Source organism: Plecotus auritus (genome assembly GCF_963455305.1).
Source record: "Plecotus auritus genome assembly, chromosome: 12".
NCBI lineage: Eukaryota > Metazoa > Chordata > Mammalia > Chiroptera > Vespertilionidae > Plecotus > Plecotus auritus.
The window spans coordinates 16094780-16238958 of record NC_137778.1 but is presented as its reverse complement, the minus strand read 5'-3'; the positions used below and the strand labels follow the sequence as shown (position 1 = coordinate 16238958).

The window sequence follows — 144179 nt, the reverse complement described above, 5'->3', positions numbered from 1 at the left end:
GTGAGCAGTGAAGATAAAACCAAGAAAGTAAAGCAAGAGAGAGGTTTCAGAAGTAAAACGGGTAGAACTTGGCTTCTCGCCGGTTGTGGCATCTGGGAGAAAGTCGGGTGTCTGGTGACAAAGGTTTTAGGAGAAGTCAGGCTGCAGTTATTACCCATAGTCAGCGCGTGAGGGTTTAAATCACTGTAAGGAAGACATAGGCAGACGAGGTGAGGGCTCCACGAGAGACACAGAGTGGAAGAGGTGGCCCAGAGGAGGAGAAGCTGACATCCAGCCGGGGAATGTGGAAGCCTGCCACGGGGGTGATGGCTGAGAGGGGTCCTGAAGGCCGGGGTGACATTTCCCAGGCTGTGATGTGATGGGCCAGGCTGGTTCTCCCAGGAAGGGTCGGCCCGAGCGCGAGCGGAGATGTGAAAAGGGGGTTTTCCTGAGCCCTGAGCCCTTGGGAGAGGAGGCCTGGGAGGGCAGGCTGGGTCCCAGGGAAGAGGCCTGAATGCCAGGCCCAGGTGTTGACCTAATTGAGCAGGCCATGGGGAGCCACGGCAGGTTGTAAACTTCCCGCTTGGTTCCACCAGAGCTTTCAAAGGGAAGGACGCATTCCTTTGGTGGGGGAGGGCAGATGGGATGAATGGCTGTGTTTGATCTGAGAGAGCAACCGAATTTGTCAAATGGCATTTCTGCAGCAGAGAAAAGAACAAAGTTAAGTACACAAGGGCGCTCCACAGGTGTGCGGCTGTGTACAGGCATGCACGCTGCCATTTGTCATTGGTGCGGGGCCCGCCCCTCAGGGAGGCCGGGGCCCAGGCGGAGGCTGTTGAGTGAGCACAATAGCAGAGGGTACCTGTGGACGTGTCCTTCTTTCAAAGGAGGAAGCGGAGGTTCAATGGAGCCCTGTTTTGATCTTCACTTAATCTTTCTTTATTTTATCCGATTGCCTCATGCCTTTTATTAGCGTTTCAAAATTAGGATGGGGTTACGACGACTGCTCAATGCCCACATGCACACACAGAGCTGACTCTGAGCCACGCGGTGTCTTTGTGACTCCACAGCCTAAAACTGAAAATGTGGAGCCTTGTTTCTGACCGTAACCTGGAGTCAATTCAGTGGACGGCCGAACAGGACACAGTAAATTCACCAGTGAACGCGTGAAAAATAAGAACCGCGAGTCATTCCCTTCGTCTTCTCTCAGGTTTCTCACGAGCGTCTGCAGAGCTAAAGAATTTCCAGGAGATGGCCGTGCTGCCATTCTTCAGCTCTGAAAACGCTGAGGTGTCGCACTTTCATAATCTGAGATAGTTTTGAGGGGGTACCTTTTTGGGGTTAGTGTTTCATCGATGCAGAGTTATTAAATTGGAGGTGATCTTTATATAAGAGGTATATTAGAATCAAGGAGGTTTTCTGCCTAAACATCGCCCACAAACCCCCCACCCCCAGTATTTGCAGGAGCCCCAGAGGGCCTCCCCAGGACACACAACCCAGGACCCCTTCTGACGCCCCCTCTGGAGCCCAGAGGAGAGGGGTGCGCATCTGTGCCCTCCTCAGTGCTGGGAAGGGTGGAGGCAGCTGGCCCCATAGCTTGAGCCTCCCCAGGCCCCACCGCTTGAGCCTCCCCAGACCTCACAAGCTTGAGAATCACTGTCAGTGTCTCAGGAACCGATTGCCCTAGTCTCCCTGTCTGGGATTTACTCCTCCAGACTTCATCTCTCCATCACAGACAAGGCGTCGCTGGTAAATGTTTAACAAGCCCTGTAAATGCTCCCTCCAGCGTTGGAGAGAGCTGGGAAGAGATGTGAGTAATCAGCTCTAATCCCATGGGAGCTGGCTCCCCACCCGTCCGGGGGCCTGGGTTTCAGTAGGTCGGGACACCAGCTGGTCGGCTACGCAGCTGTTAACCTTCCAGAGTTCTCTTGCGGCATGTTAGCTGTCCAGGCCTCTTTGGCTCCCAAGCCTCTGTCAGGGAGCTCGGGATGAGCAGGTGGCTCTGACTTGGTTTGCTGCTGGTGGTGGTGGTGGTGGACAGAAAGGCCAGGCACAGTCCCTTCCTAGCTCAGCTTTTGATGGGATGATGGCCTGGACACTCATCTGCCTTATCCCTGATGGTTAAAAACATGTAAATTCTTAGAAAGCACCCTATATAATAAAATCCTAATATGCAAATTGACCAAATAGGGGGATGCCCGGTCTCTATGATGTGCACTGACCACCAGGGGGCAGATGTTCAATGCAGGAGCTGCCCCCTGGTGGTCAGTGTGCTCACATTGGGCTTGCTGCTCCTTAGCGCTGCCTGGGAGGCGGGAGAGGCTCCCACCACCACCGCTGTGCTCAGGCTGGCGAGCGCAGCAGCGCTAAGGACCCCTCGGGGGCTGTCCACTGAGAGGTCCCGGACTGACAGAGGGCACAGGCCAGGCTGAGGGGACCCCCCCCCCAAATGTATGAATGTCATGCACCAGGCCTCTAATTTTTAATAAAAGTGAGTTTGATAGGGAAGAAGAATGTTAATGAAAAAAGAGCTATTCCTGGACCCTACAGAGTTTACGTGGCAACCCTACATGTGTATTAAAATAGTCTAAGTTATAGTGGAGAGCCATGTTAGAAAAGTAATCAGGAACCCCCAGTCCCAAAAACTACAACTTTGAGTTGGAAGGCGTAAAGGGGAGACTGAGGAAGGGAATGAGGACGCCTGGAGATGCTGGGAGCAGGGTGGTAAATGACCTTTGCTGCCGTCTGTTTTCGTAGGATTTGGCCCTGGAAGAGGCTGTTCTGGAGGAGCTGACACAGAAGGTGGCCCAGGAGCACAAAGCCCACAGGTAAGGCAGGAGGGCTGCCGGCTGGGCCCAGTGCCAGCCGCTGTCCTGTCCACGGCGGGAGGCTTTGGGCCCCGACCCCCACCCCTGGCTGGAGTCCGCACAGTTTTATGTCTTCCAGCCTGAGTCAGCTCTGCTCTCAGCGGTGTGTGTAGACTGGGCTACTTGTCCCCCCTCCCTCTCCATTCCTCCCTCCCTCCCTTTTCCCTTCTCCCTCCCCTTTGTTTTCTTATCTCTTTCTCCCTTTTTTAAAAAAATATATATTTTTATTGATTTCAGAAAGTAAGGGCGAGGGAGAGAGATATAGAAACATCAATGGTGAGAGGGAGTCATTGATCGGCTGCCTCCTGCACGCTCCTACTGGGGCCAGGCATGTGCTCTGACCGGGAATAGAACCAGTGAATTCCTGGTTCACAGGTCGATGTTCAACCACTGAGCCACCCAGCTTAGCCTACCAGCAAGCCTGCGCAGATGTGGAGTTGGAGGCCTGGAGAGTTCCTCTCTGGAGCCTTCCTAAAAGCCTGTAGCCCGGTCTGGGAAGCCTGGTGCTTGCCTGTACTAGGAGTGAAGACGGAAAAGAGCTGCTTTGGGTGGGAGAGTCAAGATCACAAGGGGAGAGGAGGGCGCCTTTACAGTCAGGAAGTCCTGAGTGCTTGGGACCAGGGCCCCTTGGAGCGCTTTGGCAACAATGGAAAACCACGTCCTTCCCTCCCACCTCCGAGGACCCAGGCAGGGGTCCTAGGGTCTCTCCTCTTGGCCGCTTGGCTCCCAAAATGCCATCCTCATAAACTCTTTATTGTTTTTTTTTTCCTTTTTAATAGTTGTGATTTTTTTCCCCAGGTGGGAGAAAAGCTTTTTTTGAAGCAAGCAGCATTATTCTTAGGGATGTCTGGAATAATCCAGGTGTCCTCAAACTATGGCCCGCGGGCCACATGCGGCCCGCCGAGGACATTTATCCGGCCCACCAGGTGCTGCTGCCTGTCCTGCTTAGCAGCCGACTCGTCCCGGGCCCGCAGTGCGCATAGGAATTTGTTCATAGTTGTTTTTTTTTAAACTATAGTCCGGCCCTCCAACTGTCTGAGGGACAGTGAACTGGCCCCCTGTTTAAAAAGTTTGAGGACCCCTGCTTTCTAGGGGCTGCAGCTCTTCATTGAATACTTCACCCTCCTCTTACTATTCCCTGGTGAATACAGACTCCGGGGGAATATGTTAATGCATTCCTTAAGGCACCTGCCCTCACGGTTGGGCGGGTGGTGACTGCTCTTCCCAGAACTGCAGCTGAACCCCAGCTCTGGAATGTGCCACCGGGAGGGCAGGACCTTCCGCCGACGGGGTTCGCCCTTAACCGTGTCCTCCTCCCGTGCCTTTTGCTTGCAGTGGGATCCTGCCCGCCGAGGCTGAGCTTCTGTACATCAACGAAGTGGAGCGCTTGGATGGATTCGGACAGGAAATCTTCCCCGTGAAGGTAGCGTCCGCTGCCTGGCCTTGCGTCAGCCTTCTGAGAAGGCCACAGGCATTTGGGAAACGGTGTTGATAGTGGCAGACAGACGGCCTGGCTTTCTCTCTGCCACGTGGCAGTAGTTGGCAAGTCCGGTTTCCTTTACTAAAGCAAAGATTTTTGTTTTTTTATTTTTATTTTTGTAACTGAGAGATTTTGATTGGTTGGATTTCAGGAGAAGAATATCTCATTTATATGATATGAGTGAGTACCGAACACCAGCCCATCCTGCACAGCGAAGGGTGCAAGGCCCCTATCCAGTCTCGCCCCGGGACAAGGAGCGAAGGTCGCATGCGCCTTAGTAAAGACACTCCCCCTCGGTCTCTTCCCCATCCGTATTCGCTCTCCTCTTCTTTAAGCTGACACCCATGGTTTCTGGCGTCCACGGAAACATGTCCTTTATGCACCCATGCCTTTTCTCTCTCCTGTCCGAGAGAGCCTCCACTGTGGGTGTCCAGTCCCCCTGGTGTTCTCTGGAAACTATGCACAGGAAACTGTTACAGCATGTCACCTCCTTTGCAAAAAATAAAATAAAATATCCACCTCCTGAGTGGGTGTGGTTGTCAGGGGTAGGGGGGAGGTCATGGTGCATGGGCGTTTATACAGCTAAGCCCATAAGCCACACTCATTTTCCTCTCTCTGCTGACCAACTTTGCAAAAGATGGAGGTTTTTTTTTTTGTTTTTTTTTTTTGTTTGTTTTTAATCAGAAACCTAAAGCAACTGGCACATTTCAGCAGTTTGGGAGACGCCTGCCATTTCGGCATAAACATTTCACTCCAGGCTGGCTCCGCTGGCTGTTTCATAAGTGTTCCGTCCCCCCGCTGCTGCACGTTTGCAGTTTGCCGTAATGAGAACTGCCCGTGTGCATCACGTAGAATGCAGCGGGGTGGCCGCAGCTTGTGGAAAGGGCTAAATGGCTCTTTTTCAGATTTGTTTAATTTTCTTTTGCTTCTCTCATGGCCGCCCTTCGTGGGGCTGGAATCCATTTTCCTTGCCATAATGCCTTTGACGCCATCTGCATCCCACTTACATTTCAGCAGCCCGTATAGAGTCATGATGTTTTGGGTCACGGAAATAGAGTAAGCTGTTCTCCACTTCCAGAAAACTGACTTCCAGTCCCTGGAAGTCGGGGGGTTTTGTCGTGGTGGTCATTTGCTTGTTTTGTTTTTCGTGCTTCTGAATTGTGGGAGGGAGGGGCAGCGGAGATAGCGTGTGAAATCCACGGTGCTTGGTTCTGATGCACTTTCTAGTATGTTCCTTAGTGGGCGAAGCCCAAGGGGGACACTGTGCCTTACCCTGCGTGGGCAGACAGGCGTTGCTGACTCACTGCCCATGGGCGTCAGCGAGCTGGGCTTCTTTTTCCTCTTTCCTCTCCCCCCACCTATCTGTTCATGACTAAGGGGACCACCTACACACCACAGGATTCCTGGCAGCCCGGTGTGAGGATGATGGGCGGGCCAGCGGTACCAGTGGGGGCAGGGATGTGGTCAGCGCTGAGACGGTGGAAAAGCAGACAGGGCAGCATGCAGGCATGGACTGCGGGGAGGCAGTCCCTTTGGGTTAGTACAGGTCCTATTGGCCAAGTAAAGTGTAAAACCCTGTGATGGTGTCCTAGGGGAGGACATTTTCACTTAGTGAGGGCCTTTCACGTGTGGCTCCTTAAAGATTCTCAAGGCTGGAGGAGGATGAGTACAGTTCCCAGCAGGTCTGCCCGCCTCTCCACAGACACAGGTGTGGCGGCTGTCTCAGTGGCTCCTGTACAGTCAGAGCACATGGCATGGGGAGGGTGCTCTGGAATGAGTCAGAGTCTGGAGCCTTGGTCCTTGGGAAAGTTCAAGGTCGAGCCCTGTGGTTCTGCCCAGTGCAGTGCCTCGGGCGTCCGTTCTGAGATTTTCCCACCCGGCGATCTGCTCTTCCTGTGTCCCCGTCCCCACCAGGCTCTGGTCGATCTGCTGGCAGAGTGCCCGGGGCAGCTTTCCCCAGGATTTTCCTTTTTCCTCCCACCTCCATTTCACCTGCCTTCTTTTCCCACATGTTTTCCTGTCGTATAACTTCCCTCTTCATTTCTCATAATGACAAGGCCCCCTTTTTCCTTCCTAGTTCTTTCTCTCCCAACTCTTTCTGCTTTGGCCGCCAGCAGGGTCTCACCTTTCTCCATCCCTGTTAGAAGACTCCTGTTCAGTGTTAGCTTTGGTAGCTGGGTTGAGAAGAGATCACTGGGAGGGGACACGGGGCCAAGCAGATTATATGCAGTGAAGTCACAGTCCACGTGCCTCTTCCATGTTCACAAAGCTCTCAGCGTTTAGCATCCCACGCTGGACCGTGAATAGATAGTGAAGCAGTACGTATATGATGCCCTAATAGGAACCCCAGTGGCCAACTCGGTGAGAGCAAAGCCTAGAAGACAGAGATTCTGTAGGGCGAAGAACCCCCTGCCCCAAATACCATCCTGTCAATCACACACACACACACACACACACACACACACACACACACACGTATGTATTCCCTCTTTATAGGAATAGATTGCTTTTAAAAAGGAACATTCAGAAAGTAAAACATCTCTCAGAAATTAAAAGTGTGATATCAGACATGGAAAATGTAATAGGTTAGAAGATAAAATTAAGGAAATCTCACCAAAAAAACAAAGTGATGGAACGTGGGAGGCAGAAGATAAAATTAGAGGGCCAGCGTAGGATGTCCAACATCTGAATAATAGGAGTTCTACAGGGAGCAAACAGAGGAAGCACGAAGTAATAGTTTGAGAAAACATCCCAGAACTGATGAATGTGAGGTTCTGAAGTAAAAAGCTAAGCTTCGTGGGTCCATATAAGATACACACTGGGGCTTTAATTGATGTAAGTGGGTGCCTCCAAGGGAGAGGAAACTGTGAGTCCATCCAGGCCTGCTGTTGGCTTCTTTTAAACAAGCTCTAAAGAATATTCAATTCTTCAAACTGTGTGCATATATAATTGCATGTATGTAATGTGCATATATAATCAAGCTATGTGCATGTAAGATTTTAGTTTAAAAAACAGAGACCAAGGTAAACATAGATACTCATGTTCACAAAAGAGAACATCTGAACTGCCAACAAACCTGAGAAAACCCTAGAATTATTTCAAACAGGAAAGGTGTCGTGACAAATTGAGAAAAATATATGCCTCATACGTTAGGATGTGCCGCGGGGCACATCCCTTCAGGATCTAGTTGCCTGATTGCCATGATGCTGCTGTGACTCATTTTATTTATGGGCGAGAAACGGGGCGTGGCCCCCACGGTTTGCTGAGGCCCAATGCTGGGTGCTGCTGGACTGCTGGGCATCTGTTTCATCCCTATCTTTCCTTGATCTCCTACAGGACAATCATGGAAACAGTGTGCACCTGGGCGTTTTCTTTATGGGGATTTTCGTGAGAAACAGAATTGGAAGACAAGCAGTAATACACAGGTAGTCTTGTTTGCCTTCTCCCCCCCCCCCCCCCACCCCCGCGTCCTTTGTTTCATTGAGGAACTAGACAAAAACCCACTACATAGAAAAGTTATACAAATGATTGAATCCCAGTGTGGATCAGAGTTGTGCTCTTCTTAACTCAGTTAAGATCAGCCTTCTGTGGGATTTAAGTGGTTATGGGGAAACTTATCTCACTTTTCCTGGAGGCCTGTTTGGGAGCGGGGCAGGGGGGTGGGAGAGGCCTTCGTCCCACCTGACCCAGGAAGTGCATTATTGAACCCCACTGACCCAGGAGAATGGGAACTAAATTTTATGAGCCTGTTTGGAGACAGGCTCTCCAGTTATCCCTTGCTGATTCCATTTGCTGGAATCTCCATGACCAGTCATTCCACTCAGACTGGCTTCTTCCCCTTGTCCTAACCACAGGTGCTGGAAGAGCGCTAACTAGTTTCTAGATTCACAAAAGGGGGTTAGTTGCGAAGGAATATTTTGAAAAAGCAACCAATTTGTTACAAATTAAAGGATGTTAGAACTTTGTACTATTTTGACCCTCTAACTCTCTTTTCCATTTAACATGCGTAGAACTAATATAGGGGTATGTCCAAGTGTCCCCTCAATTACATGCCGGTGAGCTTGCTTTATAACCGTGCCCATAGATCCCATGTAGTGTCAACAGTCAGAAACAATCGCATGCTCGCTTTTATTTATAAGGGAATACGTGTGGCCTGTTATTTTTTGGAAGAACAGCTTTCCTGTGTGTGCATCTGGCAGGCAGAGCTGCGCATTAGAGTAGAGGATCAAAGATGGGTCTTAGAGGGAACACGTAGAGAATAAATATTCTATTGAAGCCCTGGAGGTAAGCCTGGGCCAGTCACCTACTCTCTGGGTCAGCGGTTGCTGCAGGTCATTTTGAGACACTTTTCCTACCAAAGGCTCCCTAATAGGCTTTTTGTCCCCCTAGGTCTCCCTCTGCCATTACTTTTGTCCTTTATTTTCTCTTGCTCTTTGATTAGAGACATCATTGAAGCATGAGTAGGGAGAGAGATCTTTGGGGCTACTGAGTAAATTTGATTTCTGGATATACTTAGTCAACCCCATACACCGACAAGAAATTATAAATTAATTGAGTAAAATATAGAAATACTGTACGTGCAGAGTTGTAACTATAACATTTTACGCATATCTAAAGCTATCCAGGTATTTTGTCCCACGCAGTTCTCCATAGCATGAGAGAATAAATACTCTGTTGAACTGGAAACTTTCCAGTATTTGCCGAGTGCTCACTTCACGATAGTGGTGCTGAGTTCTCCATAGCTAAATCAGTGCTTTTATTTATTTTTTTCCTTGAGCCTGGAGAAGTAGACAAGCCTTGCCTTATAGCTAGCGAGGTTAAATAGGAGAAAACAGCAATTTGAAAGTTGGCTGGTCACGAGCCACACACAGGATGTGTTCAGTCTCCTTGGGAACTGTTTCCAGACCTCTTCCTTTAGCACTTATCACAACACTCCTCACAAGGTGGGAATTTATTTCTGCGATAATGCCACGTGAGTGTGCAGAGTGAATGTGGCTAAGTCATGCACTCACATGAGTCTTAATTGCCTCATCACCAAAGTAGAAGCAATGATCGCTGCCTTGTCTACCATAGAGAGTTGATCAAGGAACCGTACTCTGTACAGATGGGAGGCAATATTATTACTTTCAATGCTTTCAGCAAACCTGTAGCACATGCTGTGTGCCAGGTACGCGGCTCCGTGCTTGGAATACAGAGATGCGGAAAGCAGAATCTACCAGGGGCATGGAGCTTATGGTCTAGTTTGGTTTCGTCAGGGAGCGAGTCACAGAAGTAAGCAGTCATGATGCAATGTGGTAACTGGTAGAGGGCGACACCGGGCTCTTTCCTAGCATGTGGGTGGTTGGGGATGAGGAAGGGCTGCCTAGAGAAGGCGACTCCTGAGCCGAGTTACACGGATCATCCAGGCAGAGGGGGAAGGGCGATGAGGAAAGGCACAATGGAGAGCAGTCAGTGGGCAGGAATTATAGGTTGGGGCACAGGGTGAAGGGTAGGCAGTAGTGAGAGCCGGTTAGAAATGGGCTCCAAGTAGAACGGGAAGCAGTAGCTTACCTCCCTTTGTCTGGTGGTTATTTCTGTGTATCACACTTCAGATAAGGTCTCCACGAGGAAAGAGAAAGATTGTGTGCATGTAGTTCACAGAAACGTAGGCACATTAAATACTCGCCTCCCAGGCATGTTTTCTAGGTGATGTGTCAGTAATGACAGCACATGACATGTACATGACAGCACAGAATCCACGTGGATTCTTCGCCTAGATTCCACGTGGATTCTTCGCCTAGATTCCGGAACATTGGCCTTTCCAATAATGTGTTCCTCCATCATATAAAGCCAGGATCGCGGGGAATCCTTTGTCAGTTTGGAACTGGGAATAACAAGGCAGCAGAAGTCCCTTGCAAATGTCCCCCCTACTAGACAACAATATCTAGATATCGTTTGCATAGGATTTTTTTTAGCTATTTCAATAGATTTGTGTTGCATTTTCTGTACTTCCTGCCTTGAGAGAAGGAACAGTTTGCTTTTGAAAATATAGCTAAGTCATCCTTTATAAAATCAGCCAGTGACCCGCCCGTGAGGATTCATAAATGCATGGGCTGTCTTGGGGCCAACACAGTTGCCTTTGTTTTGCCCAGGTGGAATGACATGGGGAATATCACTCACAACAAGTCGACCATTCTGGTGGAGCTCATCAACAAGGAAGAGACTGTGCTCTTTCACACGGTAAGCAAAACGCACGAAGTCAGGGTCCGGCCGGCAGCTTGCCCATTTGACTTCTCAGCTCATAGTGTCCTTCCTCGCTCTCCGTACCTTGAGTGAATAAATAAATATTCTATTGAACCGAAACTTCCAGCCCTGGCCCAGTGCTGTCATTGCTCACTCCAGGATAATGGTAGTGATTTCACATTCAAAACACCTGCTTTCCAAGCTGAGGTTTGACTCTCGGATTGGGGTTCCTCCCCCTGCCTTCTGTGTGATGGATCGCATTGTCTGTCTGGCAGGCCACGTTCCTCAGCACTCTAGTGAGAGCCCTCATCAAGCAACCTCTGATTCTATTGCCTGGCATTTTCTTTTGCTGGCTGACCTGGGTTTTCTTTCCCAGCATCGCCCAAGCCTTGTCTGAAGTCAGCTGAGCGATGGCCCTTCCGGGGGTGGGGGGGGAGCCAAGGCTGTTCGTGCAGCTCCCCACCTCTCATTTAATGATGCTTGGTGCTCATTCCACGCTCTGCCTTCATTCGTTCATTCATTTTTATTTTTAAAAATATATTTTTATTGATTTCAGAGAGGAAGGGAGAGGGAGCGAGAGATAAAAACATCAGTGATGAGAAAGAATCATCGATTGGCTGCCTCTTGCACGCCCCCTATTGGGAACTGAGCCCACAACCCAGGCATATGCCCTTGACCGGAATCGAACCTGGGGCCCTTCAGTCCATAGGCAGACGCTCTATCCACTGAGCCAAACCAGCTAGTGCCATTCATTCATTTTATAAAGCACTTAGTTTGGAATTATGTGAAGACATGCCAGTTCATCACCATGCCTCCAAGGCCTTGGGCATAAAGGACTCTTTAGCAGACAGTCTTGTCTTGTTGTCCTTTGATGGGCTTCATGCCACTGAATCTCAGCACGTTGGTGTGTGGCTCAGGGTGTTACTTTGTGATTGACAGGAAGGGAGGAAGGGATGTGTCCCTGGTTAGGGAATGCTTGTCAAATGCGCATATAATCAAAGGAATGTTTGTTTTTTCCTCTGTCTTTTCCAAGGATGATATTGAAAATGCCAAGTATATCTCTCGGTTGTTTGCTACACGGCACAAGTTTTACAAACAAAACAAAATCTGCACCGAGTAAGTAAACGTCCTGTCTGCCCTCCGAATGGATGGCTTGGTCCAATTAAATGCATGTGCTTTGGGGGTGATGTCGATGGCTTTTCCCATTCCCTCTCTTCCCCTCATTCCTTGTAGAAGCTAAAGGAGCGCGTTAACGCCAGGCGGGCCTGAGCGCGCTTTAATGATGAGGGCTGTGTGGTGTAGTTAGTGCCTGTGCCTGGAGAGCAAATAATTCACAAATTGACTGTGAGCGTTGGACTGCCTGGATGGCTCGGCGCACTGCTACCATTAGTGCCTTCCCAACCTCTGCGATGAGTTTGGAGGAGCTGAGCTGTTCCCAATTTGCCAGGGCGCCCCTTCGTGTCAGACACGGAGGATGTTCAGAAGCGTGTGACACAGTGACGAGCCCGCTTGAAAGAGAAGACGCGCCTGTCATCCTCGGCCCCGTTTCGCTGACACAGTTGGGCAACCCCGCGTGTGCCTGTGGGTCATGTCATCTCCCTGTAAATGAGGGGCCGGGGTAATTAGAGGAGGACTTGGAGGACACTAATGTCCTCCGCGTGTGTGTTTTACATTTAATTTGGAAATAAAGATGATAAAGGGAGTCTGATGAGGGAACTTAAATGTGACCTGACCTTGGCTACCGCGTGCTGGGGCTCGCGCTCGTGTTGCCTTTACCTTGATTGCCTTCAAAAGGTGCTCCTCAGCAGAGTACGTCTGCGGTTGGGGCACCCAACATGTTTAATTTCGTCTCAAAGAACTTGAGGGATGTAAATGCAAGCGGAGGACTGCCTTTCCACTGTCCCTGTGGACACATCCCAGAGTGTGCAAGTGTGGTCCTGACGCAGCGGCTGCTGAAGAGCGTGTTTTTTTCGAAGAGCATCGCCGGGGCCTGCAGACTCTTTTCTCTGCACGGTGGAGGCTCTTGCACAGCAGTTGCTGCCATTGGCCGCTGTCAAGGTCTGGAAGTGTAGTGGATGGTAGTATCAGATCTGCCAGCCTAGTTTGCAAATGTGAATCAGAGGAGCGTTGACCAAGGAGCGGCAAAGTCAGCAGCCAGAGCTGCCTCCCAGCCCGCATGCGCACGCTCGCTCTTCTCTGGGGCTGGAATCCCCGCCAGCTCTGTCTTTGCACTTCTTCTTTGCTTTTGCCGTTCATTTGTGGGGGTTGTCCTTGACATTAATAAGAGTCCCGTAGTCAGCTTCTGTGGGGTGAATTCAAAAACATGTGGAGAAGTGAATTCTACTGTAATGAAATTCTGGTTTGACCATGCCTCAGCAAGCGGATTTACTATAAAACTTACCCATTATTTGTATTTCTTTTGTGGTCTTCTCTTAGGATATCGGCAGACATCACATATCAGACTGAAAGCCTAGAAATTAATTTTCCTTTTCTACTTTTGTTAATAACCATTCCTTTCTTTGTCCTAACCAGTTATGCGAGGTTCCTCACTTCATATCTGATAAAAATTGGGACTCTCTTAAAAGTACACTCCCCCCTCCCCCCCACCTACACAGTACATTCTGAATACAGTTGCCGAGTCTCACCCCGGGACATCCCTCTGTAGTTTTACGAAACTAGCATCATGTTAACAGCATCCTTCTCCATTCTCTGACTTCTGAAAGACTGCCATTGGTGTTTTTTCTTCTCTCACCGTTACTGCTCGTCACCTCTGATACAGCCTAGTGGTTCCCATATTTCTTGACTTTGGGGATGAAAAATGTAGAGGAGAGAGAGAGAAGGTTCTAATAATAATGTATTTGGCCAGTTAAATAAAGTCCAATATTACTATATTGTTTCCATCATTTCATTAAAAAACTCATCACCAAAATGGTAGAAAAAATGAAATAACAGAATAAGGAGAGTGCTTTAAATTGAAGAATTTTAGCTTGATGGCCAACTCTACGTGTCCTGTTTTTTTTTGTTGTTGTTGTTGGGGTTTTTTTGCTTTTAATGAATTGCATTTTTCATTGAGGACAATGGAAAATGTAATTCTGGAATTTGGGACTTGTTTCTCAAAGGCACCTTTTATTCCAGTTCTTAAGAGTTTGATGATATTCTTAGTCCCCGCTCATTTTTAGTCTACATTAAAAAAAAAAATCATGTTGAGTCTCAGTCTGGAAAGGATCTGATTAGATGAATATTTGCAATGCGTATGATCTTAATGAAAAATACCTTTATACCTCAAAAATATTTATTTTGGATTTTTATTTTTTTCACTTTACTGACAGTATTTAAAAATATTTTTGTTCTTTTTTATTATGAAAGATTTTACACATATACAAAGGGACAAAAAATACAATGTCTGCTTTTTGTATTTCCCTCATAATGTTTCTTTAGAAATAAGCCTTATTCTTCTAACAGTGCTTTGTAAAACTGTTTGTAAAAGCACATGAAGTCCCAAACATTTTGAAAATACAGAAAAGAATAAAAAAGGGAATCGTAATTGTTTTTAGTGTTACCACCCAGAGATAATATTGATGTTTTGCCGTGAATCTTACCGTCTTATCTCCTTTCCCCTTTTCTCCCTCTCTTGTCCGTCTTGTATCTAGGAAATAATAACCCTTCTTACTTTGCACCTTTTTATGTAGACAATCAAATTCTCCACCCCCCATCAGACGCCAGCCCACCTGGAGCCGATCCTCTCTGGTATGTATAAAATATTCAGCAATCGAAAGTAGTCTGCGTGCTGGGGGATGGAGGGTCCTTTTGCTGCTAATTTGAGAGGCGAGGTGAAGAGGGCATTATAACCAGGTGAGGTCAGGTGAGGATGCAGAAGGGTGTAAGTCTTCGGGTAGGTGTGACGCATATCCGTTTTGCCTCATTGTGCCCATCATGTCCATCGCTTCTCTCAGTGAGGCTGAAGGTTCAGCCCGTGAGGAAGTCTTATTCAGGGGGATGAGACCGTGTTCCTTCAGCATGTAACCTCCTGTTTCAATCCACTTGTTCTCATCTGTTGTTTTATCACCGTTTTTGCTTGTTACATGTAGGCATGCCTTCAGATATCAGCTCCACAAGTTCTTCTGTATTCATTGCCATAGATAGAGCTTAATAAACTAATCAGAAAATGCTTTTCAAATTTTTTTTTTACTAATTTTTTTTAAAGAGAGAGACAGAGACAGAGAGAGAGAAACATTGATGTGAAAGAGAAACATCGATTGATTGCTTCCCATACATGCCCTGATGGGGAATAGAACCAGAAACTTGGTTATGTGCCCTGACTGGGAATCGAACCCACCACCTTTTGGTGCATGGGACGATATTCCAGCCAACTAAGCCACACTGGCAAGGGCAGAAAATGCTTTTTAAATGATCAGAAGTGGAATAGTTCTAGTTGATGTTCTCAGGAAAAGTTCTCGATAGGGAAGATTAATTGTACATTTTCTGATTTTTTTTTTTAACTGCTCTTCTCATCATGTGAATAAGGAAACACAACTCTAATTTCATTACATGATTTGTCTTAGGCTGTGTTTTATTCTGAGGATTACTTAAGGCTGATAAAACAAAAAGGTGTAGAAGAATTGATTTCCTTTAAGGTTTTCTACTTGTTTAAAGTCATAATTCTTTATTAAGGTTATGATTTTTTATATGTAATTAAAATAAACATATGCCCTTTTAATTTTTCTAGGTTCTTTTGAGTTGGTAGAAAAATAAAATTGAATTTTTCCTTATCGTCATGTATATAGGGTATACAAGAATTGTATATTTTTAAATTATTATTTTTACTTTGGAAAATACATAGACCTAAACTCCTAGAATTCTAGAGTTGGGCCATTATATCATCACATAAAAATTCTGAGTATCATGTGACTGTTACTGATCTTAACATGATGCACAATACCTCACAAGTGGCCTGTGATTTGGAGACCAAGGGATCCCTTTGAACCCTTCCCCTGAAGTAACAGTAAATCTGTTTGTGGTTTTTCCTTGGTTCATGTTATTTTTCTTCTCCCTTCTTTAGATTCCACATGTCTTTATTAGTGAGATGGTTTTTCCTTTATGTCCATGGGGCACCATGGGAGGCAGAGTCTAAGGCTTTGGTCTGATCTCATTCTAAGTCTCTGGAGAAGATGCCGAGGCTTCTGTTTCCTCTGCCCTTTAGGATTAAACCATCTCACCAGGAGCTCCTTGGGATGCTAGGAGGAAAGCCAGATAACCTTGTCTCCTCTGGCTTCCTCGCTGATCACCAGGAGGCCTGATTCCTCTTCTCTTGCCCGTCTGCTGCCTGTATCGTGGCAGCTAATTGCTTTTTGTATGAGCAGATCTGGAAAGAAATAGGATAATATATTAGAATGTGTAAGAGATGGAATAAATAAGGTAATCCTGAAATGGTGTCAGGAAGATTACTTATTATTGTCCTTTGCCTGTGTACTCATGCCAGTTCATAAACAGTCCCATACTTATTGGATTTTTTGTTTTTTTAAATAAGAGCAAGACAAAGGCAGTGAGCCAACATTGCCTGCCATTTATTTCTATTCCCTTGTATGGATCCCTCCCCAGGGTTGTTTTTTTAAGTCTCAAACCTGGTAGTCCTACCCTGGAAAAATTGAGTTGAATTATGTATTACTAAGAAGAGGCAACAACAAAAATTTTTTAAAAAAATATTTTTAAATTGCAACTCAAAACCCAGTCAAAGGGAGATCTGGAGATATTTTGGAGAGCTGATATAACACCTTTTCTGTGGTACCCTGAACTTCACTACATTGATTTCTATTCTATTTTTCTTCTCCCTGATTCTTTTTAATTTTTGGATTCTTGTCCTCGTTACCTCCTTTATTTGCCCATTTGATGCGGAAGCATTATTCGTAGGGGAGGAAATGATAAGTTACTTATCCAACTGCAAACTTTGGGAAGCGCTCATCTTCTGTTGAGAGACATTGAGAAAGTGTGGCCCCTACTGGCTTTGGCGTTTTTTGTCTTGATCTGAGCTTTTCTCCTGAGTTGTCATATTTCAATGAATTATCTAATAAGGCTAATTTAGAAAGAATCAAATTGAAATACAAGAGATCATCCTTTTTGGTTATTTACAACTTTAAAGTTTAAAACTTTTAGCATCAGAACTTTTTCTTCAAACGAACTCTCATCTGGAACACCAATATAAAAATAAAATAAAATGGATCATGTTTGAGGTATTTTACTCACATGTAAACTTTTGTTCTATTAAAAAAAAAAAGGCATTGGGAGCTTTGCAAGTCTATTAGAAAGTAGATTATAAATAGATACGTTCATGTTGATTGTAGCCTCTTTGTCTTTCTCACCTGGAACCGGCCATCTTGTGTCTTCAGTCCTGACTTAGTGATGAGGAGGGGGTACGGATGAGAAGAGGGGGGGGTCAAGGGTAGGCGGCAGAGCAACCCCAGCCTGTCATGCGCTCGGCTGGTTCTCCGTGACAGCGGAGGGCTCTTTGTGAGAGGCCTACCCACCTGTGCTGTCCTCTGTTTCAGCCCCGGCAGCAGCCGTACATCTTGCCTCCCATGCACGTCCAGTGTGGAGAACACTACTCGGAAACACACACTTCGCAAGGTAACTCTGGCTTGCCATTTTCCCTTCTTCGGGTGAACGGTTGAGGACGGGGAAGCAGTAAAGAAGACGTTTCTTTTTTAGATGATAGTGACGCTTTCATTTCTAATCTTGTCATTGTCCGAATGGCAGCAAGCAGCAGCTTCGATTTGTGAAAAGCATTGAATATCGTTTACCCCTGAGAGAGGAATTGCCCCAGAATTGGCTTAAAAGGCAGTTGGAGAAGGCAGCGAGCAGGGTTCTCTTCTCCTCTCTCTCATGAGTGGGCTCGGAGAAGAGGGAGTGGCAGCAAGGCCCACCGGGGTACCCTTGACCCGCACTGTCAGTATCGCAAAGCCCATCACAGTCGGTCAGGCTTTTTATGCTGACAGAGAATACAGGCATCCAAAATAATTGAAAGAAATACACAAATAATCTCAACCCTTCACATTAGCTGTTGCTTCCCGCCTCTCCCACCAGCCCCTCTCCTCCAGCACTTAATAAAGGAAATCTGTTTTATTCCTCTCTTGTAACTCACATGCAAAATAATTATTGTAATAATAATAATTAACATGAATAGAGGAAGTCCCCTCCTTCGGCACTGTTCTCAGCACCTTCAGTCATCCTCAAAATAAACCTAGGAGATGAGATAGGGATTACTATTATTTCCAATTTACAAATATAGGATTGGGATGCAGGAAGGGTATGGGAGGGGCTTGGATACGAAAATCAGTGTCTTGACCCTCAAGCTGGTGCTCTCGATCATGACACCAACTGCATCTCAAAGAAGGAATGGTATTAGGTGTTGAATATTGACAGTGTGAAATGGAAAATTTCTACGTTATCGTATGCTGGCTATTTTTAATCTCTCTGCACTGTCAGTGTGAGCATGAAAACGAAGATAATTAAGAGACTATCTAATGTAATAAAACATTACTGTGTATAAGAAGACCAGCACAGTAACCCTGTTTCGCTGGGCAGGCACCGGCCCCCACCTACCATAGAGGCAGAGAAATGCAGCCTTTGTCACTCTGGTCTCCTGGTTTATCTCTTATCTCGACTGTCTCATCCCACCTGGTCTGTGACCACACCCTCCTCCTCAGGCGGCTGAGCATTTACAGCCACCTTTGCTGTTTTTCACCTTTCCTGCCTTTGTTTCTCTACTTTGCTCATGCTTACATCTGTCGGGTGAACAATGCATGTAGTTTGCTCACAGAAAAGTTTTGATAAGAAGTTGCCTCCCTAGGCTGTATGTATGTGTGTATAAGGAGCAATGGACACCTCAAATGGTTCTTACTTTACAAATCTGTGTTTTAGCTCTTTGGGTGCCTCCTTAAACCATGAGTAAGTTTTATGTGGCTTGGGCTCGGTGATGAGATCAGGTCTAGGGGAGAGTGTTCGGCAGTGGCTGAGAGAACTCTTGGTTTCCATTTTGCCCTCAATTTGATTGCTGATCAGGTGTTGGCCATGCATGCTGATCTCCGGGCTACATTATCTGTCTGGTGTCTTTATGATGGCTTAGCAGTCCCTCTGGTTGGTAAAGGGACCTTTCTCATTGTAGATCAGCTCCTAGTACACAGTAACTTCAGATCTATTGCCCTGTTAACCAGTTAACTGCCACGGTATTTTGAATTTAATTGAAAAAGGTCCGCCGCTTGCGTCTATAGACGCTTATGGCGTACAAATGGTTAAATTTCTTGGCTTCTTGGCCCAAATAGCCATCCTGCAGCTGAGCCCTGAACAAGAGAACAGGTCAACCCAACACGGAGGCCACACTTCCTGCCTGATTTCAACGCTCATGGCAAAATCGAGACATTACCAAGGGGCCATCAATTCCCAACGTTCATTGCTTTCTTTGTTTAGATTTGCTTTTCCTTCTCAGGATGCTTTTTTAAAAAATAAATATATATATTTTTTATTGATTTCAGAGAGGAAGGGAGAAGGGAGAGAGAGAAAGAAACATCAATGATGAAAGAGAATCATTGATTAGCTGCCTTCTGCATGCCCCCTACTGGGGATCGAGCTGGCAACCCCAGGCATGTGCCCTTGGCCGGAATCGAGCCTGGGACCCTTCAGTCCACAGGCTGACGCTCTATCCACTGAGCCAAACCAGCTAGGGCTCAGGATGCTTTAAAATGTCCCTTTTGTATATTAGCGTCTCATCTAAGAAATGTCCAGGTTTGATGGAATATGGGTGGAGCCCATGGGTGTGCACTTTCTATGTCTTCTTTAGGTCGAATGTCATATAACCTAAGCTATGGCTTAGGTGAGGATAGACTTGATGGAAGCAGGGTGGCGTGGAGGCTCACGTGCCTTTGTTTGACCTCTTGCAGACAGCATTTTCCATGGGAACGAAGATGCCTTCTACTGCAACTCTCACAACAGCCTGGACTTAAATTATTTAAACGGCACCATCACCAACGGCAGCGTGTGCAGCGTCCACAGCATCAACTCCCTGAACTGCTCCCAGAGCTTCATTCAGGCGTCGCCCGTCTCTTCCAACCTCAGCATCCCCGGGAGCGACATCATGCGGGCTGACTACATCCCCAGCCACCGGCACAGCGCCATCATCGTGCCGTCATACCGGCCGACCCCGGATTACGACACGGTCATGCGCCAGATGAAGAGGGGGGTCGTGCTAACGGACAGCCAGAGCCAGTCCCTGAGGAACCTCAACATCCTCAACACCCACGCCTACAATCAGCCGGAGGACCTGGTGTACAGCCAGCCCGAGATGCGGGAGAGGCACCCCTACACGGTCCCTTACGGGCCGCAGGGGGGCTACGGCAACAAACTCGTGGGTCCATCCGACCCGATGAACCCAAAGAATAACTCGGTGCCCAGCAAGCCGGGGGCCAGCGCCATCTCCCACACGGTGAGCACCCCGGAGCTGGCCAACATGCAGCTGCAGGGCACGCACAGCTACAACACGGCCCACATGCTCAAAAACTATCTCTTCAGGCCGCCACCCCCCTACCCGCGGCCCCGCCCCGCCACCAGCACCCCGGACCTGGCCAGCCACCGCCACAAGTACGTCAGCGGCAGCAGCCCCGACCTGGTGACCCGCAAAGTGCAGCTGTCGGTGAAGACCTTCCAGGAGGACAGCACCCCGGTGGTGCACCAGTCCCTGCAGGAGGTGAGCGAGCCGCTCACGGCCACCAAGCACCACGGCACGGTGAACAAGCGCCACAGCCTGGAGGTGATGAGCAGCATGGTGCGGGGCATGGAGGCCATGACGCTCAAGTCACTCAACATCCCCATGGCTCGCCGCAACACGCTCCGGGAGCAGGGGCCCCCCAAGGAGGTGCCCGGGGGCCACGAGGTCCCCCAGCTGCCCCCGTACCACCACAAGAAGACCTTCTCGGACGCCACGATGTTGATCCACAGCAGTGAGAGCGAGGAGGAGGAGGAGCCCGCGGAACCCGTGCCCCGGATCCCCGGGCTCCGCGAGAACATGGAGTACAGCGCCCAGCTGCAGGCGGCCTTAGCGCGGATTCCCAAGAAGCCCCCGCCCGAGTACCCCGGCCCCAGGAAGAGTGTCAGCAACGGGGCGCTGAGGCAAGACCAGGTCAGCGTCCCCCCGGCCATCGCCAGAGCCAGGGTGCTGAGGCACGGGCCGGCCAAGGCCGTCAGCGTCTCGCGAGCCGACCAGCTGGCCGTCAACGGGTCCTCCCTCGGGCCGTCCATCTCGGAGCCCGACCTGACGAGCGTGAAGGAGCGGGTCAAGAAGGAGCCCGTGAAGGAGAGGCCGGTGTCCGAAATGTTTTCCCTGGAGGACAGCATTATAGAAAGAGAGATGATGATCCGGGTAAGTGTCCTCCCCTCCCCGGCCATTTGGGGGGACAGTTCACACGCTGGTCTCCCCCGCAGCCTCCTCTGCTCCTTGTCCCTGAGAAAGTTCACAGCGGAAGCACGTGTTGCAGACACCGAAGAAGGTGCGAGGCGTGTTCAAGGACAGGTTAGGGACGTAGAGGGCCACTTGGCATTTAAACAGATGGCATTTTATTTCACAAAACTTCGTGCTTGCCCCTTCAAATACATCTTCCATTCTCCTGCACGGATCTTCCATTCTCCTGCACGGATGCCAATGGGTACGCTTGGTACAGAGTGCAGTCATGGAGTTAGGATGTTCCAGGCTGGTGGTGTTGAGGTTGGGGTCGTGGCCAGTATTTTGCTGTTTATTCAGGATCCGACTTTCTGTGTGAGCTGCGAGGGGCTCACCTTCCTGCACCTGTTGGTGTTTTGTTTGTGTTTTCCCCCTCCCCAGGGGAAAGCTTATTCCCCCCAGTTAGATATTTTTTTAAAATATATTTTATTGATATTTCACAGAGAGGAAGGGAGAGGGATAGAGAGTTAGAAACATCAATGAGAGAGAAACATCGATCAGCTGCCTCCTGCACACTCCCTACTGGGGATGTGCCCGTAACCAAGGTACATGCCCTTGACTGGAATCGAACCCGGGACCCTTCAGTCCGCAGGCCGACTCTCTATCCACTGAGCCAAACCGGTTTCGGCCCCAGTTAGATATTAAAAGAACAACATCTCCTGAGAGTTTTCCGTGTCTGTCAGTCTATGTGTCAGGATGGCTCGCCAATATTGACCGGCCTGCATGCAGCGAGTCAGCTTGAGTTTAAGATTTTTTTTCAATAGACGGTTAACACAAAGCCAAGAAAGTTACAGTAAACTTGGACGTTTACTGTTGAGCTGCAATTCCCCATTAAGCTTAGTCTATTAAGAATTCATATACATGTATGTGAATGCACACATGCACACACGCACATGCACACTCACACACACATGCACACACACACACGCACACACACATGCACAGTGGGAATCAACCTGGAAAGAACCGTCAAGGGCCAGTGTTTAAGGCAGCCACATTCCTGGGTTCAGACAAACAACTTCATTTCTTCAGACAAACCTTCGAGCATCTTCAGCCTCACAGGATGGCCATCCGTGGAATGGTCCAGGTGTAACTGTTCCCATGGTCGGCAAACCCAGAGGGAAATTGTGGAAGATGTGCTTGGCCCTCTGGCAGAACAACCTGTGGGCTGAGAGAGGAAATGCGAGGCTGCCTCAGGGGAGCGCTTTCCCAGCTTGGAAAAAGTGATTTATTGGTAGAAAGGGGTTTTCGGCACTTCTTGGCCCCAGGCTCCTTTAACACAACTCAGCCTGTCGGTCTAAACTTTGCTCACTTGATACTTATTGATGCCTCCACGGTCCCGTTGCCTCATTTTGGTCGAATTCCTCCACTTCTCTTGTTACCTGTATTCAACGAAAGCCTGCAGCCAAATCCATGGCGACCCCATCCCTACTGCGTTCTCCCCGTTGAACTTTTCCCCAAAACCTGTCTACTCAGGAGCTCAAGGACTCCCCCCAGGGCTGGGGTCCGGACCTCAGAGCAGGGTTAGGAGGTTCTTCAGCAAACCAGTGTGCCAGGCACGATGGCGACAGTGCCAGGTGGTCCTGCACCTGGCTTTTTAGGAAGAAACCACCCCAACCTCCTCCCCACATCTCAGATGCTGCTCTGCCCTCCGCACCAATGGGCAGCTTTTGCTGGGCTTCTCAGGGACAGATAAGAAGAGAAGGCTGCCTGGGCCTCTCCAGGGTAAGAGCAATGAGAAAGTTACACCCGATGGGAACAGGCATGGTGAGAATTTGCCCTGCAGCCAACTCCCCATATTTCAGGAGCTGCTGGTGTGTTGAGTGGTTGACTCAGGCCTGCTGTCTCCGTAGCTCCTCTTTCTGGCTCCTGCTGCTGCTTAAGGACATTTCACATTTGTAGCCCCGAACCAGGAATCGGCTGCAGGGAAGAGAAAAGGCCACATCAGATCTTTGAGTTATTTTTTTTAAAAAAAACTCTGGCAGTAAGCTGACACAATAAGTGAGAAGAGGCTAAGAGATAGAGTTTCCCACGGGTTTTCGGGTTTTCATTTCTCACTAGGTGAGTTCATGACCATTTGCCGTAGGCCCCATCGGTCACCGGGCCCGGGACCGAAGCAGAGCCATTGGGAAGACCCCAGTTATTGTCCTCTCAAAACTTTGCAGAATTATGAAACCAATTCCCAGCTAAAGAGAGAACAGGAGAACAGTTTTTCTCTCTCACAAAAACAAACTTGGAAGCCAACAAACAAAAACACCCAAAATTTAAATTCATCTTCAAAATCGGCCTGGGCTAGAGAAACCAGAGTCACTATTTGTAAGAGTCCTACGCGCTGTGGCTGAAATTCCTGGGTCCTCTTCTCGCTTTGTCGCAGTTAATCCTCCTCTGAGAAGCTCCGTTTGTGGGTCTGGGGGGTCGGCCAGTCCCTGGTGGAAGTGTCATAACTTCATAAACCAGGGCTCCATTCCTACCGCAGGGGCCACTGAGGGGATGAGCGTGCTGCCATCCCCTGCACCCACGGTCAGAATATTCCTCTAACTCCGTGCCATCTGCCAGCACACGGTTCTATCGAGACACTGCTCTCTGGGGAATAAGTTTATAAATGATAGACTAAGAAAAAAATACCTAAAAGGCTTGAAAAGAAACCAAGGGTAAAGATGATCCCCTCACCTGTGGTGGCCAAAAGAGTTTGCAAATAGAGGACATATATGTGATACCTTAATCAATAAAGAAATTTAAAAAAAAAAAAAAGAGTTTGCAAATTGGTTTCACTTCCGTTTGGATCAAAATTTCAAGCTGTAACCCTCCTCTGTTTGTATGCTTTATTTATCTTTTTTTAAATATGTTTTTATTGATTTCAGAGAGGAAGGGAGAGGGAGAGAGAGATAGAAACATCAATGATGAGAGAGGATCATTGGTTGACTGCCTCCTACAGGCCCCACACTGGGGATCCAGCCCACAACCCAGGCATGTGCCCGGACCAGCAATTGAACCGTGACCTCCCGGTTCTTAGGTCGACACTCAATCACTGAGCCATGCCGGTTGGGCTATGTGCAGGCTTTGCTATTATTTGTTTGTTGTGTGTTCGTTTATTCATCTGCTTTAAACTAAAAGCACAGGAGTCCTGGAGGGACGGGCTTCCTCGGGCACTGTGGGAATTAATGGGTAGGCTGTGTTTGAATTCGCCCTACTAATGGTGGTTGTCTGCATTCCTTGGCTGGGGAGTTACAGATTTGGGGAGATTAAAACACATTCCAGAATTCTCCCGGTATTGTAAACAATGAGAACATGCCTTTTCTTGCCACAAGAATCTAGAGAAGCAGAAGATGGCAGGCCTGGAGGCGCAGAAGCGGCCTCTGATGTTGGCAGCGTTGAATGGCCTCTCAGTGGCGCGGGTCTCGGGGCGGGAAGACAGCCGAGTTGATGGCACCCGGATTCTCATGGACGAGAGGGTAAGCCCTGGGCTTGTCAAGCATGTGATTCATTCCCTGTGCTCTTCGGATTCCTGAGCTTTCTCCTTGCCCGAACATGCCAGCTCCGAGGTTTAGGTGATGAATTAATCCTTCAGGTTGAGATTAGCAAGACGTAGTCTAACTGTGCTGTATTCAGTGGGTCCCTTCCCAGTACCCATTGTTTCTTTGTCAAGGTGGCGCAGTGATGACTGACCGAGAGACCAGCCCCTAACGGGCCATGTGGCCTGGGTCAAGCAACTCGTTTTCTTAGGGCCTCTTTCCCTTTTTGCAAACCCCAGAAAGTTGCAAAACGATTGCTGTAGCTCTCAGTGTCTGTGATTTTTATAAATGATTAGCACTTATAGAATTCTCTGTAACGCCATCCCCTCCACCCACCCCACGGTCAGAATAAGGTGCATGTTAGTGTTTCTGAGGTGGAGAAAGTGTTCCTTTAGCTCCTGAAATTGCAATCAGAGGTTAAAGAAGCAGGCTTCAGGTGCTCATAACGTCAAGGTTTTAGATTCCTGTCGGTATATATGAAGTATGAGAACGTTTTTAAAGCCAGAAGGGACTTTAGAGGAATGGTTTAATCCAATCAGTGCCTATTATTGTAATGGGTAGTTTGGCTGTGGGAAAAATAAAGCGAGAGGGGGGTATGGGTATAAACCCCAGAACTGCAGGACTATGGACCAGCATCATCTTAATATTCATCTCAGTAAAATGGGCTGTATACGTGGAGAAAAGGGGGTTTGGATAAGTAGGAATAACCATCTCCTCACATTAAGACTTTAAACAGAGTGTGTTAGTAACACAAATACCAATTTTGAACCTCACCCCTTGCCTGGCTTCGCAGATTTGTCCTGTTGAAGCTGTGAATGAGAAGGAAATTGGTGGTTGGACAGCAGAAACTAGCACTGTGGTTCTAATGAGACCAAATAATCAAGCATTCGTTGGGCATCTTAACACTACTTAACTGGCAGCCTCCCTGTCAATATTTAAAGAAACCTGGTGGTTTTGTTGGGATTTCGGGGGGAGATCGTTCAGTGAGCTGAAGGTTCACTTCTGTTGCAGTTCAGGACCCTGAAGAAGAAGCTGGAAGAGGGAATGGTGTTCACAGAATACGAGCAAATCCCAAAGAAAAAGGCGAATGGCATTTTTAGCACAGCGGCTCTGCCAGAAAATGCCGAGCGCAGCCGGATCCGCGAGGTTGTCCCCTACGAGGAGAATCGCGTGGAGCTGATCCCGACCAAAGAAAATAACACAGGTTACATCAACGCGTCCCACATCAAGGTGAGCCGGGGAGCGTGCTGGGAGGGTTTGTCGAAGATGCCGGGGTTAAAGGTAAAAATGCAGGGAGAAAAAGTTGTAGAACGGCTGCCACCGTGCATCTTGGCTTGTCCCCAGGCCCCGAGGGAATGTTTTTGAACTTCTGGGCTTTTCTGACTCAACTGGAAGGGCATGCCCAGCGCTGCAGACAGAAGGAAGCTGGCGGCCTTGGCCTTGGCAAAACCTCGGGTCAGCTATTTCTGAAGCTTGCTCTTTACAGAGGATTTAACTTTACCTTCTCTCTGTGGGTTATAACTCTCCCCCAAACTCACAGGAGAACCTGAGGACTGTCCTTTTCCATTTGTAATGAGCAGACGATGGAGATTTTGGAAGTCACAGGCATTATCTTACTGTCACTGAAGCTTTTATGATGCTCAGGAGTCACAAAACTTAGCATTCTCCCTGATAATACGACAAGTGATGCGTTTAACACCTGACGTCCCAAAGTTGCATGGTATTTAGAAGAGTGGGCGAATGTAGTCATAAACCATGGAGGTGAGCTTGCTAGTGACTCTTGCAAGATTTGCCTCCTTATCCAGTGCGTTAGGGTCATTACCTTTTTGTTAATATTTCAGAAACGTAAACCTTTTTATCTCAGTATTTCATAGACTTTAAAATTAGTCAGCTTAGTTTGGCTCCAGTTGGAATTCAGAGATAAGGATGCTTGTGTTAGATGTTTCCTAAATCACTTATCTTCCTCCGTGTCCCTGGTAACAGGACATATGTGTTTAGGTCGTCACCATTTGCTCTCCCGTCTGAAACAGAAGGATTTATTCACGTACCGCTGTTAGAGCAGTTGTTACAGGACGCTTTTAAACAGGAGAAGGTTCACATTATGAGTCTGGTATGATCGGTAACCTTAGAAACCTGTTTCTGGCTTTGTCCAGAGTTATTTCTTTTTTTCATTGGACTTTTCAACTGTAGCCAGATCCTTGGTAGATTCTTTTTGAGCCTCAAAACACAGCCAGATGTCTGGCTCCTGTATCAGTTATAACAGTTTTGAATCAAAATATGAAAAGTGAACCAGGATGGGGTGTAGTGTTTTTGCACACAGGGCATAGATAACCACATATATTTTTTTAATGTATCAGGAAGTACTGTCAAAAGAAATATAAGAGAGTCTTATCCTGGATCAGGTTGCATATTTCACTCTCCTGTTTGAGAATGAGAACGAAAACAATAAAAAAACGAGCCCCAGGAAACAAGTCTTAAGTAAACGGACGACGGTGCGTGCCACGGGCTTCGTCTGGCTTGACAAACGACGCCCAGAATAATGTAGTCAAACAAGGATGCGACTCCCGCAGCTGCTTCTTAATAGCAAGTCTGTGGGAATCTTCTGTGGCGATGTTATACCGTCTTCGTCTTTGGCCCAGTCTCCTCTCCCATTTCCCATCTGCTGTCTGGAAAAAGATGTCCCCGCACATCAGCCGTGCCCACGGGGCGTACTGAGCACAGAGGCATTCCCTCCCTCGGTGTTCTCCGGGGCCCACATTTCATCTTGTGGATCTGGGTTAGACATGGGTGCGTTTAATAGACCCGCAGAGCTTGCAAGAACTTGTCCGTGCTGTTGGAAGCGAGCGGTGTACCTTGCCAACGTTTGCTCCCTGGGTTCCGAGCAGCCATTAACACAGAGCAGATTTATTTGCTCCAGAGGTGGAATCACATCTGTGAAATCTACCTCCGTAGCATTGGTGGTTGTGTTTTTAATGCAGTTTTTAATACCCTCCTGTCAATACTTGGAATTTGCTGGAAGGCCCCAGGCAGCAGCAGCAGGCTCTGCAAGTATTTACGGTTCCTATATGTTGGATGCCAGGGAGGCTAATGTTTAAAGTCACAGCTCCACAGATAACCAAGCGCCTGGCCAGCCAGCAGCTATATGGATGTTATCTCCCCCCGGAACTTGGAAAACGGATCTGGCTTGCCAGCATTGACCTAAACATGCCTTGTGTAATGAGGCAATTCACTGACACTGTTTTTGTTTGAATCAAGTTAGCATCTAGTTTCATAAAACAAATGAGGGGGAAAAGTTTCAAACAATGATCACTTCATTGCTCCTAGAACTATGTAGAGATCTGCCCTGGTGGGGTGGGAGGGGCCTGACTTTGCAGTGCCAAGGCACAGGAATGGAAGCGGACATGAAAGAATCCTTGCAAAGGCCACCATCTCCCCCAGATGGCACGGCCTTCAGCACTCAGCTCACAACTTATTTGTGGTTGTCCGCTGCTGAGATTTACAGCTACAGCATTCTCCTCCCAAGGCCGCTCTGAGCTGTATGCGGTAACGATTTTATTTTCTAAAACCATCTCACGGCTCCCAAGTTTGGCTGGACACTGTGAATGGCAGAATATCATGTGTGGTGGACTTAAGTGCCTTCATGACGCCTCCGCCGTGTGTGGCACAGGGAGGGACGGGTACAGCCGAGATTCATGATACTCTTCGTATCAGGTCCGCAGCAGCAGAAAGACATTCTTCCTGGAGGGTCTCATTCCACGGTGGACGTCGTTATTGCTTGACAGGACGCCGCGGAGCACTGTTTCTCAAACTGGGGGTCACGGTATAGCAGTGGGGTGTAGAGTCCATTTAGAGTTAGGACCAGTTTGGGTGGTGGTGTTGGTGTTTTTTTGTTTGTAAATAGACTAGGATAGAGAAAAGAATGGAAATGATCAAAGTGCATTGCACACAAGCCTAACTCTTGTTTCTGTAATAAATTCTGTTAGGCTACACACACACACATTCATCTAACGTGTGTGTATGTGTGTGTGTATATATTTATGTATATATGTGCTTTTAAAAAATGCACTGGTTTGTACATAATTCCTGGGGCTTGCAGTAAGGAAAAAAAAAAAAAAAAAGATTAATAGCATTTTCATGCGAGGATGTCTCCGTAGCCCCCTGTGGCCTCGGGGGTTTTGATGCTGGCACAGAGCCATGTGGCCGCCCGTGGTCAGCAGGTAACTCCGTCCGGGATTGGGGGCTGCCTCACCGATGCTTTCCTTGGTTTGTAGGTGGTGGTTGGCGGGGCCGAATGGCACTACATCGCCACGCAGGGGCCCCTGCCGCACACGTGCCACGACTTCTGGCAGATGGTGTGGGAGCAGGGAGCCAACGTGATCGCCATGGTCACCGCGGAGGAGGTAAGGGGAGTGGCCGGCAGCCCCCTGTTCCAGGGGGAGGGGTGGCCAGAAAATGGGCTTTGTGTCGGGGACTCGGCTGCTCCGTACTGCTTCCTGCGGCACCCTTTCCCTGCAAATCCTCTTCCTTGGGTGTTGCACGTGTCTTCTCTTCTCACTTCCACGTAGACGGGTTTCGTTTCCCAAAGGTAATCTGTTGGCCCCCATTTTCATCAGCTTTTCACTCTTTTCCCTGCATTGCCATGAACGAAAAAGTAAACAAACCAAAAAGAACCAGTTCACTTTTGTGTGCCAGACAGCACCATCCATAGTCTTTGCCCTGGGACTCGAGAACCTGGGCTGCTGTGGGTGAATCAGCACTTCTTCCAACCATGGCCATGGCCAGCTGACGTCCGTCATGCTTATCGCTGTGGGGCCTGTAGAGGTCTTTATTCTTCAGGAGAGAGAGAAAAAAGTGTTTTCTTCCTTTGCCAAGTCACACAATTGTTCTGTTGTAATTAGAGACGTCTGCGTTATGAAAACGGGCACACACCACCGAGCAGTTCACCGGGAGTTGCTGTCGTTGGGGGGGAGATGTTTTATGTTTCTTTCCTTGTCACATGCTCAGTGTTTTATCTTAACCACGTCCTTTTGTTCCTTTCAATCCATTTTAACGTACGTTTTGAAGTCATTTAAGGGAATAGCTTCGTGTGGTTTTTACCAATACTTACGGTGTTACCCCTTTGCTAATAATTTTTTTTTTAATACATTTTTATTGATTTCAGAGAGAAAGGAAGAGGGAGAGATGGAAGCATCCATGATGAGAGAGAATCATGGATCGGCTGCCTCCTGCAAGACTCCCACTGGGGATCGAGCCCACAACCCAGGCATGTGCCCTTGACCAGAATCGAACCTGGGACCTTTCATGTTCGCAGGCCGATGCTCTATCCACTGAGCCAAACCGGCTAGGGCTTGCTAATAATTTTTAAAGGTGGGGAACAGAGATAATTGAAAAATGTCACATTTTCTCCATGGACTGTTCCGAGCAGTTGCTTTCCAGAACAGCCCATTGGAAGATAGTGGTGGCCCTGGCTGGGTGGCTCATTTGGAGCGTTGTCCCATATACCAGGTTTGCGGGTTCGATTCCCAGGCAGGGCACATACCTAGGTTGAGGGTTTGATCTCCGTTTGGGACGCATACAGGAGGCAACCGATTGGTGTTTCTCTCTCACATGGATGTGTGTGTGTGTGTCTTGTCTCTCTCTCTCAGTGTGGTCTAATAGAGAGAGCCCTGGGCTGAACATCAGAAATGCAGAGTGTGACCGGGATTGACCACTAAGTCGCTGTCACTCCCTTGCCTAAGGTCGCTCCATCCCCTTGGGCAGCTTCCCACGGTCCGGTCCGTGGAGTGAAATCCAAACTGCCTCCCATGGACCAGGAGGCTGACCTCCTCGCTACCACCTTCCTCCTGTTTAACACCCCAAGCGTGTTCTCACCTCTAGACTCCGCCGCTCTGGCTCTTCTCTGACATTCAACTGCAGCTCAGTTGTGAATCTTTGAAATTTTCCGTTGCTGTAGCTACCATTGTACATCTTCTTATGGGTCTTAGCTAAGATTTGTAGGATCTAATCTGTGATAGACATGGCACAGTGCTACTGAGTTAGTGACTTAGAAGCTATTCACATTCTCCCCTATCCTCAGATTTTAAGATTAAGAGGATAAGCGCTTGCTTCCCCTGACTAATTTCCAACTTCACTTTTGTGTGTGATTCAGGAGGGCGGACGCACCAAGAGCCACCGCTACTGGCCCAAGCTGGGTTCCAAGCACAGCTCAGCCACCTATGGCAAGTTCAAGGTCACCACAAAGTTCCGAACAGATTCTGGTTGCTATGCAACCACCGGCTTGAAGGTCAAGCACCTTTTGTCTGGGCAGGAAAGGACGGTGTGGCATTTGCAGTATACTGACTGGCCAGATCACGGCTGCCCCGAGGATGTCCAAGGATTTTTGTGTAAGTGTTCCCTTCCCAGCCAGGGTTTTACCAGCTGTGTCAGTGATCTGATCTGTTGGAGATGAAATGGAAAGAGAGGAGGCTTTCTGTTAAGTGGCAAAAGTATTATAACAGGGACGTATCCATCCCTTCTTATGCGGGACAGAGCAGACTAATATACTGTATGTCACTTACCATATTCTCTTTACCTTTTATGCAAGTAAGCTGAAACTGTGGTAAGCTAATTGACTCCACCTTGATTTAGAACTTTCCTCATGAATGAATCATTATTCTGATATACGTTTGAACCTTGAAAACATGCTAAGTAAGCCCTGGCTGGTGTGGCTCAGTTGGTTGGGCATCGTCCCCTGCACCGAAAGGTTGCTGGTTCCATTTCCGGTCAGGTCACATGCCCAGGTTGTGGGCTTGATGCCCAGTTGGGAGCATGCAGGGGGCTGCTGATTGGTATTTGGCTCTCATGTCGATGTTTCTCTCTCTCTCCCCATCTCCCTTCACTTCTTAGAAAAAAAATAAGAAATCTTCGAGAAAAGGAAAACATACATGCTAAGTAAAATAAAGCAGACACAAAAGGACAAATATTGTATGACTCACTTACATGAGGTACCCAGAAAGGGCAGCTTCATAGAGATAGAAAGTATTAAAGATGTTACCAGGAGTTTTGGGGAAGGGAAATAAGAAATTATTATGTGACTGGTATAACGTTTGTGTGGGACAACAAAAAATACTCTAGAATAGATAGTGGGGATGCTTGCACAATATTGTGAACATACTTAATGCCACTGACTGGTATACTTAGAAATGACTTAAAATGGTAAATGTTATGTATATTTTACCACAAAAAAACTACACCACAGTAACATTTTTACAAAGACCTTTATTTTTTCATTTATTGCTCTCACAAGCCTTGTATTTCCCAATAGCAGTAAGTTTCAATCAGGAACTGTGATTAAGACACTAAGAATTCTGGAAATCAACTTGTAGTTTTGAAACTCTTAATTTTGGCTTCATTCATTTATGTTTTTCCAGGATATGCTTATCTTGGAAGTGAAGTCACCCAGGTTACGTGCAGTACTTTATTTGCAAGGCCAGACGCTGGGTGTGTGTGCTCACCACGCGCCAGGCCCTGGATCAGGCTCTTAGAACGCAGACATGTAGCGGTCTTTATGTGAAAGGTACTTCAGGTCCCATGAGGAAAGCAGGCCAGTGATTCCAGTCCAGGGGTGAGATCGATACTGTCATCTGCTTTGTGATGACGGCTGCAGGGCTTCCCCCTTTCTTCCTTCCTTCCTTGCCTAAATGTCCTGCCCCTGAGGGGAAACCCCATTCCTCCCTGACCCAGCTGGGAAGAGGCCCTGGGGCTCTCTGCAGGTTTAGTATTACACCTGTTGTGTTGTTGGCTCTGCAGCTGGTAGAGGACCTGTGACCGCTGCGAAGGGCCCATCATCGGGGTGTTGAGCCATGTCAACACCTTGAGTTCATTTTGATATTCATTTAAAATGGGAAGCATGGCGGGGGGTTGGGGGGAAGAGAGAGAAGACAGGTTTTTAAATACCTAAATGTACCATTTCACAAATTCCAATAGAAAGATTTCTGTATATACTTATACGTTGATAAAGGTGTTTAATTTCCCACTAAAGTGATGATGGTACTGGAGTTGGACACTGAAAGTAGAGAAGAGAAAGATGATTGGGATCAAAGAATCTAGAGCGTGATCGAGAGGGTTTGTGATTTGCTGAGGTCAGTTTCCTGTAGCTCAGATATTAATAAGGGAGGGCACTGACCTCCACAGAACTCGCTTTCCTCACAATAGTATTCTTTTTGTTCCTTTCTAGTAATCCTCCCCTAATTGACTAATTAGAATTTTCTCCAAGACACAGAACATGGGAACAATAAAAGTATATCAGTTAAAAAAAAAAAAAAAGTAGACCAGTTTGATGATTGACTAACAGCCCTGATAATATAAGATTGAGTCTATAAGGTGGTTAAAATGATAGCCCAATCTTTAAAATCAGAACCAACTGAGGGAAGGCCAATCTAAATTACTGAAAAAAATATAGGAAACGTTTTTAAACGGTAGTTTGAGTGTGTTCATTTACATGTCTAAGGGACTCCAGATAAGTGTGTCGAGTTGGGTCCTAGAAACGTTGGCTCTCTCAAGTTTTTGAGAACGCGAAAAGATTTCTGCCCGTGTTTCCATCAGATTCCCTGGATACAGAGGGTGAGGGCCAGCCTCCAGAGGTCTTCACAGGTGTTAATACGAGGGCTAGAGGAAGCATCCATTCAAATCCAGTTCCTCTGTGTTTTATGAAACACCATTAGATGGTAGCATCTGCCATATTGATCATTTCTTTTACTTTATAATTTAGCACGAGAAAACCCTTGTCTCTTGGTTGGGAACATTGCCTTTTGTCAGACAGAATGCTCAGTCACCCAGTCTCCCTTCCCCCTGGCACAAACACTGGGAAGAGGGTGCCATGCACAGTGTAGCTCATGCTAGTGCCCAGTAGCAACCAGTCTAGTCATCTCAGGTTGTCTTCCCCCCGTTTTTTGTTTGTTTGTTTTGTTCTCTCACATTTTACATGACTGCTGGTGGTGCCAGTAGTAAGAGGTGTTGTGTTTCTTTCGATGTATTTATTGATTTTAGAGAGAGAGGGCGAGAGATGGAAACATCTTGCACGTCCCACACTGGGGACCCAGGCATGTGCCCTGACCAGGAATCAAACCAGCGACCTAGTTCATGAGTCAACGGTAATCAATGAGCCACACCAGCCAGGCAGGAATAGTTGTTTATTTGGTAAACTCAATGACTTTGTAATGAGATAAGCGAGTAAGGAAAACAGTTCTTATTGACTGTTTGTAAAACAGATGCTTCTAGATGAACCAGACCGGGTGGCATGCCCTTTTTCCTCTTCACCAATTTGAGCATCTCCCCGAGTCTTGTGTATGTAGCTCCATCAGGGTGAGCTTTTTCTTTCTGAGTGCCCAGGCCTTCCAATCTGCTTCTCCATGAGCCAGCGACTACAAAATCTCATTTTTTTATCGACTTTCTCCACTTCCTGGACTGTGCGAGAAGTACATTTATACCCTTATTTTTTTTTACGGTCATGAAGGACAGTGTAATTTTTCACTTGTGCCCCAATGGAGTAGTGAACAGACCCCCCTCCCCCTAGCCCTGCTGAGCTAGGCAGATGCTGGGAGGGATGGGGATGGTGGCATGACTTCCCCCAAACATGTGGCTTCCAGAAATGGGGCTGGGGGGTGGCTTACCTTGAGCTACTCCACCAGTTGGAATCCAAGCTGTAAAGCAGGCCCCCCGATGTCTATTTTAACATCTAAAAATGAAGTCGAGCCTCGGTTGACATTTGCTCGTTCAGTGAGGGGAAGGGAGAGGGCAGATGGAGGCTTTTCCCACCAGACACTGGCGCTGCCAGGCGGGCGTTTCAGGGGGACCTCGCTGGTGCTCTGATCCCCGTCTGTTAATAGGAGGAATTGCTGTAAGTAATGTCGAGACTCATCTGCTTGGGGGACTTGGGGATTTGCAGAGGGGAAAACCGAATTTAATTTTTAAAAAAGAACTATTTAATTCAAAGGACAAATTCTCCCATGGACTAATTGACTCCCAGCTGGTCCTTTCTGGCTCCGGGACTGTACCGTGGGTACCAGCCAAATAATTAGTGTCTTGTAAGAACTGTAAATCATTGTCACTTAAAAAAAAAAAAAGAAGAAGAAAGGAAGATTCTCCATCAGTTTTGGCTTCCCCCGTCTCCTGGAGGCAAAGCCACTCGGGGCTTCCATGACGGATGTGCCTTTTGTCTTGCAGCCTACTTGGAGGAGATCCAGTCGGTGCGCCGGCACACCAACAGCATGCTGGAGGGCACCCAGAGCCGGCACCCGCCCATCGTGGTCCACTGCACCGCGGGCGTGGGCCGCACCGGCGTGGTCATCCTCTCCGAGCTGATGATCTACTGCCTGGAGCACAATGAAGTGAGTCACCTGGGGCCTCCTGAACCCTCCACCTGGGGACAGAGCTGCACCCTGGCCAGGCCTGCACCCTTCTTTCCCGGGCCCGATTCCCTCTGTCCTGACAAGAGCTTTCCACAGCCCGGATCCCTGCTTGGGCTCTGACATTCCCAGCCCTGGTTATCTTCCGCCTTTCACTGCCCTGTGCTGACACCCATGTCCTATAGAGAGATCGGCGTGTGCGATAGGGACCGGTGAGAACGTCTGCTCTTCGTCGGCATGGACTTCCAGAAGTCGGCAGTGTTGTGTAGGCAGTCTGGCTTCATTGTGGGTACTTTCCCATGGTGTGTGGTTTGGTCACATGTAGTTTCGACGCGTCTGGCGTGTCTGGGATGTGTGTAGTGTACAAAGCTTTGGCATTTCCAGCCTAAGTGAAAATGCGTGTAGTGTACAAAGCTTTGGCATCCTTCAGAGGGGGTTTTCTCTAAAGGGGGTTGTGGTTAGCTGCGGTCTAGACTGGCAGTGGCTGGAGTGACAGAGCGAAGTGGGCATCTGAGTGCCTTTGCCAAGGTCACGCCCAGCTCTTCTCCCTGAAGCAGGGGCTGTGGCCAATGTGGTGCCCACACGGTGCGTGGCATCCCCTTCCTGCTCTAATCAAGTCTTTTCTCTGAGGGGCTTCAGATTTCCTCAAGATGAAACAGCAATGGAGGCCAGAGACTGCCTGCTGTTTATTTATATGGGGCTTAGAACGGCTGTCGCGTTTTCAGTGGGGTCCTCATAGCAGCCATGGAGAGGGGCTGGGCACATGCCAGTCCTCCTGCTTTACAGATGGGGAAACTGAGGCCCACTGTCCAGTGGCTTGTCCAGAGCCCCGTGGCTCCGAAGCGGTGCCATGGTGAGAAACGAGATCTTCTACCCCCGCTCCCCCCCACCCCCCGGCCCCGTTATTTCCTTCTCCACTCTGCCTCCAACTTCAAGTGTCCTTAGGTTCTTGTTCATTTTTCCAAATTACACAGCTCGGAGGATCTGAGGACACTTTCCAAGTGGTTCGGTAGCTTTTCGGGAAAGTTACAACACACGTTCTGCGAAGGAATTTATGTAATACGTATTTACTCATTACCGTCCGTGGTTTGAAAATCAGAGTACTAACCCATGAAATTGGTTATAGTGTAACTTGCAGGAAAACAATAAATGCTAAGTTTAAACATGTTCAAAGGATTGTAAACTCCCTCCCTGCCTATAAAAGTTCATTTTGGAAGCTTCCAGTCTGTAGGATGCATGTTTGTGCTGCTGGGGACGAGAGGAGTTCGCAGTAATGTGGCCTAGTGTTGGAAAACACCGAACGTTCTGTTGATGAGCAAAATGCCCCTCATGGAATCAGCTGAGACTGCATCACAGAGGTTTCATCATCTTCTAGGAGTTTCTATCCTTTTGTCTCACATGAGAGTTCTGGATTGTTTGCTTCTGTCACTATTGGAAGTCTCTAGTAGAGTGGAGAGCTTGCCACCAAGTCCCAAATCCACTCAGCACTGGGAGATGGGATAAGATGGAATGGAACCAGGGGACCTATGGCTTGAGCATACTGTGGGCTCCCCTGGGGTACTGTGGGCTCCAGGGGCGAAGGAAGGGCCTCATCATCTCCTCACCCCCTCCTCACATCTCGTTCTCCCTACTCATGTCACTTTCTTCCCCTTCTCTTCATTCCTTGTGCACACCTCTGCTCCCCCATCCTCCTTTTTAACTTGAGAAGCTATTCTGTCCATCTTGTCTGACATGAACGATGGTTCCGTTTTGAGCTCTATGGAGACCCATCAAAGGCCAAGCCTCCGTGAGGCAATGACACGAAGGCTCATTGATCACCAGAGGTTCCTGGCCCAGTAGAATGTACACAGTACATGTCAGAGCCAGCATGGCACCGAGGGAGGGACCCGGCCATTGGGGCCTCGCGTGGACTTGATGAGGGCTCGGGCGATTAAATTATCTCTGGTGTGTCCAAACATAGCGGATTTCCTCAATGCCCAGTCGCACGCCAGAACATTCTTTGCCGGAACGTGGTCAGTCCATAAGGGACTTCTGTTCCCATTGATATTCAAAGATAGCTGGATGACTCATTTTTCACTTCCCTTCCCCAGCACAAATATAGCTGGCCTTATCTGCCCGTTTCCCATCAGTGCGATTGGTAGATGGTGAGGGAGAAAAAAGTTCTCCACTTTGTTCTGCTTCAGGCCTGACGAGTAAGCTCCAAGCCCTTATTTTGGGAGAAGAGTGGAACAGGTTTAGTTCGTTCATTTGTGGTTGTTGTTTTTTTTTTTTTTTGACAAATATGAAATTGTATGTCCTATTATTTTCCTGTCTAAACTTTCCTGCCTACTTTCTATGGCTTCTGGATTAACTCCTTTATGTTTTATTCTCTAATCCATGCAGTTTTAATTTTGTCAGTGAAATGCCTTTTCTTTTCAATGATGTGTGAGGTCAGCACCTGTGAGGTAGGGATGGGAGGGGACTCACCCAGGCTGTTCCAAAAAGCCTCTTTGTGGCCCGTTGCTTTCGGTCACAGAATGTTTACCTGTCACGTTTTAATGCCCACACGTTTTATGGTTTATAATCCTCTCTCTTGGCCCCTGGAGTTAATTACAAAAGACCAGCTTATCACCAGCCAAATAGCAAGGTGGCTTGGTCTTCCTGCTTTTCTGAGTTAGTTATCCCTCCTTCATAGAGTAGGGAGGAGAAAATGCCTTCCAAGCAAGACTGAGCAAGCATCAGCTGCCTCATAATTCCTTGGGTTAGGGCCAGTGGACATCAGAGCTCGTGAGAGTGAATCTTTAAGGCAACGGGGACTCTTTCCTTGAGGACCAAGGGACCCTTCTTTGTCTTATCTCCAAATTGCACCTTATCAGATAATCTGTCCTTGGGGCTGAGTCTTATAGGCTATTGAGATGGTGGTGGTGGTGCCAGTGGGGATGGAAGTGGAGGTGGTGGAGGGGGGGTGGTGGTGGTGCCGGTGGGGATGGAAGTGGAGGTGGTGGAGGGGGGGTGGTGGTGGAGGTAGTATGATGGTGATGGTGGTGGCAGAGATGGAAGTGGAGGTGATGGTGATGATGATGGCAATAATGAAAATATAATAGCAACAGCTAACCTGTATTTAGTGTTTACACGTGCCAGCACTATTTTAAAAGAGCTCCAACTCGAGAAGCCTTTACAGTTAACTCTGTGGGAAGGGTCTTGTTTATTAGCACTCTTGTATAACACAGGTAATGAAGGAATGTGTCCATATCCTACACCTAGGAAGTAGAGCGGTGCTTCAGCAGGTGATGGTTCATTTCATAACATTATAAAATGATCATGCGTGGTCTTTAAGAACTGTGTGCAGACATCGTGCTCAATGCTTTACATGCATGTCTTCATTGTGATCCAGGAGGTGGGTACTTTATGTGATCCAGGAGCTTATAACCCATGTCAGTCACTAACCTGGGCAGGGCACCATTACCCTTATCTACAGGTGAAGAAGCTAAGATCAAGAGATGTCATCAATCCTACCGTTGGGCCATGATAGAGTTGAGAATACCATTCGGGTTTAACTCCAGCCTCTATGTTTTCTCTAACACACTAGTCTGTATTTTATTTTTTTTATTACTATTTTTTAAAAATGTATTTTATTTTTTTTATTACTATTTTTTAAAAATATATTTTATTGATTTTTTTACAGAGAGGAAGGGAGAGGGATAGAGCATTTCGATGAGAGAGAAACATCGATCAGCTGCCTCCTGCACATACCCTGCTGGGGATGTGCCTGCAACCAAGGTACATCCCCTTGACCAGAATCGAACCTGGGACCTTTCAGTCCGTAGGCCGACGCCCTATCCTCTGAGCCAAACCGGTTAGGGCTGTATTTTAAATAGCACATCCCTGGCCGGTGTTGCTCAGTGGTTGAGCATTGACCCATGAACCAGGAGGTCACAGTTCTATTCCCAGTCAGGGCACATGCCCGGGTTGTAGGCTCATTCCCCAATATAGGGTGTGCAGGAGGCAGCCAATCAATGATTCTCTCTCCCTCTTCCTTCCTCTCTTTGAAATCAATAAACACATATTTAAAATAAAATACAATAGCACATCAGTGGTACATGCCAACCAGGTTCTCCAACTGCTGGTATCAAGTCTTTGATTGGGAAAATCTACAGGGGGCTGAGTCCTTTGCTGTCTCCTGTACCTGCGCATGGACAGTGAGGGAATGCTTCTTGGACAAAGGAATGAGGAAATACCCAAGGGAAGCTCCCCATCTCAGGACCTTGTGCTTTTTCTCTTTTCTTGCAGAAAGTGGAAGTGCCCATGATGCTGAGGCTCCTCCGGGAGCAAAGGATGTTCATGATCCAGACCATCGCTCAGTACAAGTTTGTCTACCAGGTCCTCATTCAGTTCCTCCAAAACTCCAGACTCATTTAAGCCCTGGACCCAGCCCCGGGAAGAGGGACCCAGCTCCATCTTGCAGATGGGGAGGCACCTCCAGACAAAGCCTGCTCCCCCAGCAGGGCACGGATGGCTGGAGCTGGCAGGACACGGGCTCCCTCATCACGGGAGCCAAGATTCTTCATAAACATCATGTATTATTTTATATGAGATAATTTATTTTTTCCCCCCTTTGGAATAACTTGTGTGAATCATTGTAATTGCAGTTTTCACAGTAATGTAGTGCTTTTCATTGGAACCACATTTTGACTGATCTGCATTGTAACGTGTTGGTAGGGAAAGGTCGCCTGGTGGATCATTTGGGGGACAGAGGCAGAAGGGAACACATCTCTGGTGAAGTTGCAGCCAGATGGGTAACCAACCCTGAAATTCATCAGCTTAATTGCTCATGTCCAAATCAAAGATGGCAAGAAAATGAATTTATCCTAAAATGTAAAGATTAGGGCCAAGACCTTTTTTTCTGAAGGAAAAAACGCTCTTCTCTTATATTTTGGGCTCGGGAGCCTTGATGGACAGATTCCTCTCTTCTTCCTTCTGTCCTCACCCTCAGTAGTCTTCCCCCAGTCCCTCCTCCAACCTTGAGTGACAGCCGGAGCAGCTAGTGGAAAGGCTGCATTTACAGTGCAGTAATCCTTGCCCAGGCTGAATGGGGAGCTTTGTTTGCATCTTTCTCGACCACCCATTAATCTGGGCTCTGGAGGTTGTGTTTCCTCGCCGGGGGCTGCACCCTCAGTATTTGCAGCTTCTCCTCATTTGCTCGGTGGGTGCCAGGCTGGTGGCCTTGGAGGCCCTGGGCCAGGCCATCTGTACAGCTCGGCTTCTTGCCTGATTGAGAGAAGCTAATGGACCAGAGGGAGAAGAGAAAGGAGACAGGAAGGCCCTTTATCCTGTGTTTATTTAGGATGGGTGTGCTGGACGGGGGCCTGAAGGTCAAGGTGCTGGGGGTATTCTGTCTGTCCGTGAGCCACTAAGTCATTGGAAAGGTTATAAAGGAGACAGTTGGGAATGCTGATTTATGGGGGCTGACTCTCAGCGGGGGTCCTGGCCAGGAGCCACACCAGGTGTGACCCCACTGTGCTAATGCCATCTCCAGACTTTGGTCTGTACGAACAGAACTCAGCCCGCTCAGGGCTCTGTCATCGTAGTCCTGGCCCCCGTGATGAACGTGGTGGAGTTCGTCTCGCACAGAGCCCTGTGGTGGTCCCTCCTTTCTCCATACAACCCGCTCTGGTCATTTGTGCTGTCAACGCTGCCTTCAGTGAAGCTCGGTCCTCACTTTGTCTCTTCCTGGGCCTTCACTGGTCCCTGTGCTTCGGAATTTCTTAGGTTAGTACACAGATATTCCACGCGCTTTCCATCTTGCTGAATTGGGGGGATTTTCTTCTCTAGTTTTTCTTGAATGTAACTTTTAAATTGTTTTGTTCTCCAAATTGATCACTGTGGTGTTCTACCATGCCTTTTTCCACTGCTGCTTTTATTTTATTTTTTGTCTGTTCCTGGGCTGGAAATACAAGGAAAGAAAGCATCAAATCAACTAGAAAGAAGAGTGTGCCTCTGTAACTTCCGTCACCGCACACCAACGGATGGGTGTGGATGCAGGTCCCCATGAACTGCTTTGGCATAGGAATCAGCTCAGTTTCACATCTGGCCAGATGGTATGATTTTTCTCCTCTTTAGACTCAAGAGTCTCTGGTGATGGAGGGCCTTCTGTCTTCTACCCCAAGGTCTAAAGAATCAGTCAAGGAGTCTAATAACTTCAGCCGAGCTCTGTAGGTTCGGGAATTTTGGTCTATATTCTGAAAAAGAAAGCCATTAGCATGCCATGTATTTTCAGCGGAACAGAGCTCACAGCCCTCACTCAGGTGCTCAGGACTTGGATCATCAACAGGCAGAGAGGTATTGGTTTCCTTTCCTTAGATACAGTCCATCCTTGGAATATTCTGCTGTGAGGGATGTCTGAACAGCGGGTCTGCAATTTCCTGCTTTATTGTTTGATGACCTGTCAGTATGTCTCTTTCATCTCATGGGCCCCAGCGTGGGCGCTGTTGACAGGTCTCGTGTGGGCAGCCTGTAGATCCGCTGTCTCTTTGAGCTCATCACTCATGGTCCCCTCTTCAACCTGTCCGCTGTTGCCACCTCGTGCTCCAGGAGTATTCATGAATGCAGGAAATAAATTGGTTTAATATCCAGTTTCCTAGCCAAAGTTTATGTTGAAACCCAAAGGCAAACATTGAAAGTTATGCCCCATTTTTCCTTTTGAAAAACAAGTGTTTGGGGTCCTTCAGCACATTTTGCATTCCTTTTCACATCTCCCAGCCCCTCTCCTGTTCAATTACCGGCCGCCACTTAAAGTTCTTCCAGTGGCATCTGCATAATCATTGCCCAGAGATGCTTTGTATCTGGGAAGCCTGCCAAGGAATAAACCTTGAAGCAAAGTGTATTAAATTAGTTATCTAGTTAGAGCTTTTGGAATGAGTTCCTGGTGATGTACCAAGTCTGAAACTGGGGCTGTTGGAGTCTGTTACTGTGGTGTGGGTTTGAAAAGAGAAAATCAAAAAAATTTCTCAACAGCAAAGCCCTCAAACACATCCAGGCCTCTGGTTCTGAAGTTCTCCAGGTGACATGTTTTGTTTCTTTAATCCACACTCATTTGGATGCCGTGGCCCCGTGTTTGTCCTTGTTCAGTACGGTCGCTGGATTGTGGGGGCGGAGTTTGATGTCTTCATCCTCGAGCTGAGCCTGTGAGCTTCATTGGTTTCTCCAAGGAGACACCTCTTTCCCTGGACAGGAAGTATCGCACATTGATTTCTTCATAGGAGAATAAAGAGGAATGAGCTCCTCCCCTCGGTTGGAGGGGAGCAGTAAGATCAGGGAAGGGGAAAACTTCTCCACATGGAATACTTGGAGTAATAGACTTCCGAGGAGCCCAAATACAGGTAATCTCACTTCTATACTTTTTGTGGTCCTAGATTGAGAAGAGGAACTACATTTTTAACTGTAACCAATGTCATTGTTTGCCTAGGGAGTCACTTGTCCATCTCGGCTCCTTCCTTGTGGGCTGTTCTCTGAGATTTGACCATGGGCTCGCCCAGTGCTCACCTCACCTTCATCCTGTTTGCTCTCGGCTTCTGTGGTTCAGTTATAAGCTCCAGTGGGTACTGCAGGTCAGCGTTTTTCTCCAGTTGCTTCCTTGTCTTATCTTTGCCAGCTTACTATAGGTTGACCCATATGAAATTTCCAATAGTTGGACCATATTTTACTTATAACAACATGGATCAACCTAATCTGTAGTGTGTTTCTTCCCCCAACACAGTATAGATCCCAACAGACAAAAAGATGGCATTTTTTCAAACAAGTGCTGTAGCTCACGGAGGCCTGTGCAGTGGGCAGCGTGGCCCTGTGTGGACGTGCCATCTTGCTCTGGTGATTCTCGCCTCCCTGGGTGAGTGGGCCATCTCGTGGGGCTTGGGAGTCACTGCAGAGATGTTAGTACATGTTGATTCTGATGGGCGGGCGTGGCCATCAGGGGAGTCACCCTGGGGTTTTCTGCTGCTGTCTTTCCTGGCTGTGCAATCAGTATTAGCTGTCCTCAGCCCAGTGGTTAGGGAACGTGATGTGCGACCCCCGAAGGTGGCCTGTCAGAGCACAGAATGTTCTCTAATCTCTCTCCGACTTCCAATGCGTGTTTGGCGGGGAAAACGGGTATAGTTATTGATTCTTTTGGGGCAGATAGTCAACCACTTGGGGTAGGAGGCAGTTGCAGAGAGCTTAGATTCAAGGACTGGGATTGGGTCAGACCCACGTTCCTCTATCCTTCCTTCCACCTCAGTGTCAGGGGTCGTTGGGCTCTGGGGAAGGACATTTCCAGAGGCACCCAACAGTCACTGTCCGGCTCTTGGGGTGGCCCTTGGTGGGAATTCAGCTTTCTCTTGTTTTACCAAAGATTCTGCTGCTGCTGTTTTGTATCATCGTCTGTGGTTTTTATCAGACACTTCTCATGCTCTTACGTAGTGATTCCCTTTTTGTGAGCAAAGCAACAAGCCATCTAGCACTACCTCCACGTGGAGAAGGTGGGGTTTTCCGTGGGCACTGTACGCCTTTCCCAGTGGCCCACAGCTCTGTGACTGACAAACTGGTTGGCCCTGTGGGGTGGGGAACCGCTAGGGCGCTCAGTTGTGTTTGACACTTCCCTTGAGCTCCGAGCGAGAAAGCAGAATGGTTCTTCTTCGCCTCCGTTTCGAAGGCCCTGGGGGCAAAAGGCCTCCGTGACTCTCTGCGGGGAGAAATGTGAGGTGTATCCATTCCAGTTCAGCCAACCCATCAATTCGAGTGGGTGAGCATTTTTACCCAGAAGACCACCTTTCTGGTCTCTTCCAGCTTAATACAGCTGCAGGCTGCTCTCAAGGCCAAACCAAAGGGTTCCCTGTAAAAATGCCCACGAGCCTGGGACTGTGCGGTTTGGTGCCATAAAGGGGAGGATGCGCATCAGTTCCTCCTGTTCAGCGCTTCTGCCCCCCCTCCCATCTGAACAGCAAATTCCCGGGCATGGCATTGTAAGGCAGCAGGGCTGGAGTTGAAGTGCAGCCCGAGTTTGACAAGCAGCTGCTTGGAAGTCACTGCTCCTTCGGCCACACTTTGGGCCATCGGGATCCTTCTGTCCAGAATGTGCCTTAAGCTTGCCCAGAGAGGAGCTAGGAATGGGGAGAGGAGGGGGAGGCTTTTAGATCAGCCCTGGAGTTATCAAAACATTCACAAATAATTTCCTGGACCCGAGGATGTCTGTCCTGCTCCCTCCCTCCCTTTCCGTGAGGCCAGAAACGATGCGGTGGCGTCCCTGGGAAAGACCGAGCTGCCGCCCTGGCGTCCGTGTGACCCTCGTTTGTGGTTTTAAACTGCGTCTTCACTGTTGGCATAGAGCTTGATGGTGCCGTGGGTTCTGGTGGTGCCTGCGTTTGCTGCTCAGGAATCCCGCCTCCCCTCGCTCGCTGGTAACTGATCCTTTCCTGGCAGCCTGACAGCCGAGGGTTCTGCTCCTCCTCCTGGCTCCCAGGGTTAGCAATTGCAGCTCCCGGGCAGCTTCATTCCTCTTTCCTGCCCTTTATGCACGTGTTTATGATCAGGGCCCCAGAACTGGGAGCTGTCAGGACAGTGACTGCAATTGTTCCTTGTCTTATTGGGGGGATGGTGGGGACTATCTTGTGATGTCACCCTCTTCATGCCAAGAGCACCTCCCTCACCCAGGGCTGTGCGGACCTCGGCTTGCTCTCCACTTGCTGTCACCAGCACACCATTTCTTCCCCTCCCCTGTCAGGGTGACCCCTACAAAATGGTTTAACCTGGTCATAGAGAACCACTCTTAAACCTCTCCAAACGATGTAATTAGGAAATCGGATTTTAATTTTTAAAAGTTACGTCGTTTCAAGGAGTATAAGATTGGGCAGATGGAAATAACCAGAATGGAAACAGCTAGGAAGCTGTCAGCAGCCAGGATGCTGCCCGACCCACCCACCCTTGCCCGCTTGGCAATGGCCGGCCCTATGTACAGTGAGGGTTGCAGCAGCACCCGCTATTCCTTTCAAGGTAACCTACATGGATTCCCAGCAGCTGCATTGGGCACATGGTGTGTGTGGTCCGATGCATTTGTTTCTAGCTTCCTCCTGGACCCATGCTCCCTCCATCCTAGCCAGAATCGGGGGCGGCGCCGGGCTCCCCAGGCATTTCCACAAAACGTATTTATGACCTGTCCCCCAGGGAGGGGCAGGGCACGCTGCTCATCCACTCTCTAGCTTACCCCATTCTTCTTCCCCAACCTCCTCCTCCAGGGAAACCCCCTCACCTGACACCCCCCCCTCACCTGACACGGTTTCAAGGAGAAAGCTGCCACGATCGGCCTGGGGTCTTTGTGTGCGCTGGGGTGGTGCTGTTTTGCTGAAATCTCAGGAATCCTGCTTTGAGTTTAGGGAGGTGGCTCTCAGGGCCGGGGTGCCTGGCGTTCTGGGCACTTCTCAGGGGCCTCCCTCCTCCCTCGACGGCGGCGGGGTAGCTAATTAGTAACCTTCAGCTGAGAGCTGAAAGCTGTTATTCAGAGCCATTTTTTTTTTTTTTTCCCAACTTGAACGTTATAAAATGTTATTGCCGGTCCCTTTCCCTGAACTTTCTTGCCACTGCTTGGAATCTTCACAATCCCACTTGATCCTGTCAGGAGGTTCCTCTTCAGTAGAGATGGTTCCCTGGGATTTCCTTTGCTCCTCTAATAGCTCACTCCTTGGAGGAGTTTTAAGTGGAAAAAGGAAGGGTTACATATGCAGATGACTATTGACTCTATAACCTTATGTAACTTGTGTTGCTTCAGATAACAGGCTTATTATCTAGTTTGTTTCACTGGACTGTTGTCCCGCGACTTCATTCAGTATTTTGATGCTTTCCTTGGTCTGTGTTTTATAAAACGTTGTGCATTGTGATATCATCTAAACCACTTGACATTGAATAGGTTTCAAGTCCAAAGGACGTATAGACAAGTCCCCAGCTTAGAAACCAGTTGGTTCTGAAGGTGTGTGGGTCAGCCCACAGAAGCCTGGCTTCCGGCGCAGCTGAAATCTCGGGTTGGGTCAGCCAGAGCTGGTTGGCTATTATTATTTCCAGGGCTGACCTGGAAATGCAAGCTGCCTGATAGGTTGTTGCTGTGAGACATGCATTCCGGGTTGGGACTTGGGATCCCGAGTTGCCACCTTACAAATGGAAGTCCAGTCTCTCTGTTACCAACTTGTAAGGGGAGAGAGGGAGTGAGGAGTTCATAGGACATTCCCTAAGCGGGGAAGTGGTTTATCAATGTTCATGTCAACTCGACTTTGTTATACACTCCCTCTCAATTTAATAATATTAAAAGCCTTAAATAAAACTATGCATGCTATTCTATGTGCTTTTTTATATCAGTAAATAAGCTTATGCTTGGCAGTTTTGTACACAGTTTTGTGGTGTATAAAACTGACTTTTGACAGTATTTTTTGCACTGTTTCCTATCTGTTTTTATAACGTCTTATTTCAATACTGGTCCCAGTTGCCTATTGTTTATGTTCTCACTGCCCGTGTCATGGCTGTGAAATGTTTCATATGTGCCTTTACAAATGTGAGATCTTTATTCTAACCTTTTTTTTTTTTATAAAAGATATCTATTGATTTACATATGCAATAAACTTTTTTTTTTTTTCCAGAGAAAAACAGTTGCGTTTTCTCTCTGCTGTACTGTGTGTGTTCGCTTTTGTTGAAAGCAGCCATCTCGTCTAGGGTTATTTTCATGGGGACAAGGGCCTGGGAACATCTACTTTTCAGTTTTCTAACACCCATTTGTTTCTACCCACGTTTTGTTCCTGTATAACTTGATCACACTAAATAATTAGTTTGCCATTTCCAGAGTTGTCACTGTTGGAAAAAATATCTGAATGGGATGATCGCTAGACAGATGGAGCGAAGACGACATGGAAACGGACCCTTCTTACAAATGCTGTGATGACCCTCATGGGGCACCAGGTCCCTTCCCCCAACTGCCATTTACTCAGACCCCAACTGTGCACCTGCAAAAGACAGGCACCAGGCTGCCAGACAAGACCCAACTTGTAGTTTTTGTCTTTCAACGTTATTAAGAGCACAACTCATCGTTAGCTTTAAGGCGGCAGCCCCACCCTTATTATTGCCAGCCCATCAGCTGCCATAGACACACACAATGAAGCCCTGGTGATGAGGGCCGACGCTGTGGGGCTTTGATACATAACAGGGCGACGGCACCACAGCTGGGAGTAACCCATGTACAGCCCTGGCACTAGACCAGTTACTCTTCACCTACATAGGTCCCAGCGTGGTTCACATGATGGGAATGAGAAGAATGTGAGCGAGGGTGAAAGGAGATGGCAAATGTCTCGTTAAATGTACAAATCTCTGTATATGTTTGACTGTGACAACAAAACAATAGTTCTTGAAAGAAAAGCCACATTCACCCTGACCGGTATGGCTCAGTGGATAGAGCGTCGGCCTGCAGACTGAAGGGTCCCGGGTTTGATTCCCGGTCAAGGGCATGTACCTTGGTTGCGGGCATATCCCCAGTAGGGGATGTGCAGGAGGCAGCTGATCGATGTTTCTCTCTCATCGATGTTTCTAACTCTCTATCCCTCTCCCTTCCTCTCTGTAAAAAAAAAAAAAAAGAAAAAAAAAGAAAAGCCACATACTATTTTTAAAAGACAGAATGCCAATGAAAATGGAGAGAAGTCGGTAGATGGCAAGAGAATAGGTACAAACACGAATCTGTTTTCTCTCTCACGGACTGAGTAAATAGACTCAGTTTATTTTCTTTGGTTGATAAACAGAAAAAGGGGTTTTATATAATTTAGAAAACACTAGTAGACCTCTATCTCCAAACAGAGATGGAGAAGAAACTTTTTTTAAAATGTAAGATGATAAAAGAAATATATTAAATACAAATATGCAGTAAAATGACAAAAACAGGCTCAAACATGCCTATTTTGAGATTTCACATTTTATTTTCTTTAATAAAAATAAATGGGGAGCACCTGTCAGACTTACCAGTTATGAAACATAATGGAAGAAAAGCTCATTAATAGTAGCTCTTGAAACATTAAATCTAGGTGTTAAGGGGAATGTGTAGGACCTACATAAACATAACTAAGCCCTTTTGAGGCAAAACATAGACAAATTGGTAAACACTACATTCTTGGATAGAAGAGGTCATTTGTGTATCACTGACTCCAAAGCAATTCTCATATCACAACAGCATTTTTGGAGATGGGAGGTGGGGAAAGGCCAAGAGAGGACTCTCCAGTACTTTGGAGGGTTAAACATGGGACAATGGTTAGAAAAATCCAAGAGAACAGAACAGATTAGCTCCAGTAGATACTTAAAGTTTTAGAGTGCAACAAAAATGAAAAGTATTTTACTGGCAAATCAATGGGATGATTTAGTATAGAAATAAGCCGACGTCTTATGGGAATGAGAACATTTCAAATCATCAGGGGAAAATAAACCATTCAATAAATGATGCTAGCATAAGTAGCTAGCAATTGTGAACATTAACATTTTTTAAATAGTACCATCAGATTTCTAATAACACAATTCCAGATAGATCAAAGACTTACATTTAAAAAATGGCTTTATTTCTTTTCTTCATTTAAAGATGCAAACAACCTACTTGGGTTCAGAAGTGTCATGAAAAATAAAGTGAATGGTCCTGGCTGGTGTTGCTCCGTGGTTGAGCATCATCCCAAGCACCTAAAGGCCACTGGTTCAATTCTGGGTCAGGCACATGCCTGGGTTGTGGGCTCAATCCCCAGTAGGGGGCGTGCAGGAGACAGCCAAATGATGTTTCTCTTTCACATTGATGTATCTCCCTCTCTCTTCCTCTCTCTTTCAAATCAATGGACAACCAGAGGAACCACTGTCAGTACAGGACAAAGAGCTAATATCCCAATACACATCGAGCTCTTATAAATTATAATAAAAGACATGAATAGCAAAATTGGCTACTGCCATAAATAACAACTCAGAGAGGAAACACAATTCCTAGGTGGATGAAAAAGTACCCAATCTCATTAATAAATGCATATAAAACAAAGTATTTCACACAGTAGATTGGCAAAAGAAAGTTTTTAATAGTACTGTGTTAGGAGGGTAGAGGAAAACAAATACTACAAATATTATATCCTACTGACACCTGATAGTTTTTAAGAAAGAAAATGAGGCAACAAATACTCCAAAAGTTTATATGGAACCATATAAGACCCCGAATAGTTGCAGCAATCTTGAGAAAGAAGAACAAAGTAGGAGAGATCACAATACCAGATATCAAACCATAATACAAAGCCATTATAACCCAAACAGCCTGGTACTGGCACAAGAACAGGCATATAGACCAATGGAATAGAACGGAGACCCCAAAAATTGACCCACACCATTATGGTCAATTAATATTTGACACAAGAGGCCATAACATACAATAAAGACAGTCTCTTCAACAATTGGTACTGGGAAAAGTGGACAGACACATGCAAAAAGATGAAACTAAACCACCAACATACACCATACAAAAAAATAAACTCAAGATGGATAAGACTTACATGTAAGGCATGAAACCATAACAATCTTGGAGGAGAACACAGGCAGTAAAATCTCAGCCATCTCACGTAGCAATATGTTTACAGGTACATCTCCTAGGGCAGTGGTCGGCAAACCGCGGCTTGTGAGCCACATGCGGCTCGTGAGCCGCGGTTTGCTGCTCTGTTGACTAATGAGTTTGCCGACCACTGTCCTAGGGCAAAGGAAACTAAGAAGGAAATAAACAAATGGGACTACATCAAACTAAAAAGCTTCTGCACAGCAAAAGAACCACCATCAAAATGAAAAGGGAACCCACTGTATGGGAGAACGTATTTGCCAATGATACATCTGATAAGGGGTTAATATCCAAAGTGTACAAAGTACTCGTACAACTCAACAACAAACAATCCAATTAAAAAATGGGTTGAAGACCTGAATAAACATTTCTCCAACGAGGACATACAAATGGCCTAGACTTGGCAAACTGCGGCTCGCGAGCCACATGCGGCTCGCAAGCCGTGGTTTGCCGCTCTGTTGACTAATGAGTTTGCCGACCTCTGGGATAGGGGCTTAATCACAAGGAACAATAGCCTGTAATTATTGGAATCGAGAGTCTAGGTCAGTGGTCGGCAAACTCATTAGTCAATGGAGTGGCAAATGGCTCAAGCTGCAGTTTGCCAACCACTGGCCTAGAGACATCTGAAAAAATTCTCAAAGTCACTAATCATCAGAGAAATGCAAATTAAAACCACTTCACACCTGTCAGAATGGCTATCATCAAGGAATTAACAAACAACAAGTGCTGGCAAGGATGTGGAGAAAAGGGAACCCTAGTTCACTGCTGCTGGGGATGCAGATTGGTGCAGACACTATGGAAAACAGTATGGCGTTTCCTCAAAAAAATAAAAGAGTGGAACTTCCGTTTGACCCAGTGATCCCAGTTCTGGGAATATAGCCTAAAAACCCCAAAACACCAATCAGAAAGAATATACACACCCCTATGTTCATAGCAGCGTTATTTACAATAGCTAAGATTTGGAAACAGCCCAAGTGCCCATTAGATGAGTGGATAAAAAAAGCTGTGGGACATTTACACTATGGAATACTATGCAGCTGTGAAAAAAAGAGGGATCTTTTACCCTTTGGGACAGCATGGATGGACCTGGAAAATGTTATGCTCGCTGAAATAAGCCAATCGAAGAAAGACAAATACCACATGATCTCACTTATTTGTGGAATCTAATGAACAAAATGAATTGACCAACAAAATAAGACCCGAAGCATGAAGCCATGGAACAGACTGACATACCCTGATGTGGGGTTGCGGGGAAGAGAAGAGATAAACCAAAGAATTTATATGCTTATATGCATAGCCCATGGACATGGACAATAGGGTAATGAAGACCTGGGAAGGGGGTGGGTAGGGGCTGGAAGAAGGGAGGCAAAGGGGAGAGGGATGGGAGGTATCTGTAATACTATCAACAATAAAAAGTATATTAAAAATAAAATGGTCAGATTCCCCTCCCCCCTGAAAAAAAATGTGGCTATATTTATTCCACATAAATATTTCCACTATTTGATTCTGAAATCCCACTTCTAGGAATCTATCCCCCCAAGATGCTACCACATGTCAGCAAAGTTATTAGTCTAAGATTGTTCAATGTGGCATTGTTTATAATAACAGCAAACTGGGAAAACCACAGGTCCATAATGAGGAGAACAGCTGAGTACATTACAACATGCACATTCTTCTGCCTCTAAAAAGAATGAGGCAAATCTGCAGAAGCTAAAATGGAAATAGGTCCTTATTGCTGAGTCAGAGATTACAAAATACGTCAGTACCATTCTGCCTTGGTTTCTCTAAATCTACTTATATGGAGATGGAAAAATTGGGATCACATATGCAAACTGTTTACAGTGGTTTCCTCTGGGGAGTGGGAACTGCGCACTTGGTTCAGATCCCTTTGTTTTATTTTAAATTTATTGAACAATTATGACTTTTATAAAACGCCAACATGGTGGGCTAAGCTTATTTTAGGCTTAGCTACAGAGTAAATTAGCTTTATTAAAACCCTAAGCTCCCAGAGGTAGGATCATGCCTTCCTCATCTCTCCACACTCGAGAGCTATGCAGACTGTTTCCCATATAGCAGGTGTTCAATAAACACCTTATTGCACTTGACTGGACAAGAGAATGCATCCTACCTGCTGGGCCCACTGTGTGTCATGAACTGTGTGTGTGTGAGATGCGTGTGGGTGTGTGGAGATGAGGAAGGAAAGATAACACAGCAGATTTATGGCTGCTCAAGCTATTTGCATGATCATGAATATAAAAAAACTGGCGTCAACTCCATCAGGCTTAAGTATTACCTAATGGGGAAGTTCCTCTTAGGATTACGGGAAACATCCCTGCGCCTGGCACAGGCCTGGTTCTGGGTCTGCTCTCCGCAGCAGTTGCTAACAAACAATCCCCAGGTTGCTACCTTCTGGGCCGTGGGGAAGCTGGATTCCTGCTGGCTGCGCGCTCGGGAGACACCAGTGTTTGCTCAACAACACAGAGTTGGTAAGGAAAAATTCTTTTCCTCTTAAGCTTCCCCGGGAGTGTTTCCAGACAAGGAGAGGACTGCACAGACCAATGAACAGAAGGAGAGATGGAAAGTCTGCTTTCAGACAGATGAGGAAATAGCCAAGAAAGAGAAGCACGTGTGAAACACCTGTATGCATTGAAGGCAGACCAGGCATCAGACGCAAGAATCGAAACAGACACAGGCTCTTCCCAGGGAGGGTCACCCAGGTCACTTACTTGTACCTTTATCCTCCCCCCCTTTTTTAATTTAACTATTTATTTTGCTTTGCTTTAAAAGATTTTTTCAATTACAATTGACATTCAATATTATATTAGTTTCAGGTGTACAGTATGGTGGTCAGCCATCTACCTGGCACCATACATAGCTATGGCAATATTATTGACTATATTGCTTATGCTGGGCTCAGGAGCTATGCAGGCTGTCTTGCATATAGGAGGTGTTCACTAAATGTCTTATTGCACTTGACTGGACAAGAGAATGCGTCCTACTTGCTAGCCTGGGTGCCGTGAACTGTGTGAGATGCATGTGGGTGTGTGGACAAGAGGGAGGAAAGATGACATAGCAGTAAAGAGAGGAACTTGACATCCCCATGCCTTTTCTAACTGCCAATTTGTACTTAGTCCCTTCATCTTTTTCACAGGTACCTTTTTTCCCTTCCTGCATCTTCCCTCTTTCTTCCTCCAAAGGCACTGAACCCCGAAAGCAACTTCAGGCTAAAGAGGCCACCTGACGCACCTCCTAGGGGAGGCCTGGGTCACTAACGGACCCAGAACAGGGGTGACCTCCACTCCATGATGGGGCTCCCCCACCTCTCTGGAATCTTCCCCACTGACAAAAGGAAACACAAACTTCAAACACTATTCCCTTTTTTATTCTCTTGCATCATTCAGGTTTGTTCACATTATAATAATAGGCATAAAGGGAAAAAAAATAATCACAGTTTTCAAAACTCAACCTGTCCAAAGTATCATACATGAAATCATGCCATCATCTCTTAGGGGAAAAAGCGTTAAAAAATGACTGTGATCCTAAGGTTAAAATTAAGACCAATTCCACGTAAGTCACGTGTAAGGTTTAAGTGCACATAGTGTTTTCATGGCAATGACTTTACAGAAATGCAGGCGTGATGTATCTGATTTGAAATATTCAAATACTTGAAGGTTTCTGCATGAGCACTTAAATAAAAACTGCCACATTGGCATCGTTTCAGTGGCTTTCAATTTCCTGTTTGATCTCAGAAATGTACGGATGATCTTTGCCGTGAGCCACTTCCATGATCGCCATGGCCTAGGAGAGAGAGACAAAGGGGGGGTAAGAGCCCGAAGCCCATCCCCTCGCACCTGCACCGGGGCTGACTTTATTTCAGCTGGACTTCTCTGCTTTAAGGGCAAGAGGCAGACTGGCTTTCAGAGCCTGTGCTCTGCTCCAGCATCTGCTCCAAAAGGGCACGGGGTGGGGAGGAAGGCTCTGGCAGGGTGGCTCAGTAGGTTGGAGTGACATCCCGTACACCAAAAGGTTATGGGTTCTATTCCTGGTCAGGGCACATACCTAGGTTTCAGGTTGGATCCTAGGTTGGGGCACATAGGGGAGACAACTGATCAATGTTTCTCTTTCCCTGTCTCTTCCTCTCTCTCTGAAATCAATAAAAACATATCCTCAGGCCCTAGCTGGTTCAGCTCAGTGGATAGAGCATCAGCCTGCAGACTGAAGGGTCCTGGGTTCAATTCTGGTCAAGGGCACATGCCCGGGTTGCAGGCTCCATCACCAGTGGGGGGCATGCAGAAGGCAGCTGATCAGTGATTCCCTCTCATCATTGATGTTTCTATCTCTCTCTCCCTCTTCCTTCCTCTCTGAAATCAAGAAAAACATATTAAAAAAAATTAAAAAATAAATATATCCTCAGGTGAGGATTTTGAAAAAGGACAAGATTAGCTAGTAACCAAAGAGTCACCCAGTTCCTACCACTGCGATAGCTGAAGAAATCTTTGAGAGAAATTGATTGCATGACATTTTTTACCCCAATATTCTAAGATTTGAGTAAAAAATGTTTTAGGGATGGATTTGGCTACGGTCAACCAGGTAAACAGCTGTGCTGGAACAGAAAAGTCACAGTGAACTTTACATCAAACCTGTTTGATTTTAAGGTTACATTACTAATCTACAAGACATAACTAAACCATTTTTCCCTTTCAAAAAGTGCAAGCTTTCCTCTTAATACATATTCTTAAAAAAAAAAAAAAAGAACCTAAAAATCGCTGCAGGTTTCATTTTTGGACGTTAGAGAGAACGTATTACATAAGGTTCTTTTAGCGTGAAGAGCTATAAAGTGAGTCTCCAGTGGCTCCATTGCTTCCTAGCTGTGTGACCTTGGGCCCACTTAACCACTCTGTGCCTCTCAGAGTTAACACACATCAAGTGTTTGGAACAGTGCCTGGTACATAGAAAGTACATATTGAATAAGAATTTATTTTGCTCCTTTGTACTCAACCATATTAACTCACAGAAAAACTCAAATTACTCCCATTCTCCCAAGCGGGATTTGTGATGGCCTGTGACTATGACAGCATTCTTTCTACTGTACCACTTTGTTCTGAGATCTCAAACCAATGGGAGGCAGGCCCAGGAAGAGGGCAGGTCTTTAGGAATCACTTGTCGGGGTTTTTTTTTATTTTTTTTTTTGGAATCACCTGTTAGATGCCTCCCCTCACCCTCTGCATTCCTTTCATGACTCACGTTCCTTGCTCACATCTACCCTACCCTTCTTTGACCTTGTACTTAATTACCGACCAGCCCATTGCAATTGTGACCTAACAGGTTAACTCCCCGCCAAGTAACTAAGGCGATAAACAGACAAAATTCACTGGTTTAAAAAAGGAAAATGTTATACTTAACTCACACTCCTAGCCTGGTGGGGCCCTGACCCTCGCATGTGGGATTCAGACCTCAATCCCATGTTCCCCAACAGACTGGGAAGATTTGGGGAATCTGGAGGACTGGGCATCCAGGCTAGTCGGTGGCCCCAACTTTACAAACATTCTCTGACAGGAGTCAACAGGCTGTCCCAAAGGTTACATGTTATCAGCTGTTCACTTCTACATCAACGACAAGGAGAGTCTACGGGTCCGATCGCACTGCTGTGAGGTGAGGGCCCGGGCTCCGCCTCTCCCACGGGAGCACTGGGTGGCCGGCGGATGCACTGGATTCCCTGCGTGTAGTCACAATATGAGTGGAGGGAGCTGAAGCCTTCGACTCAGAAAGGCCCGTTTAAATCAAGGCCCCAGCACGTACCCGAGGCTAATTACTTAACCTGTTTGCATCTCAATTTCCTCATCAGAAAAATCTTTTTTGTGAGAATTAAAAGCCACAGGTCAAGGTCCTGGGATGTAACTGACATACTTCGTGGCCTCTGCCCACGGGCACGGAACAGGCAGTGTGGTCTCCCAGGTGTGGGCTGAGCCTCCCATCCCGGCCGACCCCTCTCCCCACAGGAGGGCCTGGATGCCAACTAGCAAAGGCTCACTTACTCCACCCCCATCTGCCGAACCCACCCCTCCCCCTGCCACGGCCAGAGGGGGGTCAAGAGCCTGGCGAGGGATGAAGAAAGGAGGCTGCGCGGGTACAGAGAAGCTGAACCTCGGGTCTCAGACGTACCTTCCGCAGGGCTTTCTCTCCGGCAGCTCTGTTCTCCAGGCCCATGTACAGCCTTCCCAGCTTCAACCACATGGAGGCCACGTTGAGGGAGTACAGCGGGTAATGCTTACTGGAAGGGGAGAAAAGACAACAGGCCACCCCGTCAGAGGCCGCCGGGCAGCCCACAGGCCCGGCACAGTCAGCGGGGCTGCTGAGCTGGTGATGCCACGCCCCACGGAAGCCACGCCCCTCCCACCCCGGCAGGTGTGGCCGGAGCCTGTGGATGGTCAGCCCCGAGGGTTCACCTGGAGGCACTTCATTGAATGCAGTTTGTGTGTTTCTGAAAAGCTACATAAAAACTGCAGGAGAAATCCTGTACAAAAATAGTTACAAACAAGACATTCAATCCTAATCAGATTTTTGTTTTAGGTGCACCCAAAGCAGGGCATTGGGAAACCATCTTTTTGGGTAAATTCCCTATAATGAGGGCATTAGGCCTCTTCCCCGTCCCCATTAAAGAGATAGTATACTTAAAGACATACACACACTGATAATACCTCGAGACCCCAGCTTTGTATCACACTCTATTATGATACCAGTTGGTTTAGCAAAACTGTAAGCTCTGAAGTCAGGAGAACGCCTCCCATTTCCTCTAGATATTCTTTCTCTGTCGTCCAGTAGAGAGCTTTATACATACACAGTGGGCACTTGCCGTTTGGTTTTAGCCGATGGCTAACTGACAGATGGGGCTCGCCTAGGAGAGAGCCCTCTCCCTGGGAACAGAGACCAGCAGGTGGCTCCTGGGCGAGAGGATGTGTGCTGGGGTGTATGCAGGAGGTGTTTCTTTACAGGCTGGTTGGTACTGCTCTACCCTCAAAATTCGCCCAAAGGACACCCATTCTGATTGTATTTCTGGGCAGGGGCCAGGCCCTGGGGCAATGCTGTCCCCCCCTCCCATCCCCCCAATTGCCTCCAGAGACCAGGACTGGGGTTCACTAAGCTCAGGAAGGATCCAGCACAGCCAGTTCCTGCTGGGAGAGAAACCGCAAGGCTGAGATGATCTCATTCCTATTCCTTCTCCTTCTCCTCCTTCTCCTCCTTCTCCTCCTCCTCCTCCTCCTCCTCCTCCTCCTCCTCCTCCTCCTCCTCCTCCTCCCCCTTCCCCTTCTCCTCCCTCCAGATCTCACAGAGGAAAGTGTGCATGAGACCACAGGACTTTCTCGTCCGCTGGCGGAAGAAGGATAGGCTTTAAGATTATACCCCATGTAGCAAATTCCGTTTCTAAGAGCAGATTTTAGGAGCCGCTTCCCCTTGGGCTCCCCCTGCTGGCTAATCAGGGCAGTGTGGGGGACTTAGAGGGCCAGAAGGGCAGTGAACATTCAGACCAGACACAAATTTAACAGTCCCTCAGCTCAGAACATGAACTGAGGGCTTCTCACATTCGCGAGAAACACCTGGGGTGCTTCTGGAACACAGGGATTTCAGGGCCAGTGCCCAGATTCTGACCCACTTGGTCTTGAGGTGATCCTGGCAATGCAAACGAGAAACGTATTTAACAAGCACCCCAGGGATCTGATCCAGGCTGCGCCAGCCCTGAAGTGGCTAGTCAGAGCCAGAGGACAATGCCACGGCCTCCATCTGTAACCCACGCTAAGGGTTAATAACCCCTCAACGGGAAACTTCCCCGTGGCCGGCAGTCATTATTACCATACGGTAAAACCCAGCTTGATTTCTTCAAACCTAGGCGGGATATTGAATAACCACAGCCAATCCAATGGTCCCAAAGTTTCCTCATTAGCAACCTCATTAGCAGTTTAGAAAAAGATGAGGGGAGAATGTGACTAATGATGAAAAGAAACAAACAGGTGCCTTTTAAATACTGGCCTGAAATAGCTACAATGGATAGCACCTGGGGAGGTCCAGGGACCAACCTAGTGCCAGCAACCCCTGCAAAACCTCTACCTGCCATCCTACGTGTCTCTTCCAGATGGTGGAGGGGACAGGCAGGACCCACGGGAGCAGCACATGCCCCTGTACCTCCGGATGTGGGTGCAGAGAAGAGAATGCTGGTCTGGGCCTGCTCCAACACGGGACAGTGAGAAGGCAAAACCGCGTAGGTTCGCACTCCAAACCACCAGGCTGCGTTCCGTGCGAAGGTGGTCGGAACGGCCATGGCAATCACCTGTAGGGCTTAATGATTTTCTGTCCGTATCGCAGAGCTCCTTCCCAGTCCTGGATGTACAAGCAGACGCCCATGGCTTGGTACATCATGTGCAGCATGTACACGTTACTGTCCTCAAACACGGAGCTCATCTTCTCCTGGCTGAGCTCGCAGATCTCCAGAAGCTCGCTAGGGGGTGCTGTGGGGTCAAGGAAAGGACCGCCGGCCCACAGACTGGGAGAGCTCACCAAGCAGGCTGGGTCCCAGGAGTCATTTTGTCCACTCCACCCCTCCCCGCTCCCTCTGAAAAGGCCAATTACAGAAAGCCACCCAAAAGTCAAAGGAATCACGTTGTTTTTTTTTTTCTTGAAGAAACAAATGGGAAAATCTGAAGACCTCAACTGCTAAAATACAGCAGAACTTCAGCCACTGGCAACAGACCCCTCGGTTCAGCTGTAAACAATGCTGATTAGAATCACCAACCTGCAGTCTCCTCGTTAAATGTAAACCCTCAAGGCTGAGCTGAAGCATTTTTAAGGAAGAAGTCCCCACCCTGGGAAAGTTCTTTCTCACGCTGGGAAATAAAGGTGCCTTTCTCCAATTTCCTTTCACTTGGTTTGAGTGCTTCCTGTAGTATAAATCTCATGCCTTTTCAACTCCCAAGACAATGGGTTAGGAATATGGGTTGTGGTGGCCAGCAGACATGGGGCAGAACCCTGCGTCTGTTGGGGAGCTGTGTCCTTTGGGCAAATCATCTGTATCTAATACAGGGCGATGACCAGGTGAGGCAATGTAAGCAAAGCCCTGGCCCCAAGTAAAGTGCTTCCAAAATGAGCGCCTTCAAAGATCTGTCCTCCGTAGTTTTAGACAATAACACGTCCACCACACTGAGCTCCTGGCCAAACTAGCCAAACAAAGAGACATAAGATCGACATCAGAAACTGATGTGGTTGACCCCAAGTCTTGGGTGGTCCGTGAGCCTCCACCCATTTACGGGCAGACAGTCTTCCTCCGACATCCAGCACCTTCTGCCCACCCCCTGCTCCCTCTTCCCGCCTCTCCAGCACCTGCTGCAGGTGAACTCCCCACAGCTGTCAAGGATATACTTGTAGTGCTTGGCCCTCCGGAACTCCTCGATGACGTTGCGCGCGTATCGGACCATGTCCCGGACGGCCTCTGCCTTGGGGGGGTCGTTGAGCTTCCGGATTTTCACCTTGGCCTTATCCTGAGGGAAATGTCCACAAATGCAAGGCGTCACCTCCCCCGGAAACCACACGGGTGGGGAAACCTCGGGAATAGTGCAGAGGTGCAGGCCTGCCCACTTGGAAGTTACAAAAGGATAAAGGGGATCAGGCGATGGATCTAAGAGAAATGCAACACACCTTTACCTTTTTATAAAAGAAAAACACACAAAAAAAACCCCAAAATATTTTCTAGACAATCCCCATCTGGGCAGGACCCCTAGAACACGTGTGTGTGGATATCTACGAATCAAGAGACTAGAATGAGGAGGGGCGGCGTGGACGAAACCATCGGGGCAATGCAGAGAAAATCCCACACGCTCTGAACAGGTTGGGAGCCGGGAAGCTGTTCTCATGTGCTTTTCCCGCCCCTCTCCTCTGAGCAGTCGTTTCTCTTCCAGGAAACACCTGGGCACATGCTTCTCTCAATGGAAACGTCGTCATCAGGTTTGGACAGAGACCTGGTCTAACCGGATTCCCGTGGACTGACTCAGGGAGGTGCATTTAAAGGGTCAGAAACCCCCTAGGCGGAGACCCCCGAGTCACACGGGGGCACTGGTTTGGCAGAGAGGCCCTGAGACACAGGGTCCGGTCAGCACCTTTGCCCGAGCGTCGTCAGGGAGCTTACCTTGTCTTTAGTGGTGCACTCCTGGCACTCGCAGGTAAAGAAGTAAGAATCTCGTAACCGGTCATTCCTGTCTTCTGTGGGATACAGGAGGTCAATGTAGCTGGTAAAAACCTAAGGGGGTCCAGAAAGTGCCCGTTGCAGTCGGCCACAGGTCCCTTCGCTCCTCAGCCTTCCTGTGGCTCTGCCAGCGTCCGCGGCGGTGTCCTTGCAGGGACAGACGCAGAGGACGGCCACAGTTCAGGATCCACGCCCTTCAACACCCAGCCCCCCAGTGCCGTCCACCTGCTTGCGGGGGAGAGAAAGGGCGTCTCTTCCCGCCTTCCACAGAGTCAAGGAGCCCCTGACACGGGGAACAGGAGCACTGAAACAACCTCCCAGCCTCCCCACCAGAGAGCAAGCTGGCCTTGGTCCCGGTGGAGGGGAGATGCTCTTGTCTCATGGACGGAAGCAGAGCCCCACTGGGCAAAGGCTCCCCTCACCCTGGGACTGGCCCTGGGCTGTCTCTGCCCAGCCTCTCTTATTTTACAAGCTGACGGCTTAGCTGCATTACTGATGTTTCCCTTTCTCCTTCCATCTGCTGGCGATGGAGCAAGAAGCTGGGCCCGGCAGGACGCAGCTTCTCGGGCCCTGGCGTGCTGCGGCCTCACCCAGCTGGGCCAGACAGAGGACCTGGAAAAGCCTCACCTGGGGGCTCCTTCAGGGTCTGCAGTCCTTGCTTTTCCTAACGGGGTCTGTAACTGAGTCTGGGAGCATATGGAGGAGACCGGCGTTGAACTGTCCATTATCTACTCGCTGGGACGGGACTCGCTGCTCATCCCACACCATCAGGCGAATGTCTGACTGCACAGATGGATGGCAGAAAGCCGTCCACGTGCCAGGAGCCTCGGGCACTGGCGGGCAGGCAGGGGGCACTTGCAGGGGCTGCCAAGCTCTTTTCACCCCAGAGGGCAGTCATGGGGACCTCAAGGCTCATCGATGCCCTGGGGAATGGGCTCCTTCCTCTGTGAAGGGCAAGTCACCCCCAAATCAGTGCCTTCCCCCAAATGAGGTTACTGCATTGCAGGTCTGTGCGGGTCCAGGAGGACCGACCCACCGGAGCGAGCCCCGCTGGCCTCAGCGGCAGGAGCCGCCTGCCTCATTTCTTTAAAATGACTGAGGGCCACGCAGTGCAACAAGCAGCAGAGCCAGAAGATGGCGACAGAGGCCGCTCAGTGCCACTGCTCCTGTCGCCCCTCAGCCCACAGGAGCACCTGGGCCGGTGATGTCCATTCTCACAGACTGCAATCGTATGCTTTAACCAAAAGGCACCCGGATGGTCTCAAGATATCCAGAAACCACGATACTGCGACCCCAAGCCCAATACCCTCGTCGTGATGCATTTAGCAAAGAACACCTCAGTCCGGCTCTGGGTTCGCTGACAACTGCCGAGAAACTGAGCCCTTTTATCGTTCCGCACAACGATCGCTATGTTTCACCCTTAAAATCCACACAAGCTCCTTAAAATAGTATGAAAGGCTATTAAACGGAAGTCTAATCCATAGGGCGTCATCATAATCCCTAACAATTCATTTGTTTCATTTCTGCATCACTTACATCAGGACAGATAGCCTGCATCCCCTAGGCCGGCGGGTGGGGAAAGGGCACCGCCGCGCAGTGGCCGAGCACCTGGTCCTCACCACGCCCCCACGGGAAGGCGGGAGCTGCAGGTGCCTCCTGGCCACAGGCTGCCTCCACTTGCCCTATCAGTGTGCACACTGGCCAGCCGAACTACATCCCTAAAAAGCGAACTCTCCCAAGTTCAGGTGGGAACTTGAGAGGACTTGAGGGGCTGATATATCATTTGGAGTTGTAACTTTTTTTAAAAAAGTATTTTATCCCCACCTGAGGATATGTTTATTGACTTTAGAGAGAGAGAAAGGGAAAAAGAGGGAGAGAGGGAGAGAGGGAGAGGGAGAGAGAGAGAGAGAGAGAGAGAGAGATAAGTGAGAGAGAAACATGGATCACTTGCCTCCTGTACGTGCCCCAACCAACCTGGGATTGAACTCGAAAACTTTTTTGGTTTATGGGACCATTTTCCACCCAACTGAGCCACTTGGCTGGGGCTGGAGTTGTAACTCTTTAGCTACTGCGGTGGGGGGTGGCGGGGGGCGCCTATGTTTTCTTTTAGATAACAATGCTTTTAGCCTTTTGGGGGGAGAATAATAGGCCAAAATTCACTAATTTAAAAAAAGCTCCAATTGCACTGTTTGGTGGTGGGAATACAGACTCCACAGGCAACCCGGAATTTCATTCTGCTCCGTTTGCCGTCTCCTTTCTCTATAAATCTCTACACGCCTCTGTGGGGAACTTCACTCACAGTTTTTCTTTCCTGTTTTCTCTTGGGTGGAAATGGCAAGCACCAAGTGGGAGCCAAACGCATGGGACTCCAAGCCACAGGTCACAGATCTGAACATTGACCCTGGGAGGCCTGAGGACGGACATGGTGGAACTGCCGGGACCCCTCCCAGCCCGTCTCACCCAGAGATTTCTCTACCCTGCCTCTGGAAACAGCTGTCTGCACACTGCTCAGCCACCCACGCCACACACTCACCTCGTCTCCCGGGCTGATTTCCTGTACGGCTCTGACTTCCGCCAGGGTCCCCTTGTAGGTCACAATGACATTGGGGCAACAACTGTGATTCATCAATGCAACACTGTCAATCAGAAGAGAGAACCGATGTGCTCAATGCGGCTGACAGTCTAGGTCCGTGGTCAGCAAACTGCGGCTTGCGAGCCACATGTGGCTCTTTGGCCCCTTGAGTGTGGCTCTTCCACAAAATACCATGGCCTGGGCGAGTCTATTTTGAAGAAGTGGCGTTAGAAGAAGTTTAAGTTTAAAAAATTTGGCTCTCAAAAGAAATTTCAATTGTTGTACTGTTGATATTTGGCTCTGTTGACTAATGAGTTTGCCGACCACTGGTCTAGGTAATCCTTGGCTACTTCCTTGCTAAGCCATAGTAACTTGGTCTTTGCAGGACATTAGCAAACAAACCTAAGAGCTGGCCATCATATCCTAAGAAATTTTTCTGCATTCATTGATCATCTTAAACTTCCACAGTACTGAAAAGTGAAATGTGCCGTCCGAAATAGTGACATTTAAAACCAGCTGGTGTGGCCCAGTGGTTGAGCATTGACCTATGAATCAGGAGATCAGAGTTCAATTCCCGGTCAGAGCACATGCCCGGGTTGTGGGCTTGGTCCCCAGTGGGGGGCATGCAGGAGGCAGCCGATCAATGATTCTCTCTCAATATGGCTGTTCTATCTCTTTCTCTCCCTCTCCCTTTCTCTCTGAAATCAATAAAAATGTATTTTTTAAAAACACACACAAAAAAAACCCCCAAAACAAAATAGTGACATCTAAGCCCAAAACAAAAAAAAACAAAACAACACACACAATGATAAAAAATGGCAACAAAAACTCCTGGCTCACGACCCAACACCTACAGTGAACTGCAACTCACTGTACACCGTTTGAGACAAGCGGGTGGTCATTTCCAAGCCGCTTTTTATGTTAGTGGATTATCTCTAACGTGTTTTCTTCCGATGTTGAGAAATCGCCACCGGGGAGGTGCCATCTTCCTAAGTGAGGGCTTGTGATCCTCCGGGAGACCCGGAGGAGCCCGCGTGAGTCTCTGCCCCTCAGCGTCCTCATCGGGGAAATTGGGACACGCTGCACCTGCTGCTCGCGGCCAGCTTTTCAGGGACGCGAGGACAGAGGCTCGCCTATGCGAGGGGCTTTGAGCTTTCTGATTATATCAAGGTCAAAGTTCTGAGAACAGAAATTTCTAAACTACAGGGGAAAATGCTTGATCTCTGAAAATGCTGCCTTTGAAATCACAATACCGAATTGATTTCCGTCCAAAGGGATTTTTCCCCCAATTAAAACGGCCTGCAAAAAACCGGGGCTCATGTGGGCATTCGCATCCATAGGGCCCATGGCTCTGTGGCCACTTGCCTGAACCCTCAGCCACCAAAAGCCCTCTCCCGTCTGCCCCCAGAATACAAAAGAAGCAAAGAGGATGGGCTGCCCCGGGCTTGCCGTGTAGAGGGGCGGGGGGGGGGGGGTTGTGGGCAGCCTCCTCCAGCGCCAGGTGCTGAGAGGTCTGAGCGAAGTCGGTGGTGGCCTTGAGCCTGGGAGGGCGGGTAGCACCTCTCCCCCTGGCAAGTGGTGCAGCGGGATCGGGCCCTCGGAAACCCCGTAAGCACACGCACGGGAAGTCGTCGGCAATGGAAAAGCAGAGCTCTAGAACCATCCTGCAGAAGACGGGTTAAGTTTTCCATTTCAAAATGGACACCTCGGTGTCCTTTGAAGGAAGGCAGGGGAATGCTAAGGCCGAGAACTTAGAACAACTCCTGCTCTGGGCATCATTTTCTTGGCAATCATGGAAAAGGGTGAAACCTCAGACAATACTCCCAGGTGCCTGCTTTCAAGTCTGATCTTAGAGGCTGAGCCAGAGCCATCGAGTTCATTCCAGGTCTGAAGGGTTCAACACCAGCCCCCCGAGGAGGGTCTCGTGGCCTTTCTCCTTTTCTCTTCCTTTCCCCAAGGGCAAATGTCCACAGGAGCTTCTTCCCCAAACACTTCTTTCCTCACTATCGGAATTCAAACCACAGAGGACACACACCATTGTAGCCCCAGGAACAGTATTACCAGGGGGATAAACGCTCTGTTCCTGCTCGGTTCAGGAAGGCCCCTGAGCCATGAACCTGCATCCCTGAGGCCTGCAGAATGCCCACAGCTGGGTGACACCAGACAGACACCCCAGGAGCTCACATGTCATCCATACAAAGGCGTGGGGGGTCAAGGTTTCCTGCAATGGCTTTGACCTAAAGCCAGAGGCCCCTGTAGTGAATACTAAGCAACATCACTTTAGACCAGTGGTTCTCAACCTTCCTAATGCCGCGACCCTTTAATACAGTTCCTCACGTTGTGGTGACCCCCAACCATAAAATTATTTTCGTTTCTATTTCATAACTGTAATTTTGCTACTGTTATGAATCGTAATGTAAATATCTGTGTTTTCCGATGGTCTTAGGCAACCCCTGTGAAAGGGTCGTTCGACCCCCAAAGGGGTCGAGACCCACAGGTTGAGAACCACTGCTTTAGACGGAATAGTCTACAATGTGGATTAATTCAGACGGGGGATGCAGGAAGGCTCCTGGCACCCTCTGGGAAGCCAGGGCTTGATTTCATGGGACTGGAGCATTTTGGTGAAAATACTCATTCCATCAAAAAGACCGTGGCCAAGCCATTCTTGGCAATCCATGAACGTCAGGGCTACCGAGATCTCCACGGGTCAGCTGGCTAGCCCCTCTTGAATGAAGCATTCCTGAAGGAAGCGAAACTCCCATAGTTCTCTGACATTCCCCCCTCGTTCACTGCTTTAGTTCACTCTCTCTCCAAGCTGTGCTGTTCCTATACAGGTATTTTTCAAACAGGACAGATGGAGAAGCAGCTCATATATTCTCCACGTCAGCCTATGGCCAGTTGTTGGATGGCAATTAATGTTTCACTTTAAGTGCAAGAAATCCAGAGATTTCCATAACCACGGATATGCAAAATAGCACATTTCTCAGCGGGGCACACCGTAAACACATTCTTTAATAACAGCTCTCTAGTAACAGACTGGGCAGGACTTAACACACAGCAGTTCTCTTAACAACTACCGTCGGCTACTCAAACGTAGGGGAAATACTCTGAAATCTGGCAGAATTAAAAAGGTGTCTTAATTCACTTGGAGTTCCATGTCTGTCACATGCAGTTAGGTAGGTTATTTTTTTTTTTTTAAATCAAATTAATGTTAAACAAGTAAAAAGAAAAGAAGTCAAACTCAGCCTACTCGGGAAATATTGCTGATCCCAAATGAGACAGTTCTTCATCCTCAATTGTGAAGCCGTTGCAGTTAACCTGCAGTGAGAACGGGGGAGAAAGAAAACAAAATAATGCGCTAAATCTTTTTCTGGATAGAAATCATTGCTTTCGTGTCTGACCTTTGAATTTCTGACCTTCTGTCTGGCTAGAGATCATCGCTTTCATTTCTGACCTTTAATTCATGAGGAAGATGTTCTGGTTTAGTGATTTAAAAACCTTTCTTTCGGCCAAGGTATCCTTTGTTCAAACAAAATTCGCAAAAGCGAAATGGTCAGAGGAAGGACCCCTGGTCTAGCCTGCCCATCCACCTACACGCAGTCGCCCAACGGCACAGACCACAGAGGTCCAAGGATTAACGTCTGCATATTTGCCTGGGAGTTCGTATTCTGAGAGCCTGATTCAGAATGCCACAGATCTGTCGTGTGACCCTGAGCCCATCTCTGAGTCCAGTGTCCTTGACTTTCTCCCATGAAAGAAGTCACTTATTCTGGTACCCATCTCCTGTGGTGAGGCGGTAAACAGGAAAGCCCTTATACAGCTGATCTAATGGCTGCCTGCCCCTTGAGAGGCAGAGCAGCCTGGCGCTAAGGAGCTGAGACCTTCCTTGCATGGCTGGCCCGGTCAACCACTGGCCACTCTCGCATCCTTGAAAAGAGATGTTACATTGGAAAATACCAAGGGCAGCTCACCATTCTGGAAGTGGAACTTACAGCTAGCAGGATAAAAAAGAGGAATACACAACCCCAGTTTCAGGTTGCTCCATAAATTCACTCTTTTCACGGACATTCACTGAGAACTCATGTGCTGGGCACTGTGCACACGGGATGAACACGGCAAAAATCTGTGCCCTCAAGAAACACCCAGTGGGTGCCTTCATTTGAATCTAGCTTCAAAGCTGGAAGGGGACTCAGTCTCTCTACTTTTCAGATGGTGAAACTGAGGTCAGAGAGGAGCGGTGACTTGTCCAACGCCAGCAGCGAAGGTGGAGAGTCTTGTCCTCCCAAGCCGATAGGAAGGTGTGAGGGGACCATGCTCTTCCACAGCAGAGACACCGCACTGGTGCATTTCAGACCGATGAATGGGCTTTTGAAAACTAGCATTCGAGGAGCACTTCCTCTGGCCCAGGCACTGTGCTCGGTGCTGCATATTTACCTCTCGCAGTCTGCACTACGACTCTGGCATAACCCACTTTACAGATGTGGAAACTGAGGCTCAGGGAGGTCAAGGATTTAAGTAACTTGTTCAAGGCCACATAAGGAGCAAGTGGGAAAGTAAGGAATCAGAATTCAAACTAGACATGCTGACAGCAAACCTGTCAGAAACACAAGTGTTTCCTTTACACGACACCAAGTTTCTCTGAAAACCGTTCTGATCTACGAATGTTAATGTGGCAGTTTTACTTAAAATTAAAGGGCCAGTGTCAAAGGCCTGGGAATCTTGCTACACAGAGAAGTTAAGGCTGTGATGGGTTTGACTTACAGTTTTTACAATTCAACATATTTACAATTTTCAACATAAGAAGAGATGACTGAGGATTAGTAGAATAATACACAGCTTTTGAAATCCTGAGATGTTGGGCATTTCTATGTAGAAGACTCAGCATACCATTTTTCTGGGCCAACTTCAAGTGTCCAGGCCTATTCTGTCATCAGGACGTTAACCAGCTACCATTAAGCAATGACTATCCATCAACAATAGGTAAGAGTTTAATTAGGATTTTCATTCATTCCACAAAGTTTACTGGAGCATGAACGGTGTGTCCTGCACCTTAGTGAGTACTGAGTGATCTATATAGAGTCTCAGACTGGATACCAACACGCCTCAGCCGTGTCTGGGACCCACAAGACGACAGAACATGCTTGCAGAATGAATGAGAGAATTTAGCAGCAATTTTCAAACTGATCTAGGGACAGACTAACTTGAGAGATGGGACACTTGCTCCTTCTCTTCTTTGTCTCTCCCTCTGCATTGGAGCTCCAGCGGACCAGTCTCTGACTCCAAATGCCTCAGGCTCGAATGTTCTATGACCACCAGAGGCTTTTTTCCCTCTGCCCTCCTCCTCTTACTGTGCAAGAGTGAGTGTGTTTCTTCACAAGCAAAGGCTCCTATAAGCACAGTGTCGTCACTGTCCCTTCCACGGAGGTGGTGATGGTGTTTAAGCCAAACTGCACAGCAATTTGCCTGTGAGCTCTCCCTGCCTTCTGGAATATCCCTAGAGGAGAAGAGTGAACTTGGGTGTTAAGAAAGATGCATGGGCCATGGTCCTTTCCTCTCCCCACGTCAAATCAAGTGTAAGTGCCTCACGAAAGCTATTCTCATAATTAGCATTTAGACTAGATGTAGGCCGCACACCAAAAATACATTTCCCAACCATGCACATGCTCCGGGCAATTAAAACGCACCTCCGTGCTGTGGAGGGAGTGCAGGCACCTTCGGCCGCCAGCTGCGGCTGGGCCACACCTTAACCCACCACCCTCCCGTGAGCCAGAGAGGAACGGGCTCGGAGGCTGGAACAGCGGATGGGGGGCTGGGGGCCGGGAGGCAGGACCAGAGCGTGGTGTGAGGCTGGGACAGCACTTGTTATTTTTGTTTTAGAGTTTTCTCTGGGGATACTGAGTGTCCATTTCCAAATGTACATATGAAAAAATATATATGTGTGTGTGTGTTTGTGTATCTCAGAATGGATATTATGATTTGATGAATATAAAGTCTATAAAGGAATTAATTATCTAAGGTTATACATGTGTGAGTGAATATGTGTGTTTATGTGTGTGTATATGTATATGTGTGCATATACTAGTATATGTGTATATGTGTGTGTATATACGTGTATGTATATGTATGTGTGTGTACATGTATTTGTATCTATCTCCTGGATCTCCTGAGTTAGTTCAAAATCCAGACTCTCAGTATTTTTCACCACAAATATACTGCTTATGAGATCTTGAGTTTTGGTAATGAAAATATGGTCCCATATCCACCATGTCACCACTGAGAAGTCCTACCAGCATGCATTTCTGTCTTGGAGGAAAAGCTATCTTTTTTTCACAGCTAGAAGTACCGTGTATTTATTTCACCTCTTCTGCTTTCTCACATAACCATGCCTCAACTAACCAAGAAAAAAAAGTCACTTATCTAGTTTTTTTTTTTAAATGTAAGAGAAGTCAATACCTCAACTTTCCTTTGTTACCCAAATCCCTGTTTTGGGATGCTTAGCGAAGTCCGTTGTAAATCAGAATAACATGAAAAACAGGGAGGTTTGCACTGTCAGTGCTTTAATATCGTAACCTGAACCTCCTTTCTCTTCACAAAGAATCGCTCTGTTTCCTAGCGGACGGTCCCACAGCAGAAATGCATCTGTTTCTAAAGGAGCTCATCCAACTGCGGGCAGTCGTGCTCCTGGGTTGAAGGTGGGCGGGGGAGGTGATGAAGCTCGCTTCTCTCTTCCTGTGTAATTTTTAAAGTGGGAGAATTGTGGTCCTCTTTCCATCTTTTTCTTCTTTTTCTTCTTTTCTTAAGTTACACATGCTCCTTGTAGAAAATCCAAGAAATCATCCAGCGAAAAAAAAAGCAAAAATTTTCCACAACTCAGCAGATGACCGACTGTGAACTTCCACCTAAGCATTTTTCACGTATGTGTGTATTTCATATTACACACATTCATCCTGCTTTTACGCTTAATGTACCATCATCAGTGCTTTTCCATGTCTTTAGACATCCTTTGAAACATAACTTCCAGTAGATGCCATAATTTATTTACCAAACTCTTACTGGTGACCATTTAGAATATTTTTTTTCCTTAGTTTTAAAGAGAACCCCACAATAAAAAAATGGCGTGCCCATCTCTGCCCATAATCTCTGATGGCTTCCTTAGGACACATTCCTGGAAATGTAATTATTGGGTCAAAGGGTCCCCAGGGGATGCTTATCCTGTGCTGAGAACAACGTGTGAGTTTCTACCCAAGCTCCTTCCTCTACCCAGAGCCTGAGGTTCCGGCAGGGGAAGGCAGCTTCTGGCGCCATGGGGCAGTCAGTATTCAGCACGTTCAGCTTGCGGGGGAAACGCAGGCGTATTAGGGAGGAAGGTCCGATCTGGCAGGTGTGCCAGGATGGGCCACCCTCGCAGTAACAAGAAGCTGAGGGTGCCAGCAGCACTTTCTTCTCTGTTCTACCTGAGCCCGAGCCTTAGCCTTTCCAGTTCTTTAAAGTTGCTCTTGTCTAGAACCTTCTCTAATTTTGTAGGATATCTTTTGGGTAAACATGGGCTTCTCTAAAGATTTCTAGCCAGGCTCTCTGCACCCAGACTTCCTGGGGCTCCCCTCTGGGGTGACTCTTCTTCTAGGCCATGGGAGAGGGCCTCTCTCGGGGACACCTGTATGTGCCTCAGCTTTATCAGCACCGTGTGGGTAGGAATAAAACAACACTGCTGTCAGAATGGAGGGTTTAAGAGAAGGAAGGTAAAATTTAATGGGGGATCCTCAAGCGGTCTTTTCTTTTCAAAGAGCTCTCTGTGTGCCATGGCACTGGGCACTGGCAAGGCCTCTGTTTTCATAAACTCTTCCTGGGACACGGGGCAGAGGAAGGGTGAGTTTCCTGTGCTCCACCCATCACCTCGAGGCCAGCACAGGGAGGACCCTGATCTGCTCAAGGCCACCGAGCAAGGCCATGCCAAACGGGGTCCAACAGGTCGGGAGGCTTGTCCTCACAGAGGCCATCACCCTATTTCTGTTCACGTTCCCCGAGTGTGTGCTGGGGACCAGGCTCGGGCAGGGGAAGCTCACGTCATACCCCTGACACTGTTCCCCTTACCTGTGCAAAGAGCGCCACCAGGCTCTCGTTGTCGGGAAACTCGAGGTGCTTGGAGTAAAAGTGATGGAGAGCAGAAATGTCACTCTGAATCAAATCCTTCTTCTCGTTGTCTAATTTATCCAGATCTGTGGGTAAACACACCGTGATTCAGCAGGTAGAAAACTGGGCTTTTAGCGACACCCTTTTCTTACTGTAAATGGCACGGAGGAGACAGGAAATGGATGGGGAGCCCCCAAAAAATATTCTTCCTCATCACTCAGTCTAACTGATGAACCCGAGGGGAAGAAAAGCTGCTATTTCTTCTCTTCCTCTGACACCTGACCTCACTCAGGTCGTGACATTTCAACTGACCATTGGCCATGAGGTCAGGGATGAGTGGCCATGACCAATAATGAGCCTCAGCCCATTCGGGGCCCCCAGACGGCCCTGGCATTGGTGTCATGATCAAGAAGCCAGAGAGCCCCCCGACCCCATTTAAAGAGTTTCAGTAAAGACATAGGCTATTTACAGGACTGCAACTCAGCAAAGATCCAAAATGATTCAGCAGGCCAGGAGAGCCCGCAGAGATGGCTGGGAAGGCAATAACTCATCCCGCAAGTTCCTACTTCCCATTAATTACTTCCCAGTAATCCTGTCGACTCAGAAAAACAAGTTTCAGTCATTTTCCAAAACAGCGCGTAAGTCGAAGTGAAAACTATTCACGATGAGATCACCACCCGCACCAAGACAAGCTGTCACCTCCCGTCTTCGGTCCCGCCTCATCCACGTTAAAAATGGGGAAAAGTAACTCGGCCGCTGGTCACACAGACACTTACGCGATTCAAACTCCTTCACGGTTAACAGTTTCTCTGAAGGTGTTCTCTCCGGGTGGCTTTTCTAGTAATCGGGGAAGAGATCACACAGAAACGGATCTTAACAACCAGGGCAAAATGTGCTTTCACTTTTACATCCACATGAAGGAAAAGCAACAATTCTCAATGAAGGCGAGAAAGCGACCCAAGAATCCACCATTAGGACTCTGAGAGTGTTTGCCCAACGTTCAAATCCAAGACTCCTTTGAAACTTTTTTTTTTTTTAAAGCATCTGCCGTGTCCCTAACGTCCCGCTAATGCTATGCACACAGTAGGCTCAAAAAATGCTTGTTACGGGAAAGAACAGTGGCTGGAAAACAACTTTTTAAGGCCCTGGCTTAAAAGGCCCTGAGCCTACAGATGAGCCGTCCTATTGATTATTTCTCCTTCTGAAAAGGAACAAAAATCAAACCCCCCATCCATTTTACACTTTCTTTAAGCATAAGCTAAAATGATCTCAAATTCCGTGTTTCAAAAAGAACACTCTAGGTTGTGTCTGTGAGCCCGAATTCGCTTGAAACGCGTGGCGGCCTTTGTTCTAGGCGTCCCCAGAGGAGCTGACAATAGTAAACCCGCTAGGCTTTGAGAACATGAATAAACTCAGTGTTGACAAGAGTTCAAAAGCAGGGCTCCGGAGCTGGCCCGAGGCGTGTCTTTGTAATCTGGCTATTCAATGTGGGGATACAGGTGGTCTCGCAGGGCGCACTCACCTCCCTAGTTAACATGTTAAGCTTCTCCCTGGTAGCTGGGTAGCCCGGCTCCCCTAATCCTTTGCAAGCCACTAGAATACAAATGGTCTGTTTTTTTAATCATCCGATCCTACAGGGATGAAAAGGTGGCCAGGTAACTTTTCCTTGAAGAGACTATTAGTAATCGTAGTAATTACAATACGAGGTGAATGAAATGGGTCTAAATGCATCGCAGCATTCGGGCGACCCTCCTAGCACCACAACGTTTCAATAGTTCTTGTTGGGAGGAAATCATCCATTCACAGGAAGAATTTCTCTAAGATCGGAAGTACGTTTTGCCTGGGAAAGCTTTTCATTCAGGAAAGTACACCAGCTCCTTCTGGGTTCTTAACCACAACTCTATAAATAACATCAATGGTGGGGGGGCGGGGGGGGGGGGGGAACAGCTTGGTCACCCAACCCTCCCAGGATGCCTGCAGAGCTAATGGGATGGCTTATTTACCCTGACACCTCACCGAGGCACACGCGTGCCCCCTACCCTTTCCTTCTGACCAAGTACCCTGCATATATTTAAGGATAACTGTATAATAAGGATCCAAAAGTCAATCTCCTCCAGGGAAAGCAATCCTGATGACTCCGGCTCCCTCGGCAGGCGCCCTGCCTGCCTCTGGTTACCCTGAGCTGGTGCCCTGGCATTTCAGCGAGCACCTGACCCCGGCTGAACATAACGGAGCGGTGAGCTCAGAGTTCGGAAATGATCCACTTCTGTTTACGTGGCCCAGGATCTCAACTTAGTCTGGGGACAGGATGGTGCTAATCATTATGATCCCATTTGGCTCAGATGAAAAATACAAAGTTTTAAAAGCGGGGGGAGGTGGTGGCATAAAGAAGAGGGGGGGGAAGTTTCAGCTTAAAAGAATGACAGTAGAGGCTCTGCCACCACCCGGTTATTAGCAAGCATCTCCGTGGACATAAACGCCCTGCGAGCCCCCCGTGGCCTATGACACTGTGTCCTCCCCTCTTTTTCCCTTGGCCCCTTGGAGACCAGGCATCTCACTGACAGGTGATCAGTGAGGACTGAGCAGACAAGGGGAGAGCCGCCCGTCCTGGCGTCATCGTGGGAGGAAACTGCTGTCCTGATCACACAAGAGCGTGTCTTTCCTCCCTTCTTTCTTTTCCCCTCCGCCCCTTGCCTTGGTTTCTCCTTTTCCACTCGGCTTCCTCTTCTCATTTGCATATGCCTTCCTGGCTGTCCCATCCCACCCCTCACCCGCCTAGATGTGGGCAGGGAAGGACAGAACCCAGTACAGGAGGGGGGCATGGGGTGCCCTCTCTGAGTCAAAAAAGGGCTGGTTCCCTAGGATGTGCTCATTCTTCTGTTCAATCAGGTGTTCATGCCTTGGAAATCCGTATTTTCCCACGTAATCCTATCTCATAAAAAAGCTTAGAATTTCACAGCGGTGGCCATGTTCCCGGCCCGGCTTAAGCAACATCCTAGTGGCCTAGGGCAAGTGACACACCGGCCTCCACCTGAAGTTGTGTTCCCAGCCCTGCCCATGCGGAGGCGACAGGAAACGGGTCCAAGGATGAGTAACAAGAGATGATCACACAGGGTCAGTTCCTCATCTCTCTGACCTTTAAGAAAAAAATTAAAGGAAATACACTTAAACATTATCCTGTGTCCTCACCTGTTTGGCCAGAATCCTTGCAGTGAGCCTTACGGTCTCGGAGGGGTTCCAGTTTTCCCCGAAAACAACCATGGGAGAACATTCCAGCTTGTGCATGGGCCAATCTTCTTTCTGGGAAGGTTAAAAAAATGCGATTCAACGCACACGAACTGGAATGAAGTGCGAGAGGGGAGGATGCAACAAGTCCTCCCAGCTAAGGTCAAGTGAAACGTGTTTCCTTTTGGAAAACATCACGATGCTCACAACAGCCAGAGATGAAAACATCCTTTAAGGTGCCTACGGTCCCATAACCCTGACGCGGGCCTGGCCAAGGCTGTCAGGATGAGGACATGGCTCTGTGCCTCTTCACGAGCGTCTCGCGTCTTTCTGCAGCCTCTCGCTGCTCCAGGCCCCGCATGCACCTGGCCCTCTCTGATCACAGACTGTGATCTTCTGCAGGAGCGGTCATGGCGCAGGGGCGAGTGCTCTGGGTCGAAGCCCCGGACCTAGCTCCCCTGCCTTGCAGCTCTGCTCTGGCCCTGGTCTCACGTCAGGGCACATGGCCAGCTGGCACGCACAGCAACCTGTCCCCTCTGACAGGCGACAACAAAATGCACGTGAGGGCTTCATCGGGGGCCCTCAGGGAGGTGGCAACGGCACCTGCTGGGGATATCCTATCTAATAAAAGAGTAATATGAAGATTGACCATCACTCCAACACACAAGATGGCTGCCTCCATGTGGTCAAAGATCCTGCCCCCATGTGGACACAAGATGGCCACCACAAGATGGCCAGCAAGGGAAGGCAGTTGGGAGGGACCAGGCCTGCAAGGGAGGGCAGTTGTGGGCGATCAGGCCAGCAGGGGAGGGCAGTTGGGAGGAACCAGGCCTGCAGGGGAGGGCAGTTAGGGGTGACCAGGCCTGCAGGGGAGGGCAGTTAGGGGAAAACAGGCTGGCAGGGGAGGGCAGTTAGGGGAAAACAGGCTGGCAGGGGAGGGCAGTTAGGGGAAAACAGGCTGGCAGGGGTGCAGTTAGGCATCAATCAGGCTGGCAGAGTGGTTAGGGGGTGATCAGGCTGGCAGGCAGAAGCGGTTAGGGGCAATCAGGAAGGCAGGCAGGTGAGCAGTTGGGAGCCAGCAGTCCTGGATTGTGAGAGGGATGTCCGACTGCCCGTTTAGGCCTGATACCACCGGACATCCCTTGAGGGGTCCCAGATTGGAGAGGGTGCAGGCTGGGCTGAGGGACACACACCCCCGTGCACGAATTTTGTGCACCGGGCCTCTAGTTTAGACATAAGGCTTCCTGCAGATTCAGCGGAGAAAATGGGAAAACTGTAATCCTTTCTCTCCCACGTCTTCAAGTTTTATGCCCCAGGTTGAGGGTGGAGGATACGCGCTCAGTACAGGAAGGGGGGTGATGCCATGGAGTCCAGGAAGCTGAGGGGGGACAGGACACGAGGTACTGTGGGACCATGGAAGAGGGTAAGGAGTGGAGAAGAAATGATTGTGACAGCTGGTGACAAGGCTAGTGTGGGATGGCCGAGAACTGACCAGACACCATGGAGGTCATGGCCAGCTTTAAAAATAAAAACAGGTGTGACAGTGTGGAGTACCCACCGGCTGCTGGCAGTGGGAGAGACAGAGAGAGACATAGACAGAGAGAGAGAGAGAGAGAGAGAAACTGGGAGAAATGGGGTGAAGGCTTGGAGGGGTGAAGGGTGGAGGGGATCATTTTATATGTGGGAAATGTCAGAGCACGTGGATACTGATGGAGTTGCCAGACACTCTTCCTCAGTGGCACTGGGTGCTGTCCGTTCTTCCTTCAGCCTTTCCTCCTCAGGAAACCGCAGCCCATTCTTTCAGATGCTCGAGCCAGAAACCTGGAGGCCTCCTTGTCTCCCTCACATGCACGCTCCTCTCCTCTCGGGCAAGCCCGTCACCTGTGCCTTCAAAGTACGCCTAGAACCCGATCACTTCTCACTACCCCCTTCCAGCCCACTGCAGCCCTGATGCTTCTCACGGTGATGACTGCCCTTGCCTTCGACGCCTTTGACCCCTTCGACCGGGATGCCTGGCTCTGCCGACCCCATCCCCACGCGCCGCCCACCCCCCCGCCCCCCGCCTGTGATCAACAGGGCAGCCAGGGTAATCAGCCTGTTAAACAAAATCCGATCATGCCACCTCTCAGCTCAGAGCCTCCTACTGGCTTCTCCTCCCAGAGCAAAAGGCAAAGCCTCAGGTGACCTGTGAGGACACACATGAAGCGAGGAGTCACCCCCCCGGCTCCTGACCACGAGGGCCGCACACTCTCCTGCTTGATCCTGAACAAACCAAGCATGCTCCTGCCTCAGGACCTTTGGCACCTGCCGGATTTCCTGGCTGGAACTTTCTCCTAAATACCCACATCACCCCTCCCTCGCTCTTCCATGTCTCTGCTCCCATCGCCTTTTCAGGACATCTGCCTTGGATAGATACCCTGCCCCAAACAGCACTTTCTGCATCTTTATGTTCCTCCTTAGTACCTCTCACCACCTGATGTATTACACATTCATTAGGTTTCTGGCTTAGTGGTCCCCCACGCCATTACAACAAAGGAACTTGGTCTGTTTTGTTCCCACCTATCACCCCAGAGCTTAGAACAGGGCCTGACTTTTCCGAGGCCCTCAGTAAGGTTGCTGAATGAATGAAGATGACTCCCTACCCCCTTCCCTTCCCTCCACCCTGTTCCAAGGAGGAAGGACACGGTGTCACTTAGTGATTGAATGCTGTGTGTGACACAGACCCTTGGCTCCGGTGCTGTGCCAAGATGTTCTGCAGAGTTAAATAACGCCGTGCCAAATATAACTGAGAGCGGGGAGAGGGAGAAATGACAAGGTCTGCACCGGGGAGAAGGGGATCTGCTTTTAGCCAAAGCCTAAAAAAAGAGCGCGGTGCCACGAGGTAGGGGCAGGTGGGTCCAGCTCCCTGCAGGCAAGCCAGCGCCCTTCCCAGATGCAAAGCAAAAAGAGAAAGACAAAGAGGGCTCCAGGCCTTGGGATGCTCATGGGAACATCTGCCAGAGACAGTGACTGACAACTGGGAATGAGGTCCACTCTGACCCCAGGAGCTCTAACAAAAGGCCTTTGCAGGGCCTGGGAGAGACTGGCTTTCTGAACTGTGGATGGTGCCTCTGATGTTTAACAACAATGAGCTCCTGGGAGAAAGAAGTTTAATATTGACATTTCTTCATATGAGTTGTTCATTATTTATTCAGATACTTGGTACAAAATTAATGTGAGTATAAATAGCACGCAATGTTGACACTTACTGATGTAAATGCCCGCAAAGGGAAGGGAACCTACCCACAAGGATCGCGCTAGGGGAGGAGAGCAGAGTGCTGTCAGATAGGATGCTGGTCGGGGGTCGGGAAACCTAAATTCTTTTTCTTTTTTTAATGTAATTTTATTGACTTCAGAAAGGAAGGGAGGGGGAGAAAGACAGAAACAGCAATGATGAGAGAGAATCATAGATGGGCTGCCTCCTGCATGCCCACTACTGGGGATCGAGCCTGCAACCCGGGCATATGACCTTGACCAAGAATCAAACTGTGTGTGACCTCCTGGTTCATAGGTCGATGCTCAACCACTGAGCCACACGGCTGGACTGAAACTTGCATTCTTATGCCCACTCTACAGCGAAGCGGTGATATGACGACAGATAGGCCTCTTAATCCCTTTGCGTCCGTATCCTTGGTCGTAAATAACATGATCCTTAAGTTACTTAGCAGGTCCAGAAGCCTGAGTCTATGATTTTACACCTTCCAACAGTGTTAATCAGGTACAAAGCTTGAGTCCTACCAAGAAATGTAGGGCCTTCCAAGGATAATCAGGCATTCATGTCACCAGAAAGGGACGTGTGAGGGTCCACCCAGCTCATCCACAGGAAGCACTCAGGACAGTGCCTGGCACACAGGGCCCTCACGGCAGGGTAATTGTTCATTTATGGGTTCATTCATTCATTCATTCATTCATTCAGTGAGCTCTGCAACTGACCCTAGAGGCAGGGATGGGAGATGAAGTCTTTGACTTTATATAGTTTATGGTTTTATCAGAACTCCAGACAAAAGCATGAGCACCCGTAACGTGATACGGTCCCAAACAGCAGTTAAAGCTGAAAGATGGCCTGCCTCCAGGAAGTGCAGAATCACGTAAGTTTCATCAGGGGAAATTAATCAGAATCATAATGTTTTCACTTTCTGTAGGAAGGTGATGATGACATTATCTTAGAGAACCTGACAGAGGCAACTTGCCCTAGTTTTGCACATACGATTATAAACAATCAGACTGGACAAAACTGGGGGAAAATTAGGCTAGCCTTCTATCTATCTATCTATCTATTTATTTTTGTATTAGCAGCTTCTTTGTACACAAAGTAGTTCTGCAACCCTTTGTGTTTTTTAAAACATTTTTTGGTCAGTTTCTCTAAAACCTTTTATCCTATTTTTTCCCCTTCTAAATCCAAGCTATTACTACTGCCCTGATTGCAATCTTTATAAAAATTTTTATGTAAACTCAGATCCCATTTTCCAGAAAAAAATAATATACAGTAAAAAGGAATGCATAGGAAGGATTCCAAAAGGCGTATACCAAAGCATCACTAGTGATTTTTTTTTTCTGGAAAGTAATATTATAGATACTCTTCCTGATCTTTCAGACTGGACTTTCCGAGTTTTCTACAGGAAGCACAGATTACCAGGGCACTCAACTCAAACAAGTCAATCCACATAAAAGTAAGACATGGACTCTTTTTTGTACCTTTTAAACTTCTCTTTCATTTTGAGCCAACGTACCACCTGCTCTGCACGGCTTACCGTTTTGTGCACGGACAGAAGTGCTTAAAGAGGCAGAAAGAGTTGCTAAACTGTCTCACCGTGCACCAGCATCTCCAAGCCTGGAAGAGTGACTGCTCAGCCAGCCAGTTTTCTGCAGAGCGAAGGACACACTGTCTTCCTGGCTCAGGAGACCCGGTTTTTACTGCCACGTCTCCCTCTCTAATGCTTGCATTTGGAGTCTCTCTAGTTCTCACGGCGCCTTTCAAAGCAGACACAGGCCACTTGTACACACATATATGCGCTTTCCCACAATGTGGACTAGTGAGAAAATGCCACACACTTTCCATTCCCTTCGAGAGGAAGGGAGAGCAAACGGAAGCAGGACCATCTCACTGGGAGGTGACCCATGCTGCTGAACCCCCACCCCGAGGACACACGCTCTGTTCCGTATTCCCCGTGAAAGAGTGATTGTAGGGATGCACTCGGCCGCTCGTACACAGATTTTTCCCGTGTAAAACATGTAGAAAAGGTTTCTAAATATTATTTAAAAATAAGTGGCTCAGTTTACGATGCTTCCTATGTCTGTGAGACCAAAGGGAATTTAACCAAATGGAACCCATGACTCCGGCCCATTCACTAATCACCCAGAACCACCATGGGAGCATGCCTGACGCATTTTCTACACGTCAGGGTTTTTTTCCAGTTGACAAACATCAAGGACTTTCTCACATCTTTAGTCACATGCTCCTCACATGTGCTTTTAAAAATTCTTTTTATCTAGGCCAGGGATGCTCCTTCCTACTTTCAAAAGCACTCATAACCGCATCACCTCCATGTAAACAACACAAACAGGTGTTTTTTTTTTCTGCTTGTTGATGTTAAGAAATAACAACTCAGAAAGTTCTACATTCCAATGATTCCTCTAAAAACCACCGACTTTCTAAAGCGCGTCTCTGAAACATGTCATGGTGCCGTTTAAGGAAGTCTGAGCGAGGGAAGAATACACTGAGCTTTCCAGGCATATTTATAAAAACAAATGTTGTTCATGAAGACACACAGGTTACAACACAAGCCTGACTAAAAAGCACTTTCTGTTTCTTTTGTATTTCCTCCCATTACCCTTTTATGCATCATCCATTAAAATCTTTCTTCTGGCAGGATCACACTGAGTCAAGTGAAGGAGGAGGAGAAAGTCAATGGGACAGGATACAGCCAAACTGTAGAAAATACAGCAAAATCCTAACACGCTGAGGTTACAGAGAAGGGTCTGGGGAGAAGGCACACGTCCATGAAAAGCCCACTCTGTTTCTGGAACCCGTTCCCCTGGTGCCTTTTTCCCCAGGGGGCCCTCAGCATGCCCACACAGAGCGTTGGGAAGTGGTGACAGGCCTCCTCTAGCCCTTGGTATGCACTGCGTGACGTCAGGCAGGTCACTCAACCAGTATGGGCGTCTTTTTATCGACTTGGGCTGAACCTGGTCACCTTCATTCCAGCCTCACCCTCTGTTGTGTGGTGGTGACCCCCTGAGGCCTGCAGGCGGGTGGGGCCCACCTGTGAAGGAGGCCCAGGGAGGGCGAGGCTTTCTCAGGTGGAGAATCACTCAATTACCTTCCTCCTCCTGCTCTTGTTTTGTGCCTCCATGCGGATCCCATCCAAACATTCCCGCAGGCGGAGTCCTGAAGGCATTTTCATCCGGAGCAAATGCCTCGGATTCCTCCCTGAGCACGCAGGACGCCCTTGCCCTTACTGTTATTAAATCCCTGGGACCACGCTGTCTCACTGTAATGCTGTGCCCTGCACCTACTTAGCTCTTCAGCACTAAAGGATGGAAAACCCTGGGCGTCAGCCTCCTCCTTCTACCAGAGGAGGCCGATGACAGACACAGAAGGGAAACAAACAGGTCCAGCTTGTCATCTCTGGAAACCAGGGGCTTCGGGAGCGGTGTTATCACTGGTCATGGAGGAGGGCTCTCTGGCCCCTAGATCCTTAGCAGACGCACAGGAAAACTGACCTGGAGACGTGCTTCCCGGACTGAGGGTGCGTGGCCGGCCCAGGAACTGGGCAAGCAGCAGGAACTCTCCACACACTGCGAGGCTGAACTCAGCGAGCTGCCTAAGACCTTTGAACACGGCTTCAAATCACAGGACTGCATCCTCCATCCCGGGGCTCCTTGCTCCCCAGGCAAGCTCTTCAGGATTTGACCAGCTGTACAATTTGACTACAGGAAGAGAATGTCAGGCTGCCTGTTGTGAGGTAATAAACAGGCACTCGGGTTGGGGTGTTTGGTTGATGTGAACCTCCCGGGAGAGGGCACCCCTCACTGTGTGCTCATAAATGGGCTTCTGAATCTGCAAATCTGGGAGACTAGGTCCTGAAGGCAGGGGAACCGCAGAGCCACCTTAAAACCCCAACACGGACCATGATGATTCATTAAAATAATGCCACCTCGTGAGGCTGACAGGATGCTAGCTTATGCTTAAGACACCCAGAGTTGACTCAGCACCTCACACAACCCGATGTTCTCTATTAATGCCGAGTTCACAGGTAATCAGAGAAGTGAAGACTCGTTTTATAATAAGCATCACTCACACAGTGCACACCATTAGTGGTCTCAAGCTCTCAGGATCCAGCCACTATCTTAGGTTAAAAAAAAAAAATAATAAGCCCCTTAAATCTAAAGCAGGCTGTATGCATTATTCTTAGCATAAGCCTGAGCTTCAGTCCCGCCTGAATTACTGTAACATTATTTTTTCATAAGCCCTCGCCCCTGTACACAGTGTCAATTGAGATAGATTTCATATCTATCACTTGGCCTGGACAATTCACTACAATGGGCACTACTGTCCTTGTTTACATTTGAAGACACTGAGGTGGAGGGATGTCCCTGGAATTGCCAAGTTCACAGAGCTAGTAAGTTGCAGAGTTGGGGTCCCGGCCTCCTGCTAGTCCGGGTCATATTCCCTGAACTGTATGTGATTTACTACCTGCTTCTCTAGAGACCCAGAATGTAATGTTATTTTTTCTAGATGTGTTTAAGTTAAATATAGAAACAGCTAACTTATCAGGCCTGGGTCACATCACAGAAGTCCCAGAGCTCACCGACATCTCCAACGCCACAGCCAAATAACCACGGAATATTCTATCCACAATTGGTGGGAGCAACGTATGGTCTCTCCTTTTCAAGAGAAGGCCCACTCCCCGAAAACTCAACCACGGGCCCATGTACATTCTCACTGTCGCACAGGCGGGCAGCCTCCGGAAGCCTGCCCTGGAGACGCAGAGAGGTGGACTGTGCATGTGGCCTCAGGTGCCAACAAGGGAGACACGCCCTCACCAATGGCACAGCCTGGGCCTCATTCTGGCAAGAGCCCACCGTGGCTGGAGCGCCTCGGTCAGATGACATAAAGGCTTAGCAACCTCTCCCATGGCTATATAACGCTCTTTGGGGACATTCAGAGGCCAGCTGCACAGGGAGAGAAGGAAACAAATGAAATCGTGGGTGATTAGAAGTAGATGGGGGGGTGGGAGGCGGGATGTGAATGACACCAAGTCACTCCATCAGTTGGAGCCGCTGTTTAAGAGCATCAGCATGTCCCAGGGTGTGTTTTTTAGGTTTCCATTGAAAAAATTGACTGGGGAGCCCTAGCCAGTTCGGCTCTGTGGATTGAGCATGGGCCTGTGAACTGAAGGGTCCTGGGTTCGATTCCAGTCAAGGGCATGTACCTTGATTGCGGGTTCGATCTTCAGCCCTGGTCGGGGCGTGTGGAAGGCAAACAATCGATGTGTCTCTCTCACATCAATGTTTTTCTCACTCTGTCTCTCCCCCTCAACCCCCACTCCCCTAGGAGCCCACAAGACTTCCTCCAAGCGCTTCCCATCCCCAAGTTACAGGTCCCTTTGATACTTCTCCATCAAACCAGATGCCCGTGGTCTGCACGCAGCCAGCCTCCTGAACCCGCCCAGCCCCAGTCCCAGTCCAAGTTCGGAGCAGCCACCCTCTAGCTGTATGTACGAAGGCCATGCCAGGGGCTCACCTAAGTCTAGCTGGAATCAGGCTGGGTTCAAAGAGCCCAAGGGTGTGGCCTGCTAGAGGGGTGTAAACATTTTAAAGACAGCACTTGAGCATGTCTCATCTGTCATCTCTGCATGTTCCATCTGCTGCTGGTGGCCTTGGGGGCAAACTGTCAAACACCTGCCTGTGCCCTTCGTGGCTCTCCTTGTGTCTTTCCCACTTCTCCTGCCCCCTTTTCTTGGTCCTATAAATAGCGCCCAAATCTTACTGTCCGGGTCCTGGGTCAGCGCACAGGGGTATCCAGCCACATCCCACACCACAACGAGGCTTTCCAGCTCCGCCTGCAGGAGGGCGCTGGGGGAGCCGCGACAAGCCAGAGAAGGATGTTGGGGGTCCCGATGTTTATGGAAACAAGGCCCTCCCTGCCAGTTGGCCCAGCACCTACCTGACACTCCACATTGCAGTAAAATGCCTGCTTGCATCTTCCACATTTGGACAATCCTTCTTTCCTTAAAAACAGAAAGGGCACGGTAGTGGCGAGAGGCACAGACACGTGAAGCCGCACATTTTATCATGCAATAATCCAAGCCATCTGGTCGGGAAGCAGAGCCAAGATTCCCCATACCTGCCTCTCCCACGGATCAGTGGCGTTTTCCCAGAGGAGATTTTGACCAGATTCAGTCCTTGAGGAGGAGTGAGCGGGTCCAATAGCACACGCTCCGACATTTACCGTCCTCGGCAGCCGTGAAGGGCACTTTCCGAGGAGGGGGACACCATGCTCTCTGCTCGTGCACCTGGCTTGGGACACCACCGCTGCTCCCATCACCTGCACTATGACTCAGTAGTTTGGGCAACTCAAAGGCTTTTAGGTCCTGATTTCCTCACCTGCTGCCGAGGGACAGACATAAACCAGGGTGGAGGTTTGACATCCTGAAGATGGAGGACTAGGGCATACAGGAAACTGCAGAGTGAGTGACAGCTTTATTGTTTATGAGACGCCAGTGATGCAGGAGATGAGACTGCCTATGTCCATAATTCAAATGTCCAGAAAGTGAAGTTTGAAAACAATGCAACCGAGCGAGCGGGGGCATATCCTTGAGTACAGGAGGACTGGCTGTGATTGGTCCCTACACCACCTGTCAGTGTGCTCCGGAGCGATTCTCCTGCCTCTTCCTAATTCGGTCAACGCTCCCTGTGCACTGGGGTCATATCTGCTTCCCAGGAAGGACAGGGATACCGGAGCTTTCCAACTGCTGCGTGCATAGCAGTTGATGAGCATTAGACAAGCCAAAGCTTTTTAAAAAAAAAAAAAACCTGTGAAGCTACTGAATTAAACCCCACACGGACAGAACTCTTAAACGATTGTCTGGAGGTGGGGACCCCCATATGGTTTCCATCAGACCACTATCTGTAAAGCGCACTGTCTGATTCGCACGCTCGGCACTGCAGCCGGCTTTCTGGCCCGTAGACATGCCAGCACCACGAGGGGCATTCTCTGCCTCCAGAGGCGCTGCCCTGAGGGCGGCACCTCATGGCCACCCCCTCTGCGCCCGCCGGAGGAGCCGGGGTTCTAGAATGGGCATAATCGCGCTGCAGAAGCCTCCTCCGCTCCCGGCAGCCAGTGGTAGTCACCACACAACTCCTACGGGATCCAGGTCGGGCGCCCCACTGTTGGAAGGAAGCAAGCTGTCCTGCCGTTTTCATGACAGCGCTTGGCTTCCCAGGAGCCGCCTGAAGCACGGGTGGGAGAAAAGCACATCTTGCCGCTGAGGCATAAATAAATGTTCCGAGTTTGCACATCTCACCAGCTCACAAGGGAACCCACGGATTTAGCGGAGTGTATCCTCTGGCCTGAAATGCCCCTGAGGTTGCGTCTCAAGGGCTCCATACTCTGACTTTGCGCTTTGGAAGATGAAATAAATGAGATGTGAGGTCCCTGCTGTCTTGCATTTTTTATCTGGGGAAAGAGGACATGAAGGGACATGGAAGTAAGGGCTCAGGGCTGTGGGCCTTGAAGAAGTGCCAGGGGGATGGAGAGCAAAGATGGGCAAAGCCAGGGAGGGGACTTCCAAAATTCTTTCCAAAAAGAAGTGTTTGCAAATGCATCCTGGGTGGGGAGATGCCAGCCCACAAAAATGTCTGAAACTGTCATTTGTTAATGTTTGCTTTTGCGAGGGTGAGGTCACAGACTCTCTTTAATAAGAGTTTGACTGAAGCTATTCATTCTCCCCAACAACCCACCTTCTCCCGACTCCCTCACCCCCAGGAAACAACAGGAAATTCTGTAACATTTCAAGGGCTCATGAGCCCAAAGCCCATACACAGACCACTGAAGAGCCTCTCAAACCAGTGGGAAGATCCCGATATAAAAGACTAGAGGCCTGTTGCACGAAGAGATTCGTGCAATAGGCCTTCCTTTCCATGGCTTCCAGCACGGGTTTTCCTCCGGCACCTGGGACCCAGGCATCGCTCCCGCCCCCCACCCCTCCTTCTCATAGTAGGTGTCCTGCTGGGCCTGGCCACTCCACGCCTGGAGCAGCTGGGCGGCCGCCATCTTTGGCCTTCTAATTTGCATACTCACTCTGATTGGCTGTGGGCATAGCGGAGGTGCGGTCAATTTACATATTTGTCTATTAGGTAAGATTAGAAAATTATCATAAAAATATCTTTATTAGCTCCACACCATACAAAAAAAAAAAAGGCAAGGATTGCATGGGTTTTCCCACACAGAGGCCAGCAGTGAAGTTAACACGAAACAAGGCTGGTTTTCAGCTTCAAGGGAACAACCAAGGGAGAGAAAAGCCTCCTGGGCTCCGGTGAGCTCGGGAGGAACTCCAGTGGGATTTCATCAAATTATAAATCTCCCAGAGGCCAGGCTTCTGAGCCCAGCCAGTCACCAAGTCCACAAGCCACAAACAATGAAGAGAAAGCTAACCTTCTCGGGGCTGGAAATATATTCCATCATTTCCACTGGATCCCAGTGGTTCTCATGTTGTGGTCTGTAGACTGCTGGGAGCGGGTGAGGTCAAAATCATGTCCAGAATACTACTACTTGTCTTGACATTTCCCTTGCAGAAGGTGCCAGGCGTCCTCAAACTACGGCCCGAGGGCCACATGCGGCCCGCCGAGGACATTTATCTGGCCCACCAGGTGCTGCTGCCTGTCCTGCTTAGCAGCCAACTCGTCCCGGGCCCGCAGTGCGCGTAGGAATTTGTTCATAGTTTTTTTTTAAACTGTAGTCCGGCCCTCCAACGGTCTGAGGGACAGTGAACTGGCCCCCTGTTTAAAAAGTTTGAGGACCCCTGGAGCTGTCAAGGTGCCTGGAAGCTAAAACTTCCCGGTGTCTTAGTATTAAACCAAATCAGTGGCACCAAACTGTCCCAGGGTCATCTTACCCCCCATTCCCACACACTCAGAGTAAAGGGGGGAAAGCCAGTTCTCCTTAAGGACGTCCCTGACGAAGAAATAACAATATTAATTCTATTACACCTCGACTCTTGGACATCCTGTGAAGAAAGGAGAAGGATGCACATTTCTGCTGCACACTGACGCAGGATGAAAAAAGCACTCGGGATTGCTGGAGCTGTAAACCGAACTGGCCACTTTTTCCTTTGAATGCCATTTTTACTTGAAAGAACAGCTTTAGACAAGCTGTGGCTACTCAAACTTGAGTATCTGGCAGATGTTATTTAAATGAATGAAGTGAGCCTACCCCTTTGATGAAAACCAGTGGCAATATTTGTTGCCAATGATAAAATTGGGCTTTCAAGCAAAAACTAGAATTTTGGAAAACATATATCTGCCGTCCTGAGCTTGACAGTCTCTCACTTCATGAGATGAACAACTAGTTGTTGTGCTATGGTTTTATGAAATGAGTCAACTTCTAGAAGGTCTAATTTAGTGAACCAATATTTTCTAAATGATGAGTGTATGCTGTTTTTAAAATTATGCTTGGCTAAAAGTCATTCCAAGTACAAACAGACCAAGGGATTTTAATGTAACAGAGCACATACGGTTCGCACACGTGCTTCCGGCTGCCCATTACCACTAACCTTTCAGACGATACCACTTAACCGAGTTTTAGTGTTGAATCCAAGACTGTCACAATTAACTGGTAAGGCTATTAAAATACCCCTCCCTTTCCAACTACATATCTAATTGAGGCTGGATTTTCCCCATGCACCTCAGCCTGGACTACATAGTACCCCAGACCAAATTCAGAAGCATATTTGGGAATCCAGCTGTCTTCTGGAAATCCAGACATTGAAGAGATTTGCAAAACTGTAAAACAATGCCATTATTCTCACTAATTCTTTTGTGTTAGAAAATAGTTCTCATTTTTTAAAAAGTGTTAAAAGTATTGGTTTTTATCTAAATGAGCAGATATAATTTTCTCAGTTTTAATTTCAAATGTGGTAAACAGTGATAAATATAACCCATGGTGTTCTCAATTGAGGGGTTCTAGGACCAAAAAGTTTGAAAATGGCTGATCTACCTTAATAATTCCATCAGCTCTATGAAGAAGATTCTCATTTTTCAAATGAAGATGATGAGGATCCCAGAGGTGAAATATCCAACCCAACACGGTCACTCACACGTAGGTAGCAGAATCAGAATTCACCCATCAATGTGCACATTCTGTCTTCATCATGCATGAATACCCTTCCTTGAGTATTGGGACAAATATCCAGGAGCATAAACTACATGAAGCAAAAGCAATCGATGGGTTGGGGTAAGCGAACAGTGGTAACAAAGCGTAAGTAAAGCCATTCTTTCCTCTGAGGTTTGCATTCTGTCCCAGCTCCAATGGCATCCCATTAATGTTACTTCAAAGATGCGAAGGGAAGGGTTCAGGATCATTTTTCAAAATGAGATTTGGGGAGGGAACACTTCTACAGAGAGGATCCCTCAACCAAGTAGGACATGGGAATGGATTTCACTTGACATGGGGTGGAATAAAATAAGGACTGGTGTTGTGTTTAGTCTGTGCAAAGAAGGTCCCTCCCTGTCCTTCGGTGTGGCACATCTAAGTGCTCCTCGGAGGGTCACTGGCCCAGTCCACTCTGCATCATGTCCTCTGTGAACCGGGTGGTAGAACACTGTAGCTGTCAGGCCGACTTCACTGGATGAATGCTCATGGAGTCCACTACCTGGTTCTATGTGCAAGTTCTCAACACAGATCCTCCTGAGCCAGGCTGCCTTCCCAGTACAGGAGGAGAAAAAGGAACCAGTTACTGATAGCAAAAAAAGCAAAAGGATCTGCTTTGGTCTACTCTGGTATGAGTGATTCTAGATGAAGAGGGGTGGGCTTACAGAGGGAGCCCTGTTGAAATTATCCCAATGTGTGCTTCGGTTCTTTCCGTTAACTAGGGGGAGATGTAACCTTTTCTTAAGCCGAGTGGTTGAAACGCAGACTAAAATTTGCTGAGTTGGTACCCACATTGTGTGTGCATGTGCTGGGGAGAGAAAGGAAGAGAGAGGAAGAGAGCCTGTGCTTGCCTATTGCTGACGGAGAAGTTGAGCCAGAGAGAAACTTCCTATGGGATATTCGATTTCCCTGGAGGAATACACAAGGCGAGAATAAACTCTGCGCCTACAGAAGACGCAGCCGTAAATCTGTCATTTGCCACGCAACCTGATGGGAACGGTCCAGGAGGTTGGGGGCAAGGCTCAAAACTAAGAAAACAAAATTCCCCTCAAAGAAAGGTTCATAAAGGTCGCTTGGAGGAATTAACTGAAATATAAAATAACCCAAAAGGAATGGAACGCAAAGAAAGTGAAGGGTGAGTCTCTAATCACCTCCCAGAGTGTCTCAACCTTGCCTTGCTGAGCCTGGGGTAGGACCCAGAAATTCTCATTTCGTTGGTCTGAGTTGGAATCTTTAGAAAGCCCCCCGGAGATTCTAATGTGCTTCCAGATGTCTGGGTCTGACACATATTGGGTTAGTCCTGTATCAGGTAGTTTAGGCCCCTTGTTAATGAATGTTTGGGTAAGAACAGAGTGGCAGATGGCACATTTTCTAACAATGGCAAGAAAATACTCTAGAAGCCAGAAGTGAGTTTATATATATATATATATATTTTTTTTTTTTTTTTTTGATTTCAGAGAGGAAGGGGGGTGGGAAGACAGAGAGAGAGACAGAAACATCAATGATAGTGATGCCTCCTACACACCCTACACTGGGGATTGAGCCCACAATCCGGGCACGTGCCCTGACCAGGAATCAAAGTGTGATCTCCTGGTTTATAGGTCGATGCTCAACCACTGAGCCACACCAGCCAGGCAGGAGTGAGCTTTGAAGATAGCCTCAGCTTTCTGTCCACCGCCTCTGGATACTCTCTTCACAACTGAGGATGAATATGGTGAGTTACTTTTCCCACCTGCCTATCACAAATCCCGTTTTCTTTCTGATGCTTGAGGGGCTGTGTGCTTTTGGGAAAATTACTGATCCTTTCTGAACCTGTTCCCTCCGCTATAGAGATATACTAGTAGTTTCTGCCTCGTAGGTTTGTTATGAACATTACGTGAGAAAATACAAGTTGCCATGTCCTAGGACTCTACGTTTAATTAGCCTTCACTCTTTTTTTTTTTTCTCCTAAGTGATATAACTACTGAAATATCTTCAGGACAATCTCACCCAGACCCATATTTACAGGATTTATGTTTGTAAAGCCTTTGTTTTATGGGCAAACATTCACCCTGCTGTGACGGGAAGGGCTCTTTGAACTGAAGGAATGATTCCATCCACAAAGGGAGGAAAGGTAGGCTAGAGGAAAATGCAAGTATTTGATTATAAGCGACGGGAACAGAACTTAGAAGATACGCTCCTGCCATTTTTCACTGGGGGAGACACACGCAGTGATTAATTTTCTTGCTTTTAAAATTCGGAAGCCAGGAAGATGTAATTAGAGATGTAATTAACAACTCCTGCTAGTTAACGCGATGCCGCGGGTGCTGTTGGTCTAGATAAAAAGGGTTTGATCCTGTAAGCTCCCCAGTTTCCTCGACTAAAATGAATGCTTGGTGGGTTTCACCATGAAAGAAAATGATCCTGGCATGGAGGGGGGTTTGCAATAACAATTACTTTTAACTAACGGTGACAGAAGAAGTGACAAGTGTGCTCTGTGGAACAGAGACAGCCCCGGCCAGGCGGAAAAGAGAAAAGGAAAAAAGCCCAGCAGCGCAATATAACTTCACCGTGGGTTGAAATAAGACAATCAGAAACAAAGTTAGCCTCCCACCCAGAGTGAGTGGTTGCACCAGCAAATTTTTATTTGAGAGAAACAAAAATTGGAGGAATTGTGGTGGAACCCTATTATAACCCTAGTCGGGGGACCAAGGATAATACGAAGGCTCTGGGTTTTTGTGTGACAGTAAAAGATGCTCCCTATCACTTTAATCCACAATGGAGCCGGGAACCGGGGCCCACGGGCAGGGGGGAGCTTCTTCCCAGAGCCCTGCTGAACCTCCCCTTCGCATGAGGCTTTGTTCTGAGGCTTGTTAAAAGTTGGAGCCTGGGGCCCCTGGGGGAGGCAGGAAATATTTAGGGCAGTGGAGGGAGCAACTAATAGGTTTCCCCAACTATAGGAATAGGAACTGGATTTACAAGGAGAAAGCTGGCTTTGGTGGTCAGGGCAATGAATGGTTGGCCTTGCTACAAAATGATGACACTGCAGGGGATGGGGGGGATGTAGGTCAAAGGGTACACATTTTCGGTGATAAATTCTGAGGATTTGATGTATAGCATGGTGACTACGGTTAAGAATAAAGTATTGTATACTTGAAAGGTGCTGAGAGTAGAGCTTATGCATTCTCACCGCACAGACAAAAAAGTTAACTCTGTGCGGTGATGTGTTAATGATCTTGATCTTAGTCCTCATTCCATAATGGATACTGTCGTACCCTCTAAATAGGAGCAGTATTTGTCAATTATTCCTCAATCAAGCTAAAAAGTGTTATAAATATGGCTCTATCTAAGCTCAGAAATGAAAAAAAAATGACACTGATTTACTGATTTAGGACTTGTTTTAATGCAGGCTTTGGCTGGCATGGAATCTACCTTTGCCTTAGAAAGAGCAGTTCATGAATAGAGGAGAAAAATGTAGAGCCTACAGTAAACACACAATTCCTCTTTCCAGCCATTGGACGGCACATCGTCCAGCCCCATCCTGTAGACCGGGGATCCTCAAACTTTTTAAACAGGGGGCCAGATCACTGTCCCTCAGACCGTTGGAGGGCCGGACTATAGTTTAAAAAAAAACTATGAACAAATTCCTATGTGCACTGCGGGCCCAATACGAGTCGGCTGCTAAGCAGGACAGGCAGCGGCACCCGGTGGGCCGGATAAATGTCCTCGGTGGGCCGCATGTGGCCCGCGGGCCATAGTTTGAGGACACCTGCTAGACCCTGTAAAATCCTAACAGCTCAAGCCTGCCCCAAGGCTGGATGTGCACTTTAATTCTTAACATCTGACTCTGGAAACACGTTCTTCATTAACCTTTGTGGGAGATCAGAATGACACGTTTCTGCTAGTTTACCTTCCACTTCTGTCGCCTACTGAAGTCAAAAGGAGAGAAACAATGAATGCCTTTCGTTTTATCTCAGTTCTCTCATAAAGGAACTGACAAGTAACAGCCACCATTTCTCCTAATGGTGGCAGAGGTTATCATTAATACTTTGGAACACCAATAATATTAGATTCCCCTATGACCACCTTTGCCCTAACTTCCATAACACCCAGGTGTTTACATACCAAGGGAAAGGACAAAACCAAAGTCATATAAATTTAACTATTTAAAAACTCAAAATGCTCCTCACTGTATTCCTCACTTCAGCATTCAGGCCACAGAGTAGGAAAAAAAGTGTGAAAATACCTTTTTGACCTAATGCTAAGTGTGAGTTCTAGAATAGAATCAGGCCTTTTGCAGCCAAACATGAGTATTAACTCCTTGCCCAACAAACAGGTGATCTGTCCTGAATCTAACAAGAAAATGTATCTTTTCAATTGCTTGTACTAGAATTTTAAGAGGTGTCACCCTCTCATCCTCTTGGCTTTATTTTTCTATAGACAAACAATCATTAATCGAATTGCCAATTTGTGTAGGTGAACTACCCTAATTGTGGATTTTACCCTGAGAACTCAAACTTATCAGATATTGTTTAAATAGTTGTATCAGACATTTTTCTTTCTTTTCTTCCTCCTCATTACACTTTGTTTTAATGGGTTTCAAAAGTATGTGATAGATTCTTGGTCAAGTTGTTTCCATTAAAATGTACTGATTTTCGCCCAGCCACTGAGGACGTGGCTCAGTGGTTGAGTGTCGACCCATGAACCACAAGGTTACAAATGGTTCGATTCCTGGTAAAGGCACATGCCCGGGTTCAGGCTCCAAGCCCAGTAGGGGGCGTGCAGGAGGCAGCTGATTGATATTTCTTATAGATGTTTCTATCTCTTCATCCCTCTCCCTTCCTCTCTCTCTAAAATCAATAAACTTTTTAAAAAAGTACTGATTTTAAAAACGAGTAACTTAAAAAGCTGCCACACACACACACACACACACACACACACACAAACAACAACCCACCAAATTGTCCACAAAACATTCTTCTTTCCTTCTGAAGGTTTTATGATGCATTGTATTCATTAACCGGTCTCTCACTATTAAACTTAAATGGCCAGTTGAGACAAACAGTTCTGAGACCATTCTTCCTCCACTGATTAAGACGGGGCGGGGGGACAGGTATTGGGGATAATATTCATTTAGCCTTCGGAGCTTTCTGGGCAGACTTCGTAGCTTTGCCCGTTCCAGCTGCCTTCTTGTCTACTGCTTGGATGACACCCACAGCAACTGTGTGTCTCCTGTCACGAAGAGCAGAACGGACCAGAGGAGGGTAGTCCGAGATACTCTCACCACACACGGGCTTGCCAGGAACCATATCGATGATGGCAATTATCACCAGATTTCAAAAACGTAGGGTCATCTTCCAGCTTTTTCCCAGAACGACGATCACGACTCTCCTTCAGCTCAGCAAATTTCAAGCAAGGCGAGCTGTGTGACAATGCACGCCGGTGTGTATCCGGCACTGATCTGGCCTGGATGGCTCAGGATAATCACCTGCGCTGTGAAGCCAGCTGCTTCCACTGGGGGCTCATTTTGGCTTTCACCAGCCACATCGCCACGCACAACCTCTTTGACAGACACGTTCTTGACACTGAAGCCCACATTGTCCCCAGGAAGAGCTTCACTCAAAACTTCATGGTGCATTTCATCGGACTTCACTTCAGTTGTAACGCAGCGAAGTGACCACCACTGAGGACACCAGTCTCCGCTCAGCCCACAGGGACCGTACCCACGCCACCCATTTGGTAGACATCCTGGAGGGGCAGATGCAGAGTTGGTGGCAGGATGCAATCCAGAGCTTCAAGCAGTGGGTCCCACTGGCATTGCCATCTTTATGGGTGACTTTCCATCCCTCGAACCAAGGCAGGTTAGCACTTGGCTCCAGCATGTTGTCGCCATTCCAACCAGAAATTAGGACCAATGCTACTGTGTCTGGGGTGTAGCCCATTTTCTTCATGTAGATGCTGACTTCTTGAACCATTTCCTCACATCCTTTCTGCCTGTGGGCAGTGCAGTGAAACCCACTGGTTGACACCAACAAGCAGCTGTTTCACACTCAGTGTGTAAGCCAGAAGGGCCTGCTCACGGGTGTGCCCGATTCTTGGAGACGCCTGCTTCAAGTTCACTAGCACCTGCAGCAACAATCAGGACGGCACAGGCAGCCTGGGATGAGCCTGTAATCATGGTTTTGATGAAGTCTCTGTGACCTGGGGCATCAATGATGGTCATATAATACCTTCTGGTCTCGAATTTCCACAGGGAGCCGTCAATGTGATACCATGCTCATGTTCAACCTTCAGTTTACCTAAGACCCAGGCAGCCCTTCCCCATCTCAGCAGCGTCCTCCTTGTCAAATTTTTCCATGGTTCTTCTGTCGATCCCCCCACATCTATAGATCTGATGCCAGTCGTGGCAGACTTGCGGGAATCTAGGTCTCCAATAATGATGTTGAAATCAGTCTATCACGACCCCCGTGTTCTGGCTGCAAACCCATTGTGAAAAAGCAGACTTTTTTTTTTCCAATCCTTACTGATTTCTGAATAAAGGACCCTTTTTTATACTATAAAACCTTGTCCATGAGGCAGGGACCAAGTACGTTAATCTACCTTAGCCAAATAATTTCTATTCAGAAAGTATTATTTTCTACATGTAAGGTAGTGTGTCAGGCTCTGGAGGAATGGTATTTTTATAAAAATGGAGCTTTTTGAGGAAATACGCCCTACCTTCATGACAGTGATTAATATAAACATCAGGCAAGATGATTCAGATGACACTGAACTGACAGCAGGAAGCTACTTCTGGGACTGCACTCGTTAAAGACACGAAAGTGAGGGCACCGACAGAGAACACTGTCCTGATCATCTTAGAATCCCCAGGGTTACAGCACAGTGCTGGGACAGTAGGGTGTTTAATCAATATAAATAGAAGAATGAAAAAATGGTTATATATATATACATATATAAATATATATGAATAAAATTAAGAGATGTGTGGGCTGGAACATTTAAAAGGGAGCTTCATAATAGAGATGTAAGTTGAGTTGGATCTCGGTTGAGGATGAACAGACTTAGGGAATAAGGCCTTACCTGGACGAGGCCTTCTAGATTACACATGGGCAAAGGAGGAACGAAGAGCAACACAGATAAAGGAAAAGAAATGAAGAAAGACCACCCAGATTGCGTTTAGGGTCAGGGAGAGATAACGCTGGATAGGATGAGGTGGGCACTTCATGGGGAGGAGCTGAGCAGTCAAGATTTTCTCCTAAAGAAAACGGGAACCAGTGAAGGATTCTGCAAGTATTGGCAAGGATTCATTTCCAAAATGAACGGAGTTATATACTGAGGTCGGCGGTGAAGCCTGCCTGAAGAGCCACTAGTGAAAGAAGTTACAGAAATGAGACTATTCACCTAATCAGTATTTACTGAGGTCCAAGAATGCTAGGCCTCGGGCTAAATGCCGGGCCTACAAAGATGAGGTGACCGGTTCCTGTACTCAAGGAGCAGGTGTGGGGAAGGAAGTGTGGAAGGTGCAATGGAGCAAAGGGGAAGGGAGCTGATCCCGGCTGCAGACGCCAGGACAGACTTCCCAGAACCTGAGAGACATCCAGGCAAAGAAGGACGGAGGGGAGAATAGGCATTATACATTTACCAAAGATACGGGTGTGTGTGTGCACGTGTGTGCATGTGTGCGCGCACATGCAAGTTGGGACTGTGAGTGACACTGACATTGCAGAGGAAGCTGGACTCACTTCACTCCTGATGCCCCGTCCTGAAGCTCCCATCGGGCTGTGCCACCAGGGCCATTCTCTGGAGATGCACAGGTAGAGGAGGCGGAGGTGGGCTTCTTTCTTCCCTCCCTGTATCCAGGCAATATTTAGTAGCTGGGTGTCTTAGAAGGCCCAAATATGTGCCCAAGTCAATGAAATATTGAGTGAAATAAGTAGATCGTTTCTAAATTCCTACTATCTTGTGAGCCTGAGAGCTTATCAGATAAAAAAAAAACAACAACCCTAAAGGTGTTTTTAAAAAAAACATATATTTATTTATTTCAGAGAGGAAGGGAGAGGGAGAGAGAGACAGAAACATCAATGATGAAAGAGAATCATTGATCGGTTGCCTCCTCCACGCCCCAGTCCACAGGCCTACGCTTTATCTACTGAGCCAAACCAGCTAGGGCTCCCTAAAGGTTTTTAAGAGTGACACTTAGAAGTATTTTCTCAGGTGTATGAGTAGACTAAATTTCATTAACTTCCAAAAACCAGCCAAAGCTGTTGGTCCTTGAACATAATGTGGGACTGTTACAATTTCATCAGACCTAATATTATCTGATCAAAGTTCTCCCTTAGTTTGCGTAAGTCATGAACTAGATAGAGTATGTAGTGAACCAGAATTTTCTTTATGACATGCATGGATTACCAGTTTTTAATGAAATAAAGGAAAAGACTCAATCCCAAACCTTAGTGCCTTCAACACAGCATCCGCTGAAACCATACACAGTTCAAGGCACTGGACATTGGCTCTGCATTGTTTCAGATTTTTGTCCCTTTTCTTCACAGCTGTCTCCCAGGGATTTAGGACCCAGCAAGGGCTCCATAAATAAAATTACTGGCTGCATACATTCACACAACAGAATCCCTACTCTCAGGGAGTTTACCATTTGCTCATGATTCAGTGTCTTACTGTTGAGGTGTTGGGAACATCTGAGGCCATCACTGTGAACAGCATCGTCACTGCTATGGAACCAAAGTTCCTGTGTCCGATGCTTTGAATGGCCCAAACTCAAAATGTCAGAGTTTGGAGTAAGAACAGGTTTACTGATTGAGAAGGCACCCACTGAGATGAGAGACATAATGGTGCCCCAGACCCACCTTGCTCACTGGACTAGGTTTAGGGTTTTTAAGGGGCTGGGGGAACAGGCTGGCAGGACAAGTTTTAGTTGGAGGACCTTGGAACTTGGCCATTTATGGTAAAGGGGTGTCAGCACTGGATCTTCCTGGACAAGGGACCCTTGGAATCTGAAAGGGTTCTGGTGTTCAAGTTCCAGTTATGTCCTGGTCCTTTGGTTCTGTGGGGCCTGAGGGGTGGGGGTGGACTTTGGTTCTGGCTGGGGACAGCTGGAGGTCAAAGTTCCCTCCTCTCCCCATGCTTCCACTCCATGACTTAACGGTTTTGCTCTGTTGTCTCTGGAAAGATCACACAGGATAGGGCCATTCTGAGCTGGTTCTGCGGTGACAACTCTGCTGCATATTTGTGTGACTGACGGAGAAAAGATTTTGCAGGTGGCACAAGGCTCGTGTTTCTTATACCAACATACCCCAGTGAGGAGAATCAACAGAATATAAGCCCGGGCGGGACTCACAGACCCAAGTGAAAAAGTCCAAGGTCTTTCCGGTTTTGTCACAGATTGCAACCTAACTCCTCTCAAGAGCCAGGACATCAAATCCTTGACATTTTTTTTTTTTTATTATTTGGCTCAGATGAAAAACTGTATCTCATGGGTCAGCCAGACTTTCTCGCCACCTCCCTCCCTCTGGCCTGTGTCATCAAGCCTTGGTGTGAAATTCCCTTCTCCCGTGAGCTGGCCTTATTTCTTCTCTCCTCAGGGGACATTACGAGTCCTGTGGGCACTGTACATCACAGTGCACGCGTGGATACACACCGCTGTCTCAGCTATCGTGGCAAGCATTCATTTTGGTTTCTAGGCATTATACATTTACCAAAGATAAGCATTTAGGAATTTTCCGATGCCCTCCTTCCTGTAAAAGCTAAGCTAATCCATTTTATTAATATGCATACAGTATTTCCATTTAATCACTGAAACCTTCCACTTCGTGTACAAGAGCCAACAGATTTTATGTTAATAAATTGGCACAAGGAGCGCCACACTATTTTTAAATTTCTGATTGAAGAAGAATCTGAGAGACGCAGCTGGATTCTCAGCAAACGCATGAACTAAAAAGATAAGTTGTTTCCTGTGCCCTCAAGACTTTTTGGCATTATTTTCCTGCTAAATTGCAGATTTCTGTCCTTCAGAGAGGTCTTGAAGAGATCTGATTTCCTTCTGTTCTATTGTGTTGGTGTGAACGCCTTTGCAATTGAAAAGGAGGCCGCTGAGGGTGGTAGGAACAGAGTCAGCAGAAGTTACACAAAGTGAGGTGTGCGGCTTTGTGACTGGGTAGAGCGCCTGTGCTAATGAGGCCAAGGTCGTGGGTTCAACCCCTGAAAAGGCAGTTACTTCAGACAATTCCCTGCTGGAGGACTGCACCCCTAAACTACTGCAGATTTGCTAGAAATCCAAAGATGAGAGGGCTGGGAATGTGGGTGGGAAAGGTGACGGTGATGTACAGAGACTGATCATGCAAGTCCCTTGAGAGGGGACCGACCTCTGGTCCCAGAACTGGCCGCTGTCCGGGGGTAAGGGGCCAGGGGCAGGGTGGTCGCTTCTAGGTACTACTACAGAAAGTCTCAGGGCCACCAGGCTGCCCGGAGGAGGGCTCACCATCTGCATCTGGTCAAGTACAATCAGGGTCTCCCGTTCTAGGTCTGCCTAGCTCCCTGGTGAGGATCAGGACATACACACACACTCAGAGACATGCAGGCAAACCTAGAGAGGGGCTGGGCTATCTGTGAGCGGAGCAGACATGGCACTAAGGAATCAGTAACAGGGGAAATTCTCTTAAATCAAATTGGCCTTGCACAGGCCAGATGAAAGCACGCCTTGAACTTCGAAATATGAATACCTCACCCACCCTACACCTGAGGTCCACAAAAAAGCTGTGTGTATTGGGGGGGGGGGAGGGGAGGAGGAGGGTGGCGGGTAGGTGACAAGTCATTAATGATTCCAGGAATATAAAGGATATTTATAATGACCAATTGCCTCCTTGGGAAGCAGAAATAAAGTGGCTTAAAATTGTGATTATTTTGTATTTCTTTATATCGACAAGAAAAATAAAGGGGATATTAACCTAAAGGAAAAAGAGGTAAGCCTAAAACACAAACATAAATAGAAACGTCCTTTGTAATTCTCTATCTCAAGTTCTAAAACAGGCAACTGTGCTGTCCCAGGTTCTCCCCAATTCTGAGTCCTCCTGAAGACCAGTTGCTGCCAAACTGTCGCACCGAGCCCCGAATCTTTCCAAAGAAATTTAAAACATTCCTCAGCGTTTTTTAAAGAACCCTCTGACAGATAGTGTGCAATCGGCTTATCCCACAGAAACACCATGCAGGGGCCTCCTAGAATAGCTGCATCATAAATTCTGTTTCCAAAGCTGGCTGACTTCACTTTGCACAGAGCAAGGTTCTGGAGAGCGGATATGTTTAAGAAAAAGGAAACAGGTTATACTCTGATGCTGCCCTACCAGAGGCATGGAAACCAACTTTGTATGTAGGTCTGAAGACGGAGATGACAAACCCATCTTAGTTCTAGCATAATATTAAAAAATATTACAAACCCACAAAAGGACCAAATCCTAGTGTTCTTTTTATGGCTTATTATGTAATAATTGATACATATAAAAGCATATATGTAGCTCTTGTGCAAATTCCAAAGCACTGTAATAAAAACATCTCCGAACCCATAACAGGAGACGATACAGGCATAAGTCAGCTGAAACAATTTATTTGTTAAAATTTAAAAAATAATGCATTAGTTTGTTGAATTACCTTTTGGGGAAAGGGGAAGCAAAAGAGGTGGTAAAAACTGCATTCATTCAGCCTGGCCGGCATGGCTCAGTGGTTGAGCATCGACCTATGAACGAAGAGGTCATGGTTCTACCAGTATTCCTGGTCAGGGCACATGCCCGGGGTTTCATGCTCAATCCCCAGTAGAGGGCGTGCAGGAGGCAGCCAATCAATGATTCTCATCATTGACGTTTCTCTCTCTCTCCCTCTTCCTTCCTCTCTAAAATCAGTAAGAAATATATATTTTTAAAAAAAAATTGCATTCATTCAAGGAGAAACCAGAGATGAATTAAGTCCTGGTGTCCAGGTGTGAACGACACAGTCGATTCAGGCCAAAAGGGGCAGAGAGAGAAAGCTCAGACTCAAATAGGAAGACAGGGCTCCATCTGCGAAGAGCACAGAGCCTGGCCCTTAGAAGGCATTCAATACATACACGACAATAAAAAGAAAGTGGAATTTCAAGGAAACAACTTAACCTGCCTAACATTCAGCTTCCTCCTACATCCTTGAGAGGATCAAAATAAGAACGTGCATGGAAATGCTTTATGAGCTGTAAAGAGCAATGTGATTTAAAGTAATGCCATTTTATATAGATCTTCAGATTTTTTTTTATTGAGAGGATTTTCTGCAATTGCTTTTGGGAGGGAAAGGTGCTAGAAGGTGGTTTTAACTCACCGGGGTTTACATTTCACTTCAGGACATCCTGCTGCTGTTCTGTCTCTTTCATCTCAAATTGTTTCCAAACCGGCAGCTTGGGCACTGAGCCTCTATAAGCTAAAACAGAAATGATGTTCCCTGCATATGAAAACTACGCATGTTACAGCACTTGGCACCTTTGAAGTCCAGAGGAGAGAGCAGAGAGGAGCCCTGCTATCCTTGCTGTGTGGAAAATTCTGTTTTCCTCTATTCCCCTTTTCAAATATGTGTTTAGTGTCATAGTGAAAGTGTATTAAAGTGTCTAAGCACTTTGGAGCTAGAAAAGGCTCTTTAAAAAAAAAAAAAAAAAAAAAAAGCTTTACCCCTGGCCAGTGTGGCTTAGTGGGTTGAGAGTGCTGTGCACTGAAAGACGGCTGGTTCAATTCCTTATCAGGGCATCTGCCCAGTTGTGGGTTCAATCCCCAATTGATTTCTCTTTCTCTCTGTCTTTCCCTCCCTTCCCCTTCCTCTCCCTCCCTCCCTCTCCCTTCTACTCTCTCTAAAAAATCAATTTTTAAAAAAAGCCTTAAATGGAACTCCCATTTGACCCAGTGATCCCACTTCTAGGAATATATCCCAAGAAACTAGAAACACCAATCAGAAAGGATATATGCACCCCTATGTTCCTAACAGCGCAATTTATAATAGCTAAGATTTGGAAACAGCCTAAATGCCCATCAGCAGATGAGTGGATTAAAAAACTGTGGTACAGTTACACAATGGAATACTATGCTGCTATAAAAAAGAAGGAATTCTTACCATTTGCAACAGCATGGATGGAACTGGAGAGCATTATGCTAAGCGAAATAAGCCAGTCAGAGAAAGATAAATACCACATGATCTCACTCATTTGTGGAATATAATGAACAACATAAACTGATGAACAAACACAGACCCAGAGACAGAGAAGCATTGATCAGACCGTCAAACCTCAGAGGGAAGGTAGGGGAGGGTGGGGTTAGGGGAAGAGAGCAACCAAAGGACTTGTATGCATGCAAATAAGCCTAACCAGTGGACACAGACACCAGGGGGATGAGAGCATGAGTGGGGGGAGGGGATGAAGGGGAGGCAATGTGGGGATAAGGACAGATATGTAATACCTTAATCAATAAAGAAAAAAAAAGAAAAAAAAAGCTTTATCAGTGTAGGTTTATTATATCATTTCCATTAGGTTTTGAAAAATACTGCACTATTCTGGGGGGGCCTGAGTTTGAGAGCTGCTTCTTTTAGCTCTGGGTCATGGGCAAGCTGAATGATGACTCCATTAGCCAGCCATTTCCAGTATTTCCTTCTCAGTATCCCCCACTCCAACCCCAACACCATTAAAAACAAACACAACAAAACACACACACACACACACACACACACACACACACACAACCCTCCCTGAAATCACAATGTTTGATCACACTACTTAACGTTTAGCCAGCAGAGCGCATCAAACAAGTACAAGCCAGACACCAGGCCAGTTTTGACCACTTACTATGTGTTAGGGCTGTGCTGAGCACCCGATTTCCACTATCTCAGGGCTAGTGTGGTGGGTGGGTATTAATGTGCACATTTTACGGACAAAGGAATCTGGGAATTCAGAGAGGTTAAGTTATTCACCTAAAGACAAACCACCCGGAAGGGATGAAGCCAGAATTCAAATCAAAGTCCCTCCTTTGCAGTCTCTAAATAAAAGAAAAACCTGAAATATCGAAACGTTGAAAGTGACAACACAATATCTCATCTGACATACAGATGGCTGAATTTTGTATTCTTTAATGTAATTTCTTAGAGGAAATCTGTTGTCTGTATTTTTGAATCGTACTACCCATTGGAAAAAAAACAAAAAACCATGTGAAAAGAAGGTGGAATCCTCTATTAGAGCCAGTGTCCAATCTTTCACTCAGAAAACAAGGTAATCTGAGCCATGCGAAGCCATTTCCCCCCTTGGAGACTCCAATTCTCAGAAAATGTTCTGGGAATAAGTACAATCACAGCAGCCCTGCAGACAACACCTCTTCTGTGGGCAGAGCAGCTAAGATCGCTCTGACAGTTTGGTAAAACAGGGGAAAGAGGAATGGACATTGCTACGGAACACATCGGGGGACCGTACGTCTTTATAACTGCTGAAATAAGGCATCTCCATCTGAATGTTTTGCTTATGCAAACATGTTAAGTCTTAAAAGCACCACTGAGTGAGCCAGACATAATATAAATTCCTTGAAACTGGGTTCCAACAGCTCTATTCCAAGGACGTTCAGTGGGCCTTCCTACTTTCCCCCCATAATCTGAACAAACTGATAAAAAGACAATATTCTTGCCCTTAAATGACCCATGAGCCAAGAGAATAAAAGATCAACGGGGGGACGCCTGCCCACCTGAGGGCCTGCATAGGAAGTGAATATTCAGATGGAACACTCACTAGATTACAGAGAATTTTTCCACTTTTCCCTTTCGGAGACAATGTCAAGTGTTAAAATGTGTCAAATACCAAGTTTGAAATATAATGTAAAAAAAAAACACAAAACCCAAAAAACTGCCACAAAAAGTTGGCCAATGCCAAAAACCTATGTTTGAATGTGAGTGGGTGTGTTCATAAAATGTATCTAAGAGGTCTGGTAAGGACAGCTCCCAATTAGAAGACAAGCTTATATTTTTATAAGCTGCCTTCTAGCAGCTGAGGCAAGATACACATCTTCCCAAGTGTCACCTACCCAAACTGAGACAATGTGACACAAATGTAAAACTCTCAGAAATGATCCTTTGTCCGAACTGTCCTGACAGTAACAATCCCATCCATGGTGACCTAAGAAACGTCGTGTGCTTTTTGTGTTTGTTTTGTTTTTCCAACTTATAGAACACAATTATTCCTGAAGAAATCATTTATTTTCCTTCAAAATAAGTTAAACCCTCATACAATGAATATGACAGGGAAGATCTCTAGGGGCCCATTTACCTAAGCACTATTGTTTATATTAAACTTCCAGCACAAGAAAGGATAAGAAATAGTTTTCTAAGGTGGAGGGGCGGTGGGGGGGGGGGCGGGCAAGGAGTGGGGTTTGCCCTGTTTGCTTCAATATTTGAGAATTCTGTTCCTACTCCCAGGAGGCACCATGGAGACAAGACATCCAGGCGTTTCTCTAGGACAACTGGACAGGCTGATTTGTCCTGGGTCATACACAAACAGTTGACAGAGGAAATGGTGCTAAATCTATGAGAATGATCTAACTAACTCTGAACTAATCAGACTGAACAGAACTCATAGAGTGGAGTACGAAGATATGTCTAATGTCATTCTAGTGCCATAGTATCCTGATTTCCTGTGTGTTATTTTAACTGACTTCAAATGAGAGAAAGTGAACCGTGGGTGTTGACAGTTCACATAAGCCAACAGAGAAAGGTGGGGGAGGTTCGGGAGTACCACCCTAACGCATGTGACAGCTCTGGTTCCCGGCCTAAGGCAGCAATTAGTGAACCTGACAAGTGTCATTCAGAAAATGGTGAGGAGGGGGGGGGACAAACTTTGTCACATATGCAAAGTTGACCCTGACTGTGCATCCGGTGTTCTAAGGTTGGGGGTGTGTGGAGCAGATACAGTTAGGACACTCACAGCTAAAGAAAAGCATCTCTCAGCCCTGCTTCTCCCTTCTCAACCCAGAGATATTTGATCCTTAATTCATTTGAGGCGAGGACGGGTAACTACCAGCGGAGTACCTACTACGTGTCTGGCACCGCAGTCTTCTCTCACACGATGGACCACTAGGATCCCTGATGAGGGGAGGGAGACCCCTTCTGGGGTGGGTGATCCTGCTTTGCTCCTGCCACTCCTGCCACCCACACTGCTTCAGGCTCTGAGCCACAGTAAGGCTCAGAAGATCAAGGGGACCAGTCACAGCAGCCTTTTTAACTTTGGGAAAACCCAATGCTCACTTCACTCAAACGTTGCAAAGTGGTGCCATGACCCTTTAGCTCTTGGCTCACCAATTCAAAGAGCCACATCACATACAGCCCTTACGCTGCCCACCGCATGATTCTGTATCTAGTTCCTTTCCAGGTTCCCCCAAGCGGAAGACAGCTCTGTTAGGGAGTCTGGCCAAGATTACTACAGTATTTAGCTTCTGTCCCTTCTTTTCCTATGCCTTAATGTGGAATAAGGTGCACCGGTCTCGGAGATTGAGTACTTCAGTGTATGCTGGACTTGAGACCTGTACTCAGAAGGAACCTGCAGGAACTCGGGTGCACTCCACCTAGCCCAAGAATCTCCACTTCAAAGATGAAGAAACTGAGGTTCGAAGAAAGTACAGCAGGGTCCATTTCTCAGAGAGCAGTGGGAGGCCAGGTACTGACTCCACTCCAACGCCATGCTTCCAGCCTTGCTAATTTTACTGAGCACCTAACTGGGTGGGAAATGGGCAAAACTGAAGAGACCAGATTTCATTCCCTTAGCCACGGGTGTGACTCTTTATACACAGTCACACTTCCTCCCTGGGCATTAGTTTTCCCACTTGTAAAATGGTGAGAGAGGGTGTTGTATTGGTGACTTCTAAAGTGCCTTTCAGGTCTGAAACTATCCTAAGGCTGGAGGCTATAATTATGTGTTGGTGTATGTGGGTATATATGCATACATACACACACAGACATATATGCATAGGATATGCTACAATTAAATGCCATTTTCAACCACACATTTTGCCTAATCCCCCCAGTGACCGTGTCTTCCCAGTTCCGAGCCAGGTCTAGATGCATCCCATCAGTGCAGTCCATTAGGATCCCAGGTGTGTGGTCAGTGTCCCTGTGGCTTCTCTCCAAACACCAAGTGCAGAGCGTGAGAAGGAAGAAGAGGGGCCATGTACTTTACATGAATATTAAGTGTCATTAAGTTCCTTGGAGGAAATAGCAAGTCTGCGGCAGGGCTGGGCTGCGGGGAACGGAACACAGCTCAGGAAGCACAAGTTAAAGGTGACAGACTATGGCTGCCTGAACCTGGGGCCCCCCTGGCAATGCCCAGGGTGGGCAGCGCATGGCCTTGCGTGGAACAAGGCTGGCTCCGCGCCAAGCCCACGCTTGAGGGCAGTACCCTGCTCTCCCAGGTTGGCATAGCCCACGTGGGCAACTCTGAAAACGCGTGGTACTGGGCGTGTGGCGGGAACTTGGCTCCTGTTTCCTACGTCACGTGGCTGGCCCAGTGGGATTAAAAAGACCGGCCCGCCACTGGACCTCCCCTAGACAAACCACCCCCCCCACCTGAGAGGCCGGCGCTAGGACCCCGCGCGCCGCGCGCACTTCCTCCCGCCGCGGTCCGAGCCTCGGCTTGGCGCCCCCGCTCCCGCCAGCGTGCGCCCCCGCCGCCTACCTGGTGAAGCAGTGCTCGCAGTGGTTGCCCCGCTCGTTGACCGTGAGCACGTAGGCGTAGGCCGGGCAGGAGAAGAGCAAGTCCCCCACCTGGAAGGGCTGCAGGGCGCGCAGCCCCCGGCCCTTGCCCGGGCTGCAAAAGCGCTCCAGGCCGTCCCCCTCAGCCCGCATGGTGACGGCGGGAGGGCTGCGCGGTACCGGCCGAGCCCGAGCTGCTCCCCGCGAGCTGTTATTGGAGAAGCGTCACCCCGAGCCGCGGGGGGCGGGGTGGGGAGCCGCCCGGCGGACGCGGCGGCGGCCACCGCTCCCCGGAAGGGACGACGGCCCCGCCCGGCCCTCGCGCGCCCCGGGGGGAGGGGGACCGGCCCCGCGGCCCCGCCCAGAGCGCGGGACCCTCGGCAGCCGCCCGCTCCCTCTCGGGCCGTTTCCGGTGTGGCCGCGACAAAGAACTGCAGCCCTGGCGGCTCCTGGAAGGAGGGCGTGAGACGTCTGCGCCTCCGCTGCGTCTCCACGGAGCGCAGGACGCTGTTCCCTGCCCGGTGGGCGGGATGGTCGCCTGCCTGCGGGGACAAGTACCCGAGGCCTCCCCTGGACAGTCAGCTTGGCCCATAGGAGGACCCGCCCTGGGTAATTTGAAGGGGGCAACGATGTTTCTCAACCTTATGTTCTTATGTCCTAAAGAAGTCATCGGGGAACACGGAAGAGAAATTACAGCAGGAAAGTTTGGTGTGCTAGGGTTAAAGGTTTCTAACCTTGTGAGGCTTTAATTCTTCTAGGGGTCGCTCTGAGGGTAGGGTGTGAACTTAGTTTCCCCACTGCCCCCCTTGGTGGGTTGAGCCGCATGGCCCCAAGAGAAATGCAGGGGTGCGCAGGCCCACGGTGGAGACTGCAGACGTTGAATAAGCCGAGGAATTTAAGGCTCTTGTTGGGGCAATGCCAGGCTGTGGCCAGAGCCCTAAGCTAGAGTTTGCAGTGGTTTTAACAGTCATCTTAGAAAAGTCAGTTAGGCTATGAGTTGCCTAGAGGATTTACAACACCCAAACCACACAGAACAGTGCTTATTAGCATTAGTACACATGCGTGCTGTTGGTGTTTTACTATGAGAAAGAAGGATGTAATCTGTGTGCATAGGATTATGTAAAGGCCGAAATTGGATATGCATACAGTAAAGACTAAAAGCGTGAAGAGTTTAGCAGAAAACACTAATACTTAGCACTCAAATTTGTTCTCAAACTATGTTACTCGTGTAACGTCAAGACTAGTTTAGCAAAATGTAATTTGGAATATGCCATGAGATCAGTAGACTTTTTGACAAATTAAGTTCCTAAAATGAATAAGCCTCTAGTTTTCCTATAAAGAAGAACAACATCAGAAATAACATCAGAAATACCATTTCACTCATGCTTTTTAAGAACCGTTCACTGAGAGCACCCACTGTGTGCCAGATAGAAAGATGGACAAAGTGTAGCTGTTTGCATTCAACACCTTCACAATCCAATAATAATTACCATTCGCTATCGAGAATTATGGGCCAGGCATTGTATTAAGTGCATTAATCACAATATTTCATTTAATCTGTAATTACAACGGTGAGTTAGTTGTTACATCTCCCATTTCCAAAATTAGACAGCTAAGAGAATAATTTCCAAGACCACACAAATACGTTGCAGAATTTGGTTTCAACCTCAGGTCAGTCTGAAATTGAGGCCCACACTCTTAACACGACTCTCCCTGTGCAAACAAATACAGCTCGCTTCGTGTTGTTACGGTGGCCTGGACAGCGTATTCTGTGGGAATCCAGGCAGTGAGTGACACACTCAGCCGGAAGAGTGAGGAAGGTGCCACGTTCACGGGATGTTTGACCTGAGCCTAAAGGATGGATGGGACTTTGCAAGTACAGGAGATGAGAACAGTTTTCCAGGCAGAGAGAACCACATGCAAAGACAGGGACCTCAAAGAACAGTGTGTAGTTGGGCCCCTGAGTGGTTCTGAGCGGAGTGTAAGTGCCCAAGGAGAGGACAGCTGATGAGGCAGCTACGGGGGAAGTTTTGTCCCAGACAGGGTGTGGGAGCCCCTGAAAGTGTTCAAGCAGAGGGGTGCTATAATCAGTGCTATAGACTCAGTTCTTTCTACTGGCAGTCTCGCAGGTAGATTGGAAGGGGACAGGACTGAACACAGGACCACCAGTTCAGGGAGCATTTGCAGTATTTTAAATGAGAGGCGAAGAAAGCCAGAAGGAGGCAGTGGCATTAGGGAAAGAAGCAAAGGTGTTTAAGGATAATTCCAATTTCTTGTTTGGCATCAGGTTTCTTTTCCACGTGGGCAGATACATGGCAAGCAGATAACAGCTAGTGTCGACTTTCTTCCTAGCTGTAGCCTGATCAGTCTTACAGGCCGAGGGCAGGAACCATAAATATCCTAGAATGTTGGGACCAGAAGAGGCATTTTCTTACTAACGAGCAAAGTAAGGGCCTGTGAAGTTAAGTGAGTTGCCTAAATAACCCAGTGGCAGGCAGAGCTAGCATGGGAGTCCACCACATGTGCATTTAACATTTAAATATTCATTACATGCTTACTGTGTTCCAGCAACAGAGATATGGGCTGGTGATAGAATGGTAACGAAAGCTGACTCATTCATCCCCTGCTCTCACAGAGCTCTGTACATTCTGGTGGAGGAAGCAGACTTGGATCACATAATCACACAAATATAAACTGTCAGTGGTCTCAAGTTCTTAAGAGAATCTAACCTAGTCTAGGGAAGCTTTTTGGAGACAGTGATGCCTGAACTAAATCCAAAGGATGAATAGAATTTAATCAAGAGAAGAGGTGGAGGGACATGCATTCAAACAGAGGGAACAGCATGTGCAAAGTTCCATTGGTATGAAAGACATGATTGGAGCAGAGCTAGATGGAGAGTGTTGTTCCGGGTGATTTTAGGGGGTAAGTAGCTCTAGTTGGACAGGCTAACAGAGTCAGAAAAGGACTACTACGTTAGATAAACTTTATGCCAGACACACTAAGTTGATTTTGGCAATTGTTTTGTTATAGACTAGAGGCCCAGTGCACGAAATTCGTGCACGGGTAGGGTCCCTAGGCCTGGCCAGTGATCAGGGCCAATCGGGGCCTTCTGGCTGTCAGCCAGGGCTTTCCTTCCCTGGCTGTCGGCTTCCGGGAGCCTGCCTTCATTCTGCGCCACCCACTGGTGGTCAGTGCACATCATAGCAAGTGATCGAACTCCTGGTCTCCCAGTCGGACTCCCGAGGGGACCCTTTGCATTTTAGCCTTTTATATATAGAGATGGGTATTATATGTTAATGATCATTAAGAAATTTCTCAAACCCTACAAGTTTCTGAGTACATGTCTACATAGGCAACCCTTGGATAAATTTTGAGGCTGTATAGTTTTTAACTCTGATTTCTGGGAGCTTTAAGCAGTCCAAAGAAGAAAAGATGACGTGGAAGTAAACACACAGTTATAAACAGTAAACAGTTGACCGTTTCAAGGATTAATTGTGCAAAGTAATCTATTGTTTACATTTTTATTGTATGTAATTTTTTCTCCTCTCATGGAGAAGAACATTAGCATAGCTACTGAGTTGTCTTCCCAGGCAAGTGGTGGCTGAGGCAGACTTGTTCTTGCGGTGAAGGTGACTGACTTAAGGACACGGGAAAAGGAGCAATCTCCTTTCAGAAACATGCCTGTGCTGAACACAGAGTGACTCGAGATGGGAAAATAGTCAAGCAGCAGCCATGAATTTAGGCCCTTAAAGTACGAAGAAAACTGTTTAAAATGAATGGTCAAGGAATGGCAACAAACCAGCCTGGGCAAACCGATGACAGCACTCTTAATGCAATTCATGCTTGTCACTCTCACTGGGAATTCTCACATTCCGTGAAAGTCACCTTCCAGCTGCTGGGGCCCCTCCATCTCTTCCACTTGCTCTGCCCACGGTTTGGAAGGAATGGAGTTCTCCATTACTTCGCCTCACTGTAGCTCACAGGAAGCGATACAAAGATGAGGACCCCCTTTGCTTAATATCTCTAACCTAGAAATTGATCTAAGTCATGAGGGAAATTTCCTTCCAATCACAAGTTGGCACGTGAAGGAAATAGCTCTGGGCTAGGGAAATGAAGCCTTAGCTAAGATGGAATACGGATGAACATGGGCAATGGACTGGTACCGTATACTGGCACACCTCTATGTGTATTTCAGTTATTGATTATGCATTATGTGCCTACACCAAGATAGACTGTTGTCATACAAAGGTGAAAAGACCAATATACATGCAAAGAGCTATGCAGTGGCTAAAGTCCAGGGGTCCTCAAACTTTTTAAACAGGGGGCCAGTTCACTGTCCCTCAGACCATTGGAGGGCCGGACTATAGTTTAAAAAAAAACTATGAATAAATTTCTATGCGCACTGTGGGCCCGGAACGGGTCGGCTGCTAAGCAGGACAGGCAGCGGCACCCGGCGGGCTGGATAAATGTCCTCGGCGGGCTGCATGTGGCCCGCGGGCCGTAGTTTGAGGACCCCTGGCTAAACAATGGCATCTAAGGATATTGGTTCCTAATCCCTGGAACCCGGAAATGTTACCTTATATGGTTACCTTAGATGTGTTCAGTTGAAGACCTTGAGGTGGCATAAGTGTCCTGAATTACCAGGTTGGGCCCTCAATGCAAGCACATGAGTCTTTATAAGAGATTGGACAGTCAGACAAGGAGGCAGCAATGTTACCCCAGAGGCAAGGTTAGAGCAGCGTTGCTACAAACCCAGCAATGCAAGGACCACCAGAGACGAGGAACAGATGTTTCCCTGGAGAGCCTCTGGAATCAGTGTGGCCCTGCCAACTCCTTGATTCCAGCCCAGGGATACTGAGTTCAGACTTCTAGCTTCCAGCTCCATGAGTGAATACATTTCTGTTGTTCTAAGCCACCCAGTCTGTGGTAATCTGTCACAGCAGCCACAGGAAACTAATACAAATGATAACAATCCAAGTTTTAATAGGGGAATGAATAAAGTGTGGTAGAAGGGCTTCACAGAAGACCTGATATTTTTAGCTCCTTCCGGAAGGAAGATTAAAGATTGACCCTGAGAGAGAGTCCGCCCCCCCAAAACGGGTTTAGGAACTTGAAGATGTAAACTCACTGGGCTAGGAGAGAACTTGACAATCCAGAGAATTATTTTTCTTTTACTTAATAAGCGCTTCCCTAGTTCTTACTATGTACCAGGCGCACTTTTAAATTATGTTCTCACTTTATCCTCCTAACAGCATTTTATAGAGGAAGACACTGAATCACCATAGTTGAGTAACTTGTTCAGGTGAACAGTGGGGGGTGGACTCGAAGCAGGCTGTGTAGCTATGCATCCATGCCCTGGACCACTGCACCTTGCTGCCTTCCTATTTGGCCTGAGCGATAGCCCTAGGTGGGGGATCTCAGGTGAGGCTGGAGCAGCAGGAGTGGTCCCATGATGAAGGGTCCTGTAGAGCTGTGTGCATAGGGTTAGGGCACAGTGGAGCCAGAGAAGGAATTTGGCAGATGTGACCCAATTGTTGCGTTAGAAAGGTCATTTTTCATGGCTGAATGTAGGGTAAATTTCAGGAGGGTGAGTGCAGGGAGAGAGAAATATGGAGTCTAATGCAGTGGGTAGTCCAGAGGAGGGAGGTGGCTGGCATGAACAAGGGCAGTGACAGTGGTGATGGAGAGGAGGGATATGGATTTGAGAACTTTTCATTAACAGGACCTGGGGATCAGAGTGCATGAAGAGGAAGAAGAAGGGGGACTATGAGCCATGAGAAAATATGGTGACAGCTGACATCATCTCTATCCAACCCCTCCAATTCATTTCCTCCCACCTTTCATACTGTGAGTATTCCTCAAACAAGATCTTGTTATTTCTTCCACCTCTGTGTTTCCAATTTAACCCCCCTTTATTTCCCTTCCTAGGCCCCTCCGCCCTTATGGCCTCACTTCGGGTTTGCTGCAATAGCAATAATATTTTGAGATAGCCAATGGTCACTCATTGGGCCCTCTGTTTCCTTTTATTCCCCTTGCCCTTACTGCCCATTCAGTGGCATTGACTCAAGAAGAAATGATATTTATGTGTTAGATTCTGAAACATTTTCTGAGTGACTGAAGTTCTGAAGAGGTGATAAAGTTTTGATGCATGGTGATACTTTAATATTACGGGTATGTTATACTGGTAATGTTTGACCTAGCTCCTAGATTTTTTTTTAAAATATATTTTTATTGATTTCAGAGAGGAAGGAAGAGGGAGAGATAGAAACATCAATGATGAGAATCATTGATCAGCTGCCTCCTGCACGCCCCCCACTGGGGATTGAGCTGGCAACCCAGGCATGTGCCCTTGACCAGAATCGAACCTGGGACCCTTCAGTCCACAGGCTGACGCTCTATCCACTGAGCCAAATCGGCCAGGGCATTCCTAGACTTTCTTGTTCTTTGAGGGGGCGTTATATCATTGTTATTTTCTTGATCATGGACCCATAGGTGTTGGCTTGCAATGCTGACGAATGTCCTGTGTTGCTCTACTGTCTCAGTGGCGAGCAAAGGTGTTCACTTGGGCATAAAGAAACCTCTGCTTCAAGCTGAAGAGCGGCAAGAGCATCCCCAATGCATACTTCACAGACCTAACCCAGCCTCTCACCGCACTGCAGCGTTTTCATATAGAGGCAGAGTTACCATGGAAGGAGAAACTATTTATATCAGTGGGAGGAATACTGAAGCCCGAGAAAAGTACATACAGAGCTATTTGAGAGTCAGTTTTATCGTTTCTTAAACTACCAGCCGCATCTGCTTGTATTTAGAGGGAAAAAGAGAGAGATTAAGAAACAGTTTAAACTGGGTTTGTCCTCAGCATTCAGGAAATATAATAGTTCTAAGATACTAAAGATGGAATAAAAAGGCATCAAAAATACAAGGCCCCATTACTGACATTCTTGGTTCTCATCTAGGCTCAAGTTTTTTGTTTTTTGTTTTTAATCTCTGAAAAGTCTTACTGCCTTTTTCCCCATTAAAAAAACAAAAACAAAAGGAGGTACTAAATGTAACAAAGTTTAGAACTTGTGCATATTTCTCTGATGTTGAGAACAGGCTAAGTTTCTTATTTGGGGGAGGCCGGCTTATCTAACAGCTGGAAGGAGGGGATAGACACAGAATTGGATTTTGTTACCAAAGGCTGATGGCTTTGAGCAACTTGCCTGGAGCAAGATTTTTGGTATTTTATGCTCCCTCTAGAATCCTCTCTGATTTTATGTGAAAGCAGAAGAGTTCCATAAAAAGAAGAGATGGCCCTGACCAGTGTGGCTCAGTTGGTTGAGCCTTAGCCCACACACCAAAGGTTGCTGGTTCCATTCTGGGTCAGGGCACATGTCCAGGTTGCAGGCTCACTCCCCAGTAGAGGGTGTGCAGGAGGCAGCCAATCAGTGTTTCTCACATAGATGTTTCTCTCTCTCTCTCTAAGATCAATTAAAAATATATTTTAAAATAAAGAAATTCACATATATAAAAGCCTAAGCGACCATCTGTTTGACTGGCAGCTATGACGCACAGTGACCACCAGGGGGCAGATGCTCAATGCAGGAGCTGCTGAGCTGCAGTAACTTGTCACTGTACATTACCCGAGAACCACCCTCTTGCAATCCAGGACCCCTTGGGAGGTGTCAGAGAGCAGGTTTTGGCCTGATCCCCGCAGGCCAGGCTGAGGGACCTCCCACAAATCTGTGCACCTGGCCTCTAGTATATTTATAAGTAAGTATGTTTATAAATAAACTAGTGACTCGGTGCATGGATTCGTGCACATTGAAAGGAAATTAATTAGAAGGTAGCTGGTGGGGCAGGACTGGGTGAGACGGGAGATGGGCTGGACATGCCCTGGAGCCAACCTCCCATGGTCCCTCCCCAGCTGCACCTGGGCCATGGCTCAAAGGGTGACTGGAATGAGCAGGGTCCCTCCGGCAGGTGGGGTCCCTTGGCCTGGCCTGTGGGGATCGGCCGAAACTGGCTCTCCAACATCCCCTGAGGGGTCCCGGAGTGCAAGAGGGCACTCTGCAAAGTTGCTGTTGTACAGGGTATGGAACGCAAGTGTGCAGTAAACCAGATTTGGGGCTGACAGTGCCCCAGCAGCAACATAACCCATGGCTGAAGGTGGAATCGCGTGACCCTGCGAGGAATCAGGCTCCCTCCTCTCTGGTTTTGGGGTGTGTCACCCGAGAACCGCTGTTGCCAAGTCACTGCAGCTCGGCAGTTCCTGCGTTGAGCGTCTGCCCCCTGGTGGTCAGTGTGCGTCATAGCACTGGTTGGACGGACAATTAGCATATTAGCCTTTTATATATAGAGATATGTAAATATATAAATAATTATACATACATAAATAAATAAAATCATATTTAAAGCTGCAAAGCCTTAGTCTACCTGTTTTATAGGTTTAATCTTTACATAAAATTTGAATATATCACTATAGTCTATTTATTTTCTAAGAGAGAAAGAAAATACCAGAGAGAAAAAGACCACAGCTGTGACTTCAAGAAGAAACCATATGAAAGCCGAAAATGGTCAACTGCCAGCACCTAACTGTAAGCTATTATCACAACACTTAAAAAGGGATATTTGGTTTAGTTGTTTTTTTTCCTAATAAGAGTTAAAGATTAGTAACATGAAATGTTTGTTTTTTGGGGGGAAATAGTTAACATTTAAGGTAAATACAATATCTTAAGCTAGTAAAGAAAATTTATACTTTGCTTGATAACAAATGAATTTAGGAAAGATGTTATTTTTAAATACAGCTAATTTAAGACTCGAAACAATTACTTTCTAAATCCTCACCTAAGGATATGTTTTTATTGATTTTTAGAGGAGAGAAAGGGTCAAACCCACAACCTAGGTATGTGCCCTGACCTGGAATTGAACCTACAATCTTTTTTTTGTGCACGGGGCTATGTTCCAACCAACAGAGCCACCCAGCCAGGGCATGACCTAAACAATTACTTTGAACTATCTTGAAAAGTACACACAGGTCAAAGCTGTGGAGGAGAAGTCAGAGTTAAACTAGACCCAGATTATGTCCTCCAGGGATTTAAAAGAGGAAACATGATATATACTTAGAAAGCTATAAAAATGTACTATAATGTAAGATTCCTTATGAAGGCAAGGTGACGAGGCTGTTCTGCTCCAGGCAATGCCTGAAGCAAGGTAAGTGTTCAATAAATATTTGTTGGATTAATGGATAACACAAGGCAGAGAGTGTTGAGTCATATGAGAATTATAAAAAAAAAAAAAAAAAAAAAAAAGGCCCTGGTCAGTGTGGCTCAGTTGGTTGAGTGTCCTTCCATGCACCAAAAGGTTGCTGGTTTGCAGTCGAGGCACTGATTGACATTTCTCTCTCCCTTTCCTTTCCTCTCTCTAAAATCAGTAAAAACGTATTTTAAAAAAATATTTTAAGGGAAATTGCAATAGAAAGGACAGGTGACTTCAGCATCTTTGAAGTTACATACTTAGAGTTAATTAAGCAGACAGTCAGGCCATGAACAGAATCTCCTTTGCATTACGATTGTTTCTCAAATCCATCAATTGCTTTGTCATCCTCTTCAAGTAAGATCCTGAACACATTAGGTAATTGAACACATTACTTGTTACACTGGGCTCCACGAAATGAATGTTAGACTAGATGACAAATAAGCAAGGTGTTTTTGGATGGCTGAATGATTATATGGGTAATGATTACGTGAGTAGCCTATCAAAGCTCTGATTCATAGACAGTACCGCCTAGCAGAGAGACCTAACAGAAAGATGTTCGATAAATAATAGCAGGGGTGTTAATGCAAATGTGACAAAACGTGTGAGGACAATACATTAATGATTGAGGTTTGGAAAACGGGGCGGGGGGAGGGAAATATCATTAAGGTCATTTTAGTTTTACTGTTTTATTATTTAAACTGACTTCAACCAAAAAACTTGCCTTTGCCCACCCTATATAATGCTAGACCTAGTTCACTTTGAAATCCTTTGGACTGTTTTCTCACAACTTTCTGAATAGTTGACTAAATATACATAGTGGCTGTTTGTCTTGGGGTGCTTTCTTACACTGAGCTCTTTACTAGATCTTAGTGACTCTGGTGCCTGCTACAGTGTCACCAGTTGGCAGCAAAACCAGACAAACACGAACAATATACTATTTATATGTAGAAAGCTAAGCTGACTAATCTTAAAGGGAATTTTTTAAAAAAATCTGAAATTAGGACCTTTTCAAGGTTAGATTACTGTTTCTTTTTAAATGTTGGAGGCTGTAGATGGTACTCTTTTTAATGTTCTAGGCCAGCCGTGGGCAAACTACGGCCCACGGGCCGGATCCGGCCCCTTCGGCTGTTCTATCCGGCCCGCGGAGCCGAAAGAGCAGAGGGTTCTCTTGCTCTCCCCTCCGCTCCTTCACCAGCAGCAGTGTTAACATGGCAACGTCGGGAAACACGGCCGCAGCTCCTTCTTCTGAGTGGGCTGATTTATATCTGCCCATTCAGTAGAAGGAACAACCACTCAATCTTCCAGAGGCTCCTTGTAATGCCCGCGGACGCGTCCCCTGACATCACCCTGGGAATGCGTAGACACGTTAATCGTGGTGATGTAGGGAGACACGCCCCTGGAGAGCACAGTATCAGAGCATTAGCTAAAAAGGAGACCAACAACACTGTTCCCACTGAAGTTGATGCTTTAAAGACCAAAAACCTTTCAACCCAGTCTACATTCCATCTACATCTACGTCCCGGGCATAATTTGGAAGTTGCACTAAAGAAAATGTTTAATTTACTGTTTACATATTTTGTTCTTTTCTATTTGTTTTAGTTTTAAATTATTTTATTATATTTAAGTTTAATTTGAAAGGCTTTTGTACCTTTCCTTTGTTAGGCAATTTTATTTTGCCTTTGCCATCTTCAATATAAGGTATGTTATTGTGCTATGATTCCTCCATTTTTTGAAGTTTCAAATTATAATATTTAGTGTTTACATTCTTCTTGTTAAAATGTTTGAAATGAATAAAACTATTGAAATAAAATAAAAAAAAGACCGTACCCTTTTATGTAATGATGTTTACTTTGAATTTATATTAGTTCACACAAACACTCCATCCATGCTTTTGTTCCGGTCCTCCGGTCCAGTTTAAGAACCCATTGTGGCCCTCGAGTCAAAAAGTTTGCCCACCCCTGTTCTAGGCAAAATAAAAATTGTCAGTCCTCTGTGGATCCCACTGTCTTTTACATAAATTATTTTCTAAAATTTAGACACATGAATGCTAAGAATGGCATTACAGAGACTAATTGTAATTATTTCTTTTTTTTCTTTTTAATATATCTTTATTGTTCAGATTATTACAGTTGTTCCTCTTTTTTCCCCATAGCTCCCCTCCACCCGGTTCCCACCCCACCCTCTGTCCTTACCCCCCTCCCCCACTGTCCTCATCAATAGGTGTACGATTTTTGTCCAGTCTCTTCCCGCACCCCTCACACCCCTTTCCCCCCCGAGAATTGTCAGTCCACTCCCTTTCTATGCCCCTGATTCTATTATATTCACCAGTTTATTCTGTTCATCAGATTTTTTATTCACTTGATTTTTAGATTCACTTGTTGATAGATATGTATTTGTTGTTCATAATTATTATATTTACCCTTTTCTTCTTCTTCCTCTTCTTAAAGCAGGGGTCCTCAAACTTTTTAAACAGGGGGCCAGTTCACTGTCCCTCAGACCGTTGGAGGGCCGGACTATAGTTTAAAAAAAAAAACTATGAACAAATTCCTATGCACACTGCGGGCCCGGGATGAGTCGGCTGCTAAGCAGGACAGGCAGTGGTACCCGGCGGGCCGGAAAAATGTCCTCGGTGGGCCACATGTGGCCCGCAGGCCATAGTTTGAGGACACCTGTCTTAAAGAATACCTTTCAGCATTTTATATAATACTGGTTTGGTGGTGATGAACTCCTTTAGCTTTTTCTTATCTGTGAAGCTTTATCTGACCTTCAATTCTGAATGATAGCTTTGCTGGGTAGAGTAATCTTGGTTGTAGGTTCTTGCTGTTCATCACTTTGAATATTTCTTGCCACTCCCGTCTAGCCTGCATAGTTTCTGTTGAGAAATCAGCTGACAATCGTATGGGTGCTCCCTTGTAGGTAACTAACTGTTTTTCTCTTGCTGCTTTTAATATTCTCTCTTTGTCTTTTGCTCTTGGCATTTTAATTATGATGTGTCTTGGTGTGGTCCTCTTTGGATTCCTTTTGTTTGGGGTTCTCTGCACTTCCTGGACTCGTAAGTCTATTTCTTTCACCAGGTGGGGGAAGTTTTCTGTCATTATTTCTTCAAATAGGTTTTCAGTATCTTGCTCTCTCTCTTCTTCTGGCACCCCCATAATTCGGATGTTGGTACGCTTGAAGTTGTCCCAGAGGCTCCTTACACTATCTTCATATTTTTGGATTCTTTTTTCTTTTTTTCTTTATCGCTTGGGTGTTTTTTGCTTCTTCGTATTTCAAATCTTGGACTTGATTCTTGCGATCCTCTCATCTTCTGTTAGATCTCTGTATAATATTTTTTATTTCAGTCAGTGTATGCTTAATTTCTAGTCGGTCCTTTTTCATATCCTCGAGGGTCTCGCTAAATTTATCGTCCTTTTCTAGAAAATTCTTGAAAAACCTTATAACCGTGGTTTTGAACTCTATATCCAGTCATTTGCTTTCCTCCATTTCTTTCATTTGTGACCTGTTTCTTTGTCTCCGCATTTTGGCTGCTTCCTTGAGTTGATAGAGTGGCTTTGTGTGCTAGGTGTCCTATAGGGCTCAGTGACTCAGCCTCCCCAGTTACCTGAGGTGGACACTCTTGGTGACCCCTTTGTGGGCTGTGTGCACAGTCTTGTTGTAGTTAAGCCTTGGTTGTTGTTGGTATCACTGGGAGGAATTGACCTCCAGGCCAATTGGCTGTGAGGATCAGCTGTGTCTACAATGGGGGAACTTCTGTGCTGGAGACACCCTTATGAGACAAGACTTGCTTCAGTGGGGCTTTGGTGCTCACTGAGTCTGCCCCCTGAGTGTGTCCCTTATGGATCTGAGGAGTTGTAATCTGGATGGTCCCACTCTGACCCCTGGGTACACTGGCTCTTGGATCTCCAAGGAGGTGCTAATTTAGCCTCTGCATGAGGCCACCCAGCAGGAGCTACGGAGAGATCTGCAGATTCATCTTCTTTGTTTGGGGTTTGGAGGTGCCCAGATGAGGCCCAGCTGTGAAGCAATGCAAGCTGCTGTGGGGCCTTGGGCCTTCTTTTGGATGGTCTGGGTCTCACTGACTCAGCTGCAGTTTGTTAGGTAAGTTTAGAATTCAAAGGACCCATTCATATGCAAAAGCCTCTGCGCTCAGCTTGGATGGGGCGGAGTCTCAGGGTGGAGCTACCAGCAATGGCTTTGTGGGGTGGGATCTCAGGGCGGAGCAAACAGCTATGGCTTCCCATCAGCCCTGCCCTAAGAGGCCCCCCGGGTCTCAGTGTCCCTTGGTAATCGCTGCAAGCACCTCTGAGAGAAAGCCACCCTCAAGTTTCGCCTGCTGCCAGACAGTCCAGTTTCTCCCCGTATGAGTCTGGGTCCCCAGAGTCTCACCCAGAACTGGAGTTCAGAGAGGTCAGGAGCTTTTGTCTCCCTCCCGATTGAGAAAGCCAGCTTCGTACTCAGTTGCCAGCCCTCTCCTTGTGCACGCCTCCATACCTCTGCCTTCCGCAGCTCCTGTAAGTCTCAGTGTGCTTTTCTCTTTCCTTCTAGTTGTAGAATTTCCACTCAGCCAGCCTTTCTGTGGTTCTGGATGATGTGTGTTTTGTCTTTTAGTTGTAGTTTTGAAATTGTTGTGCGAGGCAGCAGTTTAGGTGTTTACCTATGCCGCCATCTTGGTTTCTCCATCTGTAATTATTTAATGCAGATTGTTGAGTCTTTAAATAACATCATCCTAAATGTTCAAAATCAAGACACCTTGATTTCCTTTAGTTCTTGGTCGTAGACATAGGTGCTTGTCCACACCACCTAGTACATCAGACTACTAGGTTTCAAGAAGTAGAAGGCCTCATGCAATTAAAACTATTATTTCTTTAAGGCATTTTAAAAATTCATTTCTGTTTTTACCACAATTTGATTATTTTTGGAAAAGAGATTAGGCATCTTTGATAGTGTTACTAACATTACCATTTTAAGCAAACATTTACTCATGTACTGTTATTGAATCCTATTTTTCCTTTGATCATAAGTGATTTATTTATGTTACCCAGATTGCTAAGGAAACAAACTATGGAAAAAATTGATAAGTCTGCTGATTTTATTGTTCTATAAGCAATGTAGGAACTTGATAAAGTTTAGAAAACACATATCAACTCAGTGATTGACAGTGTGAAGTTTTTGTTATAGATCCTTCTGTACCATTATGAACATATAACTGTTTTACAACAAAATTATATTATACATCCTGTTTTATAACCTGCTTTTCAACTTAAAAATATGTTGTAAATCTCTTTCCATTACATTAAATGTGTTTCTACATCATTTTAATGACTTCATATTGTGATATTTTATGACATATTATAATCTGTTTTAGTTCTTTATTATTAGATACTATTGATGTCTGTTTTTTCTCTTATAATATTGAAATGAGCATCTTTTTCAAATTAAATCTTTATTTACATTGTTGAATAATTCATTAATATAAACAATAAAAAATAAAGTACAAAGTGAAAATCACATATAATTGCACCATTCAAAGATAAGTACCCTAAACTTCTTCATTTTTCAAATATATAGGGTAGGGTAAAAGTAGGTTTATGGTTGCTCATGTGGAAAATAATACAATAATTAATAAATAATAATACAAGAATAAACTCTGTGTTTCACATACTCACAACTGTAAATCTACCTTTGCCCCACCCTGTATATACTTTATGTGACACATCTACACATCTGTTTAGATAGATAGCATTCAAAATTTCATGCTGTTCTATAATCTGCTTTTTCCCACATGTCATTGACATCTTTTAGTGTCATTAAACATTGACCTACATCATCATTTTTCATGGCTCCATGGTCTTCTATTGCACCACAATTCGTTTAACCAACCCCCAGTTCAGGACCATTTGAAGTTTTTAGTTGGTCTATACAATGTCCTAATAAACATCTTTTAAGTAGTTGTTTAAGTAACTCTAATAAAGAAATTGATTTTCTTTGGGGAAATGTTACATGTAATACTATTTTCTGGAGCTTCACAAGGCGTATTCGTATATTAAGCAAGTATTTACTGAGCATCTACCAACTGTGCTAGTTGCTGGGATTAATATATTCAAGGCTCTGGAAATTCTTACAGTAAAGATGAAAGAAATCTCTGAAATTTTTTAAATTTAAGGTTTCCCAACTTGTATTCTATTTTGGTTGTTGGTCATGGAAACGTTTCCCTTTTTGAAATAGAATATCACTCGTATTTCAAATGAGCATCTTTGTATTTCACTTGTCTTACTTGGAGCAGAATTTAGAAAATGCTAATCTAATATCAGTCTTGTTGAAAACTACTAATTAAGTGCCTGTATCTACCTGTTACTTTTATAGGAACTCTGAAAAAAAAATCTTGGGAATTATTTAGAGGAAAGATATGTTTTAGACGTTTCAGAAGAATACATCTTTGATCTAAATTGCCAGATTAACTTCCAGAGTAAGTAGTATTTTGGTATAAATATTTTGGTGGGACACTGGGATTTTATTTTGCTTTGTTGGTTTTTAAAAAAATAGTATTCATATCATTAGAACCACAGGGCACTTGAACATAAGAGGAGAATGTGAGATATAGTTTCCAGCTCTTCAGGATTTGTTGGGGGAAAGGAGTGAATTTTCCCGGGGAAATAGAATAGACCGAGGAGGAGAGAATAAAAAAGAAAGAGATGAGATCATTAAAAGGAATTAAGGATGGAGGTTATGAAGATTTTATAGCAACATGTGGAATAATTAAAATAAGACATTTCATATAAAAAGGATCCAGAGTCCCATTTATAATATGTAAAAACCAGCAAGAAAAAAAAATTGAGTGGGAGGGAGGAAATCCAATAAAATAATAGTGTTCGGATTTGGGTGCTTCCTCCCCCTCAACTCTAATTGTGGTTTTCATTTTTATTTTTAAAATACATAATACAATTGAAAAAGAAATACTAAAGGATCAGACAAAATTAGGAGAAGAAAGGCTTATGGAGGAGGAGGAAGAGAGGTTGAGTCGGACAAAGGCAACACATAGATTAAAGTGAACAAGGGTAGGAGAAAGAACATCCCATTTGTCCTGGAGGAGATCATTAATGGCACCGGTGCTGTGAAGTGGACAAAAGCTCGTCTGTAGTGGGGTCAGATGAGAGAACTGGAGAAGAATAATTTTTTTTTCAGGACCTAGGAGCATAATAATTCACTGAGAGGTTCCCACCAGCCACTGTTACTTTGGTTTGGGTTTTATCACGTAGGGATTTTGCCTATATCATTTTTTTTTACCCCAGAAGCTGATAAATGAAAACCTAAAAAAAAAAATCCTGTGAGTAAGTTTCTTTGCCCTTATATTTGAACTGAATAATAAAGAAATGGTAAATTCTTTTTCTGAGCTGTGATAGAAATGCTACCATATAGAAATCTTAATAATATGCTCTGTGTATACCATTTAAAAACAGGAGAACCTGGTCACCCCAGGTCATTTCAGGTGCCTTTTTTCCCCTCAGTGATTTGTGTATATTTTATCCATAAAAGACAAATTATTATGAAAGGGTATGAAATATAGGTTTAAGAAACTCAAAGAACAAAGTGCATTTTTTGCTGTTTGAATTTCTTAAAATTAAGTTCTTAAGACTCCTGCTGCTTACCTTTAAGCAAGCAACCTTGGAACTACTCCATGAAACCCGGTTAAAGGACGAACCAAAGAGTTTCCATATATATATATATATATATTTTAAAGCAGATGGGAGAGAGAACATTAAGTCTCCCAGTATCCATACTTATTAACTCAATTGAATGCCTGTGGTGGGTCTCTCGGGAGCACACAGTAGCAGCCTCTTTGTATTACAACTCAGCCGGAAGCATTTATTCCCTTGTAATTAAGGCCAAGGGTGCCACCAGTGATGCGAATGGAAGCAATTATGTGGATTATTCAGTTCCCTCAACATGTCTCAAGAGTTTGTATGTTTGTGGCTTTATGTTTGTGTGAAGTCCCTGTATTATATTTCCCTTGGTTCTCCCTGGCTCTGCAGGTCCAACCTCAGATAAGAACAATAGCTAACACTTCCTCCATGCCAGACATTGTGCTGGGGGCTTTAGATACATTATCTTTGTCCATCTTTTCAAAACTCTGTGGGGGTTAAATGTGAATTCATAGGTCCCCAGAACCAGATACTGAAATGAAGTTCATATACAGGGTTTTATCCCTGAGGTGGCTCTAGGAGAGACCAGTATGGAGTGGGGGAAGCAGGCCAAGGATAGGGAGTTGAGCTAAACGAGGGAGCATCTCAGGCCAAATCCTCCAATCTGTCCCACAGAGCAACTCTGGGCCATGGGCTGGGAAAGGGAGCTTGACTTCCATCCAGGAGTATATAGTCATTGATTAACAACCAACAGGGGTAGCAAAGTATATTGGGGTATGGGTGGGGGACTCTATGAAAGAGGAGTAGCAGGTGCTTACTGGAGAAGGTGGGACAGAAACACCTACATTCTCTGCTGCATGTAGGTACAATGACCTCCACGTGACAGTTGAGGCCACTGAGTCTTGCCCAAGATCTCAGGGCTCATACGTGTAACACAAAATGATTTCAATTTGATTTTGTTTTCTAAAAATGCCAAGAGTAGTCTGAGGACCAATTCATTAATTCTTTGTTAAACTAAGCTTCAGCTACCCAAGTCCCTAAGGTAAACTCACAGAACAGACTAAAACTTTGGACCATTGGTGTGCTTTGTAGAATGGACCGCTCCCAAACCATCTAACCAACAGAAATTGCCCAGTTCTCATAGAACTATGTAAAAAAAGAATTCCACGAGTCTTTCTTAACAAGATGTATTCACACAGATCCCGTTTTTACATGATGATGATGTCAGTTTAAAATGCTGACCTGATTTTCTACACACTCATCATCCTCTAATCTCCCTGTTTTTCAAACAGAGTTTATTTTCCTCACCAGATCACTAACATGATTTTCTTGGTTTGGGAAATTGTCTTGTTTTCTGAAACAGCTTAAAAATTCTTTTTTTTGTAAACTTTAAAGGAGTTCACTTTATTTTTTCTAAATGAATTCTCTTTATTTTCCTGTTTTAAAACGGGGAGTGCATACACTTCTTGGCTATCCCTTTCCACTGCGTAAAGAGAGGCAATGTTTGTGCGTAGTGGTGGGTGACCAGTGACGTGATCTGTGTTAAGAACGGCTGTGCTGGAGCAGGTGCCTGGAGGGAAACAACTGGTAACCCCACCTACATCAAGGAATCAGCTAGAACGTTGCTGGTCCAAAGGTGAAGCAAAGGTAGAGAAAGCGCCTGGACAGAGTGAGAGCACTTACAGGGGAAGGCTGGAGGATGGGGGAGCTGCACAGCCAGCCGTCTTCTGTAAGTTGTGGATAAAGGGGGAAATGCTTTTTTTGTTTTTAGACACCTGGTGAGGATGATGCTCTGTAGGTGCGTTGAATCCTAGTCTCTGCTGTGCTATCGGGACTGTCGAGGCGGGGAGACGGAGGGAAAGGCTGGAGTGCTGGCAGAAGGTTCTGCGATTCTAGATGATGAAAGGTAACCCTTCCGTGATGCTTATTAAATGTAAGGGACTGTTCTAAACATTTAATGTATGTTAACTCCTTGAATTCTCCAAACAGCCCTGTGAGGTAGGTACTTGTATTACCTCCATTTCACAGAAGAGGACACTTGAGGCACAGAGAGATGACATAACTTGTTCACCATCACACAGCTGGGTAGTTGTGGAGCTCGGATTCAAGTCCGGGTTATCTGCTTTCAGATTCCATGCTCCTACCCATTACTCAGCGCCTCCCAGCCAGAATGTAGAGAAGGTGCTCATAGCATTACTCGAAATGATGCACTTGTAGTTTAATCTATTTGTGAATGCCTTGCAACTTTTTATTGAGGGCTCTGTTTCAATACCATGGAATAGCTAAGCTATAGGAGAAAACTTGACTTCTGAGGGTTAGAAACGTTTACCAAAAGGCCTTCAAGCTGATAGCACGTAGAAAAGTCCACGTACCTGCTGGGCAACTGCAAGCAGAGGTGCTCCCTTCTCTGTGGAGGAGACGGCGTTCCCTCCCAGGGGGGCTGCCAGGGCAACAGTTTTATCAGTTATATCACAAAGTCATCTCAGCACCCAGCTGCTCGCTAAGAATTAAACTGCTGGAACCAGATCTGGTGAGCCTCATGTTACCGTGGTGTGGAGAGGGTGTGCAATTACTGTGATATATTTAGTTTTTCAAAACAGTTACCTTTAAGATGCACTTTCTTACCAAAAAATAATACATGTTGATATTACTTGTGGTTATTTGCTTCATGTCCCCAAGTAAAAAATCACACACCTATTTATTCTGAGCAAAGTCAACCTCCTGCCCAGTTTATGGTTTGTGGACAGGACTGCCTGGGGGAAGGCAGGGAACACTCACACTCCCAAAGGAGCCCAGAGCTGCTAGTGCCTCTGCTGCCCTCTAGAGGCTCTCAGGTGAAGACAGCTCTTCTCGGAACCTCCCTGGTGAAGTGTAGGGAGATGCCCTCCTTACTCTTCCTTTTGAATCTCCAATAAATGCCACTTGTCAAAAGGTGATGAGGTAAAAACACTCAGAACGTCCAAAAGCAACAATGGGACTTAATAAAAATTCTAAGCCAGGCCTTTGATAGTTACTCTGTACTCAGGGAAGGTATAAAGCTTCTGTCCTGTGTTTCCTAACCTCCCCCTCCCCAATCTCAGACAGTAGATAGAAATTAGTCAAGGTTGTTTTAAGACTATAAATAGAGCTGACACAAAGCATCTGCCCCATGCCAGGTACTAGTCTAAGTGCTTCCCATATACTAACCTATTTAATCTATGTAACAGTTCTGTGAGATGTGTAGTGTGATCATCTCCATCTTACAAATAGGGAAGCTGAGGTTAGGAAAATTATTAAATATTTCTCACAGTACATGAGTGACAGAGCTGGATTCGAACCCAGGTATGTCTGGCTACGTGGACTGGACTTGTGACCACTTTGCATATTGCCTCTTTTATAGCTATTAGAGCGTGCATCAAAAGTCTAACTTTAAGGTAGAGGTTTTGCTAAATAACTTTAACCTGGATCTAGAGGAGATTATTGGCCTGGACACTTTCAAATATGACAGACAAAAATGGAGGAAGAGGAGAAGCAGAAGAAGGAGGAGAAGGAAAGAGGAAGAAGGAACTATTGCAGAGATGTGGCAACAAAATATGATGCGTGGTCCATGTTTATATCTTAAGTATAGGAAACAAAGCTATAAACAACATTATTGGGAAATTTGAATATGGACTGTATTGGATAATAACATATTCATGTTAAATTTCTTGAATACGATCCTTTCATTGTGATATAGGAATATGTTGTTGTTTTAAGTGATACTTGATGAAGTATTTATAGGTGAAATGTCATGATATCAGCAATATAGTATCAAAAAGTTCAGGAAAAAAAACATATGCATGAGAAAGGAAGCAAGTTGAGCAAAATGTTAAAAATTGGCAACACAGAGTATAGGTTATATAATACCTACATAAAGATTTTGCAGGTTGGAATTATTAGAGTAAAAATTAGAGGAGAAATAAACTGCATCTCAAAGTTAGAGCCAGCCAAGAATATAGCCAATCTATTTGCCTAGACTGCCCCAAGTAAGGACAAATGAGAGAAGTGCAGGGGTTGGAATCCATAGGCACAATTGGAAATCTGTAGACATGTGTTATGTGTGGGTGTATGAGATGTTAAAGCTTGTTTATTAACGTTTTTCCATTAGTAGTAGATATAACATACATCAGTTATATTTTCAAAAAATACTTACATTTCCATCCAATGGAAAATAAAGCAAATTATAAAGCCCTTTATAAAACTAAAACAGGTCTAATTTCATGGTTAGGGTTACTCCATTTTTGTCATCAACAAATATAGAGTGGTCTACCTTTTTATTTATTTATTCAGGAGATAAATGTTCCAGGGACAGATCAAGGTGTTTGAGATACACAAGTGAACAAACCAAGACCCCTGAATGCATGGTGCTTATCTTCTGGTGGGAAAGGAGACAATAAACGTGAAAACTAACTAAAGTGCAGATAATGTTCGAAAGTGATCATTGCCAAGGAAAACTAGAAAAATAGATCATTATTGCAGGAAGTTGGGACAGGTGATTGTGGAGAAGAGAGTTTATGATTTTAAATAGGATCTCCATAAGTTTTATTCAAATGTGATCTCATGACATCTCGAAGGGAAGTAGAAGAGAATAGTGAAGAAAGTCCCTAAGGTAAAGGCATGCCCAGTGTGGCTAGAGCCAAGTGATCAAGGGGGAAAGAGTAGAGGATATGAAGTCAGAGAGGACATAGAGGACCAGTTCATAGAGGTAATTATGAAGGTGTTGGTTTTTAAAAAAATATATTTTATTGATTTTTTTACAGAGAGGAAGGGAGAAGGAGAGAGAGTTAGAAACATCGATGGGAGAGAAACATCAATCAGCTGCCTCCTGCACACCCCCTACTAGGGGTGTGCCTGCAACCAAGGTACATGCCCTTGGCCGGAATCGAACCTGGGACCCTTGAGTCCACAGGCCGACGCTCTATCCACTGAGTCAAACCAGTCAAGGCTGGTTTTTATGTTGAGTGAAAATAGGAAGCCAGTGGATCTGACTTCATATTTAAAAGGATCATTCTTTTAGGCAGTCAAAGCAGGAAGCAGAGTCCCCAGTTAGGCTATTGCAGTTATCCAAGCAAGAGATGATAGTGACTCAGCACTGGTCAGTAGAATTGGTAGTGGAAAGATGTGATCAGATTCTGGATATGTTTTGATAGTACAGGCAACAAGAAGGATTTACTGATCAATTAGTTGTGTTTGAGAAACAGATATATGTCAAGGATGACTCAATGTTTTGTCCTAAGCAACTGGAAAAATGAAGTTGTCTTTCACTCAGATAGGGAACATTAGGTAAAGCACATTTTGAGGGGGAAGACCAAGAGTTGAGTTTTGGATATGCGGAGTTTGAACTGTCAATTAGACATTCAGATGGAGTTGTCATAAAGGTACTTTTGATAAAGAAGTTGAGATTGAAGAGAGGTCAGGCCTGGAGATTTAGAACTGGTGATCATTGGTGTACAGATGGTATTTAAAGCTGCGAACCTGGGTAGGATCAGCAAGACAGTGAGTGTGGACAGAGAAGAAAAGAAATTAAGAACTGTGCCCTTAGCATTATTATTTTATGTTTATTATACTTGTTATGGTTCTTATTTTGTTTTGAAAATTATTACACTCTACAAAATAAAAGTTGACAATTATCTAAATTACCGAAGATTATAAAATAAATTTTCAAAGTATATTAATTTTCCTCTGGTTTGATTTTTCTACAAAAGTCTGCATTATTTAGATATTAGAACAGCTACAATTTTAGCTGCTTTATCCTACTGTTATTTAATCAATAATCTGTTAATCTTTAGGAGAGTAAAGTTCAAAAATGCTTTCGAGTAATTCTCTAGGTGGAGTAATCCTCATCTGTATTTTCTGAATTTAAGTAAGATGTTTTGTTGGAATATGATCATTCTTTCCTCATGCTTATGATGTGGTAGTTCTCATTTTGATGATATAGTAAATGGCTTTTGAAAGTTATACCCACAGAACTACAAATCAAGGAGAGGAGAAAATGGTGTCTCTAGACAAAGATACATAAACATATTTGTTGTTTTACCTAATAAAGACAATTGGTGAAGATAAGGAGTTCACTAAACAGCAAATAAGCCCATGTCATAAATGCATTTTATCAGTAAGATTTTAATGTTAGTGTCAGATCCATTTTAACATTTTTTCACAAATGAAATATATAATTGTGGTAGGCAATCTAGATAATATTGGCCTGTGATGAGTTCTATCAGTAAAGAAAAACCCAACTTAATCCAACTTTAAAAATAAAGGAGTGCATTGATTCATATAATGAAAAATACAGAGGTAGTCAGGCCTCTGGGTTTGTTTATTAAGCATCTAGTGTTGTTTTTCCTGTCTCTCTGCTCTGCCATCCAATGTGTTGTCTTCAACCCAAAGCTGGCTTTCTTTGCAGGTCCAGAGAGGCTGCCAAAAGTAGCTGAGCTATTTGCTCTCTTGAAAATGCCCAAGGAAAAAGAATGCCTTCCTCAATTATCTGGCAAGTGATCTGAGCATAGTGCCAACCCTTGTGGCCAGTGGAATGCCATGTGCTGATAGTCTTATGGCCTCAGCCACTTGATCCTGTGACAAAGGGCATGGGACACGATTGACTTGCTACATCCTTGGAGATGTCAGTGAGGTCAATGCCCTTTGAGGCATATGGCTGCTACAAAGCAGGTGTGGAGTGGCATGGTTGTCGGGGAGATGGTTATCACAGGTGATCCAGCTCAGTTGACACTCCACTTCAATGTATTGTTGAGACTCAACTCCCTAACCTTGACTATATTTCTCCCTGAGGGCATTTCTTCATTTGGTAGTGACAGAAAAGCACCTATATCTGGTTACAAAAAAATTTTAACTGAAACTCAGGAGACATAGACAAGAGAAAAAGCATTTACTTTTCAAAAATTACTATCCAGTATAAAAGTTAATGCTTTGTTGCACCTATAGAGAATGTTTTTTTGACCAGAGCAGATATAGAACAACCTACATAAACATCATTTTTATATGAGCGCTTCTCTATCACTGATATTGTTTGAACACATTTTTATGATAGAAGCCTGTTTCTAATACTTTCAAGTTCTGTTATATGTATAATTCTTTTTTAAAATATATTTTATTGATTTTTTACAGAGAGGAAGGGTGAGGAATAGAGAGTTAGAAACATTGATGAGAGAGAAACATCAATCAGCTGCCTCCTGCACACCTCCCACTGGGGATGTGCCCACAACCAAGGTACATGCCCTTGACCAGAATCGAACCTGGGACCTTTCAGTCCACAGGTCGACGCTCTATCCACTGAGCCAAACCGGTTAGGCCTATATGTATAATTCTAAGAAAGAAATTATAGTCACATCCTAGTTTAATGGGGGCAGTGTTTCAACTAATTGATGAATCAAACATTAATGATTACCATGGCTTCCCCCTAAAATCATACTAAAATGAAAGTAAAGGTGTTTTGAAAAGCATAGATCCTCAGGGACAAGACTAACATGAGATGAGATAAAAACAAGAGTTAGAAAGGCAATGGATAAGTGCCAGGCCATGAAAACAGAAAGATTACAGTGGAAAAAGCACAGAAGCAATCTAGTTTAAACCTCTAAACCTCTAAAGGCTCAGGAATTGACAGTGCAAGGTGTCTTTGAAAGTGAAGGTGTAGATGGGGCTGAGAACAGAATTGTTTGCTAGGCAGTTAAAGAAGCAGTTAAGCCCACATCTGTGTTCTCATGCTGTGTAGGTGAGCATTTGTCTCCCTTTTCCATTCATCCACACCATAATTTAAAAAGAGGAGATTTTCTTTTAGGAGAGGTGAACCAGAAGGTCTCTGGACTGGAAGACACAGGCACAGCTGTGGGCAGAGGAAACCTTCTAAAAACAGGATGATCACAATAAAAGGGGAGAACCTCAACTTTAATCTCTTACCAGGCTCCCAAAATGCCAGAAGCCAGACAGGAGATTGAATGCCCCTTCTCTGAGAAATCTGACTAGTCCAAGACCATAGACCTAAAAGTACAGACACTCAAGGATTCAGTAATGAAAGGGCTGAGCGAAGTCCTACCTTATAGTGAAGTCCATCACTCACAACTTGCAAGCAGCTTTTTAGTTCTCCATTTTAAAGTATGAGCAGATTACCATACATTCAAGGGAAACCTCTAATAAGAAAGACAGACCAAACAACAGAAACAGAAATTTGGAAGAAATAGGAACTGTGTACAGAAAAGAAAACTGTGAGGGAAAAATTAGCCTCAAAAATATAAGAAAAGTCATTATATGTATGAAACAAGAACATAATACTATAATAAAAGAATATTCAGAGGTTTTAAAAGAACCCTTGACATTAAAATATGATTTAAAATGAAAACGTGAAGAAGAAAGATAGAATAGCGAAAATGTCAATAAAGTTGAACAACTTGACAAGATAGAAAATAGATTAAATTCATTTAAAATAGATTAAGTGGATTTTTAAAATGCAGAGAGTTAGTCTAGAAATTTCCATCTATAATAATAAAAGCATAATATGCTAATTAGACCGGACAGTCAAATGACCTACTGGACGTCATTCTGGATGTCCTTCCAGACGAAGCTGTGGTGGTGGGGGCTGAGACAGAGGCAGTTAGGGGCGATAAGGCAGGCAGGCGAGTGGTTAGGGGCGATCAGGCAGGCAGGTATACAAGTGGTTACGAGCCAGCGTCCCGGATTGTGAGAGGGATGTCTGCAAGAGGGATGTCTGATTGGCAGTTGGACATCCCCCGAGGGGTCCTGGATTGCAAGAGGGTGCGGGCCGGGCTGAGGGACCCCCCCCCACCCCATGCACGAATTTTGTGCACTGGGCCTCTAGTATGTAAATAACAGGAGTTCCAGAAAGAGAAAATAGACAAGCACAAGGAATAAAAATTGCCAGAGAAGCAATTCATAAAAATTTCCTCATTACGAATTAAATGAACCCGCTGATAACATAGCATAATGGATGAAAACAAATCTATGAGAGATCACCATAAAGTTTTAGCACACTAGAGATAAAGAGAAAATTATAAGGCTTCCAGGGGTTGGGGAGTTGAGACCAAGTCATATGCATAGAATGTTAGATAGCATTTGAGTTAACAATAACAACACTGGGAGTTAGAAGAGAATATAATAATGTCTTAAAAATTCTGAAGGTAAATGATTTCAACCTGGAATTTTATATCCTGCCAAACTATCATTCAGAGTAAGGATATCCTCTGACAAGTGAGATATCAAAAATATTACTTCTATGAACCCTATACCAGAACAACTAGGGGATGTGGTATGCCAAAACAAGGAAATAAATCAAGGGGAATGATGTGGTGTCTAGGACAGCCGTCACCAACCTTTTGGACCTCACGGACCACCAGTGGTCTGCGGAACACCGGTTGGCAACCTCTGGTCTAGGACACATATACAGGGAGAAAAAAATGTCCTAGGATGCTAGGAAAGGTAGATTGTAGGGCATAAAACGTAAATGTAATCATAGCATATTATTCCATATTTTGTTGACTTTAATATGCTATCAATTATAAAGTAAGTCATTATTTTATGTACAACTAGAGAAAGAAAAATCTCTGCAATCAAATGACACAATTACTTAATGTTAGTCCTGTGTGATGTATGAATCAGTCACATCAGTCCCTTGTTGCTTTGAAATTTCTTTCTTTTTTACTGAGGGATTTGGTGTACTTTCTGGTCTTAATTGCTGTGATAAGGAATCATTTCCCATTCTCATTAACCAACATAAAATAGTTTCTCTCCTCATGGGTATCTTTTTTCTTTGGTCTCACACAAAGCACGTGGTTATGCTTTGCAAGAAGATATGAATTGCTGTCATTCAACCAATGACAAATGTTTGCTTTACCAGTAATAAATTTATGCTCCCATACTCTCCTTTTTCTATGTACACAATAACTGTTTGTTTTAATGCCTATTCATAGTGTGATATTTCTGGAGATATATATGGTAGTTACATTCAACATGTAAAGTGTTTATCATGTATGAACTCAGCTGAAGTGATGACATTATCAATAGCTTTGACCAAATTTATGCATATACTATGACAACTGTATCACAACTCCCTGCCTAACCACAATCAAAAAACACAGTTAGAGGTGAGAGATGTTAAAATCTGAGGAAAAAAGAATTACTTATTAAGGTAGCTCATCTATGATTAGGATAAACATAGTAATCTATCTATCTATCTATCTATCTATCTATCTATCTATCTATCTAAGCCTAAGCGACTGTTATGACCGGTCAACCGGTCACTATGATGCACACTGACCACCAGGGGGGCAGACGCTCAATGCAGGAGCTGCCCCCTGGTGGTCAGTGCGCTCCCATAGCCAACCTCCCATGCCTGCCAGCCAGCCCCAATTGGCCCGATCAGACTGGGCAAGATGGCCTCCATCAGCCCTGATCACCTGCCAGGCTGAGGGACCCCACCCGTGCACAAATTTGTGCACCAGGCCTCTAGTAATACTATAAACAATGAATATGAACTAATCCAAAGTTGATATATACCTTTATTAGAGGAATGGCGAGGGGAAGAATATATATATATGTGTGTGTGTGTATATGTATGTATGTATATATGTATATACATATATATGTATGACAGTATATATGATGGTGTTGGGTGCAGCAGTGTTGAAGAAAAGCTAAACCCTTAATTTTTATGGTGAGAGGACAAATGTTAATGCCTAATTTTGGAAATTCATGATGTACAAGTAAACATGTTATTGAAAGATAATATTAACACATATTAAATAACTAAAAGAATTGAGAGAGGTTGTCTTTGAATAACAGTTCTGGGGTCAGAGGACTCTTATTTTTTAAAAAATATATTTTATTGATTTTTTACAGAGAGGAAGAGAGAGGGACAGAGAGTTAGAAATATCGATGAGAGAGAAACATCGATCACCTGCCTCCTGCACACCTCCCACTGGGGATGTGCCTGCAACCAAGGTACATGCCCTTGACCGGAATCGAACCTGGGACCTTTCAGTCCACAGGCCAACGCTCTACCCACTGAGCCAAACCAGTTAGGGCAGAGGACTCTTATTTTTAAAATAAAGCTTAAGCTATTTGAAATTTTAGGCTATGCACATATAACTTTGGTAAATATAAAGTTTGAAATAAGTCAGTGGCAACACAAAAATTAATCACATGATTTTCCATTTTTACTAAACTATTTAGGAGTTTATAAGCTTAGTTGACATTTTAAAATCTCAGGAATAATTTTCTAACAGGGGAGATAACACACCAGATGTGATAAGAAATACACGATGGGTCTGTGGTTCTTATGGAATAATTAGTTATACTGAACTAAGAAAGAGATCTGTGTTGTTACTGAAACTGATTTTTCTTTTTTGGCTCAAGTATCATCTTACCCAAAATATGTAGACATGAAAAACTTTCTTCCTCTAAATATCTTATAAATGTTGGCATTTACAGCTAGGATTCTTTCCACCTCTCTGCATGTTAGCAATCTGGATTGGTTGGGCCTTTAGCCATCCCCAAAGTGCCTTCCTTTATATAGTTTACTGATCAACTTCCGTCCCTTGCGCTTCATTGCTTCTTTGTGGGCTCCTCTTCCTCTGCTCATATCGGAGGTTGGTTATAAGTTGGCGGATCAGATTTCTTAGTCAAGAGGCAGTTTCTCCCATATCTTAATCAGACCTTCTTCTTTTTTAAAAAAAATATGTTTTTATTGATTTTAGAGAAGAAGGGAGAGGGAGAGAAAGAGATAGAAACATCAATGAGGAGAGAGAATCACTGATTGGCTGCCTCCTGCACATCCCCTACTGGGGATTGAGCCTGCAACCCAGGCCTGTGCCCTTGACCGGAATCAAACCTGGGACCCTTCAGTCTGCAGGCCGACACTCTATCCACTGAGCCAAACCAGCTAGGGTTTAATCAGAGCTTCTTAATTAGCCTATGAGGGTAGCATGATTTAATGTGAAGAGCACTGGAGCACAAGTCAGGAGACTGGATTCCTATCCAAGCTGGGCTATCTAGCGCCTCACCTCTTGCACCGTAGTTTTCCCATTTGTTAATGGAAAAGTTTAGAATAGAAGCTTTCTAAGGCATCCTGCACTTATAATATTGTATGATTCTGGGCATATGCTCTTATCTAAATGCTTTATTACTAGATTAAATCACAACATAAACTAATTCTGATTTTTTAAAAAAGCTTTATCAGTGTGTACAATAGGTTGGCAAATAAGAACTTAAAAGAAAGAGATAGACTTAAGTTACTGGACAAAGAAAATAGCTGGATAAAGGGCACACAACTTCCTAAAGTAAAAAATAACATTGATGTTGCATTCTATACTGGTAATGTACATATAGATGACATTTTAGGGATAAATGCTTCTTAGCTAGTTGATGCACACTTGGGAGTGAATGGGGCATATAGTCTGTTTCTAAATATTGCTTCTAAGCAAATTAACGACTTTAAATGTTAATCCATTGGATTTTGTCCTGTTACGACGATCACTGCTTGTTTTATGATGTCACCAGTTAAGAAAGAAACCGACTTAGCAAAATCAGATGAATAACTACCTTGAAAACAAGCCATCTAATCACAGTTAATTAAAACATTAGAAACTATCCTGAAAACAATATCAGACTATAACGAAAGAATGTTCAGTGGATCAAAATTATACACCACCTAAGAAAAATATCCTCAGTTCTGTTGCTGTATTTAATGAAAACAGCAATAAACATTGCCTTCCATAAGAAGAGTTATGTGAGATTGGAAGGCCTTAAATAACAAGGCATGCTACACTGTGGAAGTGGTATGATCTTTGTGCTACTCTTGGGGAGCTGACCTACAGTTAGAGGACAACTAGCTTTTCCTTTCTCAGTTCCACCACCTCTGGCAAATGCCATGCATAAGGAGGAACCAGGTAAAAGTCACACAGAATGTCAACTCTGTGTTCAAGCAATCGCACATTACTATTATTTAAAGCCCTTAAATTGTACGTGGGACAAGTCACTACCTCAGTGGTTTTCAACTATCTGAGGATTTTTTTTTTTATTCATCTATCTGGACCCCATCCTTTGAAAAGTGGCTCAATTTGTCTATAATCTATATATATATTTTTTGAAAACTACACTAAATGCTGGTTCTAATATCAATCAAAGATTGTTAAAAACTTTTATTAGGACAATTAAACCCTTTAATGAAACATTTCTGATACAACCCATTTATCTTAAAATCTACCTGAATTTTAGACCTTTATTTTATGGTCTTTGGGATGGAAATCTTACTGATATGCCGTGCCTGGTCTACTTGTTTCTACAATATTTAATTCAATGAAAATAACTAATGTAGTCTACTTTAATCATCTTTATTCTTTTTCTTTTTAGGGGGGTTTTACTGAATTATTTATTCCATATTCCTCAAAGTATGGGGAGTAAAAAATAGGTTATAAATTATGTTACCATCACTTTTCAATATCTCATTCTCCCCTTTGACTTTCCCTCATTAGTAGAATCAATACCCTTGATATGTGGCCATTTCCCAAAGATAATGTGCAATTTCAGAACTTCACAATTTTTTATAGATCAAAAAGAAAAAAATCTATCTTTCTAGATCCCCTCAACTCATTTCTTTCCTGATTCTTGTCTAGTACAATAGGTTAAAAAAAGGATCCAAAGGAAATGCAAGTTACAAGCAGATTTCTTCTTCGTTGCCTCCCCTCCAGTTTTGTTTTCTATTATTATGGACTAAAGATAATAGAGGTATGAGAGATTGGAGTGGGGACAAGGGAGGAGAGATTGGGAAGTTTTGACATACCTGTTAGGTGGGAAATTTTCTTAACAAAATCTCCTCCCCAGCAGGTCTTGATGAATCTCATGTTTTTGACATAGATGGGAGGCTACATGGTGAAACTAGTTCCACATTCAGTGAGGAACTGCAAAGTGACTTTAACACATGGCTGGCTGACTTGGAACATGCTCCCTTCATGGTGGAGTACTCAGCAAGGCCCTCGGTGGTTCTCTGCTTGACAACCTGAAACTCTTCTTTCCATTTTCACTTCCTGGCCTGCACAGAGCCCCAGATCCCCAGGCCTCACACCACCTTCACCGGCTTTAGAAGCCAAAGTCTTTTCTTGGGTAAGATTTTATCCCATCTTTTCCTGGACATATTCTTTCATTCACACACACATGCACATACTTTACTTTGCAATGAACATGATGAAGGGGAGAGAAAGAAAGGTGAAGGCTCCAAGGGAACAGACAGATCCTGGCTTTTATCTCAAGTCTCTTTGCTTCTATGGTTCATGGGACTTTGGTTTTGGAGTCTCAGCCCAATTTGAACGTTCAAGCTGCCTATTACTGGTGGAAAAGGGGGGGAAAAAAGAGCCGCTTCCCTGTCTCTTTGCCTTAATCTGCTGTTCACGTGGAAGAGTGTGCGGCTGACCCAAACCTCGCTGACATGTCAGCGTGCAGCCGCAGGACGAGGGGTGTTTGATTTATAAATGGAATGTATAATAGGCACGATGCCTTCTGAGCCGACCGTTCATGGAAAATCACATGCCGCTCACATGAGGGACCAAGATCTTTTTTTATTATTTTAATGAATTGAGTTTTGTCAGTGCACCAGGGAGATAAGAAGATACCTGCCAATAACCCTCTGATTGTGTCCTCGGCCAATTGGTGGGCTTGAACACGGTACTCCTCTCGTCAATTGAGTTTGTGTGTTAAGTCAAGGTTTAGCTTTGGATTTGAAGCTCTCGTTCAAACAAAGCCACAGACGCTCCGACTCCGACTCCGACGGTGGAAACCATCACATAATTCTCCTCTTTGTTTCTTTAAAGAGCACAGGGTTGGTAAAAAAAAAAAAAAATTCCATTTTGGGAAGACTTGGTCTGAAGATAATGATAGTGAAGATGAGAAAAGACAGCAGGTTGTAAGTTCTGGCCTAAGTTTGGAAAGAGGGGCAGGGGGAGGGGAGGGTTGAAAAGGTAATAAACTACAGCAAGGCCAACAGATCAACCAATGCGAGAAAAACCAACAGGTAACAAGGGGCCTCTGGAGCTTCTGAAGAATAGAGATCAGTAGGAAAGTGTTTTGAATGAGAAATAAAATGCTCCTTCCTGTCAGGGAGGAAGGGAGGTGGATGGTGCTTGAGAAATGGGGAAAAAATGCAATTAAAACCCAGATATGAATAAAGATCAGGTGGGAGAGGATGTCACCCTGTGGCCTTTGGAACTGTGTTTCTGCTGCTTCCCCAGATTATTTTTTTTCCTGGAACAAAGGAACAATGTTATGGAAAAGTGGGTGCCAGATACTTTAGGAAAATGAGACACAGTGAAGCGAATAAAGGAGACAAAGACAATCGCAGTCATAGGCAGTAAACTGAAGGCAGCTGAGGCCTGAGACAAAAGGCGAAAACTCAGAGCCAGCAAGATGACTGAACCATGGGAAGGAAGGAGGGGAAGATGATTCACAATGACATTTGAAAGACATTGGTTTGAATATTTATTGGCATGTTGCACACTGCTTGGCCTTGGGGAACTGCCTTTGTTCAGTGAGCCATTTCCCAGTTTTAAGGCAATAAACAGGAAAAGAGTGTGAAAGATGGCCACAGATGCTTGGTCCATGGTGTTTGAGAGTGAATCTGATATAAGACTTTGGCTCCGAGAGGCTGATGGAATGGAGGCATTGTTGCCGAGGAAGATTGTCTCTCTCCACAATCAGACTCCAAGAGGAAATGCATGGTTAAAATGCTGTGAAAGGATTCCTTGTCATGAGACTAAAGTTTCCACCATATCCTCGTCTGGGGTGATTTCATTTCTATTTAATTCATCCTGGATACAGATAAGAATAAGAGAGTGAGCAAGGTCAACTGTAGAATAACGGAAGCTTGGAACCCATTAAGTGATTTACCTTTGGGGGGGCCTCATGTCTGTATTTGTATGTATGTTCTTTTATATAAACATGCCCATCAGAGGCAGTTTTAAGTGAGACTTATGGTCCACCAGTCTCAATAATTTTCTCAGAAAATAGAACAGAAGGATAATTTGTAGAAGAGAATGATCATCATCCTTTAGGATGCTATGCTGTTATCAAAATATTAGTGATATACCCTAAGTATGGTATTCCTATTGTTCTTAACAATAAAATGAATTTTCCCTGAGCCAGTCAAGGATGTATTTATATAACTAGTTAGTGAGTGTTTATTCTGGCAATGAAAAATCACTCATAACTGTGGAGCTTGCTCTTTAAGCATTTATTAGTAAAATTCTGCCCCAAATGGGAAAGAATATAAATAAATCTCAAAAACTAAAAATTTAGTTTCCTATGGAGTTGAGAAGCAAAGTTGGAGAACAGAATTGCCTGAGGCATCAGTGAGCTCCTGAGTTGGCTGGCAGTGTTTGGGTGTAGTTAGGAGAAAATTAGTGTCCGTCCTGATCTAGAGCACTCTGTCATGGAGGAAATGCACCTGCACTGCCATGGGAGTGGACAAGGAACTCGGTGCTGTCCAGTCCAACGCCCAGAGCAGCATAGTGTCCACTGTAGAGGCTGGATCAGGGTTGGTAGAAATGGGGCAGTGGGAACGACAGCACTCAGCCAAAACATTCATTGACTTGTTGGAAAGGAAATGCAGGTTTAGAATCTCAACACACAACGGTTGTTGTTACCGTATATCCTCTGCAGCTGGGCAGCAGGACAGTCTGAAGAAGTAGAAGCCCACGGTCTCTTCATTTGCCCTCCTGTACCTTAAAGAGCAAGTATTTTGACAAAGGTCAACTGAGTTAGGACAACCCATGGATGGTTAGTTCAGCCAATAGACAGAGGTTATGCCTCAATCTTCCCAAATTTGTGGTATGGAATCCTGAGATTGCTCCATCACATGTTAAAATGGTTCCCACAATTTCCTGAAAAGAAAAACCAATGCAGAGGTATTTATTTTACATAGAATTCCAGGGTCCAAATGTAGAGGAGTCAGTCCTAATTACACATATCTCTATCACATCCTTAGTTGGCCGATGCTTTTACTATGTGTTAACTCATTTAATCATCAGAGGATGATTATTTGTTTTGACTAGTTAAGATGATTGAGGACAAAGGTCATGCCTTGTTTGTCGTCAGTCGTTGCCTAATATAGAGCAAAGCCCATGATAAATGTTTGTAGAATAATGAAATTATTTAATCTCCAGAGAGTTAAATGTCTCATTAATAATTCATTTAGTTTCTATGTTTCTCGTATAAAAAATACGATGTTTGGTCTAAATTTGTCCACATTAGCTGGATATCAGAACAAATCTGGGGTTTTTTAAATGAACATATTCTCAGGCTCCAGCCCAGTCCACATAATTGGAATATCTCATTGTGGGTCCAGCAAAAGCAAGTGGAGAACTAGATGAGCTGTGAACACACATCCATCTTTAAGATTCTCTGATATAAAAGGCTCCTTTAGTATTTTAAATATTTACCATTAATTAAATAGCTAAGTAAGGACAGTGGGTTTTCAAGACTTTGCCTTGAAGAGAAGAGAAGACAGTGCATCTTGCAATGGACATGTAAGGCAAACACACACACACACACACACACACATGCTTAGTTCACAATACCATTTTATACACTTTTCAGAGAAGCTGTGACGATTGTTGTGAACCCTTGCATTTATGCAGTGTGTTGTCAATGACTTCATCTCCTTATCTTGTGTGGTTTTCGGCAATCCCCACCACCACCATTATGTTTGGCTTCTGAGACCCATGCTGACAGGTCAGAGAGGAGAGAATGGAGGAGTGAAGACACTGAAAACAGAGAACAATAAGGTAGCATGTTTGACTCTTCTGGTCATTATGGGATTTTTGCAGTGTTGGTGAGTTAATTGCAATTTAGAAAGCTGTAGTTGTCCGTCTTATCTGGATGACGTATGCTTATGCAGCTTCTTTCTTGCCATGGTTGGTGACTAGATGGTAACTTCTATCCTCAAACAGGCTGATTTGGAATCACATTAGGTTGTTTCCACCCCGGGGACACTGCTGGGCCTTTGGGGCAGTTGTGATAGCTGTCGGGTGAGATTCAGGACAGGACCTGCTACAGCCACATGGGATGGAAATAACAATTACTGAAGAATTTCTAAGAATATATACAATCCAAAATGGAAATGCTAGTGTTTCCTTTCTTTTTGAATGAATATAGTGTGGACCACTTTGGGTTTAAGACCACATTAAATAAAAAATAAAGACTATAAAAGACTCACAGCCAAGAAGACAGGAAACTTAATTTTTATGCTCCCAATGGCAAAGTCAGGTGAGAATATTTCTGAGGGAAAGACAAAGATTTGAGGGGATATTCCCAGAGGCAATTAGTTGGACCTTGTCTTAGGCAACAATGGTGTGTGTGTGTGTGTGTGTGTGTGTGTGTGTGTGTGTGTGTAGGTGTGTGTATGTGTATTTGGGGTCAGGAGGTGAGTGGAGGAGAGAGGGTGATCACACTCTTAAAACGCACTTAGCCTCAAAGAAGGAGGAAAAGGCTGTGGATCATTTTGGCTAAATGCACCCAAGAGCAATTCTCAGTCAGGCAGTCCTAAGACAAATGAAATAAGCTCTTCTCTTCATTCTCTGGAGAGACAGTTTCCATTGAGAAGCCTCTGAAAGCCACCGGCTTGGGAGGTAGCCTTGAGCCCCTCTGAGAGGCGGCCAGGAATGCATGCGTGAATGAAAGGCCTTCTGGAGCCCAGGAAGAACATTTTGGGAGAAGAAACTCAGATCCATGAGACAACTTTCGAGTTGTAATAAGCACATACGCAGTTAAAACCACATGAAAATATCTACGTCTATACTCACAAAATGGGGGAAACTTAGAATGGCAGAAAATGTCCTTTCTGTGTGTGTGTGTGTGTGTGTATGTGCGCGCGCACACGCTCGCACATAGATTTCAAGTTTTTAAATTCTTAAAAAAAGAACATTAACAACCAATGTATCATGAGTTAATTTATTTCACAAATATTGATTGAGAACCTACTGTACGCCAGTGAAGACGCTCCCGTGTTCTCTCCCATCACGGGCTTCTTCTCCTGTGAGTCCTCAGCCTTGACCACAGAGCCTGGAGACACCTGCTGCTGCCACAGAACTGAGGCCCAAAGAAACACCCACAGTCCACTTCCCGCAGTCTTCCTCGCCGGGTGTGGGAGCTGGGGCTGAATGAACCGGAGGAATACAACAAGTGGTTTTACAGATATATACTCCCCCCCCCCCGAAAAACTAATCCTTTTGAACATAAATTATTAGCTGGTTTACCTTCAGGAAATAAAAATAGTCAAAATCCTTCCCCTTTGACATCACTTTGAATTACTGTCAGGTGATCCCTGGTCATTGATGCTCTGATTCCTCTCACACAGACCTATTACTTTGGGAAGTGTACTTTTCCTCCCATAATACCAGAGGCAGATAGAGATCAGTCCAAATACGAAGTCACATGAGACACAAAATTGAAGGGACTCACTGAATAGTTCACCTTCTGCACCAACCTCTACACATACACACACTCTTTCCTTGAGATTTATGTAAGACTTTAGGGTCTATGGTAAAGACTTGGATATTTGGGGGTTAACATTTATGGAATGTGGCAATCATTAAAACATAGCATGACATTAAAAATATGTCGGGGCGATGTCTGCAATATTTTTTTCATGTGTTTAGACCACTGCATCAAAATCACCTGGAAGAATTGATTTTAGACTCAGCTTCTATTTAAAATTATTTAGAAGTCTATATAAGAGAGTTTTAGAAGTCTAAAATAAGATTTCTTGGGGTGTGGTGTTATAATCACACCAAAGAATTCTCAGTTTGAATGAGCAGATCGACACTGGCTTTCAGACACTGGAAGTTTAGCTCTGTGACTGATGCCGTCCATTCTTCCACTCCCAGGAAGCCGCTGATCAGCACTCAGGGCAGCGTCCTTCCCAAGTTTCCTTCCATACCTTTTCCTTCTCCTCTCCCCCCTCAGCCATGGTCCTCTCTTAGGAGTCTCTGTTCAAATGATCTGCATTTTGATTTGCAATTTTTTTTCTTTTCTGCATCTTTATGTGTTTTTCTTTTCACTTTCCCCTTCTCTTCCAGGCTTTTACCAATCCTCAAAGGAGGAAATTTAGAGGCTATTTCTAAAAACAATGTAGAAAAGGCCTGGCTATGCATTTGTCTTCTTCTCCATGGTCTTCTCACCCTTCTTCCTCCCTGAATAGAGGAACACAAATGAACGAGACAGACCTAAATGCCACCTTAGCATAGTCCCTTCAGGGAGTTCTCAGATCACTGTGCCCCATTGGTGACCATGTTGATGGTGAGGATGGTAAGTGTTTATTTGTGGCTAACGCCATTTTTGGACAGCTTGATAGAAGCTGGAGTGGAAATACACTGGAGGATGAATGAATGGATATAAATGCAATCTCTGTAAATAATGAGGGTCTGGAGGAAAAACAAAGGAATAATTTCCACCATTTAGATTCAAGGGATTAGCTGAATTGAATAAATTAGCCTACTAACATTATAGTATCATAAAACAGAAAGTACTCAATAAATATTTGATGACTGACTAACTGAAAAGTTTGTTTTTGTTTTCCTCATTAAAATGTGTGAATCAACAAAGCTAAAAAAATATATGGCTGTCCATGTGGGAAAGCCATGATCACTAAAAATCAGTCTGCTTCAAATTTCCACAAATTATCAGCTATTCTTTAAGGACTCAGGGATTGCTGACATTAACCTGGATTTCTAGGAAATCAAGATTTGGTTCAAATTGAAAGATGTAAGATTTTATGAACCCAAAGATTTAAAAGGCATTAAAATAAATGTTGACTAATCCCTTTGGGAAATCAGTCTAGGATTAGATTATGTTCCTATGATAAATCAGAACTTCTCAAGAAAATGAACAGAACACCAGGTGCATATTAACATCTGTGTTTTATCGGGAAAAAATGTAAAGAACAATACTTGTAATTCTTGTTTGCAAAATTTACTCAATTTTATTTAAATATGGTATCATAGATTAGTGCCATGAACACATTGGCATCATTCCATTGCTTTTTCAGGGGGGAAATAATGCTCACATCTGAAAATATTTAATCATAGAATGACACCCTTACAAGGATCATTATAAACTTTGTAGAGAAACCCCTACCCCCCTCGAAAGGGGAAAATAAGGCTCAGAGGGAGGCAGGATCCACTCAGGACAAACCCATGGTTCTCAGCAGAAATGTCTAAGTGCAGGGTCCCTAATTCATATCTTTTCCACAATCACCATCTTTGACAGTTGGTCTCCTTTTTTTTTTTTTAAAATTCTCACCCAAGAATATTTTTTCCATTGATTTTTTTAGAGAGTGGAAGGGATGAAGGAGGAGTAGACAGAGAGAGAGAGAGAAAGAGAGAGAGAAAGAGAGAAACATCAATTGATTGCCTCCCACACGCCCCAAATGGACTGGGGATCGAGCATGCAACTGAGGTACGTGCCCTTGACTGGGAACCCACAGCCCTTTGGTCTGTGGGCCGATGCTCTAACCACTGAGCAACCAGCCAGGGCAGTAACCAATTTTTTTACTGGGCTACTTGAAATCTGAAGTGTTCTTGGAAGGTGGTAAAATATGATGCTTCGTTTCTCAAACTCTGGCCGCAGAACTGCTTTACATACTCTTAAAAACCGCTGAAGACCCCAGAGAGCTTTGTTTATGTGGGTTATTTCTATGAACAAATGTTACAAATTAAAATCATTAAATTTTTTTAAGGACAAGAATACACAAACCCACATACTATTAGCCTCAGTGCTGCCATCAGCACGCAGCATGAAGCTTCCGGAAAACTAAACTGTATACTAATGAGAGAATGACAGTAAAAATGTCTTAGTGTCATGAAGATAGTTTTGGCCTTGGAGATGTCCACTGCTGTGATGAGAACCACTGCTATTATGGTACAAATTCTGGCTCTGTCACTTACTAATTGGCCAAGCTGCGTAGCCTCACTAGGGTCCAGTTTTTTTCATCTCAAAATGTATACAACAGTGTCTATCTTGTAGGTTTAAGGTTAATATTCAATGAAATAATGTATATCAGTACCATTGCATACTTCAGGTAAGCAGTCAGTACTGGGAGCTGTTAGTAAATGGGGTTTGTATCTGACTGGAAAGTCCTAGCTTATCTGTGCCCCCCGGGTATTACATCATCATTCCTACTGGGGTCCTATCCAGCCTGTTCTTCCATCTCCACAATTTCCACCCATTTCTGAGTAAAGTAATATTGTTTTAAAAAAATGCCAGTTTTCTAAAGTGACTGTGACTGAACAGAGAAAGAAGATAACTTAATAGTTATTTAATACTTTTGTAATTTCTCAGGCATTTTGATGGATTAAAGCGGAAGACCGACATATTTTATTGACATTACTCAATTTTCAGCAATAAAATATATTTGCACAGAATGACCTACTCTATAAAGATGGTATTTGTACAAAGGAAGAATTGGGCTCAAGAGCT

The 144179-nt window shown here is 45.9% G+C and overlaps 2 protein-coding genes across 4 annotated transcripts in view; one reads left to right on the top strand and one right to left on the bottom strand.

The window, feature by feature from the left end:
• The window catches only part of PTPN14 (protein tyrosine phosphatase non-receptor type 14), an 87701-nt gene extending 47918 nt beyond the window's left edge, over positions 1 to 39783 (top strand). The window contains exons 5-18 of the mRNA XM_080647313.1: positions 2737 to 2807; positions 4182 to 4269; positions 7663 to 7751; positions 10458 to 10545; positions 11582 to 11664; positions 14238 to 14295; positions 17091 to 17169; positions 19479 to 20953; positions 24340 to 24483; positions 25555 to 25773; positions 28815 to 28943; positions 30692 to 30926; positions 34747 to 34910; positions 39198 to 39783. Coding sequence (XP_080503439.1) covers positions 2737 to 2807; positions 4182 to 4269; positions 7663 to 7751; positions 10458 to 10545; positions 11582 to 11664; positions 14238 to 14295; positions 17091 to 17169; positions 19479 to 20953; positions 24340 to 24483; positions 25555 to 25773; positions 28815 to 28943; positions 30692 to 30926; positions 34747 to 34910; positions 39198 to 39326 — 3051 coding nt within the window. The 3' untranslated portion in view covers positions 39327 to 39783. The remainder of the gene's footprint in view (positions 1 to 2736; positions 2808 to 4181; positions 4270 to 7662; positions 7752 to 10457; positions 10546 to 11581; positions 11665 to 14237; positions 14296 to 17090; positions 17170 to 19478; positions 20954 to 24339; positions 24484 to 25554; positions 25774 to 28814; positions 28944 to 30691; positions 30927 to 34746; positions 34911 to 39197) is intronic.
• Positions 39784 to 52893: 13110 nt separating this feature from the next.
• SMYD2 (SET and MYND domain containing 2) lies at positions 52894 to 105113 on the bottom strand. 3 transcript variants are annotated; one of them, XR_013959396.1, is made up of 13 exons: positions 104783 to 105109; positions 82891 to 82954; positions 80445 to 80651; positions 73647 to 73757; positions 71234 to 71294; positions 70419 to 70543; positions 65578 to 65645; positions 62289 to 62391; positions 59699 to 59809; positions 58936 to 59054; positions 57851 to 58028; positions 55690 to 55798; positions 52894 to 53325 (listed from the first exon to the last, which is right to left on the bottom strand). XR_013959396.1 is itself a non-coding variant. In XM_080647311.1 (13 exons), the coding sequence occupies exons 1-13, from the start codon at positions 104950 to 104952 to the stop codon at positions 53245 to 53247; spliced, it is 1506 nt and encodes a 501-aa protein (XP_080503437.1). In that variant the 5' UTR covers positions 104953 to 105100; the 3' UTR covers positions 52894 to 53244. The 3 variants fall into 3 exon arrangements, 2 of the variants coding, with proteins under 2 accessions (XP_080503437.1, XP_080503438.1); XM_080647311.1 differs by having other exon boundaries at positions 57851 to 58025; positions 58934 to 59054; positions 104783 to 105100; XM_080647312.1 differs by lacking the exon at positions 80445 to 80651 and having other exon boundaries at positions 57851 to 58025; positions 58934 to 59054; positions 104783 to 105113.
• Positions 105114 to 144179: the final 39066 nt, after the last annotated feature.

Bases quoted from the DNA above. Each gene is read 5' to 3' on its own strand.
- SMYD2 (XM_080647311.1), bottom strand. From the start codon at position 104,952: ATGCGGGCTGAGGGGGACGGCCTGGAGCGCTTTTGCAGCCCGGGCAAG. The intron at 80,652-82,890 runs GTAGGTGCTGGG...CTCTTCCTGTAG, and splicing joins ACTGCAATGTGGAGTGTCAG to TCAAATTGTACAGCTGGTCA. The intron at 65,646-70,418 runs GTAAGGGGAACA...TTCTCACTGCAG, and splicing joins TGGTGGCGCTCTTTGCACAG to GTTAACTGCAACGGCTTCAC.